The sequence below is a fragment of the Cibotium barometz genome, chromosome 47 (genome assembly GCF_041138505.1).
Source record: "Cibotium barometz isolate CiBa-2024 chromosome 47, ASM4113850v1, whole genome shotgun sequence".
NCBI lineage: Eukaryota > Viridiplantae > Streptophyta > Polypodiopsida > Cyatheales > Cibotiaceae > Cibotium > Cibotium barometz.
Genome location: NC_141092.1, coordinates 5,228,639 through 5,372,817, shown reverse-complemented (window position 1 = coordinate 5,372,817; position 144,179 = coordinate 5,228,639). Strand labels below are relative to the sequence as shown.

The 144,179-nt window shown below is 42.4% G+C and overlaps 2 protein-coding genes, 1 long non-coding RNA gene and 1 pseudogene across 10 annotated transcripts; 2 read left to right on the top strand and 2 right to left on the bottom strand.

The window, feature by feature from the left end:
• The first annotated feature begins 61,818 nt into the window (after positions 1-61,818).
• On the top strand, positions 61,819-114,050 carry LOC147611294 (CDPK-related kinase 5-like). Of its 2 annotated transcripts, none has more exons than XM_086784379.1 (11): positions 61,819-62,268; positions 62,362-62,492; positions 89,288-89,329; positions 89,437-89,542; positions 90,115-90,193; positions 90,321-90,617; positions 90,795-90,901; positions 91,014-91,121; positions 91,249-91,311; positions 113,404-113,571; positions 113,916-114,050. In XM_086784379.1, exons 1-11 carry the CDS (start codon positions 61,819-61,821, stop codon positions 114,027-114,029), a joined length of 1,665 nt encoding a protein of 554 aa, XP_086640505.1. In that variant the 3' UTR covers positions 114,030-114,050. The 2 variants fall into 2 exon arrangements, with proteins under 2 accessions (XP_086640505.1, XP_086640504.1); XM_086784378.1 differs by having other exon boundaries at positions 113,395-113,571.
• LOC147611295 (uncharacterized) lies at positions 61,881-114,039 on the bottom strand. Of its 6 annotated transcripts, XR_015263734.1 has the most exons (6): positions 113,903-114,039; positions 113,184-113,575; positions 113,022-113,097; positions 110,747-110,827; positions 90,680-90,979; positions 61,909-62,017 (listed from the first exon to the last, which is right to left on the bottom strand). It is a non-coding gene; the product is annotated as an uncharacterized LOC147611295 (long non-coding RNA). The 6 variants fall into 6 exon arrangements; XR_015263736.1 differs by lacking the exon at positions 90,680-90,979; XR_015263732.1 differs by lacking the exon at positions 110,747-110,827.
• Positions 69,192-70,547, bottom strand: LOC147611296 (uncharacterized). The gene has a single exon (XM_086784841.1). It carries the CDS (start codon positions 70,287-70,289, stop codon positions 69,192-69,194), a length of 1,098 nt encoding a protein of 365 aa, XP_086640967.1. The 5' UTR covers positions 70,290-70,547.
• A 15,314-nt stretch (positions 114,051-129,364) lies between the features above and the next one.
• LOC147611293 (transcription factor-like protein DPB pseudogene) lies at positions 129,365-130,152 on the top strand (annotated as a pseudogene). Its single transcript, XR_015263786.1, has 3 exons — positions 129,365-129,476; positions 129,561-129,640; positions 130,079-130,152. The product of XR_015263786.1 is annotated as a transcription factor-like protein DPB pseudogene (transcript).
• The last annotated feature ends 14,027 nt before the right edge of the window (positions 130,153-144,179 follow it).

Genomic DNA, 144,179 nt, shown 5'->3' with positions numbered 1-144,179 from the left:
GAATGGTTTTGGTTTATTGAATTACATATATATATACTTATATACTATATATTACTTGAACAGGCACAAGCTGCTGATGATCCACCGGCCGCCGCTGTAGAGGGTGGACGTGAGCACTACTCATCGGACATTCCGACCGATGTGAGCTCATCTGAGCATGGAGGGAGCACCGAGTCATCATCTGGGTCTGAGTAGTACTCAGACTTATAGTATCACATTCCATATTGAGGATGTGATTGTATATATTTTTTTGTAAACTCAAGCCATGGGCTACTTCGAGATATGGACTCCCTTGTATACATGTATGAAATTTTGATCGTAATATTGAATTGATTGATCGATAGTATTACATTCATGTCTGTCTTGAATCGTGTATTGACAATGTATGCATTCATGTCGTTCTTGTCTTAATCTCCCTCGTGCATATGTTCTTCGTGGATGGTCTAATGGGATGGTCTAATGCACACAAAAAAAAATCCAGAGAGTGCTATTGGGTGCTAGAATGCTAGAACAGTATTCAGGCACCAAATAGCACTCTCTGGATTTTTTTTTTCCTCTCTGTTCGCGTGTATAAACGCGTCAAAATTGCTAAAACTCGTGTGTATCTACGCGGATACCCTATAAAATACGCGTGTATTAATGCGTCAAAACTGGTAATTACGCGTGTATAAGTGCATCTAAATTAAAGAAACGCGTGTATAGACACTGGTATAAACGCGTCTGAGACATCTGAACTTAACAGAATGCGGCTATACACCCGTGTATAAGCGCGTCTAAAATAAGAAAAAGCGTGTATAGCCGCATGTATCAACACGTCTGTAAAAAAAACGCGGCTACACACCCGTGTAAAAGCGCGTCTGAAAGGTGCTATACATGCGCTTTTACATGCATGTCTGTGGCCGCGATGATACACGCGCTGATACACGGGCCCGCTACTTTTTTTCACAAGTCATTTTTAGCGGCTAGGAGCGCGGGTATGAGCCCGATCCCTTGTAGTGTTGGAAGCTGCTCATAGAGATTTGGATATTACGGTGCTGCCATGGAAGCTGAAAATGAAGATTTAAGCAATATGAAGACTAAGTCTTCACCATCAACATCAAAGAAGCTACCCAAGAGAGTTGCAAATGGGATTTTTACAACATGGAGACCCTACTCATCATCAAAGAAGATGAAATAAGGATTTTCAGCAAGTATGAAGGCTATGGAGTCTTCGGTATATCAACAAGGAAGTTGCCAAGATTACCAAAGAAGGTATTTGGCGATTATTTACCTCATTAATTTTTGGTTTGAGCATGATAGATTTCTCATGAAAAGGGTTGCTATTTGATGGGCAAATACTGTGAAGGTGCAAGCTTATCCAAATAAGGGATAAGTGATGGGCTGAGAATGGAGCCCATGTTTGTGCACACCAAAGAGAGGGTTGTGGTAGTTGAGTTTGCCTAAGGAATATGAGCAAATCTATGTGGAAGCCAATGATGTCTTTCATGATTAGTTGCACCTATGGTTTCAAAAAAGAAACCTATGAGTGCACCCTACAAGGAGCATGCATGTTTGAAGATCATTAATGTTGAAATTAGAGCAATGTGATGAGCTATGGTGGATCAAATACTAGAATCAACATCATTAACAAAGTGATTAGTAAATAATTAAGATATAATTAGTGAATAATTAGCAAAAAGCTTAATGTAGGCATGGATAATCAAAAACCAGCAAATTCTTATTAGAGCAATGCCCCAATTTATAGAGCTTACATCCAAGCATCAAATCCCACTGATTTCTCCTTAATTCACTCCACCTCTTTTCCCTGATTCTCTCCACCAATGATTCTATATTCACGTGATCACATTTTTTTTTGTTAATAACATGTGTTAACATGTATCGAGGACATTGATAGTACAGGTGGATATGCCCTGGGATGTGGACCTATTTTCCACTTGTCTTGCATCACCCAGGAGCTAGTCCGGTTCTCAGCATGCCCCTCCTGCCATGCACGCATCGACCTAGCGACGTACAGGGTTTTGGGCATCGATGATCTTCACCCAGGCCTCGTTCGAGTAGATGCTATGACTGGCAGGCCTATTGATTTTACATCAGCTATTGACTTGGGACTCAACGCCTTCGACGATAGAGCCCAGGAGCCTGAGGTGCCTCCTGAGATAGAGTGGAGCTCACATGAGTTTGATGCTTACCAGAGAGAGTCCTACATGAGAGCCAGATCACAGCATATGAGCGCGTGGGTGGTGCTGGTCCTAGTGGCACCTCGGGTGATGGTGCTAGCAGCAGTGCTGCTTCTCATGAGCAGCGTGTCCTTACAGCAGAGGAGCTTACACGAGCAGAGTGGCAGACACGTACCATTGCAGATTATAGATTTTGGGTTTACAGACAGAGGCGTCTTGCATTAGCACGACGTAGAGAGAGAGAGAGGGCCATAGCAGCTTTTGGGACTCGTGAGCTCCCAAGTACACCGGCACCAGCTCACGATCCTGCCTTTGAGGCAGACCTCCCCGCAGACATTCGACGACCCCCGCAGCCGGCACAGCCTCCTCGACGTGCACAGCAGCCTCGACGCGCACATCGACCGGCAGTTAGAGATGACGATTTTGATTGGGTTGCCGTTGATAGTGACTAAACTCAGACTAGCTGGGTTAGCTCACTTACATTGTACTTAGATTTTTGGGCAGTGACTAACCTCAGACTAGCTGGGGTAGCTCATTTTCATTCTGATGTACTTATTTGATGTTTATATCATTATGAGTTTTTTCATTATTGAGTATCATTACATTTTAGTTGATGTTCTTGATTTCATTATATTTTTTAACACTTTGGCTATCATATTGTTTGTTGAAAATCTCCATGCCATCGTACCCAAACATGCTCTGATGAGGACCAAACTTTGCAAGCATGGGGGGCCACCCACCCCCACATGCTTGCAAAGTTTGGTCACAATCAGAGCATGTTTGGATTGGTAATTAGCGCCCAGTGCGGGTTTTTCAAGTCTCTTGGTGCTTAAGAGGCCATGGAAAAGCCGGGCCTTCCCCATACCATTTTTGGAGTGTCCTGAGAAATTAGAGCATTCAGTGGTGGTGGAAAAGCAATGGCGTGTACCATTCTCCAGTAGACAAAGAAAAGTCCTATTGAAGTACTTCCATGCTAGATGGATTGGAGCTCATTCACCACTACACAGTGCTGCTTACATGCTAGATCTTGAATACTGGAATATGGATTTGATGTCCAACGTTGAGGTGGTTCAAGATTTTTATAAAGTGGTAGACACTTTTTATAATAATGTTGATGATTGTGTAAAGTGCATAAAGGAGATGACCTCATTTTGATTGAAAGAGGATTTATTTTCCAACTCCCTTGTTCAACAAATGGCTAAAAAGCAACCTGCATGGAAGTGGTGGATGATGAATGGTGGTGAGCACTATGCTTTATTGTGCAACCTTGTGATGAAGGTTCTAAGTCAGTGCTCTTCAAACTCAGACTCAGAAAGAAACTGGAGCATGTACAAATATATTCACAGTACTATTCGCAATCGACTTCTTGCGCAACCTTGTGATGAAGGTTCTAAGTCAGTGCTCTTCAAACTCAGACTCAGAAAGAAACTGGAGCATGTACAAATATATTCACAGTACTATTCGCAATCGACTTCTTGCAGATCGAGCAGATAAACTTGTTTACATGTATTGCAATGAAAAGATCTTGCGAGACATTGAAAGCGAAGAGTATCAAGAAGATATGCCCAGATGTATGTACGATTCTGATGATGTAGTAGACGAGAACTTTGATGTTGGACGTACATCGTGCACTAGCCTTGAGATAGAAGAAAATTTGGACATTGACTTAGATGAGCTTAATTTAGCAGACGAGAGGGTAAACGGTGAAAGAATTTTGGAACAAGATACTGACATAGAGGGAGAAGCCATTTCATTAATTTCATAAAAAATACTTATACAAATGATTATATTTGGAGAAATTATCAATACAAAAGTAGGATTTATGTCTTTCTTAGCTTTCATCTTGAAATAAATTGCGAATTGCACTAGGAGTTGCATCTAAAGGTCCTGGTGGTTTATATTCGCTAGCCATGCCGAACACTGTATAAATACCTTGATTTATTGGGACACTGCACAATGCACATGTGGAAATACTTTGCATGTGCCTCACTAAACATATTAAGTGGTAGTAGTGTCCACAGGGCAGTATATACTGGCCGCTCCACCCATCGAATACTTTGTAACATACAGGACATTGGGGGTGGAGGAACTAGTAGCCTCAGCAGAAACTCCCACAAGATCAGGATGTATCAAAAAATGAGAGATGTGGTTCCCTTGGTGCACAGAAGCTATACGCGAAGAGAGGGTCTGTACATCTTGGCTGATCTTTGTGAGCTGCTCTTGAATCCCTCTATTGGCCGGGGGAGGAGTTGACGCTTGAGATAATCGTACAGCTTCTTTCTCCTTCTCTGCTAGCTGTGCCTCTAAGCTTTCTTTGACCTTGTTTAACTCTAATCTAGTGCCCTCCACCATGAGAGCAAGTTCCTCCCTTGTGAATGTCACTGTCTCTTCACGTATGTCGTGGTGGGTGCTGACAGTGGCCTCTCTGAAGGCGAAGTCCACTGGAGTTTCTAGGATAAATTGTGCATATAGCATCTTAGCAAAATAGAGTGGAGCATCGGTGTTATGGAAAGAACGACCGTACAGCTCCAAGAAAATGCACTCGGCATTAATTTTGATATCATTATGAGTGCAATGCAAAACCTTCCATCTTTCCTTCTTAATCTCGCCATCTGGACATGGCCATATTTCCTTGATCATCTATGTGGTTACGCGTTTATTTATGTCTTTCCATTGGGCATAAGTAGGATTTGTCCATTTCGACAACCTGCATGCTGTTCTCGTAGCTTCGCGGGCTGTCAGTCCATGTGCAAGGGCCTTCATTCGCTCATATGCCTTCTTGGCTAACTCTTGATGCTCGTTTGCTTGTGCTTCTGCCATATCTGCATGCACGTAAATGACTTTAGGATTTTAATGAACTATAAAGATCAACGTAAGATAAATTGACCATTACCCTAAAAAACTTAAAGTTTAACACCACAAGATGAGATATGAATTGCAAAGACTCAATGAGAAATATCCACTTGACTCAAAGAATATTTCAAACAATGCGCGCACATAAAATTTTGAAGAGAAAACATAATCTTAAACACCACAAGAGGAGAGAGATATTGCAAAGACTCAATGAGAAAATATTTCAAACAGTGCGCACATATCAAATTTTGAAGAGAGACAAACAAAGAGCTATTCTTGAAACTAAATCTCCTGATACTATTAAATTACAAAATTGGGGTGAATGACACCGATAGCTCTACAAGTGGACGTTGTGCTCTCGTCGGGTCAGTATTTAGTCATCTAAAAAATTCCGCTACTTGCAAAACAGATTTTCGCTCGTCGCGATTAGATAGACACATCCAATTTTTGACTCTATAAATAATAGTATCCATGGTAACTTTGTCGTAGGAACTATTGTCCATCCACAACTCTTGTACTTTCTACCAAAAGGCATATAAAATTTGTAATAAATACCCTAAAGCAAAAACATCAAATGCAGAAGTGTATGCATCTGCCAAAAACGGATCAAAAATTTTCGGGACTATCCACGGCCATTTATTTCGCTCTCTGTCTATGTAGGAGACCGCCTCTGCCACCTTCTCAGGATTCTTGTCTGCTTCAAATACAAAATTGAGAGACATCCGTTTTTTGGGCACTCTCAGAGCAGTAACCCCCAATCGATAATACCTACGCATGGCTTCAACTCTTTTGTAAAATCCAACACTACATTGAATGGATGTAGGTCGGTATGTACAATTACTGCCAAATGTGCTGCCGCTAGGCCTTCCACCAGGGCAAGCATAATATGTGGCATGTTTATTACTATTTGTTTTATTTTAGGGAGTTCTAGATGTCTTAAAGGAATATTATCGGGCGGGGGTTTTCTCCATCCTCGATCCAAACGGAAAATTGCTCTGGTGAACTCACTGAATCTGAAGGGGACCTTTAGAAGAGTATCACCAAGTGAGCCGCCATTATAGTATGGGAAAATAGTGATCCAAGGAGACTCTTTTGTGAAGGCAATACACCTGACAATTGATGGGTGTAGAGCCTGCATGCCCTGCTCTGCCTGGAAGCTCTCAAACTTGGCGCTGCCTTCTTCTTTGTAGTGCTTTCCGCAAAAAGTAATGTGATCTGGCAAAAATGATATACCTCTAACTGTATACTCTTTTACTGTGCCAAAAACACCAGAGCCTATTGTTTGCCCTTCGAGCAGAGCCTCGTACGGGACGCCAATGAGGTGTGTGCACATAGAATTGTAGATTGTGCGATTAATGGCACCCGTCCCACTCGCATCTGGCTGGCTGGATGATGCAGCGACATCCTGGGCAATGCGCACTCTTTTGGGGAGTGACTCTGCATCCAGTGCCGTCATGCGCTTGCTCTTGGCTCTTTGCTCGCTCCATACAGCGTCCCATAACTGTAGATGATGCATATTAGCTTCAGGCGGGGCAGCATCTCTAAGATCATTGCATGCTACACGCATGCTCCCCAAAATAGTTCGTGTTATATGTTGATGGTTGAAGTCTGCTATCTTTTGTCTATCAAGCAAATCAGCGTTGCCTCCGCTTCGAAGTCGACGCTGTGCATTTTTCCATATCTGCTCTAATAGATCTCGCATGAGTATCTCAGACTCATTGATCTTTTTGAATGTCTTCTGAACATTGTGACACTACCATGCTGCTTCAATGCGAATTGCTCGTAGAACGATTTTACGCTCTTCAGGGAAAAGCATGGTGGTCGTCTTTGCAAATCTAGCAAATATTACTAAACGTAACAAAAACGGAATATTAAACAACATTACTAAAATCAACATCAAGCAATACATCATCAAACGTGAGAGAACCGCAACAAGTGTATCATTACTTATCAATGATCAAACAAAAACAGAATATCAAATAATATTACTGAAATCAACATCATGCAATACATCATCAAACGTGAGACAACCGCAACAAGTGTATCATTACTTATCAATGATCAAACAAAAACGGAATATCAAACAATATTACTGAACTCAACATCATGCAATACATTATCGAACGTGAGACAACCGCAACAAGTGCATCATTACTTATCATTACTTATCAAGTGCATAGATCTTGCACTCCTCATCTACACACCTACCGTGATAGAGAGTGAGAGAGAGAGGGTTGTGAAGTGTATCATGAGAGAGAGAGAGAGAGGGGGAGGAAGAGAGAGAGAGTCGTGAGTGACAGATAGGGAACATTAGATGATATTTTTAATAGTTTTGTGAGTTCCTAAAGAGAGAGAAAAATAATATTTAGTATTGTTTTATATTTTAAGAAAATAGAGAGAGAAAAGGTAATTTGTTAGGGATTATGTATATTTTAAGAGAAAAAAAGCACTCCTCATCTACAAACCTATCGTGACAGAGAGAGAGAGAGAGAGAGAGAGAGAGAGAGAGAGAGAGAGAGAGTTTTGAAGTGTATCATGAGAGAGAGAGAGAGAGAGAGAGAGTTGTGAAGTGTATCGAGAGAGAGAGAGAGAGAGAGAGAGAGAGAGAGTTGTGAAGTGTATCATGAGAGAGAGAGAGGGGGGGGAGGAAGAGAGAGAGTCGTGACAGATAGAGAGAGAGGGAACATTAGATGACATTTTCAATAGTTTTGTGAGTTCCTAAAGAGATGAAAATTATGTTTAGTATTGTTTTATATTTTAGGAAAATAGAGGGAGAAAAGGTAATTTATTAGGGATTATGTATATTTTAAGAGAAAAAAAAAAGAACTCCTCATCTACACACCTATCGTGACAAAGAGAGAGAGAGAGAGAGAGAGAGTTGTGAAGTGTATCATGAGAGAGAGAGAGAGAGGGGGGGAGGATGAGAGAGAGAGAGAGAGAGATATTCATTTTTACAAGTCACAACATTATGAAATTAAACTTAAAGACAATATGATGTAAACTTTGATCCATGAAATACTCATGCCGTGTTACCAACCAAGTATCGCATGGATCACACACAATAAAAACAATACAAGCTACATCAAGCAAATTTACGACATTTTTTCGACCGCGTTAACGATCAAATGCCGCAATACGCAAAAAACAATATATGCACTAGGTAGCGGACGACACCAACTTGCCGCATCAACAACAAAATGCCGCCCGAATCTATGGGAATACGAATAGGATACGGACATACACTGGCCGCCTTTCCGACCATATGCCCGCATTTGACAAAGGAAAGGGAAGGGAAGGTGACATTGCCATAACGATACTATGCTTGCCGCGTTACCGACTAGTACCGCTACGGCGTGCCATACTTACCATAGGACACAAACCAGCCGTGTTACCGACTATGTGTCCCACGATAAACACCATTTCGAAGAATGGCCTTACACACACACACCCCTCGTGTGGTGGACCACCCACATCCTGCCACGCATTGCGACCATGGGCGGTTGCCTGCACGAACACACACCCCCACACACACACACAACTGTCATTACCTATGTATACTGTCAGCAATAATGAACTCCCAAAGGGCCCCTCAGGCCCGTATATATACAAAAATGTAGCCCGCCAGGCTAAATGACGACCCCGGCGAGGCCCGTCGGGGTTTTAATATTCGTGGCGGGACCGTCGGGTATTGCTAAAAATCCCAGTAGGATTCTAGCCGGTTACCAGGGAACCTCCCACCGGCTTTTTTGGGTTAACATGTTAACATGTTAATAACATGTTAACACATGTTATTAACAAAAAAAAAATTATGATCACGTGAATATAAAATCATTGGTTGCAAGTTTAATAGCCCCATGTATGCTTGTAGTGTAGAGTATGAATATTTCTCATACAAAGGAGTGTTTGCCTCTATACACAAGGTTTGATCCTCTTGTGACATAAGAGCTTGCTCTCCATCATCTATGACCTCCTATTCAAAGACATCATTCACCATGTCTTCCATGATGAGATGCTTGTCCTCCTTATGTGGCAATGGTGGAGGAAGATGATTCTCAAACATGCTTTCCCTACGAAGCCGTGTCACTTTTTACAATATAACTAATGTCATGGAATGGTGTGGCATATTGTGTAACACTCTCCTATGGTTCTTGTCCATGTCATCATCCACACTTGGTCATGCTAATGCCTCATGAAGCCCATATGTACATATGTGATCAACTTATTAACAATCCAAAAATGGGATTGATCATGGTGAAGGATATATATTAAGAAACATAATTAACGTGGATTAAACCACACTAAGAACTCCATAAGATAGAGAGAGAGATTGCACACTCAACACTCAATTCTATTGCTCCATTGCATTCACAATGTACCATACAATGATATAGGCTTCCTAGCCTTATCCCACTTTAGATGTCATCATCCATGTGGCAACTCCTTTTTCACTCTTTTGGTCAACACTCACACACCATTCAATATTACATGTTGCATTCCTATCTTGCCCACAATATCTTTCACCTCTAGGGTGCTTTCCCACATACACACAACACCGCGATTACATCTCTCAACACCCCCTCTGAATCGAGGTGTTCCACAACTCACCCATAACAATGTAGCATTGCATAACCGCAATTGCTACCTCTCAACACTCCCCCTCAATGATACATTGGAGTGTTCATCAACCAAACATATCTGCACGTGTCTACCATCTTAGACACCAAGTCCATTTTGAGCCGACTTGCTCACAGAGGAACCACTGAGTCTAATTTGAATGTAGAAGTTCGGGTGGGAACCAACCCATGCACATGGACCTCACATGTGCATCGCTCATGCACCCATCATGATGCGACAACCATTTCGAGCTTCTAGGTGAGCTCGGGCAGGGCAACCCTCATAACATGGGTGATTACAAATTTTTTTTTAAGCACGCAGGCTCGTGGATGATTTCCCATCATCAATTGTGGGTGAAAATAAAAATTAGACAATCCATTTTGCTTGCAAAACCAGGCAGGGAACCCTCGATGTGTGTGTGAACATCTTCTTAAATACTTTGAGAATTAGTTGTGTGTGAATGTGTTCTCATATAATGTCTTTTAAAGGCATGTGAACAAGGCATATACCTTGGTGGTGTGAATGCACCCTTACATCACTTAAGGATTTAAAGAACCAAAAAATAATAAAAATCTTTAGAACCAAAATGTGTTAGGTATCTAGTGCGCCTGCAGCGCGCGCTACAGTCGGAGGGTCTGACATCATCTTCTCCACGCTGCTATTTCTTTGGGTGCGCTCTCTCGTGTTGTTGTTCACTTCTCCAGTAGCTTAGTTGGCTCTGTCCTCTACCGGAAGTGTCCACACACTCGGCACCTACCTTGCCACGTTTTGTTTCTTGCGCCCTCTGCTTCACCTCCTTTTGCTGCTCGACCTGGCAACCCTTTTCAAATGCGAGCATTCATCCATGCTCAAACACCAAATTAGAGGCAAAAACACCAAAGTACCTTTACAAATCTCCTTGGGCATAATCTCTCTCCAAATGCAATCCTAATGACAATGAGTGTGCTAATTTTTTAATAATAAACTAAAAAATCATGCTTAATCAAATAAACACATAACCAAGAAACTATACATAAGTATTCAACCAAGAGCCCACCCAAGCTCTGATACCATAAAGAGAATGAGGGAGAGCTTCAAACCCTAGCAAGCAAACACATACACACAAGAGAGAGAAAGACACAAGAGAGATGGATGGTTGCATTTTCTTCTATCTTCGTCTTCTCTACTCAACCAGCATAACATATAAAGATGAGAGTACACACTATATGTGTTACTACTCAACTACTACAACATATAAGGGTCAGTCCATAATGTGAACCTGACTAACTGAGCTGGAGCTATAACTATGCCAGTCTCTAGTAATCCAAAATGGCTATCACACAGCCTGTCATCCCACTCGCCATATATCACCCATAATCTCACCAAGCATACCACTGGTATAGATGTGGAAGCTATCACCCAGGCGGGTCATCAATGTCAGTCGTAGCACTAGTTGAGCTCAATATTTCAACACAACTATTATATGATGACATCTTATATGTGAGCCCTTGCATCGATCACATATACATCGTATCATTTTTCTTAAACATGCTTCAGAACCAACATTCAACCCTTGGTCACTTTCAAACATTTGAAAGCAGAACATAAATGAATATATACTAGCATAAAAACACATATGCTATCAAGAACTTCCAGGTGAAAAGTGACCCAGAGTTTCGCTTCTATATGTAGCATTTATAGCCGCAAAATTTTTCTTCTTAGCAGCCAAACTTGTAGCGAGATTTCACTTCTCAACGGTGACCTACAGATAAGTACTCCCATCTAAATTGTCATCGTCATGTTTCTACCTACCTCCCAAAGAAGCACACGATTCGGACAACAGTTGATTAATTGTAGCTCTTCCTCCCACCCATGTCACTTTGATCCCTTCCACCTCTTCCTCCAACAAAGCTCATCGACTTCCAAGTTATGTGCTATTATCTCCCTCTCTTATTCCCTCAAGATTTCATGGAAAGCTTCATCCCTTTCTTCTTTACTTTCAAGCTTTCGTGGAATGCTTCATCCATGCTTTGAGGTGATATTTTCTCTTCCTTCCCCTCTTTCCATTCTCTTTCTCCTCTCTCTTCCTTCCCCTCTCTTTCCTTTCTCTTTCTCCTCTCTCCTTGCCTTGTACTAACCCTATTTTCTACATAGAAGTGCCAATATATAGCTTTCATGGAGAGCTCTCCATCAAAGCTCTCTATTTGGCTTTCTATTTAGAAGTGCCAATATAGAGCTTTCATGGAGAGCTCTCCATCAAAGCTCTCTATTAGGCTTTCTATTTAGAAGTAAGGGTAAGAGTTTCATAAACCACAAGCTTTCTACTAAGTTTGTATTAGGATTAGGGTGGAAAAGACACCTTGTTTTTCTTCTCTTCCCCTTCTTCTCTTTCACTTCTCCTCTTGCTTTCTCATAATATGTTAAAATGTAGTGTACTTTTGAACTTTTTGTTTTATTTTGTTGATATTTTGTATGCTTTTTCAAGTCAACACTTACAAAATTCTTGAGGTAAGTGTTCAATCCTTTCTATTATGCTTATATGTATTTTAGGGTTTTATGCTTTTAGGTTTGTGTATTTTTTAGGCTTTATACTTTTAGGGTTAGCTCTATGCATGCATTGAGAGCTATTAATGTATGTATAGAGCTCTCAATTCTCTCGATACATGCATAGAGCATGCATAAAGCTCTCAATGCATGAATAGAGCTCTTAATGTTGCATAGAGAACTCAATTCTCTCGATTCATGCCTATAGCTCTCAATTCATGCATAGAACTCTCAATGCTTTCAATGCATGCATAGAGATCATTATCCATAAATAGTGCTCTCAATGCATGCATAGAGCTCTGTAGGCTTTATGCAAGCTTTATCAAATATGTTACCGATCACTTTGCTTCATTTTATGTTTTGTAGTAGGTAAGCCCTCTTTCTCTTGTAATCGTTAATGCAAGATCTGTATTGCACCCTTGGATGCCAGGTTTAGGTTTAGTTTTATGCAAGCGTTCTGCATAGGCTTGCATCAGCTCTATATTGCATACACGATATTTCTGCCAACCCATAAGATGGTCCAAAATTACCAACATACTAGATCATTCAACTAGGACCATATTAGACTACGACAAAGTGTCGTACGTAAATATTGTAGGTTCCATGACCATTTGAGACCATCTCCATTCATCAAATGGGCCTCTAACTTGAGAATAATGTATCCTATGTTTGCTATCTATAGCAGTGATAATCACATAGCCCGCATAAGCATGCATCGCACTTGGCAGAGTGCCAAGTCTACATAAGCCATCTCCTAACCATCTGGCTACATTTGGTTTTACCATCCAATGTCTATATTGGAAAATGCTAGGTGCCCACTAATTCAACTGCAACAAATTCTTCCATACCAGGCCATCTTTCTTGCTAACTTTGGCTTATTAACCATAAATAGTAAGGCTTGATAATCCAAATGAAATGTGAAATGGCTACCAAAAGGTAATATCAAAATTTATTTATGCTTATCCCTCTATAGTGAAGTAGATGCATGCTACACTGGACACCATGTGACCAATATAATATATTGGGAAATCCATCCTTCATTTTATTCTTGCATAAATCACACCTTCGATTGCAACATCTAATGCATCAATGGATAGATGAAATAGTTTCCACTAATATAGGGGATGCACATCTAGACAAGGGCTAACATAAGCTATAAATAGTGAAAATCCTTCTAACACTTCTCTAACCAGTCATATTGTGCATCTTTCTTTGTCAACAAGAACATTGGATAAGCCACACATTGGCCACTAAAAAGCGACTATGCCACTGGATTTGACCTAGAACTTGGCTCAACTCCTTGTGCTTTCAGTGCTTTGATCACCTCCACTTTCTTATAATCTACTACTATTCATATGGAAGACACCATCTCCTCAAAGAATTCCATTGGCCCTATAACAAAAGTACATCTAGTAGGATTCAAACTGAGTCAAGCAATATGACATTTTTCTAGACACATTGATAAATAGACTAGATGTTCCATTACTTTACTAAAAAGACTGAAATCATCCAAAAATACCCTCATGTACGAAATTAGATATTTATTAAATATTTCCTAAACCAATCATCAGAATGTTTCTAGAGATTTCTCTCACAAAGCATTTGGTCAATGCTCGACCCTCATGTTGCTACTATGGGTGACAAATGTGCTCTATTTTATAAGCCCCCCCTATATGAGGAGTAGCGATTGTGGTGAGCAGGGTGTTGTAATTGACATGATATCAGATGAAAAAATTTTAGGGTATTATCCTCAATCAAATTGTCAAGATGAATCTTCTAATAAGAATTTATATTTTTTTAAAGAAAGTACTTGATGGAATTGGGATCAAAAAGCTACATTCTACATTATGGTAATTCTTGATCACTTAGACATTTTTAAAAGGTTCGAGCTAAGGCCTTGTTAGGCCAGGCTATGTAGGACACATTTACTTAGAATATGAAATAGTGTATCTAGATTATTTCTCATTTAGAAACCCTTATAATTGATTTTGTAAATTTAGGTGGAGTGCTTAGAGGATAAAAAGTATTTCTAAACTCTATTTTTGTTGGCAATGCCATCATGCAATACTATAGGTAAGCCAATTTTTAATATCAAAATGATTATAAATCGAAATAGTCATGGTTTTACACTAAAATATTCAAGAAAAAGGTTGTATGTTTTCACGATAACTTTCAGCATAGCGCTTGGATAAGAAACATAATGTCTTTTAAAATTTATGCTTAGATCTAAAATTATAATCTTTCATTATTTTAAGTGATGGTAGGTTTTCATAAAAAGGTAAGAGATCTTAACTCAAACTCGATGTTCAATGCAGGTGGCCGAGTTCGAGATGAAATCTCAAAAAGGGAAAAAAAATGAAGTGCGTCAACTTTCAACTTTTGAGGGGTAGCCTTGGTGCAAAAACTTCGAGATAGGCATAGTGAAGGGTGTTATTTTATAGTGTTTGAAACATGCTTTAACTCATTACATTGAGTATACACTCAAGTTGAGTCAACATTGAAGGTGTCAATATAACCAAAGATTGGGGACTTCAAAGGCTCTATGGCTTAGAATTGGTTGTAGGAAAAAGCATAAATATTGAAACATCAAGTAAAACATTTGAATCTACCTTTTGGTGTCTCAAGTAGTGTGAAGATGGGTGGCATGTCCCTGAAGGTATAGGCTTGGGTAAGGTGAGCATTTTAAACCATTTTGGGCTGACGAAGGAGCAATGGATGGCTTCAAACTTCATGCTAGTTTTAGGAGGCTGGAGCATTGATCTTGTTATTAACTTTAGAAGTTGGGTTCCAATAAACGAAAAGACATACATCTAGCCAGATGCACACGTAAAGCCCACAAAGGTCCAAAGAAAGAACAACTATATTCATACTTTCAGCATTCTTAGCATTAATTTATACACATTCTTAGAAGGTCCAAAGAAAGAGCAACTATAATACTCTCTGGATTACACTATTCACTTTCTTTGATTATGCTCAGCTTTCTTAAGAAATCTAAATCCCAAAGTGACAAAACCAAGTTGTGAGGAGAGATTAGTGGTGGCATAAACACATGATTGCAAGCGTTGTACTAGCTTAGAGACTATGGTTTACAAGCGTTGTACTAGCTTAGAGACTATAGTTTATCTACTAATTTAGACTATGATTAGTGGTGGCGTAAACAAGCGTTGTACTAGCTTAGACCATGGTTTAAGTGAAGCTACCTACTAATTTAGACTCGACTATAAGCTCTCCTGGCAGCGACTCCAAACGTTGGAGCTTCACGTTACGGTAGAATTTGCGAATGAAGTCCTCAGCCTTCTTGTCCACCTCTTCGCTGCCTGCTGCCGGAGGCAGCTCGTCCTCCGGCGGGTCAGCCACTATCACCACCCGCTTCACGGCGGTAGCGCTGTGCGACGTCAACTCGAACGTGCTGGCGTTCTTCAGCCGAGACGCCGCGTATTCGATCCTTCTCGGCGGCGGAGCGATACGGTCCGACTTGCTTCTAACCAGCCTCACAAGTGGCTTCCCTGAAATCGACTCCTTCACCGCCGGCGGACGCTTACCGTCGGACTTTCCGTCCGGATGCCCTTTGCCTTGTGGCACCATTCCCGAGCTGAAATAGAGAGCCCCCACTACTATGTTGAGCAGGAGGAAGCGGAAAGGTGCAGTGAGCGAGCCTTGCAAAACAGACCACAGCTGGGGCATGGACTGTGTCAAGTGCACAAAAGGAAGAAGGAAAGGTTGAAGATAGAAGCCAGCTATACAGGCAAAAGTGAATGAAGAGAGTATGATCAGAAGATGTACTGCTGAGAGGAGGAAGCTACAGGTTTCTTGTTGGGCCATCTCTGCTTGGTGCAAGACAAGGGCCGTTGAGCTAACAAGCTATTGTTGATGGAACCAATAGTTTGAAATGAAGGGCAGGGAAAGGGGGTTTGGCTCATGTCATTATTATATCCGGAGAGAAGGCTTGTGGCGTCACAGAGGGGTGCTCCACACAGCGAAGAGAGTCAAGCTTCTCTACATCAACTCCAAAAAAAACGACAAGAGAACACAAAGAAAAAGCAACAAAAGAGGATGTCCTTGGAAGTTGGTAGGGTAAGCCTCTCTCTCCATGGACCAGTAGAAAAGCAGTACTATCAAAATTATGAGGTGCACTGTGCAGCCCCTTCTCCTGAGTCCCACCGACCTCAAAGTACACTCGTTTTCACCGACCTTGACCACACCGCCACACGCATGCCCACAACAAGATAAGCATCAAGCTCCACTATCGAACGTGTTCACATGACACACATCGAAGAATTTAGATGGTCATTAGGTGTATAATAGGACCCCTTAATCTCACAAGAAATAATAAATTTCACTTTCTTTTTTAATATTGAAATGTATGTCTAGTATACAATCATTTGCATGTTAAAACAATACATGTATAATTGTTGAGAGAAGTGGCGCCAAAGCATAGCACTAGGAGATTTCCACAAAATGGATAGATCAGAGGTCCTCCATCACCTTAAAGTTTTTGGGTTTAGATAGATCAAAGGTCCTTCATCGCCTGAAAGTTTTTGGGTTTGGATGGCTAGACCAATTCGGGGTCGAGATGGCTAGACCAATTTGTGGAAATCTCCAATTAAGCACGTATTGGCATGAGCATAACTGGAATGGGTAACCTCTCGAGACTTGGCCCGCCACCCAATTTCCAAAGAGACATGGTTTGAAGTGTAACTTCTAAGCCACTAGAGAAGCCAAGTTGATCCCTCGAGCCAAGAAAACATGGACAAGTTCGACCTCTGAGCTAAGAAAAAGTGGACAAGTCGACACTAAGGCGGGATGTTGAGAAAAGTTGTGATGCTTCTTAATTTCGTATAAACTATTTTTTGGAAATTCATATTGTAGGAAATGTGTAGAATGCTTTGTTCGGACATCTCACATGTTTTGACAAAATTATTTTGGTTTTGGTCATTTTCAGGTAGTTACCATGTTCGTGGGTGAGTTTTGATTAGGTTAGAGGTAGAATTAGGAGAAGTTTTGTATGAAAGAGATTTTCCATTTTGTACATAGAATAACTTTGCTTGAGTGAAAATTTTGTGATTCGCATTATTTCACATCCATTTGGTGACCCCAAAATGATCTTTGAGTGGTTTTGTGCTAAAAATGTGCCTAGGTTTTCGTGTCAAGACTTTGGAGGTCCTAAACGGAGGTAAGGGACAAATATTTAGCCTTGGACGAACAAATACAAAGTCAAAGAACAGGATGGAATGTTCGAGATGAGCTATTGAGCATCTTCATCGGGTCACTGAGGTGCGAGTGACGAGCCATGAGAAAGGGATTTTTTCCCAGTGTTTTAAAAGAAAAAAAACGTAATCTCATGGGCATGATGACAACATGCGAAGAAGGCTTGCGAGACATGCTTTTTCTAGAAAAGGGGCTACATGTCCAAAAATATGGCACGCAGTTCGAGAAATTTCAATAAAGGGCTACTTTGAAGAAGAGGAATTGATAGAAAGCTGAAGAAGAAGAAGATTGTGAGTGCGAGTGAGAGTGCATGTGTGAGTGTGAGTGTGAGGTTTTCATGAGTGAGAGTACAAGTGAGATAGCTCAGGGGTGGCCGGGTGGCTCAAGCTCTACAAAAGAGTCCTCCTCTTGTTATCTATTGTATGAAAGACAAATATAATCAAAGACTCTATTCTCTCTATTTCTGCAAGTTCTATATTTCTTGAATTGTATTGTGATCTTTGAGCCAAAGCCTCACAAAAGTGGTGCCAGAGTGTAGCAATAGGAAATTTCCACAAAATGGATAGACCAAAGATCCTCCATTGCCTTAACTTTTGGGACTCAGTGGCTAGACCAATTTGTGAAAACCTCTAGTTAAACATACATTGGAACACAATCGTGGATGGGTGACCTCTTAGGACTTGGCACCCCACCCAATTTCCAATAATAATATCCTTTATAAGAATAATAGAGCTATCAATTTGATTCCACCTTCACCATAGGCAAGCCACATTTGTTACTATATGGCATATTTTAAATACTCATTTTATATATTATCATTTGTTAAAACGTATGTCATGTTTCGAACCTACTTTTAAAAACTCATTTTTTTATATTATCATTTGGAAGATTTACGAATGTGGTTGAAAATTCTTATTATAAACATTCCCATATAGAAAAGATAAAATAACGTTTAATTTATTTCTACTTTGAATTTGAAGAAACTAACCCATAATAATTATATTCATCTTTTTATACAAATTGTGAATGTTTTTTTACATCACTAATGGGAGACATTCAAAGTTGGGAAAAAAACAAATCTATATCGTGCCTATGGAATCCAAACTGAACCTTTTAGAATCATTATTGAGTCCACTTGACTACAAGTATACAAGCCTTGATTTGCAATCATGGGAAGGTTTTTTGGGTAGAAAAAGTTTGGAACAACACTATGTCATACCTTATATAAAGGCACAACACTATGTCATACCTTATATAAAGGCACAACATTTCAACAAAGTCCAACAAAATAAAAAGGATAATACAAGCCATCATTCACAATAATGTTAGAGGCTTTTCCATAGGATAAAGTTTGGAGTGCTCCTATAAAAAGGACATAGTCCAGCAAAGCAAAAAGGAGAATACAAGCCATCATTCATAATGATGCCAAATGTTTTTCCCATAGAATATTACTATGTTACATAATGATGCCAAATGTTTTTCCCATAGAATATTACTATGTTACATCTTTTACAAAGATATGGACTTTTACAAGAGTTGACCAACAAAGCAAAAAGGGGTAAAGACCATCATGTGAAAATGCTTGAAATGCTTGTTATATCTTTTACAAGAGTAGACCAACAAAGCAAAAAGGGGTAAAGACCATCATGTGAAAATGCTTGAAATGCTTGTTTGTTGTAGAGTACATCACCTATAAGTACTTGCAAAGTTTACTATTTTAGTAAAAATAATTCTAGCAATAATGTTGAGAAGGGCTGGCTGTTTGTTTAGGAGTTAAAGTGCCTATTAGCACTTAATTCTTAAAATTCTTATACTTGCAAAGTTATACTATTTTCGTAAAGCTAAAAATAATGTTGAGAAGGGCTTGTTGTTTGGTGTACATATTAACACTTTAAAAAGCTACAATATTTAAATACCTTTACAAAGATATGGCCTTTTAAAAGAGTAGACAAAAAAGGAGCTAATTGGACTAAGAAAGCAAAAAGGGATATAAAGACCATCTTCATAAAATGCTTGTAGTGATTTAGATTACATCACCTATTGTACTCACAAATTTACACTATTTTAGTAAAAGTGAAAACAAGTTTAGAAATAATATTGAGAAGTCTTGTTGTTTGTTGTACCTATTAGTATTTAAAGCACATTTTAATACTTATAAAAAATCTAAAATATTTAAGTAAAAGTGAGAAAAATATTAGAAAGAATGTTGAGAAGTAAGGGATTGAGTTTTTTTTAACCTACGATGACCTCGTTCACAAGATGTGACATTGAATGTTAACCTCTAATGACATTAGGAGAAAAATGTGCAAGTACCTAGAGCCCTTGTTAACAAAACCTTATCTCACCTTTAAAAAGACACAACCTATAGGACTAACTAGCCCAACTTTTAAAAAAAAGGCTATAAAGATTGTATTTTTTTAAGAATGCTTGTGGTGCTTTAAAGTACAATACGTATTATTACTTTAAAAAATATATAAAATTGAAGAAAAATGTTAAGAAGGGCTTGGTTTTTTCACTTTGTTGGTTTAGAAAGGTGTGCCATTGGATAAATTTCGGAGTGTCAATGTTACAACTATCAGGCAAGTATTTCAAGCACCTTTTGGCCTTGTTAATAAAATGTAGCCAGATTGTGAGAGTAAAAAAGCTTGTTAAGATTGTAAGAGCTTGGTGAAGCCTTTGAAGTACATTAAAATCATACACTCTCCACCATAGTTTTTACGTAAATGCATGCAATATAACTATTCAATGTTAGCATAAATACATCATTTTCATAACATCTATTTATATATGTCATACATTAGGATACATTAGGATTTGTGTTAAAAGCACTCCATAATTATACATTCTATAGTCTGCATGGTGCTTTCATAGTGTTTTTATTTTCAACTGGTGAATATGTGTATTCAAATTGCCATTAATGCCAATTTTTTGTAAAAGTGTTTGTAAGCTTTATTTACATTCTCCTCCCATCTTTTTGACATTTTAAGTTAGACATTCATTGCAGTAACATAAAACTTGTGGAAATACATCTTGTTCAAAGCAAGAGTGTTATCATGCAACATCAAGAAGAAAGCTTCGAGATTGCTGCAGGTATTTTAGTCTTAAAGAAGGCTACCTTCATTCTATGTAATGCACAATAAAAATAAACTCATTTTGGCTAAGAGGACAATGATAATAATAAGTAGTTATGATGAGGATAATGATGATGATGATGATGGTAGCATTGGTGATGAGGATGGTAATTATATATAAGGTCTAACAAAAACAAGGATAGTGCATTCATACATTGGTCAAAGAAAGGGAAATGGGTAACGATGATGATGATGATGGTAGCATTGGTGATGAGGATGGTAATTATATATAAGGTCTAACAAAAACAAGGATAGTGCATTCATACATTGGTCAAAGAAAGGGAAATGGGTATCAATGTTTTGGTGATAACAAAAGTGTAACATCTATATATCCCCATGTGTGGCAAAAATGCAAGATATGGGCTTAAATGGTTAGGAACATTTTATATTGTGATTAAAGGTCTTTGTGCCGCTTTGTTGTGTTTTGTATGATTTGTGCAGAAAGAACTTGCTACCCTATAATATCTTCTAGAGCAGCTCATCACATCATTTTTTAAAGACATATTACCCTTAAGAGATGAGGTGCACACTTGTTAATATGGGATTTGTTCCTTCTCCCATGCCTATTTTTCAACATACTAAAAGTAGTTCTAGTTAATGTTTCTATAGCAATTGTTAAATAATTACGTTTACATTATGTTAAGCAATACATTTTAGGGTCCATCTCATATAAAGGGGATTTGGAGCCTCTGATTGTGTGCTAGACTTGACATAAGGTCCCCATAATACATGTGTTCCTCTTAGATATAGAGATTGATGAAGCAACACAAATGGATGTTGTGGATGGCTCCGTCGGTCCTCACTCCACAAGTTGTTTGCAAGTTTAATACCTCCGAGTTTGCTTATAGTGTAGAGTATGAATATTTCTCATACAAAGGGGTGCTTGCCTCTCTACACAAGGTTTGATCCTCTTGTGACATTGGAGCTTGCTCTCCATCATCTATGACCTCCCATTCAAAGACATCATTCACCATGTCTTCCATGATGAGATGCTTGTCCGCCTCATGTGGCAATGGTGGAGGAAGATGATTCTCAACCATGCTTTCCCTAAGAAGTCTTGCCACTTTTTGCAATATACCCAATATCATGGAATGGTGTGGCATATTGTGTAACACTCTCCTATGGTTCTTCTCCATGTCATCATCCGCACTTCGTCATGCTAATTCCTCATGAAGCCCATATGTACGGATGTGATCAATTGTTATATCATGACATCATATATATTAGCCCTTACATCGATCACACAGATACATCGTATAATTTTGCCCAAACATGCTTCAGAACCAACATTCCACCCTTGATCACTTTCAGACATCCGGAATTAGAACACAAATGAATATATATTAGCATAAAAGACATATGCTATCCAAAAATTCCAGGCTGAAAGTGACCCAGAGTTTTGCTTCTATGCAGCATTTATAGCTGCAAAACTTTTCTTCTTAGGAGCCAAACTCGTAGTAGCGAGATTTCACTTCTCAACAGTGATCTACAAATAACTACTCCCATCTAAATCTTCATCCTTGTGTTTCTACCTACCCCACAAAGAAGCACATGATTCGGATGACAGTTGATTGATTGTAGCTCTTCCTCCCACCCATGTCACTTCAATCCCTTCCACCTCTTTCTCCATCAAATCTCATCGTCTTTCAAGTTATGTGCTATTATCTCCCTCTCGTATTCTCTCAAGATTTCATGGAAAGTTTCATCCCTTTCTTCTTTACTTTCAAGCTTTCATGGAACGCTTCATCCATGCTTTGAGGTGAGATTTTCTCTTCCTTCTCCTCTCTTTCCATTCTCTTTCTCCTGTCTCTTCCTTCCCCTCTCTTTCATTTCTCTCTCTCATCTCTCTTTGCCTTGTACTAATCCTATTTTCTACATAGAAGTGCCAATATAGAGCTTTGCTGGAGAGCTCTCCATCAAAGCTCTCTATTAGGATTTCTAGTAGGATTAGGGTGGAAAAGACTCACCTTGTTTTTCTTCTCTTCCCCTTCTTCTCTTTCACTTCTCCTCTTGCTTTCTCGTAATATGTTAAAATGTAGTGTACTTTTGAACTTTTTGTTTTATTTTGTTGGTATTTTGTATGCTTTTTCAAGTCAACACTTACAACATTCTTCACGCCTTTCTATTATGCTTGTAGGTCTTTCAGGGTTTTATTATTTTAGGTTTTTTGTATTTTTTAGGCTTTATACTTTTAGGGTAATTAGCTCTATGCATGCATTGAGAGCTATCAAATGCATGTATAGAGCTCTCAATGTTGTCGATGCATACATAGACCATGCATAAAGCTCTCAATGCATGAATAGAGCTCTCAATGCTGCATAGAGCTCTCAATTCTCTCGATTCATGCATATAGCTCTCAATGCATGCATAGAACTCTCAATGCTCTCCATGCATGCATAGAGATCTTTACGCATAAATAGCACTCTCAATGCATGCATAGAGCTCTGTAGGCTTTATGCAAACTTTATCAAATATGCTACTAATCACTTCGTTTCATTGTATGTTTTGTAGGTCTTTCATTTAATCCTCTCCTGCTTCACAAAAAAGAGGTAAGCCCTCTTTTTCTTGTAAATCATTAATGCAAGATCTGTATTGCACCCTTGGGTGCTGGGTTTAGATTTAGTTTTATGGAAGCTTTATGCATTGGATTGCATAAGCTCTATGCATACGCTTTATGAATAAATATTGCATAAACCTTATGCATAGGTTTGCATAATATTTATAAGGCTCTTCATATAGGTTTTATGCATAAAGCTTGGATAAATCTTATGCATAGGCTTTAAGCATAATGCTCTTAGCTAATGCATAGGCTTGCAAGATTTATGCATATGACTCTAAGGCTTGCAAAGTCTAAGATTATGCATAGGCTAGAAAAGGCTTGCATAAAGCTTATGCATAGGATTTATAAATAAAGCTTATTAAATGTGCTAATAATAACTTTGATTAATTTTATGTTTTGTAGGTCCTACACTAATCATCTCCTTTTTCTTTACAAAAAAGAGGTGAGTCCTCTTTTCCTTTGTAATTGTTAATTTAAGGTCTATGTTCATTGCACCCTTGGGTGTTAGATTTAGGTTTACCTTAGTGCATAAAGCTTATGCATAAGCTTTATACATTTATGCTTATGCATAGGCTCTATGCATAAAGCTTATGTATAAGGGTTTTGCATAGAGCCTAAGCGTATGCATAGAACCTTAGCCTATGCATAAAGCTTATGCATAGGCTTGCATAGACTTTATGCGCAAGATTTATGCACACAAGCTTTATGTGTAAGCCTATGCATAGACTTTATACACACAAGCTTTATGCGTAAGCCTATGCATAAGCTTTATACAAAAGCTTTATGCATAGGCTTTATGCGTAGGCTCTATACATAAGCTTTATGCAACATAGGTTCTATGCATAGTCTCTATACATAAGCCTTTATGTATCACTATTTATGAATTTTTTATTCTTTGAGAAATTTACTCTTATTCATGTATTTGGTTTGCGTTATATGTATAGGCAATGTTGATTCAAAACCTAGATGTCACGAACCTACTCAATATCATCAAAAACCAACATTATGGGCCGCATGCATGGACATAGTTTTCATAGACATGGGTATGTTTTTGTTATGAAAATGTGAATTGTGGAATTATTTGATATTTTATGTGATATTTATGGTACACTCATTTGCCACACGGTCATGATTGGCGAAATAAGGATTTTCAGCAAGTATGAAGGCTATGGAGTCTACCGTGTCAACAAGGAAGCTGCCAAGAAGATTACCACCAAAGACGATATTTGGCGATTATTTACCTCATTAATTTTTGGTTAGAGCATGAGAGATTTCTCAAGAAAAGGGTTGCTATTTGATGGGAAATTTGAATCCCATGGATTCTTTGCAAATGGGCAAATACTATGAAGGTTTAGGCTTATCCAAATAAGGGATAAGTGGTGGGCTCAGAATGGAGCCCATGTTTGTGCCTACCAAAGAGACACTACAAGGGATCAGGCTCATACCCGCGCTCCTAGCCGCTAAAATTAATTATGGAAAAAAATTAACGGGCCCGTGTATCAGTGCGTGTATCATCGCGGCCAGAGACATGCGTGTAAAAGCCCATGTATAGAAGCAGTCAGACGCACTGATACGAGGACGTATACACGCATTTTGTCAGTTTAGCTACGCTTAGACACGCTGATACAAGGGTGTATACACACGTTTTGTTAGTTTAGCTGCGCTTATACACGCACATTTCACAGAGTATCCGCGTATATACACGCGACTTTTGCAGAGTTGACGCGTCTATACACATGAACAGAGAGCAAAAAAAAAAAAATCCAGAGAGTGCTATTTGGTACCTGAATGCTGTTCCAGCATTCCAGCACCCAATAGACCTCTCTGGATTTTTTTTTGGGGTGCATTGCACCACTCACGAGGAAGATTTAAGACAAGAACGACATGAATGCATACATTGTCAATACACGATTCAAGATAGACATGAATGCAATACTATCAAGTCACGATTCAATATTACTATTAAAATTTTATGTGTACACATATATACAAGGGAGTCCATATATCGAAGTAGCCCATGGCTTCAGTTATACAAAAATATATACAACCACATCCTCAATATGGAATGTGATACTATAAGTCTGAGTACTACTGAGACAACCCAGATGATGACTCGCTGCTCCCTCCATGATCAGATGAGATCACATCGGTCGGAATGTCCGATGAGTAGTGCTCACATCTAGTAGGAGCAGTGGCGACGGGTGGATCATCAGTGGGCAGGATCATCAGCAGGTGCAGTAGCAGCTTGTGCGTGTTTAAGTAATATATAGTATATAAGTATATATATATGTAATTCAATAAACCAAAATCATTCGTTTAGAGTTTTCAAGTACATGTCGACTGTATGGTCTCTTGGCCATCTCAAACTGCACGTCCGTAATACGTCCCTCGGCTTTGAAGAGGGCCCACGTGTCACGTCTCGTATGCCAGCGAGCATACCCAGTATCGTGGGCTGTGGGCTTCCTCCCCATAACCCGTCACGCTGTATCATAATCAACACAATTTGTAAGATTAAAACAATCATAGAATCAATGAATTAAGTAAACAATCAAATAAAGTGGCAAGATACGAACTATGCCTCCTATGACTCGACATCGCCAGATCCGAAATGCGAAGATCCAATGGTCTCCATCTGGATCTGTCATGCCTCCACATGCTGCCTGCTCTTCACGCCACCCTCTGCTCGTTTCTTTACCTCCTTCCACTCGCGTTTGTGCGCAGTGGCAAGTTTCTCGGTAGGATAGCCACCCGCAGCTACATTTCGCCCATCATCGTACGCGAGTTTCTTAAGGTGATACTTTTATTACTTAAGATCTCCCTTATTCGCGTCCTTTCCCATACATCCAAGAATGTCGCATGTGGGGGATTGGGATACCGACTATGTACAGCATCTATCACCTCCCCAACTAATCGGCTATTTTGATCTTTAAATCTAATAAAATAATTTCTATACAAGTTTGAAACTACCCCACGCATGTACTCCATTACCTCTTTTCCCCTCGCATCCATCACTACCCTGCCCCTATCCGTCACATCATAGTAGATCACTCCTTCCACCTCTCTCACCTCCTCCTCATCTTCACTATCTCCTCTAACTCTTCTCCCTCTATCTCCTCTCTCACCATGTGCCCTACTACCTCCCCCACCAAAGCACCTGCCGCATCCTCCACTCCCACTCTTCCTACTGCGGCGTTTGCTCTCCTCTGTACTGCGGGTGGAGTCACGACTCGGGGATTGTCTACGTGACTATGGCTGTGAGGGAGTACGTGATGGTGGCTATGAGCCCTGACGTGACGGTGCTTGGGAGGGTGTGCGTGAGTGTGTCTGGGACGAGGTATGTCTTCTTGGTGGGCGTGGAAGAAGAGAAGCTGCATGCCGTCTCATCGGACTCACAGGCATAGACGGCAGTGGAGTGACATGGATACTCAGGGGCGGGGTATAGATACTAGGCAATCCAAGAGGGGGATGGACATACATGTATTCTATAAGCTCAACTGGACCAGGATGGTGCCCAAAATGATTTAGCATCTCCATCATCCAAGTGCCGTACGCAAATGGATCAGATGAAGAACCTGGATCCATGAAGAATCTGCAAAAATAAAAGTATATACATGATTGCATCAAAGCACAAATGCAAGCTAGCACATATGATTTTGTGAAGGCAAGCCATATGCAGATGGGATCATCTCTCTGAAGAACCTGGATCGCAAGCATGGGTGAAACACAGTCGCGTGTATACACCCGTCCAAAAATGCGTGTATATGTGCGTGAACGTCTATGCAAACAGGATACACGCAGACATACACGTGTTCCTACACACAGACATACACGTGTTCCTACATGTGGCCTGTGCAAAAAAAATTTTGAAAGCGACCGACCACCGACAAATCGTCCTTACAAAAAAATCCCACTGTCACAATCGTTCACAAAAGTACTACCAGAGAAGGACGGAGACAATCACATAAAGAAAAGACACAATAGCATAAACAAATGGAAGGAAAGAGATAGGACAAAGGACAAACTCACTCACCTCTGAAAAAGTGAGTCTTCTTTTTGGCTGGTCTCCTTCACCCGTGTCTGCTCCTTGTCTGCTCCTTGCACTTAGGTTTAGTGCTCTGTTGGAAGAGGCGGCGACGAAGGAGACGCGCTGTTACACGCGATTTATAGAAATTTTTATACTTTCATTAAAAACTAATTATGATTTTGTGTTTGCTCTTTTGTACATAGGATGTCATCAACCTCCTCAAGCAGTTCTGGTGAGGATGAGACAATGCGTCATCGTAATTGCGATGTGCGGTTGGGACAAAGGATCAAGTGTATGTGTAATTAAGTGTATCTGCTATCCCTTGTGTAGGTACTCCATTTTTTTTCGGCTACCATATTGGACCCATCTTAAGATCAACCATCTTCTTGATCCCATGCACATCTTCAAGAATGTGGGAACATGTTATTGGTAAACGAGACAGAATGTTAGCGTACGGGCGGGTCGCAGGACGTATTCGTTAATATTGATTATTAAATTGAAGACTTTTTGACTTTGAAAGTGTGATGAGATAATAGCCAAGTCTAAGTGGCATGTAGGTGGAGATCCCACTTACACATGGCGGAATTCTCCTGTGGCATTCTAGAAGAATCTTTCCCAATTATGCACGTACACACACTCCTCCACACGCCTTTCACACTCCCCAACTTGTAGCCTTATGGTGAATACTATATTAATAATACAATTAGAATCCATGTGAGTATGAAGTCCCACTTTTATTTTCCACATCACTAGCCTATCTACCATACCAAAGTATTTATCAAGCATAATTGGGGCATTTACAATGTGTATACCCTAAATCAAGTAAAACCATTATATTTGAAGATAGAATGCTGTTATCAGGGTAGCCACCAAGCCGTCGCCTCACCACGCTGTTATTCCATTGTGGGCGCTGCAATCTTCTTGGACAAGCTTCCACCTTATTACCATTGAGAAACCATCAAAATATGTACAAAATTGAAAATGAAAGATATTAATTTTTCATGTCACACCACCACCACACTCGGCACTAGCCCACATCTCAGCAATCACATAAGCTGATAATGCACCACAAAAAACTAACCATACTAATACATCTAACCAAACTAACACATGCACACACGGCATCCCTTCTCCCCATTGGGTGCCTACGAATCTCCTAACCTCATAGGGCTCATCCACCAGCATCTCAAGCTCCCCGATCCCCTCCTAGGACACCAATTCACCAACCACAAGCCCACACGAGGATACAAGATAGATGCTAGCCCAAATGCTCTCCACGGCCCCCCATCCTCAATCACACCCTTAGCCATGCCCAAAACCAACTTCCAGGTAGATCCCCAAATCACCCCAACCCCAACTCCTACCTCCTGTCACTCCACAATCACCAACCTTTCAATGGAAACCCAAAGTGGCCTCCACCACAATGATTGCCAAGGACAAAAGGGAATCAAAAGCTTCACAATGACATTGTGGCCCCCATTTTTCAACCAATAGCCCTTACCAGTGATATACCCTCAATGTCGGCCACTCCTCCACCCGTTATTCTCAAGATGCCTCGGAGTACTCCAGCACCACCATCAACCTCTCCAATTTTAGCTACTCTCTTGTCATCAACCTCTCCAATTTTAGCTACTCCCTTGTCATCAACCTCTCCAATTTTAGCTACTCCCTTGTCATCATCAGCCTCTACATCCCCACCTTGCCATCACCAAATTGGAACTAACTCCTCACTTTGGCAAATTGGGCATGTAGAGAGTACAAAACCCATAATGGGGTGGTGGCCGCATATCCTAAGGGTACAAAACCTAACTCAGGGTGGTGCCCCATTTTTTTTTTAAAAAGTAGAACTACCATGGCCGTACCAAATCTGCCACACCGCACCATTCAAAGCTGTAATTTTTACACGATCATTCCAAATGTGCCACGAGTGCACTAACATTCACTTAAATTACCACGACCATCCCAAATTTTGTTCAACTTGCCATGGTTGTACAAACCCACAAATGAAGTGCCATGGCTGTTCCATCAACAAACCCAATCGCTCTATGGCCAAACCATTCCCCCCAATGAAGTGCCACGTTCTGTCATCAAAACCAACTATCACACCGCCCATTCCATCCTCAACTGCCCGTTCCAATAGATGCCACTAGATATAAACCCAAATCCCATGCCCATTCATTGGGGATGTCAAGCCCATACCCTTCAAGTTACCATGACCACCGTGTCCTTTTGGCGTCCTTTTGGAGAAGTATATATATGGGCCCTAGTCCCTCATTTCCTCATTTTCAGCTTTAAAAGTAACCAAACTCTTGCAAATTTTTCTTCCTGTGCTGCCATCCTGTATCACTCATGGTGGCTGACAACCTCAAACTCGTCCATGGAGGTCCTCCACCACCCTATTCTCAGGAATATGCTTTGAGTAATATCCCCGCCATCCCACATAGCTTTCAACTTGGGGCAGCCGCTCATGAAGCAAGTTAGTGGCCAAAGCGTGCACTCTTTGATGAAAAACAACCATAAAGTCAAGCACAAGCTCCTTTATTTCACATGGTCATGTTACAGAGCATCATACCCTACAGTAGTAACATGTATAGACCATTGAGTGTCCCTCATTCATGTTCTTAGACTCCAACTATTTGTGAAGATATGCAACACGTGCTTCATTGCGCACCTGGTATAATGCAGCAAGTGCATCCTATGCCTGTTTTGAAGTGTTACATGACCGAATATGAGGAATAATGCTTTGCTTCATAGAAAGTGCAAGCAATGCATGTGCATGTACATGTCTTCCATCCCATCTAATAACACAGAGTAGAGAATAAAGTGTTACTAGCGAAAGTATAATGGTCAATATTGTTGAAGACACTGTAGATGCTGCTGTACACCAAATCTTTGCTGCTGTATAGCCCCAACACCCAAAATCGACCAAAACCAATCCAAAATGACTCCTCTCTAGAACGTTTTGCAGAAACCCTGCAGTGCCCAAAACGCGCCCGAATCATGCTGTGAACCCCGAAAACTATGTATACTTTGTATATATATGATGCCAACCTACACACATGTGAAGTTCTTGACAATGAGGGGCAGCCACAAAGAGTGCACCTGAGCGTGGATTTGATCAGAGACTCCCTCTAGCTCCCCCACTTGGATCAGCCATACGTGTGGCTAGCCAATGCCCCCAATATGACCAAGGGAACTTACAAGGGTGCAACAAATAAAGACAGGGTCGAATGGGCCAACATCACACAGGAAGAGCTAGTCATGCCACAGCAAAGGGCCCGGCAGTTTCTTTTGACAACCTCATGGACATATGGATTTAGCCCGTTGCAACATGTCCACTATGGCCAAGGTACACCAAGGCCATGAATTGGGCCGAATATCTCCACAAGGAGATCCATGCTGTTTGATCCAATCCTCAGGGGAAGCTCGCAGCCACACTCCTCATGAAAGTTATCTACCATGCTATCGGGTGGGAGGAGCTTCCTATGGCCATCCAACTTAGTGGGCCAGACGTCATACCCATGTCCATGCCTCCCCAGCCATCCTCTCCCCAACCACCACCAACAAAGTGACATCAGCTAGACCCCAATCGCAAGGAGCTAAATCCCCCACTGCCCAGCCAAAGCCCTACACACAAGAGGAGCTGGATGCTCAAGAGGTATGATGCAAGGCTGCAGAAAAGGAGAGGAAAAAACACACATTTTTTTATTAGAATCTTTTTGAAACCCCACCCTCATACAGCTCAACTGAAATCCCTCCTCATTACACACAAGCAATCCCCTCCTCTCCTTAGTCTACTCACTTTAACACGTTGGAGACTTTTCGATGGGGTAGAACAAGGAGCTCTCGGTTGAGCCAAGCATATGCTAAGAGTGTGCATGCAGCCCATGGAGCAGTACCAAACTTTGCACTAGGATTTTCTCATATGGCTAGAGAGCTCATTACTGAGATGATAGATTGTATATATTGCTGCGCCCTAGCAAACAATGGCAGCAAGAGGTGGCAGCCATGGCCCAACGAGAGATGTTACTGGCCAAAGATCAAGAGTAGTAGATCTCTAAATATTTATACACAACACTATGAACAACCTCTAGCTCCAGAACATGATCGATGAAGGCGTAGCAACTCCGGCAAGCCCTCTCCACCATCCAAGAACTCCAGCAACAAAGCAGCCTCCAATAAGTTCATGAAGCCGCACATAGAGCCCACAATTACCTATCACATTAGCCCATGCCATTGCAAGAGACTCTCAAAACTGAGCCATTGCTGCAAAAGAAGCACTTACAAAGACCCAACTTGATTTCCAGCATTACAGGGAAATCTTGGAGAAGACCCCGTGAGATGGAGGCCACACTGGTGGACGCCTAGCCGAGAGGCCAAAGCAACATGGCCCCCACCAACACCATCTTCCCCTTCCTCCAATGCAACAGAAAAAAAGAAGGTGGACACGCTTATGGAAATGGCGACGACGACGAAGCTGACCCTACTCGCCCTCCCCCCACATAACCCCTTCTAGCTCCTTGACCTCCACTACCAAAGTGTCTGACTTAACTTGCTCCAGCACAACATTTTTCTAGATGATCCTGTCTCCCACATAGCATACAACTATCTCCTCACCAAGCTCCCCCTCTCTAGATGATCCTGTCTCCCACATAGCATACAACTATCTCCTCACCAAGCTCCCCCTCTCTAGCATCACCCTCTCCTACCTCTCTTTTTCTTCCAAGGGCTTATTTCCTTCACCCAACCCCAAATCTTCTACAAGCCACCCTTATTAGTTCGTGTCACTTACTTCGCTTTGGCCAACCCACCAAACCAGTTGATATCATTGACCTCTCATTTCCTAAAGGCTTGTGTCCATACTCCTACTTGGTTGGACCAATATACAATGAGAATGGACCTTGAAATGTAAACATTGTGGACTACCCACGAGGGTGTGTGTCTACTTGTAATTCATAGATCTATTATTGCATTCCCCATGCGAGGGAAAAAAAACCAAATGTGCCATTCATGTTAGTGTGCATGATCGCCCATATGAGTCAAACATTTCTAGGTCCAAGCAATAACATGTCCATGACATGGTCAAATTACATATACAATTAAATCCCTATGCATCATGCAAGAATATTAAAGTTACAGTTAACAAGACCTTGTCATGGATATGTTGATATCAAAGGATGGGATTAACTGCAAAGATTGTGATAAGTCTAAGATTCAAGTACTTAATAAGGTCAGTACAGTGTGCTAGAGAGGCATGGAAAAACAAGATGCAAGTTTAGATGCAATACTTATTATTCTTCCAAGACAATTAAGAGATCATAGTTAGCCACAAATTTTCAAGATTTCAACTCTGGGACCTAGTTTTGGTGATGATCTTGTAAATAAGATGAGAGTGAGTGAAAGTTTGGGTCACCGTGTTTCAAAGGTAGGAGGCAACATCCAAATGGCACAATTGATTAGTACATATGGTTTTGCAGGAATAGTGTTGCACGTACATGGTTGATGGATAGATAAATAGTGGGTCTTTGAGGAAATGCACTGGAATATAGAAGCTTGTTGAGGACACATTCCTTACTTTTTAGAATAAAGAGATAGACCCTAGTCTGCAAGATTTGTGTTTTGTGAGGACGAAGAGGTTGTTATGCATGGATGTACGACCAGTGCCACACCACTAAGTCATGAAAGACCAACATGGTGGAGGGATGGAAATGAAAATGTCAACTTATTCTTCTATTTTATATATAGATGTGCATGTGAATGTATATGTATGTTTATATAAAACATATATACATGTGTGTATATATATATGTGTGTGTATAAGTATATGAGTGTGCATGGTAATATAATACCTCTATTGTTTGTGAGACTATGTTATGTTTATGTATTTAAATTTATTCTTAACACTCAATAAAAGGCATGTTATAAAAGCCATAATTATTTACTGTCGATTCCATATTTTGGGTTATTTCTAGGTTTCTTCCATTCGTGTTTCCAACATTTCTTGGTTTTGGTCTCTTTCCTTTTGGTAATTCTGCATGGGATGGCTTATGTCATGGGGACATGTACCTCATGTGATAGCTTGGCCATGCTTCACTTTTGTGAGAAGAATTCCTTGAATGATGTGGTGATGTGGTGACATGGTGACAATATGAGTATGTGACACATGGGAAGTCAAGGAGATTATAGCTAGTGGAGCACCATTTAGTAGGTAGCAAGTTCATGAGCACATTAAAATCTTCCCTCTATGACTATTTACAGCATGCTCACATAGTGAGTTTATAACTAGTGGAGCACCATTCATCAGCATGCACGATGAGTTCATGAGCACATTTACATCTTTCGTCTATGACTATATACAACATGCTCATGTTGCCAAGTGTGGAAGGATTGTCGATTTTGTGCTAGCTTGCAACAGTTTCGTATTGGTGTAGTTATCTGTAAGGTTGACTTCATAGAGAACTCCACGTTTGCACCATAGTAGAAGATTCAATCTCATAGGGTACTACTTTTTTGAGCAGGTTTTTCTTAAGATATTACCTCATTCTCAATTTAAGGTCTTCTAGATATTTTATATTTTTGTTGTCAATAAATCTGACATTTTGCATTCTTGTGTGCTTCACTAAGTGGCAATCATGGTGCATATTAGTTATCGACATCATGCAATGTGGCAATAGTAGTGGATGGCATAGCAAGCACCCCAAATGAGCAAGTCATCATCAGAGAGTCTCACTTTTACATTAGTGGTAATCACTTTTATAGCACCCACTTTGTGGAGCATTACTTCCATTATCTTGATTACTTTTTCAGAGAGAGTGGGGCTACATCGACATGGTAGTGGGTGGTGGATATGGTCAGATGGTAGTGGGTGTGGTGGATATGGTCATATGGATGTGGGTGGTGGATATGGTCAGATGGATGTGGGGCATAGTTTAAGAGTGCTTTCTATTTTTATGGGCTATATTCTTGGAATTGTATGATAGGTTACCAAGTGATTTGGAGCTTCTTTGAGATAGGGCATTAGAAGGGGGATCACGAGCGATGATCAAGTGCATATGTCAAACATGCCCTTAAACATCACCAACTCTACCAGTAGTAGAGAGTGAGCGCTTTTGAGATGCATGTTAGGTAGTAGATTGGTGTAATGTGCATTGGTGCTATCTATTCCTGTCCTCAGTGAGATGCTAGGATTTTTAGGAGGTTGTTTTCGTGTGTTGGAATTAGTGACACTGATGGCGCTTCTCTAGACTGTGTGATAGTGTGGATGGCACACTTAAGCTACACTCCATCACGAGCATATCCTGTGAAAGACCCCACCATATTCACATGGCATTTTTCATGATTTTGTGGGCCATGAATCGATGGTGACTACTTATTGTGCATGATGTGACTACTCATTGTGCATCATGTGACTACTCTCATCAATGGTGACTACTCATTGCGCGAGATGTGACTACTGTCATCAATGGTGACTACTCATTGTGCGAGATGTGAGAGTGAGTTGATCCTTGGTTCGAGCAATGTTAGGCTAGAGTGAGTAGCATTACCCCTTGTTGATCATGGCATTGTTCATGCTTTTCTAGGCCATGAAGTGATGGTGAGTACTCACTGTGTGCAAGATGTGAGTGTGGGTTGTTCCTTGGTTCAAGAAGATGTTAAGGCTAGAGTGAGTAGCATTGCCCCTTTTGTTGATCCTTGCACACTACTTGATGGGCAGATCGTGATTGTTTGATAGATATTTTGATAGTGGTTGTTGACATTTTTAACATCATTAATGAGGAGAGAAATGAGGAGGAGGAGGTGGAATACTACATTCTATAGTGCACTAGGCCCACGTGCACCCTTGAGTGCAATAAGGCAGATGATTATGGATTCTTATTTGTTGATGCCACTTCATGATAGTTACAAGTCATGATGCACAAGTGTGCCATCTAGTTTGTGTAGTATAACTAGAGCAAGAAGGCAACTATATACTCTTATCTAGTTCTTGCTATGAAACTCACACTTCAACGAGTTAACAGTAAGAACAAAGTCCCCCCATAGTGGACCCTATCCCAGCATGAGCATGTGAGCAAGATCCTTAGAGCTAGAGAGACAGAAGATTAATATTGGAGCCTCCTCCCTCTCTTGTTTTGTATCTAGGGCTCTTTATTTTGTATCTTTCTCTTAGTTTGTATCTTTTACCCGTATATTTTACAAGTTGGGATTTCTTTCTTCCCACCCATGTATTTTGTATCTTTCTCTCACCAAGTTTGGGTGGACATCACACCCATTCGGCATCTTATGGTGGTCAAACTTTGCAAGTGGATCCATTTGGTTTCTCTCCTCTCACTCATAAAGTTTCTTCCCCATTATATGCCAGATAGGTGTGATGATGTGTTGCCACCTGCTACTCTTTTGTGCATATGGCCCAAAGGATCTCGTATGCAAAAGAGAGCAGGTTTAGATAGGACATCCCACCACCCGATGGGGTGAAACTCTATAAATGGGCCCATGGGTCTACTCTCCCAGGACTCTCCCCCCATTTGTAAAGTTTCATCCCCATCAGATGCTAGATCAATGTGACAGTATGTTGTCACTCACTCTTTTAGTTCATACTCCTCCTTAAAGAGAGCCATATTTTCATTTCTCCATAACATTTCTCTTTATCTCTCTTGATCCCCATTACATTTATCTTCATCTCTCTTGATTTCCGTTACACTTCTCTTAATCTGTCTCCATTTTGTTAATGCCTTCTAAGGAAGAACCTAAATAAGGTAGCATAGTGAAATGGATCTAGACCAAGAATCAAGAAATAAACACACAGAAGCCTAATTCTAGAATTCATTTGATGGATAACAAACACACATGAGAAATACATGTGATTATGAAGAAAATAGAGAAAATCCATATACACATGTAACAAAGGAGAAATGTGCATAAGGCCTAAGTGATTTAACCTATCACCACCATGAGGATGGCGATCAATATTGCCATGAGACCTAGACCATGAATGGAAATATCAAAGAAAGGAGCCAAGAGTACATGTAGATGTCCAAGTGATGAATGATCCAAAAAATATCTCTATAATGAACCCCAAACCCTATTTATAGTAGCCTTGTTCATGGCCCATTATTTACATATTTTTTACCTTATCTTGTGCTTCATTACACACGATCCCTTCCCAAAGATTTTGTCTTCAAAATCATACAAGATATCTAAAATTCAAAATATCCTTAAATGAAATAAATGGGAAGTGGTGAAGGTCCCAAATATGCTCTCCAAATGTAAGTCCATGAGTCTTCATCTCCAATGCATATGTGTGGGGCTGTTATGGCATCCCTTGTTGTAGATGAAATACTTTGAAAGATTATTCATAAAAACTTCATGAAATAGGCCATAAATGATGCATAAACTTATCCAATAATGTCGTGCATCATATTCTTCCATTGTGATTACCATTGAAGCTTGTTGGAGTAGAACAATGAGCCCAACAATATGGACCTCACCAAAACTATCCAGAAATTATAGCATGCCTATATTCCCAAGTATTGCCCATTTTCTCCATAAAAATAACTCAACTTGGTCAAAGAAAACCTTCCTCAAGTAGGCCATATTGTTCCACATACTCCAAAGATATCCAAGTAGCATCATCCATGGGCAATTTCTTCCATTTAACAAGGAATTCTTCAATGTTTCTATTCCTCAATTCCCTTGTTCTCTTGCTTCTCCGGCTCATAAATGATCTCCCCTTCTTCATAAATGGCCTATGCTCATCTACATTTACCTTCATGACCTCTTTGGTCGTCTTCATGTTGTTCTTGCAAAGTTAAAAAAGTTCTCATTATTTTCATCTCTTCCTTGGCCAAATAATGGCGCATGAACTTGATACACATAAAGATCCTCAAAAGATAACATCTTGATACTCATATTCTTACTTGAATTATGGAAAATTTCACCAAGATAGATCCACTCATCCCAAGATGTTTGCATATCATGACAATACTAGTGCCTCAAATACACTTCAAGCCATTTGTTTGTGCATTCCATTTTTCCATCAATTTGAGGGTGATAGGTTGTAGATGGAGTGATTTGAGTACCCATATTCTCATAAAATGTCCTCCAAAAAGTACCAATAAACTTGGTGTCCCTATCACAAACTATGTTAAGTGGAAAACCATGTATCTTGAATTAACATGTTCCATGAATTTCTTGGCAATGTGAGAGGCCCCATAAGTGATATTTGAAGTAATGAAATGGGCTGATTTGGTGAGTCTATCCACTACCACAAATATTTGATCCCATCCATGCTTTGTCCTTGGTATACCCGTGATAAATGAAGTCCATAGAAATGTGAGTCCATTTTCAATCCGGAATAGGAAAAGGATGAATGAATCCACTTGGAAGTTGATGACTATCCTTATTCTTTTGGCAAGACACACATTCTAACACAAACCTCTTGACATCTCTCCACATGCCTTTCCAATAGAACCTCTTTCTCACTTTGTCAAAAAATTCAAGCACACCAAGATGGCCCAAGAGTGGTGAATAATGCTTCTCATAAATCACATTGGGAATGTAGGATGAGGTAGGAACCAAGTACACTTATCCTTGGGCCATAGGAGACCATCATTAAGCTATTAAAATGAGGGAATTATCCATCATCTCCTTGTTGTAATTTTCGATAAATATGGGTAGCACCTTCATTAATAAGATATTCCTCTCGAATCCCATTGATCCATTCACTATACACTTCCATTATTAAGGTCATAGTGCAAGCCCACATTTGTAACTACATTGTCCTTCCTGAGTGTGTAGTAGGATATCTCAAAATCATATCCTTGAAGGGTAGTGCAAGCCCACATTTGTAACTACATTGTCCTTCCTGAGTGTGTAGTAGGATATCTCAAAATCATATCCTTGAAGGGTAGCCAAACATTTCTTTCGTTTGGGAGAAATATTGGGTTGGGAGAGGAAAAAATTCAGCACCCTATGATCACTTCTCACCTTGAAATGTGCACCATAAAGATAGTGATGCCATTTCTTGATTGCATTAAGGATCGCCAACATCTCTTGCTGATAAAATCGCAACCCCATCTCATTCTTAGTAAGATTTCTAGTCTCAAATGCAATGACACCATAAAACTGCCCCAAGCCCTCTTCCACTTACATCCTCTCACATAAAATGTCTTTGAGAAATCGGGGCGAACAAGAATAGGAGCCGATGTGAGAGAGTTTTTGAAATCCTATCCCGCTCATTATTTAGATATAGGCAAAAATATGTCTCCAATTTGTTCATCCATTGCTCCAATTCATGTAGGGTTGATCCTTCACCCTTGAATTTGAGGAGTGAGACCTTATCCTTGACATCCTTGGAAGTGGTAGATGATGCATTCTCATCATGATTAGAGGGTTTATACCTTCTCATTTTCACAAATGTCCTAAGAATTGTGTAAAATCCTTGTACTCCTTCTTGATAAAGTTAGGCATTTCCATCTATCTATCATGAGCTTCCCTTTGCCTTTCGGTGAATGACATATGCTCCCAATCATTCTCGACCACATCATCATAAACATACAACTCTTCTTCAAATATATAAGATTGATTTTTTAAATGTGAAGATACTCTTCTGGGTTCTCCAAAGTTTGGTTCCAAGTGTTTAGACTAAGATGTATGTTGTTTTCCATGGGATCGGCTTGGAAAGATGTAGGCCGCATTTCCTTCATGAGAGGTCTTCTAGCCTCCACCATAAATCCACTTGTGGCATTCTTTGTAGGATTTTCATGAGTAACACTTTTAAAAGCCTCTTGTATATGTTGTAGGCCTTGTCTCTAGTCTTCAAAAGAGATCCCATGAAAGGACTACTTATCTCCTTGATGATGACGACCATGACCATCATCATGCTTAAGTTGACCCATTGATTGGGCTAACTTTTCTTTCATCAATCCGATTCTTGTAGCCATACTGTTGAATTTTGGACTCATTTCCATCAACATTTGGATAAGAGTGTCATTTGAAATGGTATGCAAGGATTCGGGGTTTTGCTTGTGAGCACTTCCAACATTCACTTCTTCTTTAACCTCTCTTGAAGGTTTCCCAAAACTCTCCTCTGATACTCTCGTGTTACCATTTTCCACCATCTTATCACCCTCTATATCCTCAGAGCTCAATGCATTCTTCCTTGGTCTTCCTTTAAGCTTAAGTGCCATGAAAATTTACTATTTTGGGAAATTGGCTATAACTTGGTGTAGGGATCTCGGATTGGGGAGATCTAATGCTTGATACAAATCTTATGAGGTTCCCTATCCAACCATGCAAACACCCAATTAAGATGAGGTTCCCTAATATCCCCTATTTTAGGGTTCATAGGTATATAGGCTAAAAACTCAAAACTCACCGGATTTGGAAAAAACTTGGTGTGAGAGCTTGTGATAACGAGTACTAACTATGCTTAAGAGGGTTTGACCAAAGTCAAAGTGCAAGTATGTTTTGTTTTGGCTTTTGGTCAAAGTCAACCACCAAGGTTGACTACCCAAACAATGTCAAAACAGAGGTTAAGGGCTTCTTCTGTAGGTCTAAGAGAGTACTATGAGCTTATGTAAGCACCTAAACTTCAGCCCTAATGTGCTTTGAGACTGAATTACAGTTTAGTGCCTATGTAGGAATTGTCAAGAATGGTTTCATTGGGCTCCTATTGCACTCCAACTTGCGATGCATTTCCTGTGAGATCCATGCCCTCTCTGCGCATCGAACTCTGGAGTGCTGGTAGCGGAAGTAGCAACCTCGCGCGCAAAAGGCAGAGCTTCCCATTCAGGGCCTTTCCCCCCACGAATGTCCGGACAAGATACTAATCCCTCGGTGCTTCCAAAACTAAACCCGAAAAAAACTTCCCTCACCCAGAAAGCATAGGCGATTCCTCCAGGAAAATCTTCGAACGTAGGTAAGAGCTTTAACTATCCTTTGTATTTTGACCGAACCCACGGGTCACATGGCCAAATCAAGGAGGAACTTGCACTTGGTTCATAGAGACCAATGCTTTTTTTCCCATCAAAAGAGGCACAGCCGTTGATTCTTTTCCATAGAACAAGAATTATCCCGTGACTTACTTCAACTATCGTAACTTGAATAGAATTCAATTTTATTATAGAAATCCATCAATCTAGCCTAACCCCATCCAATGGGTTAGCCAACCACCCAATATATTGATAGGATCCATTATAAAAATTTAGTTATGTTTTGTCTCGGGCACCAGGGAAAGAGTTCCCAAGCCCCCTATCCGGTACTCATGCAAAATTTAAATAGACACACCACTTACGCACTCGATATGAAATTACCTTTTCTTAGATTCCACTATTTCCAAAACAGCATTGCCAATAAAACCAGAGTGTTTCCATCATAATCCCCAGTATTCCATTTCCACAATCCAAGTTCCAACTTTTCCACTTTCCAACCACAAAATCCAATTTCTAGTCATTCCTTCCTCAACGTACCTATGGCATCATCGGCACAACCAGAACGCTCACCACCTGGTCAGTCCCTCTAGGCTCACCTAGTACTTCACTCAGGGGCCTTTTCAATAGTTCCTATCCCATAGTACCTAGGAGTATAATCTCATAAAATCCATATGGACTCTCCGTTGAAGATCAACTATATCAACCAACAAGATCCATGTAAAAGAGCCATGAACTCATCCATTGAAGACCAGCAAGGCCAATCAACCAGATCCATGCCCGTGTTCAGAAAACAACTCCAATGCATTTTCTTCCTCGACACATGCATGGGTATCCCAGGCGACCCGAGCACCGTATGGTCAGCACCCTCTAGGCTCCTTGGCAGGTGACCTAGCAAATCACTCATAGGCCGCTTCCTTGGCCTCTCATCCACCCGAAAGCTCACCATTTTAACCAGACCAAGGCTGGTCAAGACCTCGGCCGACCTTGCCACACGCGAGACATCCTTCTTTGACTCTCAGTCACAGCAGCTGCAACATTTTTCACTTAGGTCCCCACCACGACCTCATTCCATAAGATAGTCAAAATGCTTCCCCCAATATTCTTAACGTAATACAATATTTAAAAAATAGTTTTCACATGCAATTACAGTTTCCAAACAAAGTTCCTATCCTTCCATATCATTCCTCATCATTTCTCTTTATTTCACATCATTCCTCATCATTTCTCATCATTCTTATCATTCGACATTGTTCCACATCTTTTAACATCATTCCACATCTATTCACATCTTCCCACATCATATCCACATTCATTTACATCATCCCACATCATTTTCACATTCATTCACATCATCCCATATCATTTCCACATCACCCACATCAATCCACACATCACCCACATCAATCCACACATTCCACATCCTTCCACACATCACTCCACATCAATTCACACATCACCCACATTAATTCCAATTTCTACAAAGAAGATGGTCTCTTTTTTATTTGAGCGAATCAGGTTTGATTATCAACTTTCCTTGATCTAGTTATCAGAATCTTTGTTCCACATCAACCAGGTTAAAAGTACAGTTACTCTACTTTTTATACTGACATAACTTTCTAAGTCTCGGCCATTACTTAGCTCAGTTAAAGGCAACTATTTTCTCGACTCAATTCATTTAAATTTCATTCTCTTTTGGACCCTTGGTCTTTTCAATAATTCCATAGTCCATTCCCAGGGAATCTAGGAATAAGTTAGTCACACAAGTATTTACATTCATCCAACTAAGCGTGTGTTTGGTCTTTTTCTGGAAAATCCTTTTCCCATTCAGAGTGTACTTAAGATTCTATTTCTCAAGATTCTAGACGTATACTTCAATTTTCCAAAGTTAAATATGTTCATGATTCCTCTTTCTAATTAAAATTTATCCATGTTTTCCCGATGCATTTCTATGAATATTTCCACATTTTTTCTCAATATTTTTCAAAATGAATTATCATGAAAATCTCTCTTTTAGCATAAAACATTTATGCACCCAAACTAATTCATTTTGATCTAAATGAATTATATTCATAATCATTTCCATAATTCTCATAAATTGAATGAATCTAGAAAATTTGTGCATAACCTTCTTTATTTTTGTGGTAAATGAATAATGCTCAAAACTCCACTTTCAGCATAAAATTTACTATGCATAAATTCATTCTCTAATGATATAAATTTTGCCATAGCTTCCCCACATTTTCTATGAAAAGATAATGCTTAAAATTCCACTTCTAATATAAAATTTAATTTATGCATAAACTCATATTTAATGAGATAAAAATTTTACCATAGATTCTCCACATTTTCTATAAATTGAGAATTCTTAAAATTACACTTTTAGAATAAAATTGATTATGCATAAACTTTTATTTTCTAATAATAAAATTTTGCCATAACTTCCCCGCATTTTCTATGAAAAGATAATGCTTAAAATTCCACTTCTAATATAAAATTTAATTTATGCATAAACTCATATTTTAATGAGAGAAAAATTTTGCCATAGGTTTCCCACATTTTCTATAAATTGAGAATTCTTAAAATTACACTTTTAGAATAAAATTGATTATGCATAAACTTTTATTTTCTAATAATAAAATTTTGCCATAACTTCCTCGCATTTTCTATGAATTGAGAATGGTTAAAATTTCACTTTTAATAAAAAGACTAGTTTATGCATAAACCTAAGCTTAGTCATCATAAACATTAATTCATCAAGAAAAGCATGGTTTTAAGAGGAAACCCATAAAATAAAATGCTTCCCAAGCATGAGGGAGGTTAGGAAGAAGATTAACAACAAAAAGAGAGCATAAACTTCATTGTTTAGGCTTACCCTTGGTTTGCTTGATTCTTTACCTTGCAAAAGTTGTGTAGCCCTCAAAGAAAAGGCTTGGCCACCAAGGGGAAAGGGTAATCTTCAAGAGAAGAAGAGGTTTAGTGAAGCACCAAAGCTTCACAATGGACGGCCACCCAATGAAGAGGGAAGAGGAAAATACATTAAATTAAAAATTACACTATCTAAGGTCGTTCACGTGCATATAGCGCCTAAGCTAATTAGGGCAAACGGATACCCATTTGATCCAACGAAGAGTACGCCAAGCCTCTTGAGGCTATAAACGGGATGTGGGAAAGTATGAAGAGCCAAAAAAAACTGTGATTGCTCATTAAGGAGCATTTAGGCACTCTGACATGGCCACAATAGAGGAATTGCCTGCGATTACACAAGGACTGAACCCAATGGCTGATATCTTCGAGCCATTGAGATCCATGCCGCCAATTCACCTCCCCATGCCATTGGCCATGCATATAACAAGCGTGTCATCAGGTTTTACACCCCTTGACACTTTGATTCCACTAGGCTTTGGTCCCTTGCCTAACATTCCCGCAAATCCTAATTCTCTTCCAACAAGAGCACTCACACACACGGCCTCAATGACTCATACAGAAATATGGCCGTATAAATTTCTAAAATTATGGACAAATACGATGGAACAACAGACCCCAGTGTTTAATTCATTCAAATGTTTGAACAGAGATGTGAAGCCTTTGGAAATCCCAACTGCCCCACTAAGATACATGCATTGAACTTATGCTTAGAAGGAAAAGCTAGTCGATGGTTCATCACATTGATGCCGGCGATCAAGACCAACTTTAAAACCTTAAAATCAACCTTTATACATGGATTTTCCAAACAACACGGATAAAACTCTTAGACTCACGTTGTGAGTCCCGGGAAAAATTAAACGATGTTCAATTGAGGAGATGTTTCATGATGGGCTTAAAGAATAACAGCTTACACAACTTGATCATTATATCCAATCCAGAAATATTCGATCAATGTTGTAAAGAAGCAATATATCTAGATGACAACATGCTAGAAGATGATCATGCTACGAGATGTTACTCATCTAAACCAAATGAAGCAATGGCAAAAGAAAGATCGATCTCGGAATTGACATTTCCAAAATTTTATGCAGCCTTGCTTACAACCTTACAGCAGCCAACATCTCGAAGAGAGGATGAAAACCTTCAAAATCAGACATCCTTAATATGCCTATAAAAATGATGAGCAAAATGCCTTGTGTTGAATGCAATCACTATGACCATCCCAATCCTCATTGTGCATACAAGGCACCTGTTTTTCTATACTGCATGTATTGTAAAACCTTTGATCATGATACTAAGAAGTGTCCCGCTTCATACGATGGACTCAAAACCTCCCGTACACAAAACAAAAACAATCCAAAGGGTAGAAACTGCTCATCAAGAGAGGCAGTTAATTGGAAACTTCAATGTTTTTATTGTCATGGACCTTACAAGGTGGCAGACTGCACAGTTTGGAATACTTCCATGCCCATAGGAACTGACACCTTGTGACCAATGTGTGAACAGTGTGGCATTGATCACATGTTCCAAGATTGCCCAAGACGAGTTCCTTCACAATGCAACTTGTGTCATAAAATACAACTCTTAACATCTTAAGTGTACAAAATGGGCAATTGGCCACGGTGCCATTGAATGTGTTTACACGCTTACAAGCCAAGGCATGACAAACAGTCAAAATGAATGCAAAAGACAATACCTCAACATGGGTAGAAGAACATGCTTTAAAACACAAAACCCAAAAGAGAAAACAAAACCTTCTAAACCCAAGAAAAACAAAGGACAACAAACTGTTAAAACCAAGGTCGAAGTAAGAGACAGAGAAAAGGAGTCTATACAGGACATAAACCCAAAAGGGGACATAAACTTAAAAGAGCCAAAAGCTATACATGATGCAAATGCATCCACCTCAAAGACCACCACACAAACTTCAACACCCATATGTGCGACACAAAAGATACAAAAACCCAAAAGAAAATTTGATCTCATCGCCTGGGTAAACATAGTGAAAAGCTGACAGACCAAAGGAAGTCAGAAAATGAAACAAGTTCTAGTACATCACTAACTGAGGATGAGACAAGCTCTTACTCTTCGCTCAGTGCATCACATAGACCAATCAAGAAACTAGAACCCACCCAACCACCCAACCATCCCAAATGCATAATAATGATCACATGACATATGTAAAATGCAACAAATGAGCTCAGGAGTGCATGCTTAGCATGGTTGTATGTCTTATAGAGTCACCGGTTGTGATTGAGCCTCATAATGCAAACCTAAACCAACAACCAAGATACAAAACCTAGAGGAATACCGCTTTCCCTTTCAAGAGGAAGACATACTCTCTACAGAAAAGTCATTTGAGATAGATTGTATGAACTATAGGCTTGAGAAAACGCGTACAAAATTTGATAATTCCCTTACAAGATCAAAATAGTCTCTCAAAACCTCATTCGGAGGAATTCTCTTCTCTCATGATAAAGCCAGAATCATATCAACACTTGCACCTTTAATGGCTCAACTTGAGTTATACAAGGACATAACAAACTACATAAACCAGGACTATGAGAATTTGCAAGTTTCCAAATAGCCCTTATTAAGAATTGTCATAGGGCAAGTGTGCCAATGTACGCATTGGATACTCTTGAAAAAGTTGAGACCCAAACAGTGGATGAAAGTGAATGGGAATATGGGTACTCTTTGGAAGACTCTATTATGGTATGGTTGGATTTTCCTACAGGCAATGATGTTCAACGCAAATGCGCATTGATTAGCCCTCAAGCAGGTCATAACATCATACCAATAGACACTTGGGTGTCATTGGGACAACTTGAACTCACCCCCCCGACAAGCAATAGTCTTGCAAGAAAAAGGAACCACTGAACAAAACATTAAAGTTCGAGGTTACTTTAGATACACTTCTTGAACAATCGATGGCGATATGGAATTTACATTCCATGTCACCCTCCCTTGAGCATGAATCATCCTTGTGACGGACCTTGGATAAGTGCATCACTATATTCACTATGAATCCATGCAAACATTAACCTTGAACACTCTTGCATGCAAGTACAATTGCTATTACGGGAGGAAAAAGCCTAGTAGGAATCGGAACTTCTAACATATCTTACTGAAAAGATCCCTAGGATTTTGGTTGGATTCGAAATTTCAAATGAAATCACCACAGCTCAAGCACAGCTTTAACCAAAACGAGAACATAATCTCATGACCCTCGAGCTATGGGATTTGTTAGGTCAACCAACTCACGGCACATCCTGAAAGGATTACCTTTACATAAGACTTGACCATGCCATGTTTGGGTTACTTTAAACATACAATGTATATTGAAACTAACCCCCTCACTTGCAAGTTTTTTGTGGTTGACTATGTGTTGAAAGCAAATTTGATCTTGGGGCATAAATGGATTGTTGCTACCCAAGCACCACTATGCTGTGCTATAGTGATAGAGTCATCATGATGGTCAACGACAAAAAGTTGCTAATACTATACTACGAGGAAGAGGATCCAACTTTAATGGATATCTATGATTCTGAACATAAAAGGATACAAGCCTCTTCCACAAAAGCCCCTCTACACAATGACCTACCATCTGCGTCAACAACCAACTCTGATAAAGCCTCTACTCCATCACCCCCATCCTCACCTATGAAGTTTGATACCAAAGCATCACATTCAGTAGCTATTCTTGAAAAAATTCCCATAGCCAAACCATCTATCTCTAATAGGAAACTCAAAGGAAAGGCCCTAGATCCTATGCATCTTCATCGACAAACCTCATCAAAGGAGACATCCACATGCTCAAAGGCCTCGTTTATCGACAGCCACTCAACAAGAGACTCTAACCTCATCATCATCAACAATGTCCATGAGTCTCAAACCTATAGCCTCAATGCCAACCAAAGTCAAGGAGGGCCCCAAACCTTCCACATCACACCAAAAGAAAACTACACCACGACAACCACAATCAAGATATCTTAATAGTATCAAAATGTGGGTAGAGAAGTAGCTACTTGTAGCTCAAGGCTACTATGAAGGTGCCAATCACATTTGACCTCTTCCTCAACAAAGCACTCAAAAGCCAAGGAAGAACAAGAGTACTCCAGGACCGTCCAAAAAAGCCTATGCGAGTTCCTCAAAGAACTCCACCAATGCAACAAGTGTGGCTACCAAGAACATTGCTGCAAGCACACGAGTACTACCAAAGAAATACCAAAGCTTGGGTCCCCAAGCGCATCACAAAGTCCCCTAAGCTCGCACAAAGAAGAAAGCCTCAACACCAAGCACATCGGCAACCAAATTACAGTGTTCATCAAAGATGGGTGCCTGTGCATGTACTTCAACAACAAGGATACCATGATGGTAATTCCATCATATGGTTGCCAAAATCGAACAATGTGAAGAAAACCTCACCACCGACTTCAACCCCAACAACTTCACCTATAGTTCGATAAGAATGGAGGCCCAAGAAATAGCAAGCAAATCCCTCAGCCACTCTCGATCTAGCACCAACACAAGAGCTTGTATGTGAAGCAAAAATCAGCAGTCTTTCCTACTGCCTCAATATCATTTCAGTAACAAATTCAAGATTAAATACAGAGACTTAAGAGCACATCAAAATAACAATGCTCTTATCACCCCTCTAGAAATGATAAATGATCCATCCTAAGAAAGTGCAAACACAGTTGTAAAGTCACGGCCCATGTCAGTCCCCCTGCACTTTCACGTCATGACTTTCACATCTGCAATTTCACATCATGACTTTCACATATGTACTTTCATGTCTTGGATCTTCATGTCATGAATTTCACGTTTGTAACTTCACGTCATGAGTTTCATGTCTGTACTTTCACGTCTTGGATCTTCACATCATGACTTTCACGTCTTGGATCTTCACGTCATGACTTTCACGTCTGTAACTTCACGTCATGACTTTCACATCTGTAATTTCACATCTTGAATCTTCACGTCATGACTTTCAATATCTACACTTTCATGTCTTGGATCTTCACGTTATGACTTTCACATCTGCAACTTCACGTCATGACTTTCACGTTTGCAACTTCACGGCATGCCTTTCATGTCTACAGTTTCACGTCTACTCTTTCAGATCGTCTTGGATCTTCACGTCATGACTTCTATGTCTATAATTTCACGTCATGACTTTCACGTCTATAATTTCACATCATGACTTTCACGTCTGTAACTTCACATCATGACTTTCACGTCTGTAACTTCACGTCATGACTTTCACGTCTGCAATTTCACGTCATGACTTTCACGTCTTGGATCTTCACGTCATGACTTTCATGTTTGCAATTTCACGTCATGACTTTCACGTCTTGGATCTTCACGTCATGACTTTCACGTCTGCTCTTTCACATCTTGGACTTTCACGACTGCTCTTTCACGTCATATATTTCACATCTGATAATTCACGTCTGCACTTTCACATCTGGTCTTTCACGCCTCAGTGTTTCATGTCTTAGCAGTTTACGTGGAGAAAAAAAATGAGGTCAAAATTTACAAATTGAAGGAGTCCATCTCAAGGCCTAAGAATCTACACTTTCATGATTTAAGTCTTATCATGAAATAAGCCATATCACAGAGTAGCCACCACTATATATTTGTTAAGCTTATTGCTTACTATTCGTTTGGCTAAATTAATGTAACAGTTGCTCCATGAGTACGAATCCATACTCATGCACTAGAGAACATTTGCACCAATGCCTCACCATCAACAACTTCCAGGTATATCTCTGGATGGGGGAGCCATGGTGGGTGAAAGCCTGGTCAATGGTACAACCCATCGCCTGGAATTTTCCTTCAAATTACACACCTCTCCAAATGATGCCACCAATGATTTCAATCCTTAGTGAAGATATCTATATTAGCCTTGCAAGCCGACGTAATTCTTTCAATCCTCACCAACAAGTGGCTACTTCAACACAGAGCAGTTCAATAAGAGTCTATATGACTCAATTCTTGTACTTCATGAAAATCAACTTCATAAGAGCACTTAAATATGAATAAAAACATAAAAAGCACATGGGCAAAAGAAGACAAGATCACGTCTTACTCAACAACATTTGACAAGAAACTTGCCACATGAAGGAACATCATCACAAGCCAATTACTTTAAATGATGAATGTCGCTCTTCAATGAATCAAATGAGGAACTGAGAATCACTATTTCATTCTGATGATAAAGTCTATGTTCCTCCGGATCCTTCCCTCTCTTCTCTTCCATTATTAACACCTCTTAGCGTTAGTGTCCCCACTAACAAAAATCACATGTAACCTTGTCGATGATTGCAAAAAACAAAGTTTTTTAAAAAAACTCAGGCAATAGTGTCCAAAGCTATAGCTTGGATGGACGCCCGTATTAGTGTGACGGAGTATTTATGGCAATTTTCGCTTCAAGAGCGTGTGGTAACAAGTTAGGATGAAGTCCTAAATGATGTACTTCATGGATATATTATGAGAGTAGTCATTGTAATAGCATTAGGCCTCTTATGATCCTAAAGTGCCCGACCAACCAACCACAGTTTAAGTGAGTGTGAACACTTATGGCCAAGTGAATTTCTCTCATAATATAATAGACTCTCCCATTGTACAATTGAGTCTTGCTCTTGCCAATCCTCTTCAATAGCATCTAATGTAGCCATCTCTTCATCCATTGCATCTTCTCAATGCGTATCTCCAAGTGCCTCCTAAAAACATGCAAGTTCCACCTATTGTATAGCTTTGACAATATATACACAGTGATAGGCTATATACCCATCATATCTCAAGCTATATATTTGACTCTAGTAGTAGATTGCATACACATGGATAAGTGTACAACGGTGTTCTCACTGCTACTTTAGTTCTTTATATACCAGGTCTAATAGTAGTAGCTCGGATGCCAAACTCCTCATCAAGGTTCTTTTCTAAGCTATTAACTCCATCAACAAAGGAGGGATTTGTTGAAACATCACGCATTATAAAAGGCTAAACCACCTTTTATTTTTCCTTGTGTGTCAGCCTTGGTAAATTTTCAGCAGTATCACCACAACACACCACAATGCTTAACATTCTTCCTTAACCTGCTAACCAAGGGCTCATAATAGACTCATTTGAAAAATAAATCTCCTCACTAAGTACCTGTGACTGCTGCTCAACATTTAAGACACTTTTTTTTATTCTTTTTTTTACCTCTATTGAATCCTTTCACTGGTGTGTACTAGAGCTACTCATCTCATTAAACACAATCTCACTTTTATCTCACACATATTAGGGTTATAACATCTATAAACTTTCTAAAATTTCTTTATCTCAACCTCTATAGAATCCTTCACTAGTGTATATTAGCTACTCATCTCATTAATGCACAACATTAAAGTGTGTATCATGCGAAAATGCATGCTTAGCATGCATTTTTGCACAACATTCAAGTGTATATTAGCTACTAATCTCATTAATGCACAACATTCAAGTGTGTTTTACTTACATGCTTATCATGCGAAAATGCATGCTTAGCATGCATTTTTGCACAACATTCAAGTGTATATTAGCTACTAATCTCATTAATGCACAACATTCAAGTGTGTTTTACTTACATGCTTATCATGCGAAAATGCATGCTTAGCATGTTTTCCCAATTAGCATGCTCACATACTATGTGCATTCCATCCACTTTGAACTTTGAAAACCCTGTAATAATACTTTGGACATTCATGTTCTTTAGTCACTGTTGCTGCTAAATATTGACATGCCCAATGCATTTATAACAAATATCAATGTATGCAATCACATGTCCATGTGAAAAAATTGCAAACTACATCCATGCTTACATCCAACGTTAACATTCTACCAAGTTTATTTCCCTTGGCAATAAAGAAACACTAGTCATTGAAAGCTTCCACATAACATCCATCAGGGTTAAACCTCACTTACAGACCCTACTCTCAATCATCTGACCAAAAAAAGCCAGTTCTTTATATGTTTGACACATGAAGGATATCAGCACAAGATGCTTCATTTTTTCATCTTGCATAGATAAAGGAAGTTTAGCATGCACAATAAGATGCTTGTATCATCACTTTCTTCTACATAATTTCATATTTCTACATCCCTTAATTCTCTATACCACTACCATGGTTGGTCATATGGTTAGATACAACTAAATCAATATAACCACATATGTATCTGAATTTGATGCATTTGCAGTCATAGACTAAGCATATATGCTCCATGAAAAATGGTTTCTCACTTCATCTTCAACATATTTACCTGAAGATGCATGGTTCCCTTACTCTAACTTCTCACTTTCTATACTATTCTTCTTTATATATAAATCTTTTACTTTACTATATGCCCTGGTTTACCATAATAATAGCACTCTGCTATTTTCACTATTTTCTTTACTATCTACCTCAGCCTCTTTGGTCCCCCTTTCTCTAGAGTGGCCTCTTCCACCTGTTTGTGATTTGTATTTATGTTATTGATTGGTCATGTGATTCCTATTTCCATATCCACATGCACCTTGGCCTTCAAATAAAGATCTACCTCTACATCTACATGTATCTAAGTAGAAGCCATGCTCCGAATATTACTAGAGGTTGATTTACTCTCAACATTCATCTTCTTACTAATCAAATCGGCTATAAGGTCGTGAAAGTTTGGAAATTTTTTTGGATTTTAGATGATGTCAAAAATCGATCATAGTCTTTTCTAAGTCCACTCAGTATAATTAACAATAAGTCATCATCATCAACTGTTGATGCTCTAATAGAGGCAACCTCAGGGCATCTACAAGCCCTTTAATCTTCAATTAGTAATCATTGATACATTTGCACATTATGTTTTTATTGCATCTTTCTAGCCTTGGTACTTGTGATATACAACTTAACCAAGGTATCTAATGCATCTTTAGATGTCATTGTATCATCGAACACACTAATAGTAAATGCATAACATTTCTAGCCCTATCCTACCATGCTTTAATGGAATGTACTTGTTATGGAGTGGGATTTTGTTTTGAAAGCTCGAACTCCTTCTGGAGTCACTAATAATAAGCTGCTAATATGCTTTTTCCATGAGTAAGCTTGTCATCCTAAAAATTTCCATACTTGGAAGTTATTCTTATGCAGCTTCTCGCTCATAATCTAGGATATGGTATTATGTAGGCCAAGAGAACTAACAATAACTTTTGCACTCAAAGAAATCTTGCAATCTCCAATAATTTGTCTGAGACATATACATACATAGTTACTAGTGATACTATAAATTTTATATGCAACCACTTTATGTGAACCAATTACATCAACATACATTTTTTATACATGTGCAAGATCTTAAAATCTATGCAAGTGATTTAAAAATCAACCATTGTACATAATAGTCTGTAATCCAATCTTAAAAATTTCTATATAGATCCTTCAAAAATCAACCACTATGCACAATAGTCTATGTGAAACCGTCTTTAAATCTATCTAAGTACTTCAAATCAACCATTATGCACCCACCAACGGTCTATGTGAAAGATGAATATAAACATTACACAATCATGCAAAGTTTTTTATGAACTAGAGGCCCAAAAATAAAGAAAATGTGGGGCAGAGAAAGAGCTTGAGCTCCTTGCAAGCAAAACACACACACACACACACACACACAAGAGAGTGCAAGACATGAGAGAGATGGATGGCTGAATTTTCTTCTACCTTCTTCTCTTCTCTAAAACCATATAACTAAAAGATAAGAGTACATACATAAAGGGAAAGTACTCTCCTACAACAACATATAAAGTGGTCGGTCTATAGTGTGAACCCGACTATATGAGCTAGCGCTATAACTATGTCATAACTCTAGCACTCCAAAGTGGCTTTTAGACAGCCTGTCATCCACTGGGCAGCATATTGACCATGATCTCACCAACCATGTTAGTGTCATAAGTGCGAAAGTTTTTACCCAAGCGAGTTATCAATGTTTGTTCGTAGCACTAGTTGAGCTTGATATCTCAACACTCGCCCTCGAGCTCAACTCCACACAATGCACTCCAAGTAAGCTCCTAAACTTGTAAAGCTTCTTTGTGCGTAATTCCTTCATGAAGATGTCAGCTACCTGATCCTCCATGCTGACATATATCAGATCTACATCACCTGAACCTTCTCCCTCCCACAAAGTGATAGTGCACCTCAATGTGCTTCGTTCTAGCATGGTATACTGGGTTAGTGGCCAATCGTATGCTACTCATGTTGTCATCACAATAAATGATAACTGTCCTATCCATGAGCTCACCCATATCACCAAGTAGCTTCTGAAACAGAGTTTCCTCACTCACAAGCTGCCATAGCAGCATCCTTGTACTGTGCCTCTATACTCGACAAGGAAACTATTGGTTGATTCTTACTACTCCAACTCACAGTAGCACTCCTAATTGAAAACATAAAACCACTGGTAGATCTCCAATCTATAACACTACCAGCCCAATCAGCATCTGTGTACCCATGTAGCTATATCTCTATACAACCTCATAGAAAAGTTCATAATCAACTGTGGGCTTTATGTACCTAAGAATCCATCTAGCTACATCCAAGTGTGGCTTCCTAGGGGCCTGCATCATAAACCGACTCACAATAGCATAGCTCAAATCTGTCCTAGTAATGGTCATATAAATCAAGCTACCCACTATGCACCTATATGTAGTGGGGTCCTCCAAAAGCTCATATGTATCCATGGAAAGCTTTGTGTTCTGCTCCAATGGCACTGAAATAGGCTGACAGCCTGTCATACTATACTTGGACAACATGTCCAAGCCATATTGCCTTTGTAATAACAAAATGCCATGAGATGATCTCACCACCTCTATGCCAAAAAAATATTGCAGCTCACCCAAATTCTTCATCTCAAACTTTTGCTTAAAAGCCTCCTGAAATCATGTATGTCAACATCACTTTTTCTATCACCAGTGATAATCAACTCATCCACATAGATGAATAGCATGATCCCTCTATCTGTCTTTTTCACATAAAGTGTAAAATCTACATTGGATATTTGAAATCCAATTGTTTGACCATGCTTTGGGTGCCTACTTCAAGCCATACAAGGCTTTGCGTACCCTTCACAAAAAATCTGGGTGTGCATCACTCTCATAACCTAGTGGCTGCATCATGTAAACATATTCTTGCAAATCACCATGCAAGAAGACATTCTTTACATACATCTGATGTAAAGACTACAGTTTCCATTCTTGCAACTGGGCTGAATGTCTCTTCATAGTCAATGACAAAAGTTTGCACATCAACTTTGGCCACCAATCTTGCCTTATACCTGATCATTGAACCGTCATCGTTATGCTTGACTTTATACACCCACTTGCATCCAATTGCCTTCTTTTCCTTAGACAAAGGTACTAACTCCCATGTTACATTTGAATCCAATGCTCCCATCTCCTCATTCATAGCATCTTCGCACTTCTTATTTCCAAGTGCCTGCTCAAAACAAGTGGGCTCCTATTCCCATATTTCTTTAACCATGTAAGCATAATAATGGGATGTATATCCATCATAGCTCAACCTGTCAACAGGGTACCTAACCCTTGTAGACTTGTGTACACCTAGATCACTATCAGGTGTCCTCAAAACATCCCTCATTATCCTTACACCTGGAGTAACCACAGATGGAATGCCAAGCTCCTCAGATCAAGGCTCTTCTCAGAGCGCCAGTAGAGTCACCATGCACATACATGAGTGACCTGCTGACACAAAAGGTTGATCTACCTTTTCCTTCCCCCTTCTGCATGATACATGTGTACCTACATCTGTCCCTCGGCCTACCTAACCATGGGCTAACATTGGGTCCACTGCTAGAGGACTCTCCAAGTCCACTAAGCACCTCTAATTGTGCTGCTCTACATGTGGTGCAGCATCAACACTTCTTACATCTGCATCATATATTTCCTTCACTGCTAGTGCATACCAGCTACTCATCTCATCAAAGATAACATCTCTGCTTGCTTGCATCTCACGAGTGGTGGTTATAACGTCTATAACCTTTTTGCTCCATAACATAACCAATAAAGATGCATTTCTCTGCCTTTTGAGCCAACATTGTTCTCACTTCATCGGAAACATGCACATATGCAATACACCCAAACACTTTCAAGTGAGATATATCCGTTCTTATACCTGTAAACTTTTGTTCAGACGTCATACCATGAACAGCTATAGTGGATGTCCTATTCATAATGTACACAACAGTTATTGCTTCTGCCCAAAAATAATGTGGCATATTCTTTTCAGCCCACCACCATCAAGCCACATGCCACTTCTGCAATGTGCCTATTTTTCCTTTCTGCAATACCATTCTGTTGTTGCGGAGTGTACCTGCATGTAAATTATCTCTTAATTCCCTGCTTCCTCAAGAAATCACTGAACTTATTGGAAAAATATTCTCCCCCGCCATCTGATCTTAGGCATTTTATTTGCATGCCTTTTTCCTTCTCGACCAAGGCTTTAAATCTCTGAAAGTTAGAAAACACCTCACTTTTCTCCTTCATGAAGTAAACCCACACTTTCCTAGTGTGGTCATCACTGCATGTAACATAATACCTGCAATTTGCAATTGTTGCAGTCTTGGTCAGTCCCCATTTATCTGAATGTATGACATCTAATGGCCTTGCACTGACATACTTTTCATGTGGGAAAGCATGTTTGGCTTGCTTACCAAGTTGGCCTGCTTTACACCCTTTGTGCATATCATCAACCTTAAACTTTGACAAACCTGCAACAATATTTTGGGCCTGCATAGACTTCAGTCGTTGAACATTCACATGACCAATACGCTTGTGCCATATGTCAATATCTGCAAATGACACATGTTCCATACGCAAACATGGCTGCCTTTACATTAGGCATGTTCACATCCAAAGTAAACATCCTTCCATTTCTATTTCCCTTTGCAACCAAGCGACAGTGATTTTTGAAGTCTTCCACAAAACATCCTTGAGGATTAAACCTCACTTGCAGACCCTACTCAACAATCTGTCCAACAGAAACCAAGTTTTTTGTAATATTTGGGGCATGTAGTACATCTACCAAGTACTTCATTTTGTCATCCTGCATAGACAATGGAACTTTAACAACATGCCCAATGGGATGCACAACATCATCACATGTTTCTACATAACTTGGATTTTCCATTTTCTGCATGTCTCTAAACCACTTAGCATAACTAGTCATGTGGTTAGAGGCACTAGAATCCACATACCATGTACCTTAATATCTTGACACATCTCATGTTATGGAACTGAGCATGCGCTGCATCACAAATAGCTGCTCACTTCTGTCATCACCTCCCTATTTACTAGATGATGCTGCATAGTTTCCTTGCTGCAACTTTCCACTTTAATGTCATTCTGATTTTTATAGCAGTCTTTTACCATGTGCCTTGGTTTGCCACAATAATAGCACTCCATGCTATTTACATTCCGATTTCTTTGCCAAACCACCCCGATCTCTTTGGCTCCCCCTGCCTCTAGACTGGCTACTTCCACCTGTGTATGATTGTTTGCTGTGCGAATCATTGGACTATTGTTGTCCAAAATTCTGATTTCTTTGTCAGCCACCTTGGCCTTGACCATGACCTCTACCTCTGCCTCTACTTGAAGTAGAGTAAAAGACCTGTTCCGATGTGTTCTTGCTTTGTGAAGAAGTCTCCTCACCTGGTGACTTTTCCTCTATTATCAACATAGACACCAAGTCCTGAAAGCTGCAAATATTCTCCCTGACTGCAATGGAGGTCTTGAATGGTTTGTACTCTTTGCCAAGCCCATTCAAACACACTCACCAAATCATCATCTTCCACCGATACATTGATAGACCCAAGGGATTCAATAATGCCCTTGATCTTTAAAGCATACTTATTGATAGACATGCTTTTCTTTTCCACAGTATGCATCTCTTGCTTTAGCTACAATTTCCTTGCCTTTTTGTTGGTCTAGAATATCTGCACCAAGTTCTGCCATGCAACTACTGGAGTGTTGGCAGCCTATATGTGTTCTATCATCGTGTCTTTGACACTAATTAAAAGCCAATACATGACTTTCCTGTCTAGTTCCAATCCATGAATGCCTTTATGTTTGCTGGAGTGGTATTCTCCCCGGATGCTCCTCATTGTCTACTTCGACATAGTCCCAAAATCCTTTACCCATAAGGAAATTGGTCATTCTGAACTTCTAAAGTTGTTCTTGTTCAAATTCTCACTAACAATCTAATTGATTCCGTCACCAGACATGTTTTTTTGAACAATCAAAAAATTGCAACAGACAATTTTAGTATGCAATAGTAACACAACAATATCTTCTGTGACTACTACAGCGGTACTTCCACACAACCTTTATGTCACCAGATTTGACCAAAGCACATACACACATACCCAATGTCAACAATAATGTGCAAACACTGTCCGCACTCCCAAATTGCACTACTGCACTACAATAACAAAACTTCGACCATAGACAGTTCTCAACCAGAACTTCCCAAAACTACCGAAAATAAATTGCAATGACAGAATGGAGACAAAACACAATTCTAATTGCAAAAATACAGTACAAAGTACTATGTATCACACAAGCACCTCCAAGCCTATGAAGATAGCTCCTTAATAGGAGATGTGTACCTCCCGGAGCTACCGATGGGTGTTGTATCTAAACCAAGAAGGAAAAGAGATGGTGCTTCCTTACTTACTTGTTCTTGTCTCTTGCTTTCCTCCTTAGCTCTCACACGAACCGAAGATCTATTACCATAAAGATAATGTGGGGGAGAGATAGAGATTGAGTTCCTTACAAGCAAAACACACACACACACACACACACAAAAAGTGCAAGACACAAGAGAGAGATGGATGGCTGAATTTTCTTCTATCTTCTTCTCTTCTCTACAACCATATAACTAAAAGATAAGAGTACATACATAAAGGGAAAGTACTCTCCTACAGCAACATACAAAGTGGTCGGTCTATAGTGTGAACCCAACTATATGAGCTTGCGCTATAACTATGTCATAACTCTAGTACTCTAAGGTGGCTATCAAATAGCATGTCATCCACCTAGCGGCATATCAACCATGATCTCACCAACCATGCCAGTGGCATAAGTGCGAAAGCTATCACCCAGGCGAGTTATCAATGTCCGTCGTAGCACTAGTTGAGCTCGATATCTCCATAAAGAACAAGGTTCAAAATTACTCTGGATGGTAAAATTAACGATGAGAGCCTTCCAAGATATGATATTACCCCTTCTTTATATGCCTACTACCCGTTCTCCTTGACTAGTAGCTACCTACATAGATTTACTGTTGAATCAAAGGAAAAGAGATGGATATACCTTACCCATGTACCATCATGTCAGGGGAGAGGGGGAACTTGAGCTCCTTATAAGCAAAATTCTTCACACACACAAGATTAGTCAAGAATACAAGAGAGAGAGAGAGAGAGAGATGAACGGTTGATAACTTTCTTATTTCTTCTTCACTCTCCAACCATAATATAAAGATAAGAGTACGCAAAACTATAAAGAAAAGTACTCTAGTTCTGAAACATATAAGGTTCATAGTGTGAACGCGACTATATGAGTTGATGCTATAACTATGCCATAACTCTAGTAGACTAAAGTGGCTATCATCATACAACCTATAAACCACTTGCAATGGGATATCAGCCATAGTTTCACCAACCATGCCAAGGGCATAAGTGCAAAGTTGTTATCGTGGAGTGTCATCCATATTTGATCTTGATATCTTAACAGGCCCTAGAGAGTTCTAACTATCTCTTAGAGTTATTACGAAGAGGATTCAAGAAACAATCAGCAACTCAAAATCTCACAAAGAAATTTCCTAGCTAATAAAAGAGCGCACAAGTTTTATGAAGAGATAAGTAAAAATAAAATGATTGTGATGGAAAAATACCTCCAACACACACCTACAAAATCCATTTATGCCATGGTTACGAGATCACACTTACACAATTATGCAACTACTTTATTATGTAATTTATAAGACAACAACCTGCTACATGATTAATATGTTACTACTTTATTATGTTCTTGATTTTTAGAGTGGCCAAATCATATGTGTCTTTGTGTGCCTCTTTCAAATAATCCTTGAAGTGAAAAGTACCAAATCTTTATTTCCTCCACTAGTCCTCTATTAACATAACTTGAACTTCTCTTTATGGACTTTATATAGTTTTCCCTTGGTGTGATAAGGGCTTGATCTCTAAGATCTCTTTAGCACACAATGGGAATGGATTAGGAAAATTGGGTGAAATTTTGACAAAGGACCTTGCATGTTTTGAGTACAAACTAGTAGCAATTGAAAAGTTAAAGTTTCCATTCCTTCTAATACCTTATGTGTCGCATTTAAGGATCACATTCATTTTTTTGTGGTGAGAAGTCTAGTGCATCACCTCTTGTGATGTTCAAATCCAACTCTAAGGTTTGGATCTTATATCCAATACTACATCAATATATTCTGGTCTTAAAGTTATTCTTGACCAAGCATTCATTATTGTGGAGGTAACATACATAAGTTATACTTATGCAAGAAACATTAGGTTGTTAGAGGTATCATTTTTCTCCACGCTTAAGGGATAAGTTATCAAAATGTTAAAGAATCTATGGATGTGTGTGTGTGTGTGTGTGTGTGTGTGTGTGTGTGTGATGATTTTTTCCGTTAATAGATATTTCTTTTTTCATGTTTATGGCATCTAGATATATATTCGTTTCATGGAAATTTTTATTCTATTTCTTGTGAATTGAGTGTTTGCTATATTTTTTTATTTTTTGCGAATTCTATAATTTCTGAGTGAGAGTGTTAGAGCCTCACATAACCTTCAAGAGATGCAACATTATTACAAGTGGACATGTAACTACTAACAGATGTTTGGGTGGCATCTCATCCCTCTACCTGCTATCTTAATAGTATATCTTTGTGACAACTCGTGTCTAGTAAATATGGTCCCAAGGATCCAAAACCCTCTTTGAAGAGGCAATGGAAGCATCCCCATAATTTCTAATATTATCTCAATCCGAACGCAATGTGACAACCACCTCACCTAGCCAATGTCAAACCCTTGTGGATATCGATCCCTCTTGTGGTCTATGTGAGTAGACATTGTTAACAATATCTCTATGAAGATACCGATCCATAGGAAACTTAACATTGAAATAAGAAACTAGCTACCTATACTACAAACATGTGTTGATAAGAAGGTAGTACAAGTAGTGATGTGGTTAATACAAGATACAAATATGTACACTGGGGGTGAGGAAAGCATGCCTCATCCAATAGTAGTACCTCCATGATAGAGTGCAAAGCTCTGAAGAAGTCGCCCTCTTGTGGTGTGACCTCTTCATGCCACCCAAGTATGTCCTAGATGTGCAGCTAACAAGAGATCCATAGGGGAGAAGAGATCTTGCTCTCTCTCTAGTGACTCCAAAGGTGCATGGGGCTAGAATGTAGGATGATAGGGTATATGATCAACGATCAATGTGATTCACTTATCCTTGTAAGGCTAGGTGACCTCTCTTAGTGGGAAGGTGGATTATCCATCAGCTCACAACACACACCCCCGTTGCGCAGCTGGATGGCATCAAACCTGGGTCCTCGCGATGGGACCCGACTGTTCTACAAACTCAGCTACGCGCCCGTGGGCTAAAGCTAGGTGACCTCTGACATAGACCAATGCAAAATAAAGAAACATGCAGTGGAGGTTTGAGAAGCATCTCACTACTCCCTGGGTGATGTCTCTACATGATCTCTCGATAGTGGCAACCAAGTATCTCGGCTGCATAAACCATGAAAGGGTTCAATTCATCTCAAAAAAGACAATGGAGTCTCAAAGCTCTCTTGGGTCTCCACCTCCCCAATCATGCATACCCTTCCATACCCGTCGCTCCTGAGAAATCGCCTCTCCTTTGCCAGACTAGACAGTGAGATGATATGCTCAACTGCTGCAGCGCCCATGGCAATCTTCTGCATGGTGTGTGTGAGATGTGCCTATGAAACTTCATATACGACTGAATCTGTCCTTGAAAACTCGAAGGAAATGCTGTGTAGATTAGTTGCATGGAGAACTCCAGGGCTACAAGCTGCATTGAGAAAATTAATGTATATTTATAATTCAAATATGTTTCTTTAATTAGCATCTATGTTTGATTAGAGGAGGTGACTAGCGGAGCCCCCGGTGCACGGCCGTCGCGAGCCTGCCTCTGGGCGATGATGGCGAAGACGCGCCAAAAAAAAAACAAAAACACCATGGAAAAATGACGGCAAACCTCCTTCGGTCTACTGAGGATATTCACACGGCCGGCTCTGTCTTGTGCTTAAACCAGAGACAACCACCATTCTTTTCGTTACTTATCCCAGTTTTTAGATTGATTGTTGCACTGAATCATCGAGAATCTAGTCGCTTTTGATATTGCCTCGTATACCGTAACAATGAGGATAAGTTCTGATAATAATTAGGCCTCCATAGCTCAATTTGCCAATTGGGTTGATCCTTAAGAGCTTGTGATTAGACGTCTCTCCGCAGCTTTATTGCCAATTGGGTTATCTTAAAACCTGGTTTAAGGTCATATACAAGTAAGCCATCCACCACAATTGGAAGGTGATTATGAAAACAAAAACCAGCAAGGAACGCAAAAGCAGCAACAGAAAGCAAAGAAAAGCAACCATAGCTTGGATTTCCCTCACCATCACAGTAATACCCGTAACACAAAATGCCATTAACACTAATCAAGTATAAAGTAGCTTGGTGCTGTCTTCAACATTACGGAAAGATCACTGCAGTCTAGCAACAGGTAAAGGCTTATGATGAGATGGGGCTGTGTTGCTCACAGCAAGTTAGCACTGCCAATGGCAAACGACCCATCCCAAAAAAGGGTAATAACATCAACAAACGAGCAAACGGCGCTGTCACTTCTGAGCCCCATTCCACCTCTGCTTCCAATGAGCTTCCGACCAGCACAGAAACCTTGTCTTCTCAATTGACGCCTCCAAGAAGCTGGAGAAAGCTACCTGCAGCCAAGAATATCCAGACCAAAATTAGGCCACCCGTGGCTAACCTGCAGACAGAAGAGAGCAGTAACTCAGAACTATCAAGGCCCCTAATCAACAGGAATTGTGGATATGCTAGGGACTTCTCTTCCAAATATGAGTTGGGGCCAGAGGTGGGTCGTGGCCGATTTGGTTACACATGCTATGCATCAGTAAAGTCCATGGAGTTTCAAGATCCGACAGTGGCCGTCAAGATCATCCCAAAGGCTGCGGTGAGACCAAATGTCTATTTTAAAGGCTAACCAAATTTCAAAGGCCATCTTCAATTTCTTTGCTTCTGAAAAAATGGGTGGTAACAATGACAGATGATGACGGAACAAGATATCCAGGACGTAAAGCGTGAAGTAAAAATATTGAAAGCATTGTCGGGGCATACAAACCTAGTGCAATTCCATGATGTTTATGAGGATCATGCTAGAGTGTACATAGTTATGGAGTACGTACCTCTAACCTCTAATCCCTCCCACATCAACTCTTTTGGTTCGAAGGCTTAATCCCATACAATACCCCTCAACACCTGGTATATGCATTCCACATGAATGGCGCTTCTGCATTTTCTTTGTTTCTGCTGTTATCTAGCTTCTTTTATGAGAAAAGGAGACATTCTTTGTAAAGATAAAGGAGAAAATAAGGAAGGGGATGGCCCTAGGAAGGCTGGAAATTCAGAAAAGGGCGACAAGTGGAGCTGCGGCCCTGTTTTAAGAGTTAGGGCATTTACACATGTTACTTTCAGATCTGGCGTGTACACACACAATCAATACAATTACCAAGGATTTAGTATTTGATGTCAAGAAAGCGACAGGTCTTTACAAGATCTTCAACACACACAATCACACTGCCCTCACCTCAGTCCTTACCAGAATTGCACACACGCACAAGTGGGCTGTCCGTGCTTTGCTGAAGTCTTTTGTGTGACAAAAGAAACACCTACCCTCCTTATACTAGCTGTCTCCTCAACACTCAGTTTCCCACCGGTCTTGCCTGCCTGAGCTTTCTGTTCTGGAGTAAGGTTGGGCGGATTGGTCAAGTTCTTGGAGCCGGAGGCTCCCATGCTCTATCCCGGGAAAGACCCCGTCTGGTTTTTGTCTTTTCCCCCCGAGGCGGATGCCTTGGGAGTGGAAGTCTTGGACTTTCCGCGATTGAACTTCATTTCAGCACTCTCTGCAAGAGCGAGAGTGCATCCTTGAAGGTGGCTAGCTGAAACATACGTACTTCCCACTGGATTTGCGTGTCAAGGCCATAAAGAAACTGCCATGTCTTGTCCTTGTCAGATATGCCCAATTGCAAACATAAGTTCGAAATCTTATCGTCGGTAAACTGTAGGACTGGTTGCGCGTTTTGACGCGTCCCCCTAAACTCGTCTTTGAGTCGCTCAAGATAATGGGGTGGTAGAAACCGGCGCGTAAGATCGAGAACAAACTCGTCCCAGACATAAAGCGCCATACCTGATTTGGTGTGGGCATGAGCCCATTGGGTCCACCAAGGAATGGGCTCACCTTCCAAATACCAACTAGGCATGATCACTCTGTCAATATCATTCTTTCTAACTGCAACAAAATAAGCTTCAAATTGATGCAGCCAGGAATAAAGAGTTGTGAAGTCGAGTTTACCATTATACTTACTCAAGTTCATCCTCTCGAGAGGATGACTCGAGAAAGATGCTGGTGTCATTCTTGCATCTAAAGCTGTAAGATATCTTTCGTGTTCCATGCGTCGCCTGGCGTCATCTTATGCAGCACCACGGGATGCTGCCGCACGGTCTTCTATCAATCAAATCTCCATTGCTCGCATTAGCAACTCGAGCGTCAAACTCGGCTGCAGTTGTACCCCTTAAAAAGGGTCATTCGGTAGAGGATCTGCTATCGGAATCTAAGAAACAGAAGGAGAGGGAGGAGACGGAGAAAAAAAGACCGGAAAATGGGTGCGCTCTTCCAAGGCCAAGATCTGCGCCTTCTACTCTTCCAATTTGTGCTCTGTTCTGCGATTGCTTGCATCATGTACTGGAACATATCATGCACACTCATGTCTACTGCCCTCGAAGGACTGCCTGGTGCTCTTTGCTCCGAAGTTCGTTGTTCTCTCTCTTTGTCAAAGCTCGCCATAGCGGGAAAATGCACTTCCTTTCCGGAGCGCAATCTAACCATCCACTGTGTGTGTGGGAGACTTTCCAGAGGTTGAAAACTAAGTGTCCTTCTAGGGACAGGAATCACACCAAAAGGGGTGGTCCGCCAGAGTCTAGAAACCAAACCACACAAGCGAGAAAAAATTTTCCTTCTTTTTTTTGGTTTTCTAGCTAAATCTTCACACTTGAAGAAGGCTCTGACACCAATGTAACATGCAAAAGCTCGGTGGAAGAATCGGTAACCTCAATGCTCAAAATTCAGCAATCGTTCACGATGAAGATAACGCACAATAGAGAGATATTTGCAGAAATAGAGAGAGAGAGAGAGAGAGAGAGAGAGAGAGAGGGAGAGGGAGAAGAGGACACAATATTGGGTCCTGAATATCCTCTGTAGGGCCCCATGAATGGTGTATTTGCTTTATTAGAATGATGTAAAACTGAAATAAAGACTGGTTCTTGGCTTGCTTCTTCACCTTGGTTGAGCACTTCCCCTTGGCTGCCCTGGCCCTTGGAACACGGCAACCCTTTGTGAATAATGAGCTGGAGGGACTGATTTTTGGTCTGGGTATTCATACCCCTTACAAATGCTGGTTGGCCTGTTCTAAATTCTCTCCACGACCTGGTCTTGGCAATAAATGTTTTTTTATGCAAATTGTGTTTACACTGTCCAATGGCTGGCTCATATATGCTGCTGTCCAGCCACCTTTTGGGGCTGTCTCAGCCTGTGCAGGCTGCCCATGGGCTAGCCCGCAACCTGGTCATGCCTTGAGGCTGGCCGACTGGGCTGCCTAGGCCTCCTAACCTGGCGGACAGGCTGGCCAAGGACCAAGGCTGGCTGCCTTGCTGTCCAGGCCACCCTGAGGCGCTGACCGACAGCCATTTGGCCTTCTCTTAGGCCTCTTGGCCCTCTCTAGGGTGGCCTCAAAGACCTCCCCATGCAAAGTGAAGGGATTCTTCACTCCCTTTCTGGGGTAGATAAAAGGGCTGCCCCCTCTTCTGCATGCAACCTACATGCTCCTAGCGATGCCCAATATCTGGTTGCAAACCAAACACTCAGGTCATCTAACATCATTCCAGAGGGACACTCACAGCATGGACTGGCACTGCTTCATGTGCAGGACAATGCACACCTGACCTCAGATGCGTAGAGTGGAACCCTGGCTGACTCGTCTCGGATTAGGCTCACATGGGACCAATTTCCACTCAAGTCCTACACCTTGTTCAGATATGTCCAAGTGGCATCCAAGTGCGGGATGCACGTGACATTGGTCTTCCCTCTTGTTGTAAAACAACACCGATGGCATGGTTGCTAGCGTCGGTCATAACCTTGAATGGCTCATCCCATGATGCCAACTTGAGAACTGGTGCCTCCAAGGCCACCACTTTCTTCAATGCATGGAAGGCCTCGAGAGCTTGTCCGTAAACGGACACTTTTTGATGATGTTTCTTCACACCCTTGAGCAGATCTGTAAGAGGTGCTACAAGGTCGGAAAATTTGTCCATATGGGTGTTGTAGAACTAGCATAGAGCCACAAATGATCTGATCTCTTGAGCAACCTTGGGTACATCCCAATCCAATATAGCATGTACCTTGTCAGGATGAAGGCAAATACCGGAAGATCCGAAAAGCCATCTTTGGAACATAGACTGTCAATATCCAAACCTGATGGTAGCCACTCTTGAGGTCTATTTACGAAAAATACTTAGCATCATTTATACGCTCTAGAATGTACTCACTTATGGGCATTGGGAACTTATTTTTCATGGTGAGCTTATTAAGTGTTGTGCAGTCTTGTCTTTTTTTACATGCATAAGATCGGTGCAGCGAAGAACAAGGATGATGGGCGGATAAATCCAACCCAGAGTAACTGATATAACTACTGTTCGAGTTCGCCCTGCAATGCCTTAGATAGATGATAGGGGAACTTATTGGGAGGCTCTCTCGAGGACCAACTCAATGTGATGATCCTCAGGATGAATCTATGGGAGCTTGGGTGGGAGGTTGTCCCTCAACTTGATGTCTTTAAACTTTGGAAAGAAACCTGCCAACTTTTTTTAAAAGGGTGTTGCTTGTTGCAGAGCACACTATTGGGCATGGACATAAATCAATGCACACTCGACTTCTTTTTTAATAGCTTGTTGAGCCTAGACATGTGACATTAGCGGGATTCCAGGAATGCTTCTATCCCCGCAGATTATGACCAGCTCACATAAGCCATCAACAATGGTGAAGGTGTCTTGCCCACCAATCATCGATGGGCGCATGCTCTTGGAGTCACTGGATGCTGAGAATCATGTCATACCCTAAAAGTGGTGAAACAATGAAATCTCGCTTAAATGTGGCCTTTTGAACATTAAACTCAAATTGTCGAGCTTTATGAGTGATGTGTGTGCAAAGACCAGGTGTGAAACCGTCCATGACTATATTGTGTGACACTAAGGTACAACCCATCTTCGTAGCCAACTGTGGAGAGATGGCATCCTCAGAGCTTACCACGTGGAATAGGACAATGAACTGTTGTCCCTTTGTTGTGCCATAGGCACGTAGTAGAGCTTTTGTCTGCCTTTCAGCCTTGCCCTCCTGCTTATCGTCAAATACCACTAGATGTACTAGATTCAAAGAGGGTAATAGCTGACCGTCATTCGTATTTGAGGGTGTAGTGGGGTGGCTTCAACGGCGGCCACTGTAGAGGACGATGCTTTGGTTGTTGAAATATAGGAAATCCAAGTATTAGAAGTGTGGTAGATTTGTTTTTTTATATCCTAAGGTAGAGAGGAGTGTCTAGTATTGTGACACATGGCTCACATGTATGAGCCTAATCTTTGTATATAGGTGTGCTATCTATTGTTGTATGGTGTGAGAGAGCTCACAACTTGGGTGAGAGATATCTAGTAATGCTATCAAGTTTGTTGGGTGCCACACATTGTGTCTACTTTCTCTCCCTCCTCACTCCATTGTGTTGTGTCCATTCATTGAGTATTGTGTGTGTGTGCAAGAGCTTGTAAGCTCTAGTTTGTCCTCTTCACCGAATTTTCAACTTGATATCAGCATCACTTTCTAGTTGTTGTGAGGTTATGGGTTTCTCTTTGCATTGAGAGGAAGAATCTAGCAGTGGTTAGATTGGTTCTATGCTACAAGGAGTGTAGCAGTTTTCAGCAATAAGAGTGGTGGCTCTACAATAACCAAGCATTTGGAGAAGTTCTTCAGCGGTGTCAACACTAACTTAACAAAATCTGGTTTGAAAAATCTGTAACTGGAGTTCACTGGTTCATTTTATATTATTTGTTGCAGCAAGTAATGAGTTTAGTTGAAGTCCTGCAACTGGTTATTCAAATGTTAATGCTTTAAAGGTAGAAATTTGTGCATTTGTTTGATGGAAGTTCTTGCTCGTGTAATGCCCAGTGGAAGTGGGCAGCATGTTTGGACGTGCTCATAAGCACTAATTCTCAATGAAAAAGTGTCCATAAACACTAAGGAGGAACAAACGTGCTCAAGGAGTGAGCAGTAATCAATGTCCAAAGAAGAGAGTGGGCAGTATGCAACTCTTAAAAGAAGAGTGCACACAGAGATGCCAGGAAGTGGCAGGAAGAGGAGAGCCTGTGACCAACAGTGAACCTGCCAATCCAAGGAAGTGCAGCACTGAACACGAAACTCACAAAGTTCATAGCAGCAGTAAAACCGAGAAGCAGAAGTCGTCATTGGACTTGGCATCAGCAACACACTCAACACTAGTGTGCATCAAAAATCGACAAAGGAGCACCTTATAATCTACAAAAGGAACCATAACTGGGAGCTTGTGCAAGGAAGAGAATTGGAAAACATGACAGAAGAAGCTCTGTGAGCAACCAGTAAGCAGGGCACAGACTTAGCAAATGGCAACATGAGACAGTTACAGAGACAGCTGCAGCAAGAGGTCCATAGAGAAAGATAGCAGATGTGTGCAGAAAACAATGCGCAACCGGTATTTTCACACAAGTGCAACAGCAGCAGCATACGCAGCGGTTTTGCCAGTAGCAAGGAGTGGCAACAACAGCTCGTAAGTAGCAAGCCTGGATCTCAGTCACATATCGGATGAACCCAAACTATTCCAAAAGGGTGAAGGAAGAAATAGATAAGCTGCTACAAGTCAGTTATCCCCAATCGTGATTGTGCCCAAGAAAAACCAAAAGTTGAGGGTCTTTATAGATTACCGAAAGCTTAATGGCGCAACCATCTCAGATCCTTTTCCCTTGCCATTCACGGATTCCGTGCTTGATGTTGTAGCAGGTCATCATTGTTTATGCACATCTCTCCCATCCTGACCACTACATGTAACGAGATGCGCCAAGTGGCCGACCGGCCTCATCCTTAATGAACTCATTCCACATAATAGGTTGTCGGTCAGCCTCATTCAAAGACTTAGGAAGCCTTTGTCGCAAAAATGGTCTCATGCTTCTCCATGCTCTGACAATGGCTGCAATAAGAGGGGAAGATGGTACCCTAATATGAGCCTCTGTGAACCAGAGTCACATGGGGACGGGAGACGGGGACGGGGGACGGGGACGGGGAAGTGCCGTCCCAGGGACGGGGTCGGGAATGGCAAAAAAAAACCTCTTTTTTAAAAGCAGTTTAGGAGTTGTATGCATGACATACATATAGAGACACACTTTGAACAAAATTTTACACCGAATAGACAAAAAAACAAGAGTCATTTTGAGCAAAATGCGCTAATAAAACATCGATGGCACACTGATTATGTGATTGATAGTCTGATAGATACAAAGAGATAAGTACATGCCTCATGGGCAGTGAGGGTTACAAAAAAGAGTGGGTACAAAATAGGGATACTAGATAGATCACAATAGATCATGGCCATTGGTAGTGGGCACAAAAAAGGTGAGATGGCTCAAGGCTCAAGAGTCAAGCCTCAAGCTCCTGAAGTGCTAGCCTGGCGGGAGGCTTGGAAGTCGAAGTCGTCGATGCCATTTGAAGCCTCCTCCTCCCCCTCAGGCTGTAGCTCCTCCTCTACCTCCTCAAGATGCTCCTGAGCTGCAGGATCCTGCTATGCCATCTCCCATTCGGTGAAGGGATCCGCCTTCCCTGTTGCTGTCGCACATAGCATGCCCAAAAACCAAATCACTTGCCCTTTGCACTTCAAGGCGGTTCCTCTTCTTAGAGGCAATGTGACTGTAAACGCTCCAAAGTTGCTCCAAGCAACTAGAGCTCACAGCCTGGCTAAGGATGCGAATAGCCAAGCGCTGCAACTCCGGCCCATCTGATCCGTAATCCTCCCACCAAAGAGGAGACCCAATCTTGAGGCGGTCAAGCTGTGCATCTAAACATCCAAAAGATCCCTGCCGCGTCCTGTACTGAGATAGCTGGTCTCTGATCTTCCGCCTGATGGTAGGGTCGGGCTCTAAGCGCTCCAAAATGATCCGCCATCCCCTGCTTACTTCCTTGTCGGCCTCTTGCTTTCTGCCCTGGAACTCTGGATCAACCACAAAGGCAGCCGCATGAAGAGGGGAGTAGTAGGAGTTCCACCTGGACTCACATAATGAGTGGATCTCCTCAAACTCGGCCCTGTCGGGCACAAGCTGCTGGAGTGACTCGATCATGCGATCCATGGCCTCATAGACCTTGCCGATACATGGTTCACGGCCGTCAATGACTCGTAGAAGGTGAACAATAGGCTTGACCAAGGCATCGAGTGTCTTCACCTTCTCCCACCAAGCGGCATCGTCGGCGCGATCTCGGCACGTTCTCCCTGTTGCCGATTTTGACTGCGGCATGGCAGAAAATTCATCACTAAGGAAAAGCCCTCTTAGGGCTCCGCCACATGTAGACAAGCGGCCTAGCATGAGGAAGTTGTATGCAAACCTTGTCTCAGAATACTTGAGGAGGGAAAGAGTGCTCCTTTTAGAGAACTCATGTCGCAGCCTTTGGTGGTTGAGGACAAAGGATACAAGCTGGTTAGCCTCCTCAATGGTGGGTGCAATCCATGGCAAGGCACCTATGTCTTTGAGGAGGTTGTTGAGACAATGGGCCATGCAAAAAGAAACTGTGATGGATGGATACATTGACTCAATAATGCTCCCGGCTGCCCTATTTGACGCCTCTCCATCCGCCACCATGCCGACCACAAGTTCCGGCCCAATGACCTCGATCGTGGACGCCCATTCCGCGGCAAGCACATCCACGGCCTTCCCAGTGCCACTCGCATCATGTGACTCGATGAAGTACACTTTGCCCCTTGAGTAGGCCACCACTCCATGGATGGAGCGCTTGCGCGTGTCACTCCATCCGTCTACAATGAGAGAGACTCCGTTAGTCTCCCATGTTGCCTGTGTATCCGCCGCCGCCTGCTCAATGGCCAACTTCTCCCTATCAAGCAAAGTGGTGCGAATCTTTTCCGATGAAGGTGGCACATAAGAGGGGCCATATTCCCCGATCTTTGTGGCCATCTCACGAAAGTAAGGAGACCTATTTCAAGTAAGGAAAACCATGTAGCATGTTAGCTTTTTTTGGCAATATGACAAATGCTTTGAAGCATGAGACATTTAAAAAAAAAGAGTGAAGAGAATTGAGTCTCGACTCTCACCGTGCCGCTTGAAAAGCAAAGGGGTCGTGGTAGAAGAACCTAGCCACCGACCTATCCACCTCATCCTTCAATTTTGGGTTCCAATTCTCGTTAAGAGTGGATTGACGGCGGATGGGAATGGAGGACTTGAATGGTTGAGGGCTTGAAGCAAGATTTGCGTTCCTCTCCACCTCCATTCGCGTCGGTTGCTCTCGTGCTCTCACCACATCATGAGGATCAACGGCAACATGTCGCCCTCTCTTTGCCGCCTCGGCCGTCTCATAAACCTTGAGCTTCTCAAGAAGCTCCGCTCGCTTCTCAGGAGTAACGCGTGCGCAAAATTGCACTTGATGACCGGCCTCGTGCAAAAAGTGAGCTCGCACTTTGTTGGCGCCGCCACTTCTCTTGTAGGAACAAAGCTTGCAATTCCATGCCCTTGAACCACCGCCCACTCCACGACTAGCGTAGTGGACCTCATCCCACCATGACCATGTGTGCACCGCCGGCCTCCTTCCTGAAGAGCCCGCAACGGAAGATGTGGCGGCGGCGCCTTCACCTTGAGATGCCATGAATGATGATAGTGTGAGAGAGAGGGAAGAAGGGTGCAATAGAGAGTTACAAGTATTGCTTGACTCTTGAGGCTTGCAAGTCTCAAGAGGGATGGATCATGGAACTTGGAGAGAGAGAGATGGCTTGGAGAGAGAGAGAGAGAGAGAGAGAGAGAGAGAGAGAGAGAGATGGCTTGGAAGTTGGCACAACTTGGAACTTTGAAGTTTGGATTTGGAAGCTTGAGGCTTGAGAAATGAGTGTGGGTGCAATAGAGAGAGTGCCTTTTTTTATAGCTGGAAATCTGCCCGTTTCTGCCCGTTTCTGCCCGTTTCTGGCCATTTTCTGCCCGTTTCTGGCCGTTGGAGACGTCCCCTCACCGCGTCCCCTGCCCGTCCCGCGTTTCGGGAACGCGTCCCCGGGACGCCCTCATGCGTCCCCGTGTTGCACAGCGTCCCCTGCGCGTCCCACCCGTCCCCGGCCATCCCCGTCCTCGCGTCCCGCGTCCCTACGGCCCGTCCCCGCGTCCCCGTGTGACTGCTGTGAACAAAAACAGTGTGTTGGGTAGCCAGTCTCTCCCAACACGGGGTGTACATCCAGAAATCTGAGACAAGAAAAAATCCTTCCAAGGCTCAGTGCCTGGTAGGAGACCTCTGACCACAAGTTTGCAAAGCAACGCCCTCATTGAACATCCGGATCCATAATATTCAGTCCCCCCTCTCGTCTGGGTTGAATAACTGTGAGCCAAGCTACCCTGGCACGAGTGTCTATGGTGCCATCCAAAACCGACCAAAGAAAATTGTGGATCAATCTCTGTAGCTGACCAATGCACGCACGAGAGAAGCACCAACAAGAGGCAATAAACTAGGCCAAGGCAAGCAGTACCTGATTAGCCACCAAAGCTCTAGAGGCTAAATCTAATCTCTTGGAACTCCAATGAGGAAATTTCTTCCAAATGCTCATAAGTACCGGAGCAAACTACTCTGCAAGAGTAATATCAACCCCAACCTGGCATCCGAAATATCTAGAAGTGCATCCTCTACTGATCCAAGTAAAACCAAGCTCTACACCCCAAGCAACTCTCGGTGATTCACTAATCCAAAAACAAACAGATTTGTGCCGGTTAATAAGTTCCCCTGCTGCCAAACAAAACTCTTCCAGTGTTTTTTTCGCTCGCTGAAGCCTTCGCCCTCACCCTGCTCGAGCTGCCGCCTGCTCGCACCCCCCCTCATCGCCCTCATGACCTAGCCTCTCCCCGACTGCTCGCACCCCCCCCCTTCTCTCGCCCCCTGCCCGCCTGTTTCTTTTGCACCCCCCGCTCCCCCCCCCCTTCATCCGCGTCCCACCTCCCCTGCCTGCCCCCGCCCTCTCCCCCTTGCGCGCTTTCCCCGCCCCCCCTTTCGCTCCCCGCTGCCCCCCCCTCCTCCGCCTCTGCCCTTTCGCTCCCCGCTCCCCCCCCCCCTTTTCATTCCCCCGCCCTCCCCCTTTCTTTTTTGCTTTTCCTTTTTTTTCTCTTTTTTTTTCGCCCCCCTCTCCCCTCTGTTTTCTCCGCCCATCCCTCTCCTCCCCTCCCCGCTCCGTTTTCTCGTGCAGCTTGGCTCTTGCAAGACCCCCTCGTTTATCGCTTCGCCCTCAACTCAACTTCAGACTCTGATGGAGGCTCCTCCCGCCCCACCTCAGAGGGACTCTTCCGCAGCCCCCTCGCCCGCCCCTAAGGATACCCCCATCAGGCTTTCTCTTTCGCCAGAAGAGGAAGCGAGCCTCGCCCCGCAGAGGTGGAACGCCTCTAGGCACATTCCACCATCTGCCGTATAGTTGGCACCCGCCCCAGCAGAGGGGAGATCCGGGATCTACTCCAGGCCCGCCTTCTTGTTGCAGATGTGGGCAAGATCCTGGACGTTCAGTTAGTGGGCCGCGGACACTACTAGATTGAGTTCGAGACAGCCCAGAGCGTGGCCCAGGTCCTAGCCATGAGTCCCCTTGACATCAGGGGCGCTCGGGCCTTCTTCAGACCTTGGCAGCATGGTTTCGACCCAGTAGCGGCCAAGCAGGGAGAGCGCCTATTCCATGTTACAGTCTGCTTCCCTGGACTTCGCCGCGAGTACCTTCCGCTTCTTTCTAGGATCGGATCATTGGTGGGCTCGGTGCTTGAGACTGGCCCCACAACAGCTTCAGTGGTGGCTAGAGCAACTGGCCTGCCTTCGGTCAGAGTTTTTTTTTTTTTCCCCGAGAAAAGATCCTTTCATTAGTTATATAAAAACGCCCGTAGGGCTACAAAAGATCTCTCCTGCTCATAAGAGAAACAGAGCAGTGAATACAGCATGGCAGCCCGGGAGACTCTCCCTAGGTGCTGCAAAATACAAGCATCAGTACAAAGGACTGAGAGGCTAAATCATACAATAGGGGGGGGGAAGAGCCAAACAGGTGGCCTGTAGTGCCAACGGGGGGATCCCGTGTGTAAGGTGTAGAAGGGGCCACAACGGTGGTGTGAAAGGCCTGGCGCCGCAAGATCGCCTCATCCGAGTCTCCCCGGATGCGGTCGTACTGTCCTCACAGGGTGTGGATCAACTCCTGCCAAATCCCCCGTACAGTCTCTGCTGGTGGCTCCAATCTCCCCTCAAAGGCCGTAAAGCACCGGGCCCTCCAGGTGAACTAGATGGTGAGGCTGCTGAGGAGCTCCCATCGTAAATCCCGCTCCTGTGTCCAGCTGGCGGACGAGAAATCCGGTGCCGGAACCAGGCGAGGCTAGCCCCTAATAAATCTGATGGCCTGACTGCCCTGCTCCATCTCATAGCCCATAGCAGGCCCTGACGAAGTCGACCAAGCAGCGGCACCCCACGTAAACATACCCTCTGGAGAGAGGGGAGCCAGAATACGCAGCATCCGCAGCCAAATCTGCTGCGGTGAGGGCAATCCCAAAGGCAGTGTCTCTGTGTCTCCATAGGGTGGCCGCATCGGACGCAGGCCGCCAGAAGACCCCTGTAGACAAGCCAAGTGCCAACTGCTGAGCCCCTGTGGGCGACCAGCCCCACTGAAAAGTCGAGATCCTGCGGGCCTGTCGACTAGCCCAGAGCCGAGCCCAGAAATCCTCCAGGAACTCCTGTGAGAGTCCCTGTAGCCGCCAATGCCCCGCTGCCGCTGGAGAGACTGTCCTCCTCGCCATCAAAATATGCCGGCCCAGCCGAACAGTATACTGGAAAAAGGTAATCTCTGTGGCCTCAAGGGATGCATAAGGATCGTGCCTTCGGTCTCAGAGTTATGGTTTCTAACATCTCCTCCCTTCCAAAGGTCATTCAGTTACCTAGGATAGGGGGGGATGGATTGATCAGAGAGTGGAGTTTTCGGGGCTCCCGAACCAGTGTTTTATATGCAGGCAGGTCGGCCACCTGGCCAAGGCCTGCCCTCGCAGGAGACCCCGACCTTCACCGCAGCAGCAGACCCCCGATGGCCCGCCCACAGATGCGGCTCGGCAGGCAGCCTCCGGGACACCTACTCAGCCCACAGAGACCTCGGATTGGCAGCCTGGACAGGGGCGCCGTAGAGGGAGACAGCCACAGCAGCATGCCCAGAGACTGACGCAGCAGCAGTCACAGCCTCAGCGTCACTGGGTTCCAGTGAGGAACAGCTTCGCTCCCCTCCAGGAGGAGACCCCAGCGCAGGCTGAGGATCAGGAGATGCCAGCACCCCCCCCTCCCCCGTCCCCCCCTCCTGCCTCGCTTCCACCTTCGCCTCCTCCCGTCCCCGCTCCCGCTTTTTCAGCGGCTCCTTCTCCCCCCCCCTCCTCCCCCTCCGCTCGCCTCAGCTCCTCGGGAGACACTGGCAGTTCCCTGGCGCTCACCTACAGTCCGGCGGGCACTGAGCACCGACCTTGCTCGAGCACCGCAGAGGAGACCTACCATGCCAATTCGTGCTTCACGGATATCGTCTATCCGCAGTCGGCTGAGTAGTCTCGACACTAGACAGCGCTCGGAGGCTTTCGACTACTCCTTCACACACCTCTTTGGAGCGGAGGGCCCCCATGAGCCAATACACCATCAGAGTTCATGTGGTGATACCTCCGGCCCGAGGGGAGAAGGCACTTGATTCAGCGGTGGTCTTCTCCTTCCCTCTTTGCGGCACTAGCGACCGGGAGTGGTGGATTCTTGATCTCGCTCTTAGTGTGTTGAAGACTCAGGCAGTTGAGTTTTCTCACCATGTGAGCGATTTGGAGATGACAGATGTGATAGGCCGACTCTGGGAGTTGGCACATTTCTTTGATACTTGGTGTGTTGGGGGAGACTTCAACATGCTTGAGGACCAAGCCGATAGGGTGGGAGGCAGTCATGTTACAGTGCACGGCACAGAGCTTGCAGCTTGGGAGCGATTTTGTATGTCACTACGGATCACTGATGCATGGCAACATGAGGCTTTCTCTCGCTCTCGGGACAGTCTTAGTTTTTCTCGATCGGATCGCCGGCAGGGAGGGACTAATCTATCACGGATTGATCGCTTCTATGTGGGCGACAGGTTCGGGGAGCGGGGTGGCTCCGTTGGCATTCTCGCTGGCACCTCTTTTTCAGACCATGCGCCAGTTATTTTGACACTGGAGGAGAGGACACGGGAGACCAGCTTGCAGTTGAGGATCCCAGAGAGGATACTTACAAATCCCAGTCTTTTTGAGGACATTGAGAGGATATGGCATGATAGCCAGAGCTCTGACCTGGATGCAGCAGGCCAGTGTGCCCAGGGACTCATCGAGCTCAGCTCTTTCCTGCACGCTAGAGCCTTAACACGGCTGAGAGAGACTCGAGAGCGGGAGCGTCGCTTGAGACGTAGCCTTGCTTCGCTTCAGCGTCTTCAGGAGAGCAGCTGCCTACATGTGAGTGGGTGGCATCCCAGCTGAGCCAGGCACGCCAGGAGGTTAGAGAGGCAGAGGAGCAGAGACATGAGTTCTACTATCATCGCCAGGCCTCTCAGTGGACGCAGCTTGGTGATAGAGTGACTGGGGAGTTCATCGGACCCCGCCATGCTCGAGCAGTACGCCAACTCAAGAGGCAGGACGGATCGTTAGCCACTGAGCCCGAGGAGATTAGAGCCATTGCCACTGAGTTCTATAGAGACCTGCTTTCAGCGGAGCCAGCCCACGGAGACACATGATGCTTGCAGACAGACTGTGTGGGCCCATGTGCAGAGGAGGGTCACAGATCATATGCGCACAGTTTTGGGTGAGCCCCTTTCAGAGGATGAGCTTGTTGAGGCTTTGAGAGTCCTTCCGCGTCATAGTTGCCCTGGGGAGGATGGATTGACGCCTGCCTTCTTTATGTGCTATTGGGACCTTTTGGGGCCAGGCCTCCGCAGGGGCTTTCAGTATGTTTTGGACACTGGGGTGATACCGCAAAGCTTTTCAGAGGGCTTGATCTTTCTTATCCCCAAGGGGGAAGGAGTGTCAGATGATATTCGGCATTGGAGGCCTATTACGATCCTCAATACTGTCTACAAGGTCCTAGCAAAGGCCTTGAGTTTGAGGATCCAGCCCTTCCTTGGGGAGTTGATTCATGCTACCCAGACAGGATTCGTCAAGGAGCGCAGTATCCTTGACAACATTTTCACCTTTTGAGAGGCGACAGCCCGAGCTAGATTTCTCGGTGAGGACTTGGTCGTGATGCATCTCGATTTTGACAAGGCATACGATAGAGTCGATTGGGGCTTCCTAGAGGGCACTATGCTTCGCCTGGGTTTTGAGCCAGACTGGATTCGAGGAGTGGCGGCTCTATACTCCACAGCTCGTAGCCAGGTGTTGATGGCAGGAGGACGGGGGCCGAGTTTTGAGTTGACTAGATCAGTCCGTCAGGGATGCCCTCTCGCCTCGTTCCTTTTTCTCTTCTTTGTAGAGGCTATGAGCATGTGTCTGACAGCAGAGGAGGTTGGTTTGAGAGGACTTCAGCTTCCAGTCCGGGGGGGAAACCTGCTCGATTCTGAGTTTGCTGATGACACAAGATTGTTTCTACATGGCCAGGAGGCCAATCTGCAGAGGGCAGAGCAGTCGCTCTACAGGTTTTTGGTGTGGCTTCGGGAGCATTGATCAATTGGCGCAAGACAGTGGCTTTTTGGATCAGTAGCGCTCCCGCTCTGTCATGGAGCCCAGACCCGGTTTTAGATGGATTCCTCCTGGCACAGCAGTGCAGTATCTGGGATGCCAGATTGGACTTGATTTGTCACCCGAGCAACAGATCACCCCGCTTCTTCTGAGCATTCGGAAGAAGCTTTTATATTGGAGTACAGCTCGGCTATCCTTGGCTGGTGGTGACAAATCAGGTGCTTTTAGCGACTATGTAGTACATCACGTCTTGCTGGATCTTCTCGAGCTCTTGCATCAGTCAGGTACAGAGGCTGATCAGGAACTTTCTTTGGTCTGGGCGGGATGGTCAGCCGGCCCGGGCTAAGGTTGCTTGGGCAGTTATCACTCTTCCGCTGGCCCAAGAGGGCTTGGGCATTATAGATCCAGCTGATCAGAGCAGAGCCTTGTTGGGGAAGCTTATTGTTCGGGGGCTACTTCCAGGCACTAAGCCTTGGAAGGAGCTTCTTTTTCAGCGGCTGCAGGCTAGATCTCCCCCAACAGGGGGCACATGGGCACCAGAGATACGCTGGATCTTCATAGAGATGAGGAGGACAGGCCTCAGTAGAGGATGGGAGGACAGATTTGCCTTGAGCATCCTGCGAGCTTGGGAGCTGCTGAGACCAGGGCTTTCTCAGAGACCTCCCACTTGTGATGAGGAGCGGGCCAGACAACCGCTCATCTGGAGCCCCGCGATACCCACAAAGCATGGTCATATGCTGGGTTCTCGGCCTCGTCTAGCCTGGGGACCATTGGCGGCAGGCCCAGCACGCAGTTTTGGAGATTGGCAGGCCTTTTGCAGCCTCCCGGAGGAGATCCAGGTGGAGAGGCTGAGTCACTTCAAAGGGGGGCTGATTATGAGGGATGACATTCAGGAGGCACTCACTGAGTGGTTCTTGCCTTTCGAGCCAGCGGTCCCACGGTGGATGGGAGCCTTTACACAGTTGGAGATCCTGATTGCTGTCAGAGCTTGCACTGAGGATGGTAGATGCCTCTTCTATGAGATACAAGATGAGGGCAGACTTCAGAGAGTGGAGGCGGAGTCGCCTTTGGTTGCAGAGTGCATCTTTCAGAGGATTCGGGTAGTGGCCGCCGCTTCTCGGAAGTGGCATATTGATCCACACCCTGCAGATGTGGACTCTGATTGGCGCATATGGGCATATGCTGCGCGCCCCTTGGCCCGGCTCCAGTGGGACCCTGGCGAGTACGAGTGGCATGATCCTTATGCGTCCCCCGAGGCCACAGAGATTACCTTTTTCCAGTACACTGTTCGGTTGGGGAGGCATATTTTGACGGCGAGGAGGAGGGTTTCTCCGGCTGCATCGGAGCATTGGAGGCTAGAGGGACTCTCACAGGAGTTCCTGGAGGATTTTTGGACCAGGCTCTGGGCTAGCCGACAGGCACGCAGGATCTCGATTTTCCAGTGGGGCTGGTTGCCCACAAGGGCTCTGCAGTTGGCACCTGGCTTGTCTACAATGGCCTTCCGTCGCCTGCGTCAGATGCGGCCACCCATTGGAGACACAGCCACATTGCCTATGGGACTGTCCACGGGCGCAACAGATTTGGCTGAGGATTCTGCGCATTTTGGCCCCGCTCTCTCCAAAGGGCATGTATACGTGGCGAGCCGTTGCTTGGTCGACTTCGTCAGGGCCTGCTCTGGGATACGAGTCGGAGCAGGACAGCCACGCCATCAGATTCATTTGGGACCAGCCTCGCCTTTTTCCTTCACCGGATTTCTCGTCCGGCCGACTGGACACAGGAGAGGGATCTACAATGGGAGCTTCTCAGTAGCCTCACCATATGGTTCACCTGGAGAGCCCGTTGTTTCAGGGCCTTTGAGGGGAGACTAGAGCCACCAGCAGAGACTGTTCGGAGTATCTGGCAGGAGTTGATACACACCCTGCGAGGACAGTATGACCGCAGCCGGGGCGACTCGGATCGAGCGATCTTGCGGCGCCAGGCCTTTCACACCACTTGGCACAGCGGCCCCTTCTATACTCTACACGCGGGTACCCCCGATGGCACTACAGGCCACCTGTTTGGATTTTCACCCCTCCTATTGTATGATATAGCCTCTCAGTTATTTGTACTTGTATTTGCACTTTTTTGCACCTAGGGAGAGTCTCCCTAGCTGCCTTGATTGCATCTCTGCTCTGCCTTCTTATGAGCAAGGGAGGGGTTTTGTAGCCCAGTGGGCGTTTTTTTTATAACTAATGAAAGGATCTTTTCTCGGGAAAAAAAAAAAACTCTTCCAGTGCTACTCGGAAGGAACATAAGCATATGTGTGAGTCCTCCAAGAACATGGCTGTGTCATCATCTAACTCAGAGTCAGCTAGCTCCTCTTGACTACAAAGAAGCAACCTCAATCCAGAAATACCAGCAGTGGAACGGAGGAAGATGCTAGGTCTACCAGATTTCAGTGTAGAAGTTCATTAAATGCAGTTAAGTGCAGTTGTACATGCACACACATATAGATACAAATTCACATGTATTTGTTTAAGCACAACATGTTTGATCATGATATGGTAGATGTTTTTGATGATACTTATGATGCACAAAAGCAACAAGGTGATGTTGTAGACATCGAGGATGAAGATGCATTTGCTTATGATGATGGTTGTTATGACAACCCGGTTTGGCTTGATGATGATGCAACCAATAATGGTGATACACATGGATATGTGGCATGGGATGATGCACACACATTGACCAAGGAACAGGTTTTGGTGGAGATTTGCCTTCGACCTCTGAAGCGTTGAAGGAAAGTGGCATGCAGATTGATTGGGTGATCACCGAGGAGGGTGAGATAAAAATCACTCAAGGGTTTGACCTTCTCTATGATGAGAATGATGTATGTGATGGTAGCAACAATGGAGCTACATCATTTGTTGATGGCCTATATGATGACCATATCATTGGCACTAATGTGATGCAACATGATGTATGTGATGATGGTTTGCATGGTCAGATGCAAATAGCACGGTTAGAGCATGAGCTTGTGTTAAAGCTCATTGATTGGATTGAGTATAGGCAAGAATAATAGGAGACCCCATGCAGCACCTCGTTGGGCACACAGATGAAGACCGCACACACTACTCTTAAGGCCATAGAGATTCAAAGGGTGTAGTATCATTACCACGCGCAAGCATCCTTTTGGACCCAAGCTGGGGCTGACGTAACCAGAGATTCTTTTGCCTGAATGGCCCGCATCACTGCAGAGATGGTGTTCGCTGCCTCTGTGGCCCAGATGGGGTGGTGCATCCAAGCCCCCCGGGTCCACGGCATTGCCACTGACATCTATCACTACCTCCTTTCCATCGGCCTGCCCTCACCACTTCAAGATCAAGTGCGCCAGAGGTTTGGAAGCACATGAGAGGGCCGTCGTGCCATTGGACCTAGAGAGATTTTTGGACTCACCATTCTCGAAGATGACATCAAGAGGGCTCTCTTCATGCTCTCCCTCATTCAAAGTTCCAGGGCCAAGATAGACTTCTTGTCTCCCTTTTTCAATGACACTGGGATCTCATGAAGGCTGGATTATGGGCTGCCTTCAATGAAGTCATGCGGTCAGGGGTATGTGCGTGTCATGGATGAGGTCCAGGAGGCTGATGACTGATTGCCATGGCTAGGATTTTGCAAGCAGTGCCAAAGAGGGTGAGGCTTTATTCGGGATCAGAGAATTCTGGTGGATAATATCTTCACTCTTTGAGAGGCAACGTCAATGCAGATACGGTGAACAGGATCTTTACCTGCTTCTCTCTGACTATGAGAAGGCCTTGATCGAGTTGACTAGGCCTTCTTGGAGGGCACCATGCTATGGATGGCCTTTTCAACAGCCTCATTTGGGAGATTTTGGGCCTCTACTCATTGACCCACAGCTAGGTTCTCAGGGGGGCATTTTCGTATTTAAGGCAAAGCAAAGCATCATTTAAACAATATAAACAAAATAAAGCAAAGCCACATTTAACACTATTGCAAGTATTAAAATGCTTATTAGGTCTTTTTCATACACTTAGCCAGAAATTTAAAACATATGTAAAGGTTATGCAGGCGGCCTGGCCTGATTCATGGTGCTGTGTGCATGCAAGCTTGGAGCAGAGAAAGGAGATGAATATTAAAGCGCCTACTGCCCTTAATTAAATGGCCAAATAACATACTATTCACAGCCCTAGTGTAATGGGTGGACCATATAGAAAGGTTATGCATATCATGGTCTAGCGTACTGGAAATTGAGGGTTTACAGTAGTAAATTAAGGATGTGGCGCATGTATGGTGTCGAGGGAGGTAGAGAAGGCAAGCACCATCAGGAATCTGCTTATGAGGAAAAGGGGACCATACCTGCTGGGGCGAGAAGAGCAGGAGGATCGATGGCAAGCACACAATTGCTGGGCATTGGGTTAGTCACGAAGAAGAACTAATGCATATCGCTCTTTACAGCACACATGTAAACATGGATACTATTGCTTTTTTGCGAACAGGACAAGACCGCTGAGCTTGCTAGCTTACTATGCATTTTTGAGGACATGCGGACAACCATTGAACTCGCTTTTTTATTCCGCCTCTATGCTGCATGCCATAACCAGTCCTTCCAATGGATCCCCAACAACACCACGGCTTGTTATCTTGGATGCCAAGTGGGCATTGACATCACTCCAGAGCATCAGAACCCCCCGGACCGCCTCCTAAGCATTCGGATGAAGCTTCTTTGTTGGAGCTCAGCAAGATTGTCCTTGTGACACTGGCCCGGGATGCCAAGTGGGCATTGACATCACTCCAGAGCATCAGATTCCCCGGGCTCCTGAGCATTCCGATGAAGCTTCTTTGTTGCAGCTCTGGTCTTGGGCTTGACTGGGGTGCCGGTGGTACGGTACCTAACTCCCTCCTAGTGTGACATCATCTCAATGTGATCAGCACAGCCTTGACAATAGTCGGGCAACTGTGTGAGCAGTCGAGTAGGCTTGGGAGGACAACCACGCATGTTGGGCAACCCCTCGCATGGGCAGGTCACATGCACTTGGTGTTACGGTCGTCTGGAATCTCTACCAAGGATGGGTAGTCCAGTTGGTGCTTTGGGTAGCCAATGTGGTCTAAGGGTAGTCGATGGTCCTCATGTAGTTAAGATGGTAGAACAGTTGGGTTCATGTGTAGTTAAGGTGGTAGAACGGTAGTTGGGAGACTACACAAATCCACCTTTTTAAAAGAAAGAAAGGCCTAAGGGATGCTAAGGGCATTTAATTTAAGGATTAAGGTGAAATCCCAAAGGGGTTGAATAATTATTTGGCCACATGGCAAGCATTGAGCAAGGAAATTGTATAAATTAAGGAAAAACCAATTGGGCGATTCAGGAAAGTGTCGTGCATGAGGGAGAGAGAGGCCCTATTATGGCTAGGAGGTGGAAGAACAAAGCAATCTCTCCGATGAAATTAAGGTTCTCTTGTTTATGCTTAATCTATGTTAACCTACTAATTGTTGTAATTAGGGTTTAGAGGATGCATACAAGAACAGTGGTGAACCCCACAATCAGATGCGCAAGGCAATTTTGTTCATTCCGCTACGGTTGGCTTGTTTATAGTCTTTTTTATTTCCAAAAATATTTTCAAAGATTAAATATTAAATCATTTATACCTTAGCTTATAAAGCTTTTTTATTTCCAAAAATATTTTCAAAGATTAAATATTAAATCATTTATACCTTAGCTTATAAAGCTTTTACGGCTTTAGTATTTCAATTCAAAAAATCGACTTCTATTACTCGTTCTGCAATCGTCGCTTGCATGTTACTTCAACCGGCAGCTATGGGAAGGGTACTTCCAACAAAATCCGGAAGTACCTTGTTCTTTTTGGCTTGTTAATTTCAGCATCTTATTTGCAAAAATGGCTTCTTCAAGAGAGGGAGTGGGAGTTGAAAACTGACAGAGAGAATGGATAAGCAGCTTTGGGTTTTCCAAGCTGACCATAAAATGGTACAACCATGACCTCTCTAAACAAATTGATGGATTCCATTAATAAATTACGAAAACCCAAATGAAAGATTCTCCTACCCTTAGGGCCTCCCCTTTTAGACCGCAACTTGTAGAACAAGTTGTAAGGGACTCCTCCAAAGGACCCCTAATACACAAGCATAAACAAGATTAAAGAAACCAAATAAAAGGAGCTCACCACCCAACCGTAGGTTCGCATCCACAAACCTCTTCCGCTAACGCTCCACTCCCACAAGTCCATGCCAGTCAACCCTCGCATCCCATACATTGGAGAAAACGAAAAAAAAGGAGTACATGCAAGCTCACCACCCAACCGTTAGGTTCACGTCCGCAAACTCACTCAAGCCAGGGGCTATGGTTTCACTCCCATAAGGCCATGCTAGTCAGCCCTAGCGTCCCATACCACGAGTGCCTGCGTCAATAACCTTGGATTTATTAAATCTGAACCCTAGCCACCTCAATCCACCTGCTTTCTCTAATTCCAAGGCTCCCCTAACCCTGCTAACCCCAAGGGTTAGTGCTAGGTACATAACATTCCTCCCCACTTACGACATTTCCACGCTTGGAAATAAATGAAGGAGAATCCAGCTACCTCCATCAACTATCTCCGAAATCAGGTTTATATCTGTCTATCAAATCCACATAGCCACATATCAAGGAACCAGCTCAACTGAAGTTGTTGTTCCTCTAGCATACGACCATGGGAACAAGATAGAAAAATATAACCATCCTTCAATCCTCCAACTCCTCGTGGAATTGGAAACCTCAAACGGTCAAGATAACTACCTACTAGCTGCAACATCATACCCATTCTTTCCAAGATCTAGTAAATCCTCATATCTAGAGGATATCATACCTCCCTCTCCAAGTCTTCTAACTGCCAGGCACCATAATTGCGTCCCCTTAAAGCTATCAAAGCCTGAGGGAATCTAGGTTTTAACCCAACTCCTACCAAACATATTCTAGCTATTGCTAGAACCATATGCTGAGTAGTACCATAGGCAGACTCGATAATAGGGATGCATCGCTTCCAACAAAATGATTGCTTGTCGTCCACCCTATAGGTAAACCATTGGAATAATAGTGAAACAATTCACATGTGTTCACACATCCAACAACTCTCGTCCTAATGGAGCTCCCACAGGGAAATATACCATGCAATCTATCCCAATTCTTAGATATTTCAACTACTTGTCAGGCAATCTCGTCCTCCCCCAGCTAGCTCATCCTCAGAGGCTGAGACCTTGGCATCCAAACAATCATGCGATCAACCAACTGTCCACCTAGAAGACCACAACCTAACTCAGCAAAGAAAACATATGTGAAAACAAACATTGATGCTTTCTAAACCAGTATTCTTCAAACATCTATCTTCACTGTTATAAACCGCAATTAACATCAGACGGAAGGCTATCAACACAGTGAAAAACTTCATAACAAACACACATTATATTACGGAGTCCTGCTAAGTTACAAAAATTGAGTGTGGGACCGCAAAATCACCCTTCAAACATACTGGAGCATCTTCCATTACAAAAGTCAAAACATGACCCTTTCAATTTACATGGACATTATTTTGAATATATATTAGTAACTGAGACACACGCCTATGCTAGTTCTGGCCAAGTCCCACCGCCAAGTCCACATGATACACGTGACTTCTTGCAAATTCAAAACGCAGATATGGTGATCAAGAGATACCTGGCTTAGGCACCCTTGATAAAAAAACAACACGACACGCCTTGCTCTAATACCAACTATAAGGGACGACTCCTCCCAAGGATCACCTAATACATAGGAATAAACAAGAATAGAGAAACAAATAACAGGGGTGCAGGCAAGCTCACCACCCAACCGTAGGTTCCCGTTCACAAACCTCCGCCGAGCTAGGGTCTAAGGTTCCACTCCCACGAGTCCATGCAAGTCACCCCCGGCATCCCATACCACCAATGCCTACCCACAAGGGCCCTCGGAAAGACTAGCCAATGCCCATGATCTGCCATCCCCACAATGAGTCGATAATAACCCAAGCCTCACTTATATAAGTGTTTATTTGCTGCTATAAATAACAGTTCAGTCATAAATAGCCAATAACCTTGGATTTATTAAGTCTTAACCCTAGCCACCTGAATCTGCCTACTTTTCCTAATCCCAAGGCTCCCCTGACCCTATTGGATAAGTACCCAACCCCAAAGGTGTTGAGATTTCATGGTGCTTCAAAGAGAGAGATTCAGCGTCTACTAAAAACCCAATGGGCCTATGAGACCAAAGTGATACAATAATGTCCATGGCATATCTCATCATGGAATGGAAAATAAAATAGAAACAAAACATAACTATCTCCCTAGGGTGATACAAAACTGTCCATGGAAACTCGTTAAGGAATACCAGGAAGATGAAACATGAGAGGAGCATCAGCCCCCAATAGTGGTATACCACTCTCCAAAATATCAAGCATGGAACTAATAAGTATGGCCGAGAGGTCTCCCTCAACTACAAAAGGTAGCATGATGGCGGTGGAGCATGTCTTGGATCTAGAGCTGATGAGGGGATCATGGCCGACGTCCAGGGGGCTAGGGGTATCGGGCACGCTGGAATGCGGAGGCCCAGTCTGAGGTAACTCCTCTTGGGCGAGGTGGGTCCAGAGCAGCCCAAGGTGGGTCGACAACATCCACTGTATGGGTGTCCTCCACCTCTTGGGTCTGGAAGAAAATGGTGATTCCCACGGATCTCATAGTATACTGGGTAGTGGCATATATAATGTTCCTTTGTCTCAACCTCTGTGTGGCATAATTGGCAGATCCTCTCTTTGGTTCTCCATATGAGCTCCTCAGCTCTGAAGACGTGCTCAGCTCACCTCTCTCCACTCTGAGGCGGTGAGATGAAAACCATATCTAGCCAATCGCAATCGGCATGGCATGGGACATGTGAACACTCAAGACGCCCAGTTGCTGGATGAATCCATCCTTAGTGAGTGTGAGGAAGTGATCTCTGTAGAAGTGCATCTTCGTTGGGGCCTCCGAAGGTGTGATCCATGTGCAATGGGTGTAGAGGCTAAGAAGATCTAACCGGATAACCCAGTTGGTGTCCTCATGAGAGAGCTAGAGCAAAGGGGAGTCCAAACTGTACTAAAGGGGTGGTAGGCGATCCATGTGGAGCCCATATACTGAGAACCAAGTGGAACCATACTCGAGAGCGGCCCTCAAGCAATGCTAAAATTGGAAGCCTTCAGAGGGAATTAAATCCCTTCAAACCTTCTAAAGAATGCCTCTTTAAGAATAGGGTTCAAAAAGAAGGCCATTACTTTGAAAATTTTTCTAAATTTTAGACATAAATACACATATTTGGTTAATTTTGAAGGTCAAGCTAGTTTATGGCCTTCAAATTTCAGGCTTGCCCTCAAGTGCTAGCTATCTCGAGGACTCCAGGGCTAGCCTTGGGAACTTGTGGGGATCCATGTGATTGATAAGATGGAGGTATGTGACTGTTTGGAAGAGTGCATCCACTGTCATCGGGGCTGCAGCAGCAACAAACTCTGCCTGGATTGGCTGTTCACACCCTAAGGCGTGTTCACACCAATAGACACACTACTAGAGTGTAAAATACCCAACCACAGGGACCCTATTGGCAGCACAAGGTTCCTAATTGGTTGAGATCTCCACCTTGCTTGGTGTGAAATCTCCATTTTGCAAAAATTTTCATACTTGATAGAAGTCTCCTTTCTATAAAAAAAAAATTACCCAACCAACCCCCCTTCGGAGTGATGGAGGTAATGTCCGGATAGCCTTCAATTGTCCTTGTACTCCAACACTAGCAAAGAAACAAGGCATGGTCCCAACTTCAAGCTCAAAGGCTAGTAAGCAAAAGAAGAGGATCACTGCTGACCAGGAGATGAGGGCGCCTCCTCAAGATGATCCCAAGAGGAACACCTCCCAGCTTTTAATAAGGTCAACCAGCTCTACTTTTGGGTGGTGCTTTTCCTTTATGCTAAAAGTAGCTGGACTGGCCCAAAATATCAACTTTATGCTTTTCTAGGCCAAGTAATTCTAGGCGCCTCCTTCTGTCCACATATGCATGCCCAAAAAGTAATAAGTCCATCCAAACTTTAATGATGTGTGAACCTATTGACTTATAAACCTTATAAGTCACACCAACAAATAAAATCCCATGTTGCTCATGCTCTGTAGCCATCTTTCAAGCCAAAATATGCTAGTGAATGCTTCAGCTTTCTTTTGTCTAAAATCCCCATTCACACCTTGGTTTTGTTTAGTGTGTGGGCTTGCCCCAAGACACTAATAAACACTGGTGAAGGGACCAAATGGTGACACCCATCCATCCTCTTCCGAGGAGGACTTATTCTTGCCTAGCCATGGTCTCCCTTATCCCCCACTTATGGTGGACACCAGGATCGGGGGTGGGGAGACCAAGCTTTAGGCCTCCGACCTCTCTGGTGGTTCTCTTCTCTTGAGCGGCTCTTCTACGTTTCTTTCATGGTATCAGAGCCTGTTCGGCTCTTGAACTCCGTCTCGAATTCACTCCTGCTCGTCATCGATCGGGCGTTATTGCTCTACTTCGTTTGGGTGTCTATTTCTGGGGCAGTGTTGGCGTTGAAATTCGCCACCCTCTCTCCTCGCTGCCATGTCAGCAGCTATTATCGCACATACAAGGATTCCGCCTTCAGTGCCCTCCTATATGGGGCACTTCGCCCCATGGTCTCCCACATTCCCCACTTATGGTGGACACCGGGATCGGGGGTGGGGAGACCATCCTTGGCCAGGCTACTCTGTCCTCGCCGCATCACTGGCTGTTCTCCTCGGCGGCTCTTCCGCGTTTCTTTCATGATATCAGAGCATGTTCAGCTCTTGGGCTCCATCTTGGATTCATTCCTGCTCGACATCGATCGGGTGCTCTTGCTCAGCTTCGTTCAGGCGTCTATTTCCGGGGGGTGTTGGTGTTGAAATTTGCCACCCTCTCTCCTCGTTTCCACGTCAGCAACTATTATCCCACATACAGGGATCCGGCCTTCACAGCCCTCCTATATGGGGCACTTCGCCCCATGGTCTCCCTTATCCCCCACTTATGGTGGACACCAGGATCGGGGGTGGGGAGACCAAGCTTTAGGCCTCCGACCTCTCTGGTGGTTCTCTTCTCTTGAGCGGCTCTTCCACATTTCTTTCATGGTATCAGAGCCTGTTCGGCTCTTGAACTCCGTCTTGAATTCACTCCTGCTCGTCATCGATCGGGCGTTGTTGCTCTACTTCGTTTGGGTGTCTATTTCTGGGGCAGTGTTGGCGTTGAAATTCGCCACCCTCTCTCCTCGCTGCCATGTCAGCAGCTATTATCGCACATACAAGGATTCCGCCTTCAGGGCCCTCCTATATGGGGCACTTCGCCCCATGGTCTCCCACATTCCCCACTTATGGTAGGCACCAGGATCGGGGTGGGGAGACCATCTTTGGCCAGGCTAGGCCTCCGTCCTCTCTGCATTGTTGGTGGTTCTCCTGGGTGGCTCTTCTGCGTTTCTTTCACGCAATGGACCACAGGGTTTTGTGTGAACCAAAGGAGGGAGCTCAGTATTAACATCACCACTGGGCACATTTGGCCAGCTCAATGCAGCAAGGCCATTGATGGTTCTGTCACCCTGCCAGTGGAGAGTATCCGTTTTACTTGGACAGACACATCCACACCCTTTGAGGGGGATGGGAGCACCTCACAGTGACTGGGAAGGATCTTTCCTTGGAAAGAAAAAAAAAAACTAGGCAACTTGTATCATGACAGAAAATTTTCCCCCAAACAGATTTGAGATGCTCTTCATTAGATTTTTTTAATGCATTTTGGAGAAGAGAAAATTCCAAGTTTTGTTTTCCTATGAGATACTTAGAAAGTCCACGACATCCTTACGTTAGTGCAAATCTGGTATTATTTTGATCAGGCTGTGCACAGGAGGCGAGCTACTAGATCACATCCTTGAAAGGTAAAATATCAAATAGGAAACAAGTAATTTCAAGTGAAAAGTAACAACTAAGCCCAATCTATTTGTGGTTTGAATTTCTTTTTTAAAGAAAAGAGGTTTGATTACAGAGGCAAGTATGCAGAGAAGGATGCCAAAGCATTAGTAGCACAAATGTTAAGTGCAGCCTCTTATATTCATCTACAAGGAGTCATACACCGTGACTTGAAGCCAGAGGTATGCTCTCCATTTGTGCTTAGATGATGACTTTCAATCAGTGTTTCCAAGAGTGATGCTTGTCTAATAGCTCCATGAGAGTGCTCTGCTTGAAACGAATTTCCAAAAAGCTATTGTTTCCATATTGTCATTAGAAACCTAAAGTGTGCATAGCAAGTTACAAGTTTACTAAGGGTGTTGGTGTTCGAACACCAAAATAAAAATAATTAAAAGCACAAAATGATGCATAAAAGCATGATATGCATTGATGCATTCATATGCATATCACATGTGTACTGCAAATACCACACTAGGGACAAGGAGCCTTGGACAGCGTGGTACCACCACCACTCAGGAAAGCCTCCCCAAACCAACTAGTCAGTACCTTTAAGGAATTTTGAAAGATGCAGCCCTGTTTGAATAGATGTTTCCATTCACCACCATCAACCCTTCCCCACCCGCCCCCCCCCACCCTCCCAACACCAAACAGACCCTGCCTTCCCTGATGACATTGGTGCCCAGGTCGCTCTTTCAACTATGATATGATATGAATTTATATGTGACTACCGTTTTTGCGGGCACTTTTTGCACAGAACTTCCTTTTTAAAAAGAAGGATGAAGGTTTTCAGATAAAGGCGATAGATTTTGGATTGTCGGACTTTGTCGAACCAGGTGAGGAAATACAAGCTCCCATGTTTATAGAAGTTGTGGCTTTCAAAGGTACCAGATATGTTCATGAAGGGCTTTCAAAAAAGCTGAAGAAATCTGGCAAATGAATCTTCATGGTGGTGTGCTGCAGGTGGGAAATTGAATGAAATTGTGGGAAGCGCATATTATGTCGCACCCGAAGTTCTTGAGCAGTCATACAATACAGAGGCTGACATTTGGAGTATAGGTGTTATCGTTTATATCCTTCTTAGTGGAAACCGCCCCTTCTGGGCATGTACGGAATCCGGGATATTTGCTGCAGTCACACAATTAGAACCTAACTATGATGAAGCACCATGGTCATCCATATCTTCAGAAGCAAAAGATTTTGTTCAGAAACTACTCAAGAAAGACCCTCGAAAAAGACTGACAGCATCTCAAGCTTTGAGTAAGGCACTGATCAGATGCTAGGGAATTCACATATTGGTGTTGTCTGGAATGCAAACTTACCAGTTGAAGGTTTCGTTTTTCCTTAGCTGGCTACAGAACAGTGCCCGCCCACTGCTGTTGCCACATCTTGGTCACTCCTGTCAGGGACTAACTCATTGTTTCTCTTCCCCGGCAGGTCATCCTTGGCTTCGCGGAAGTCAAAATGTTCCCCTCGACATGCTAGTGCTGAAACTTGTGAAACTATACCTTGAATCTTCATCATTGAGGCGGTCAGCCCTAAAGGTGATCAAGCTGTCCGCATCAAGCCAAAGTATTCATTGTGGTTGATCCTTAATTTGCTAAAGTTTAAGTGCTATGTTGCTGCAACCAAAAACATCCAGGTGTTGTTTTTCAGGCTTTGGCTAAAACCTTGACAGAAGACGACTTTTATTACCTTGGGGCTCAATTTATGCTTTTGAAGCCAGAAAAAGATGGAGGAATTACCTTAGAAAACTTCAAAACGGCAAGCTCTTTGATGCCTACTTAATATGACTAAAGCTCATGACCACTTTTGTTTTATCTTGGACCAAATCATCCAATATTCACATGATCATTTCAGGAGAACTAAATGGAACTTTTTTCTGGAACAGGCACTTCTGAAATCTGCAACCGAGGCAATGAAGGAATCTCACGCTTGGAAAATCCTTAAATCAGTATGAAAATATCTTTCATGCTTCAGTAATCAAGTCTTAATGATCAGAAAAGACAGTGCACCCCAGCTCACTGGTTTGGGATTTTCTGTTTGTTTATCTTTGAAGCCAAGACTGGAAAAAGGACTTAAGAGTCCAGACCGGCCCAAGCTTGTTGGTTCCAAATTTTTTAGGACTGGAGCTTGTTGCACTTGACCTGGCTTCTTTCCCACTGGCAGTATTCCTTCCTCACTTGAAGGCCCGTCTCCCTGGGCTTGGCTTCTTTGCTGTGTTTATTCACCAATAGACTTTGCCTCCCTGTACAGCATCAGCACCTTGTTGCCCCTAAAATGGCAACGGTAGAGCTTGCCCTCCACTTCTGCAGGAAATAATATGATTTGATGCTGGTTCAGTAGATTTTCTGTCTCGTCATGCAATAAATGTGTTCACTCAACACATACTTCAGGAGGGGAATCAGCAATGCGAGAGCAGAACAGCACAAGCTTCCACTGCCTGCAAGTGTGATGGTTTATGTACACAGGCAAGGTGTGGTTGTAATGTGGTAGATTAAGAGCCCTGATCTTGTGATTAATTAACTATTAAAAAGACTAACGCCAGACAATCATGAGCAAACAAAGAATCACCTCCCACTATTGCAGCCCACATCCTACCTACTCCTGTAATATTGCGTGAAGTGTCAGGCAGTGGGGTAGTCCATGCAGATGTCGAAGCTCCCTCTATCCAATTGTGAGAGACCAGAGGCCTCTGTCTAGGGGGGTATTGTTTTCTTGGGGGTGTGCCATGCATCAGAATCAAGTATGTCTTTATCTTTTCCATTTACCACATGAGATCTTGTTGTGGCAACTTTTGCTTTCCCTTTATCCAAGCCTGCATGTTGTAACTACGTGACATTCTTACCCTTTTGAGTTTGCACTTAAAGGCAATGCAAGATGCATATACACCGGGAGATCCACCACTCCTACCCACACAGGGCATCTATGCTTGATAAAATTCTGACACCAAGGAACCATAGGTCTACACTTCTTTTCTTCTTCTTTTTTTGTGAAAGCACTGTTCTGTTTATTAATTAAATGTACAAAGGAATGTATCTCACTGCAAGACACACACTACTCAGAAACAGTGATAAAACACCTCTAACTAATTGTAAGGAAGCTCTCCAAGACCATGGCACTCTTGAAGAGACAGAAGAAGAAATCTCCTGAAGTAAGTGAAGCAAGAGATATTAGCAGTATGAAAGATAAGATGATTCCAAGCCGTGTAGATGGTCCACAGAGCCCAAAATCTCATCCAAGTAAGAAAGGGTCTATAATCTGGTAATGGTAGTGAAATTGTGGAAAACAGCCAGAAGTCTTGATCGAATTTTCGACCTGGAAATCTGATGCGTAAACGTGTCGAGAGATTGTCGTCATGGACATCATGGAGAAGAGATGCCCTGAACAAACTTCACGACACACAGTCGGCCTTTGTAGAAAAGCCAACCATCAAGTATCAAAAAGTGGCATGGTCCTATGGCATCCAATGCCTGTTCCCACTGTGTACCGAATTCCTCGGAATCCGCATACGTGTGCTTCATGTTATCTAGTCCTGTACCAACAAGATCGAGTCTAGTGGTCTGAATCGAAGTCACTTGTCCCTTCCTGCTCAAAGCATCAACCACCACTAGATTGGCCTTTCTTGGAAGGTACTCAATCATACAACCGAATTGCTGGAATATCTAGCTCCAGCAGTGTTGTCGATCACTCCACTATGCACTTGGCATTGTCTGAATCCAACGTAATGCCTGATGGTCAGTGCGAACCTCAAAGTCACGACCATACAGAAAATGTTTCCAATGTTTCAAGGCCTGTATAACTGCTAGGAGTTCACGATTATAGACTGAGTAGTTTTTCTCTGCAGGCAGTAACTTACGAGACATGTAAGCTACTGGATGACCATTCTGTTGCAATACACCTCCAATTGCGATGTTACTTGCATCGGTGATCACCTGAAATGGCTCGTCCCACGAGGCAAGTGCTAAACAAGGCGCTTTTGATAAAGTCACCTTGAGGTTCTTGAATGCCTCCAATGCTCGTGGAGTCATTCGAATCTTTTGCCTTCTTGTCTTCACACCCTTTAGCAGATCGGTGAGATCCGCCGAGAGTGGAGTATGCCTGGCATATACCCACAAAGGATCTGATGTCAAAGGTTGTATGAGGTATTTCCCAATTGACAATCTCGGCCACTTTAGCCGGATCAAGTCGAATGCCTTCAACACTAATTATGTATCCCAAGTAATGCACCTGGAACAGATAAAATTTTCATTGACGTAGAGCTCGTTGCTTTCCAGCAACTTAAGAACTTTCTCCACATCAATGTCATGCTGCTCAACCGTAGCTGAAAATACCAGTATGTCGTCCAGAAATATGAACACACACTTTCCAATCAAACATGCATCATCATGCAGTTAAATGTAGCTGGGGTGTTCGTCAAGCCAAATGACATGACCACAAATTCATAGTGGGCCCGTTCCGTACGGAAGGTTGTCTTGGGAATGTCCCCCTCCACAATCCGCACCTGGTGGTATCCACTCTTTAAATCAAGTTTCGAGAACACCTTTGCTCCATTCAACCGCTCGAGAATATAATCAATTCGAGGCATCGGGAATTTGTTCTTGATAGTCAGCTTATTGAGTGCACGATAATCGACACACAAACAGGAAGACCCATCTTTCTTCTTGACAAATAAGATCGGGGCTACAAATGGCGACACGCTGGGGCAGATGAAGCCAAATTGCAACAATTCTTGGAGTTGGCTGGCCAACTCCGATTCCATTGTCTTGGAAAGGCGATACGGAAACTTGCTCGGGAGTTCCGAGCTTGGGAGGAGGTCAATCTTGTGGTCCTCCGGTCTGGACGGGGGGGGGCTGGGGAGGGAGGCTGTCTCGAAGAAAAATCTTCTGGAACTTTTCATGGAGAGCCGAGTACTTCTCAGAAGCACTGGCCACCGTCTGGGCTGTCTGGATGTATATCATCGCACACTGTGCGCCTTGCCTGACTGCTCGCTTAGCCTGCAAGTGGCTTATGAGTGGAAAGTTCGGAATTCCTGGCTCACACTTAATGGTCACTGGGGCGTTTGACACATTCCAATTGATCTGGAACGTGTGCTTGTCCCACTTGACATCTGGAAAAAACTTGTGAAACCACTGAATACCCAAAATTATGTCTGTACCTTCTACAAGAGGGACAACCATAAAATCACGCACAAATTCTATGTCCTGAATAACTAACTTAGCACCTTGAGCTTCATACTTGATGCTCGTTGGTCATGCCTGTGCTAAAACCCTCAACCTGTTTGTCCACCGAAGTTAGGTCAAAACGGGCATGCCTAGCGGCCTGTTCCGTGACCACATCCTCCGTGCTGCCGCTGTCAAACAAGACAACGACTCTCTCGCCACCTATGTAGCCAAAGGACTTGAGCAATTCGTTGCGCTCATACTCCTGGCCATGGGCGCCCTTCTGCTTATCTTCGAGCTCCCGGCTAATAATTGCTCCAACTGCAGCACCGGGATTTGAAGAACTAGGGCAACCACTGGGGTCTGTGTGGTAGCAGAGCTCACCACGGAAGCTATGGAGGCAACGGCGGCTGGCTTTGAAGGCTTCTTATTAGGACAATCGACAAAAGAAACATCTACCCTCCTTCTTGTGCTGAGAAAGCTCCTCAGCACTCAACTCGCCACCTATCTTACCTGCCTCCGCTTTCTAGTCTGGAGTAAGCTTAGACGCATTGTTCAAGTTCTTGGAGCCAGAGGCTCCCGGGCTCTGTTCCGGGGAGGACCCCGTCTGGCTCTGGCTTTTGACTCTCGAGGAGGCGGTAGCCTTGGGAGAAGTCAGCTGGGAAGTCTTGGGCTTGCCACCATTATGCTTCATTTTTGCACTCTAAACAAGCGAGAGTGCATCTTCAAAGGTGGCTGGCCTAAACATACGCACCTCCCACTGGATTTGCGTGTCAAGGCCATACAAAAACTGCCCTTTCTTGTCCATATCAGATAAGCCTAGTTGCAGACATAAAGTCAAAATTCTATTAGCAAACTGAAGAACTAGTTGCGCGTTCTGACGCACTCCCCTGAACTCGTCTTCGAGTCGCTCAAGGTAATGGGGCGGTAGAAACCGTTGCTTAAGGTCGCGGACAAACTCGTCCCACACATAAGCTGCCATACCTAATCTGGTGTGGGCATGAGCCCACTGAGTCCACCAAGGAATGGCCTCACCTTCCAAGTACCAACTGGCTAAGATCACTCTGTCAGCATCTGTCTTTCTAACTGCGGCAAAGTAAGCTTCAAACTGATGCAACCATGAATAGAGAGTTGTGGGGTCGAGTTTACCATTATACTTACTGAAGTTCATTTTCTCGGGAAAATGATTCGATGGCCGCCAGAGTCAATCTCGCGTCCCAAGCTGCTAGGTAATGCTCGTGTTCCACGCGTCGCATGGCTTCGTCTTCACGTTGTTGGATCTCCAATGCACGCATCTGCAACTCAAGCAAAGAGCTCGGCCGCCACGGTTGTGACCCCGCGAGAGGGTCCCTGTGTCGAGGATCTCGAATCTAGGATACGGAAGGAGAGGGAGGAGGAGATGGAAAACGCGACGCTAGAGAACGGGTATGTTCTTCCAGAGCCTCATCTGCGCCTTCTGCTCTTCCAACTTGGTCGTCTGGTCTGCGGTTGCTCGCATCATCTGTTGGAACATCTCTGCAACACTCAAGCCCGGTGCCCTAGCTCGGCTGCCTGGTGCACTCTGGTCCCATGGTTCTTGGTCTCTCTCGTCGTCGAAGCTCGCTATAGCAGGAAAAAGTAGTTCCTTTCCGAAGCGCAATCTGACCATCCACTATGTGTGTGGGAGACGTTCGGAGGCTTCCGGAGGTTGAAAACCAACCGTCCTTCGCGGGACAAGAGTCACTCCGAAAGGGGTAGTCCACCGGCGTCTGAAAACCAACCACACGAGCAAGAAAAATTTATCGTTTCTTTGCTGAATCTTTGCACTTGAAGTAGGCTCTGATACCACTGTAACATGCGAAAGCTTCGGGGGAGATCGGTAACTTCAATGCTCAGAAATCAGCACACTTTTCGCAACGGAATTAACGCACAAAACTGAATGAAGATGTGCAGAAAATAGAGAGAGAGAGAGAGAGAGAGAGAGAGAGGGAGAGACGAGAGGACACAGTATTGGGTCCCAAATACCCTCTGGAGGGCCCCCACCACGGATGGTGTATTTGCTTTATTAGAATGATATAAATCTGAAAAGAAAATACAGAAATCTTGACCTTTCTGTATTTGCTTTATTAGAATGATGTAAATCTGAAAAGAAAATATAGAAATCTTGACCTCTCTTGGCTGAGAAATCTCTGCCCTTGACCTGCAGTCCTCCACCCCTATGCTTTAGCAACTTCTTGGCTGTCCTAGCCCTTGTATGCTTGAGCACTTGGTGAATTGTGAGATAACACAAATGAATTGTGGCTCTCCTATTTATACTACTCATAAACAGCACTCGGCCAGCTCTTATCCAGGCGGCCAGTTCACTTTTCTGCCCACGACTGTAAATCAGCATTAAATGCTAGAAAAATCACATAAAAAGTTGCGCATCATTTCATGGCTGGCTGGGCATCATGCGCATGATTCTAGATGGGCTGGGCACTGAATCTAGACTGCCTTGGGGACTGGGCAGCCTGTATGGGCAGCCCCAAACTTGCCCTACAGCCCTATAAAAGCTTCATGTACTGTCAGCTGCCCCTGGCATGCCCCTGGGGCTGTCCTACAGCCCCTCCATGGCTGGTGGGTTCAGCCAAGGTGGTTTCACACTATCCCCATGCCCACACTAAGTCTTGGGGTAGCCCTATGGGCTGGCCCCTATTCCTAAAAGCAAACCCTAACTATCTACACAATGATCTGGCATCCGGTACCATACCAGATACACAGAATCACTATCATTCCAGAGGGAGACTCACAACGCGGACTGGCACTATTTCATGTGCAAGACAGTGCACACCTGACCTTGGACTCCTATGCAAGACAATGCACACTTGACCTCGGACAACTGGGTTGGATCCCTGACTGACTCGTCCCCGGACTAGGCTCACATGGGACCATTTTATCATCCCAGGTCTTGCACCTTCTGTACAGATATGTCGACGTGGCATCCAAGTGCAGGATACACGTGACACCTCCCTGGAACAAATGACCAATCATCTAGTCTCTTTTGGCTTTCAAGAGGAGGCACAGGCTGTAATGGGGCAAGCAATTCCACCAGTGTATTCCAAATATGCCTATGATGCATACCCAATCCAAGTCGTTGCCTCACTCGACGGAAGGAAAGTAGCATGCCATGCATATTAACCACATTATCGATCCTGTGCAATCCATGTGCATGAAGGAAATAAGATCTGCGAAGCTCTAAAGTGGCCAGAGGCTCTTGAAACACCCTGCTCCAATGAATGTTTTCAAGGCGCAAGGAATTACCGATTGATTGCTGCCGCCCATTCCAATGTAGGTATTCCAAAATAACTTGCCAATCTTGAATCAACCCGGTGACATATGGGCAACCTGGGATTCGTCCTCTAAACTTTCCAAAAACTGTCTTTGTAAGAAATAGACCAATGCCCAAAATCTTTGGTTCGCATGACTATCACCAAGTGAGAAAGTATGATGGCCCAAGGTTGTCGTTGACGTAGAAATTCTAATATAAGGGTGCTTTTTCGAGCAATGAGATGTAGATGAATATCAAGTATGTTAAGTCCACCGTGCATATTTGGATTGCAAACCAATTTCTTTTTGAGAAGACGGAGAGGTTTTCGATCCGTACTTGTGCGGCAAAGACAATCTAAGGCCTTTGACATAAACACATCCAAATCTGATTTTGTCCAAGGCAGTAATGGCAAGTGAAACTGAACATACGCGATTGTACAATTCTCAAACCCACATGCAAGGGCCACGTAGATAGCTTCCAATAGTCAAATTTCTGTTTGAGTTTTTGGAGCACCCATTGCCTTCCTTGCTTAAGGGAAACATGCCAACCAATAGAATATCCCAAGTGTCTTACAATTTCTGTGGGTGGGAAAATCTGTCCTGGCCATAAAACACTATGCCAGTCACAGTAGTTCAGGGGCAAGAGCTTGGATTTCTGAAAATTCACAAAAAGACCAGCAGCCAATTCATATAGATGCAAGGCATCCATGATATTATGAAGATCTGTTGGTATGCTTTTGGGGAAGGAGGAGTTATTGGCATACGCCTGACTGACAAAGTCTCTTCCTCCATGTATGGTGATGTCATGTAAGCTGCCATTCTCTATGCGGTGGCTTGGGCCACGGACAGCAGCCCGGCCCTTGGATACGAGGACGTCACTGGCAGTGTGACCATCCAGGTCTCTGACAGGGCGATGGCGGGGTTCCAACGCCAGACTTCTCTTCGGCAGTCTCCCAGGAGGGGGACGGGCACAAATGGGAGATGATCAGCAGCATGACGGCTTGGCACATATGGAGAGCCCGATGCAGGGAGGCCATAGACCGCCAGGCGACTCCACCGGCGGAGGTCATACAGGCCCTCTAGGTGGACATCATTCACACCTTGAGAGGACACTGGGGGAAACTTCAGGGCGACTCGGATCGCATGAGAGATCGCCGCAAGGCGTTCCTCCGCACTTGGCAGCCTGGCCCTTTCCTCATCGCGAGGGGCGAGGATGTCACTTGGCACTACAAGCCTCCAGTTTGGCTCTTCTCACCTCCCGCATGTACTACTAGGTAGCCCCCCCCAGAGAGCGGCCAGCCACGGGGGTGGAGCTCCAGTATTCACTGTGTTTATTATCCCTCCTTGTGAGGTGAGCTTTGTAGCCTTATGGCGTTTTCTCATTAACTAATAGAAGGATCGTTTTTCCAAAAAAAAAAAAAAAGGCTGCCATTCTCTACCAAGTTATCTATGTATAATAGCATTGGGTGCATTGCAATAGCATAAAGAAGAGCACTAAGTGGACATCCCTGTCTAACAGAACGACCCATCTTCCAGGGCATAGATAGAGCATTCTCGATAATGCACGGTGCTTGGCCATCCTCATAAAGCCAGTAGATGACATTCTTCATTTTATTGCCAAACCCCATCCTTTCCATGACCAAGGCTACAAAATCCCAATGGATTGTATCAAAAGCCTTTTCAATATCAATTTGCATGATAAGCACATCTTGGTTTGTATCTTTAGCATACTCAATACCCACATAAGTATTTGCAATGTTATCCATGATTTGTCAGTGTGGCACAAAGCCATATTGCCTCGGGTGCAAACCATCAAAAAGAAAGTCTTTGATGCGGCTGCCAATCATTTTGGCTTCCAATTTGTAGATCACAAGCATGAGCGTGATCAGACGCCAGTCTGATAAGCAGTCACATAACTGCTTCTTAGGCAACAGACATAGCAGGCCTTCCTTCCAGCATGAAGGGAGACGGCCAGTAACCCAAGATCAATTGATCATAAATAACAGTTGATTTTTTAATAGATCCCAATAAGCCACAAAGAATTCCACATTGAGACCATCCCAACCAGGGGATTTCCATTTACCGAGAGAACGCAGTGCAAAATCCAATTCCTCCATGGTAAAAGGAGTTGTTGTGCTTGTTGGCAAGCAGTCATAATCAGATTAACAAGATCAAGCATGGCATTCCGAGCATCCATGACTTGCTGATTTGGTGAACCGGACGTAGCAAAGAGGCTCTGAAAGTGACTATGGACTTCATTTTGTAGCTCAAGAGAGTCTTGAGTCCACTGATCATCAGATTTCTTCAGCCTATGGAGAGAATGCATTCTTCCTCAAGTGTGAAGGCTTTTGAAAAAGGCCTTGGAAGAGCAACCTTTATCCATCCGAGACTTTTGTCTAGCTCTAACTTGCCATTTAAGCAATTTCCTTTGATCATTCCTCTGAATAAAAAGTTGAGCTCTTGTCAAGGCATCAATCTCATGAGGAACAAGCCCTCGAGTATGACTCGCTACTGATAAAACTTACAAAGTGTGATTTGCATCAGCCACTAATTGTCTATGTACACTCATAAAATGATGTCCATAATCTCACATGATATACTTGTTAGAAGTCATCTCCTGTCTAAGACTCCGGCATTTGTGCACTTGGAGATGGTGGACTCCGATGCTTCATCATCTTCGAGCGAGGAGGCAGTTGGCTTCACCGCGAAGGATACCCGGGAATGGATTCTCGACACTGGTGCTTCTAGGCACATGACTCCATCCCGTGACTTCTTTCTGGATCTGAAACGGCAGTCAGGTCGTATTTTTATTGGCGATAACTCCACTATTCCGATTCATAGTGAGGCCCGGATGGAGATTATTCCCGATGGCAAGGGGGGCAAGCATGCTTCCCGTGTTCTTTATGTCCCTGCTCTGGGTTTTCATCTTCTGTCAGTGCATGAGGTATGCAAGACTGGCTTTAGGGTGGAATTTGAGGAGCATTCAGTTGCTCTGAGGGACCGTGAGACAGGCAAAGTTGTTTGGGAAGGCGGTGTGGAGAACGGCATCTACAAGCTCTCTGCACTCTCCTCACTGACAGGCTCTCAGGTCGGAGATTTGTGGCACTTTCGTTTTGGCCACTTAAATGTGGATGCTTTGCGGCGCGCCTTCCGGGACCAGATGGTGGTTGGCTTGCCAGATGTTGGTAGTAGGCAAGGACGCTGCAGTTCTTGCATACGTGGTAAGCAGCACAGGGAATCCTTTCCGAAGCAGGCTTCCAGGCGGGCTTCGAAACCATTGGAGTTGATTCACACTGACTTGTGTGGACCACAGCAGATACCATCCTTGGGAGGATCTCTCTACTTCATGCTGCTTGTTGATGATTGTACCAGATTCACGTGGGTCTACTTTCTTTCACAGAAGGACTAGGCTTTTGCTCGGTTCAAGGATTGGCACGTGATGGTGGAGAAAGAGTCTGGTTTTCAGGTCAAGACTCTCAGGGCTGACAAAGGAGGTGAATTCTCCTCGACTGTATTTTTCCGGTTTTGTGCAGATCATGGCATCAAGAGGGAATTGGCCAATACCGGATCGCCTTCGGAGAATGGAGTTGTTGAACGTAAGAACAGGACTGTGGTGGAGATGGCGAGGACCATGCTGGAGCATCATGATCTTCCTCGTCCTCTTTGGGGTGAGGCTGTGGCAACAGCTGTCCATACCATTAACCGCTCTCCGACGACTTCTGTACCCCATATGACTCCATTTGAGGCATATTTTGGCAGGAAACCCGATGTCTCGCACTTCCGTGTCTTTGGGAGTGACGCGTATGTACATATTCCGAAGAAGCAGAGGGGGAAGCTTGACTCCAAGTCCCGCAAGCTGGTATTTGTGGGGTATAACTCTCTTTCCAAGGGATACAGGTTGTATGATCCAGAGAGGAACGAGATTGTTGTCAGCCGGGATGTGGTCTTTGACGAGCATGTTCCAGCATCCACTGTCGAGGAGCCGCCACTTCTTGGAGATCCAGAGGAGTCTGATGATGATTCCCAGTCTACCACTCCAGTTGATCCACCTCAGTCATCTCACAGGAGGCTGAGCCCGCAGCTGGAGTTGAGCCTCCGCGACCACAGGAGGCTCCACGATCTGTTCAAGTACCTAGGTGGTTGTTAGACACCCTTCGGGAGTCAGGTGTCACGGAGCTACCCTCCGAGTGGACCACAAAGGACGGCCCTCGAAGATCACATCGAGTCCGAGATAAAAGCAACACGGCGGAGCTTCTTCAGGTGAACTATGCTCTGATGTCTCGTATCATGCGGGATAAAGAGCCCACTTCCGTAAAGGAAGCCCTTTCACAGGCTTGGAGGGAAGCCATGCAGGTGGAACTTGATGCCATTGAGAAGAACAACACTTGGGAGTTGGTACCGAGGCCGTCAAAGCGGTCAGTCATTGGTGTCAAATGGGTCTTTAAGACCAAGTACGCGTCTGATGGGTCGGTGGACAAACACAAAGCCAGGCTCGTGGCTAAGGGTTATGCTCAGCGGCCAGGCATCGACTACGAGGATACCTTTGCACCGACAGCGCGGATGACCACGATTCGGACCGTTCTTGCCCTTGCTTCTTCTCAGAGGTGGCCCGTGTACCAGATGGATGTAAAATCGGCGTTCCTTAATGGTGACCTGCAGGAGGAGGTGTACGTTGAGCAGCCTCCAGGCTTTATTGTTCCAGGATCGGAAGGGATGGTTTACAGGTTACGTAAGGCCTTGTATGGTCTTAAGCAGGCTCCGCGGGCTTGGAATCAGAAGATTGATTCCTTCTTCATTCGGACTGGATTCCAGAGATCGGTTGCAGATCCGAACCTGTATCTCTTTCGGGAACGCGGCATGGTCACACTTATCATCCTTTATGTGGATGATCTCATTCTCAGCGGCGGTCATGTGGAGCACATTGGAGTGACGAAGGCTGCCTTGTCAAAGGAGTTTGAGATGACCGACTTAGGCTTACTCCACTTCTTTTTGGGATTGGAGATCTGGCAGACCCAGAGGGGGTTTTTCGTCTCTCAGCAGCGGTATGTTCATGAGTTGCTTGAGGCCTTTGGGATGGAGAACTGCAAGCCTATTACTTCGCCGATGGACCCGAACACAAAGTTAACCGTTACAGATTCTTGTGAGCCAGTTGATGCCTCGCAGTACCGGAAGTTGGTTGGTTCATTGATCTGGTTGCTGAACACCAGATTGGACTTGAGCTTCTCCGTGGGGCTGTTGAGCTCTTTTATGCAGACGCCATTGAAGACTCATTGGGACGCAGGATTGCGGATCTTGCGGTATCTGCAGAGTACGAAGGATCTGGGACTCTTTTACACAGGAGGGAATGGAGTCAAGCTCCAAGGTTGGAGTGACTCAGATTGGGGAGGAGATCCAGACACGAGGAGATCTACTTCAGGATACACTTTTACCCTCGGCTCGGGAGCAGTTTCTTGGAGCAGCAAGAAGCAGCCAACTATTGCCCTTTCTTCGACAGAGGCAGAGTATCGGGCTGCTTGTGGTGCTGCTTGTGAGGTTGTATGGCTGCGGAGGCTGCTAGGCGAGATGGGGTTTCCACAGAGGGAGCCCACAGTCATCCAGTGTGATAGCCAGAGTTGTATAGCTATTGCTCGGAACCCGGTTTTCCATGCCCGGACCAAGCATATAGAGATACAGTATCACTTTGTACGTGAGAAGATCTTGGCGGGTGACATCTTGCTACTTTATTGTTCGACGGAAGACAATGCGGCGGACCTCTTCACGAAGTCTCTACCTCAGGCTACGCTCAGGCGGCACTCCAGCTCCCTGGGGTTGGTTACACAGCCAGGAGCTGAGAGGGGGTGTTAGAAGTCATCTCCTATCTATTTGTATACACCAGGGCCTCTGTTGTGGGTGTGCCCGCCCGTATATCATTTTTCCACACTCCCCGTATTTTTTCCCTATTTTTTCCATTTTTTCCTAGTGGCTGGAGGGCTGCCAGGTGATGCCAGGAGCATCCCAATGCTGGCCGACTAGACATTCCTCAGTCGTGTGCATCTGGGCTGCTGGCCGACCTGTTCTGACTAGGCGTAGGCATCTGTAGCTGGCCGACTGCTATTTTCAGCAGTCGTGGGCACCTTCTGGAGCTGGCCGACTGCTCACATGCAGATGTATATATATTGCCCCTCAGCCCCCACCACTTTCTCATTCACTTTTTCGGGATCTTGTGTATAGAGAAGAGTTTACACACCTATCTCTCTGTGTTTCTTGTGCTGATTATTTTCTGCAGTCTACTTGCTCTTGTCTACCCAAGTTTGGATATCATTTCCACTGCATATTCTGACAATACTGCATGCGGGTGACAAAACGTCCCCATGCAGGTGACAAACTGTCTACCATAGCATGCATTTGTAAAGGCTCAATCGCCGCAACAACCATACAACTGAAATCATCATGCGAAACATAAGCATTATTCACCAACAAAAGTCTTTTGCATGATGGCAGTGGCCGAGCATTAACACTCATTCCAAAATACATATTCATACACAATGGATAGTGATCTGATAGACGGAGAGAGAAATCAATGGACATGTTACAGGTGAAAGCATCAAATTGAGTGGCATTAAGCATATACCATCGGTCTAGTCTAGCCCAGTAATCCAATGCATTATGCTTATATGTAAATCCAGGAGCCCGAGGCATTAGGTACTTCCACAAGTCATTGGCATTCATGAAGGCCATTGCATTTGCCCAATCACATCTTTCAATAGCAGTCATGTGCACACAACGAGAAGCGCTATCACCAAAGGCCGCAAAATTATTGAAGTCAACACACAAAAAGGCATTTGCAATCCACCGATAAGCGGCCAGTGACCTCCACATGATTGCCCGTTCCATAGAGTTTTGCAAGGCATATAAGGATGCAAATTCGTAAATCTCACCATTTAGCATACATTGTATGACCAACCATCTACCAGAGTGGGATCATTGAAGGCCATAAATGGCTAAAGCTCATGTCTCAGTAGCATAACAACACCCGAAAACGAACCTTGTCTAGAATAGAATATATGTGTAGCCTACAAAGAAACCTTACAGCAAAAGCATTCTAGTTGTGCTCTTGAAGACAAACGATATGCAGTTTAGTTTTGTTCACATAATCCCAAAGAAGCCTCCATTTATTGGTGTCACAAAGGCCACGCATATTATAGGAAACACACTTGATTGGTATATACATATTTACAGCAGAGATGATGAAAACAAGCGTGAAAGAGCGTTCTTGGGAGAGGTTTATACTCTCCATTCATGGCAGAGATTGTTGGCATGAGGATGACATTTCGAGGAGACCATCCACTCTTCTTTATTCATGGTCTAATAGGAGAAGGGATGCAGGATGTATTTATGCACGGTTAGATAGATTTTATGTGGATGATTGGGTGCTTGACAGAGGTGGGCATACTTTTATTGCTACAGGCACCTCTAAATCACATCATTGCCCAGTGGTTTTATGTATTAGAGATCCGAATTGCCATGGATCAGCACCCCATGTACGCATCCCTGATCATTTGTTGTCAGATGCAGAGCTGTCACGTCGTATGCTTGATATTTGGAGATCTCATGATTTCTCACATGCCTCTCAAAGCCTAGCCTCTGCTCTCTGTGATATTAGTGACTTTTATCACACATGTGCCCTGTCTAAGAGGCAAGAGGCCTTGGATTTAGAAAGGGCTATTACACGTAGATTGGCTGCCTTACAGAAAGACACGAGAAACATCCTCATGCTCAATGGGTTGCAGATTCTTTATGTATTAACAAACATTTCTTGCTACTCATGGCCCATCTCATGCCAGAGATAGTGCCAGGCAGTTGCAGGATTCACATGGCACTCTTCACTCAGATCCTCTTATGGTTAGACAGATTGCCACTGATTTCTATCGCTAGCTTCTTAGTGCTGAGCCGCACTCTGATTTGAGACACAAGGCACAGAGGAAGGTTTGGAATGCATTGCCACATTTGATCACTGAGGAGATGTGTGCCGCCCTGGATGCCCCTTTTTCTATGCAAGAGTTCAGTCATGCTCTTCATGCCTTACCTCATGTGGTAAGTGTCCAGGGGAGGATGGCCTCTCCCCTATTTTTTTCATTACTTTTAGGGATGAGATTGGGGCTGAGATCACATCGGCTCTCCAGGGAATGTGGAACACAGGTTCTATGCCTTCTTCTCTCACTAAGGGGCTTATTTATCTTATTCCTAAAAGTGGGGATAAGACATTGATTGGCCAGTGGAGACCTATTACCTTACTTGGGACTGCATATAAGATTCTTGCTAAAGCAGTGAGCATCAGATTGCAGCCAATTTTGCAGGATGTCATTCATGATACTCAGAATGGATTCTTACATGGCAGAAGCATCTTTGATAACATTTTCTCGTTTTGGGAGGCCGTCGAATGGGCTAAAGCGAGCAATCAGCCCTTAGCCATTCTACTCTTGGATTTTGAGAAGGCCTATGATAGAGTGGATTGGGACTTTCTTGTGGGTACTCTTAGCCATATGGGCTTCTCTCAGAGATGGATAAAGGGAGTTTCATGCATGTATCGTGATGCCCACAGTAGAGTGCTCGCTTGCGGTGATAGAGGAGAGCGGTTTCAGATTTCTCGCTCAGTACGATAGGGTTGCCCTTTAGCCCCATTATTATATATCATAGTTGCAGAGGCCATGAGCATCTTTCTCCGTAACACTGCTGGTATTTCTAGATTGAAGTTGCCTCTTAGTAGTCAAGAGGAATTGGTTGACTCTAAGTTAGCTGATGACACAGCCATGTTCTTGGAGGCTTCACATATATGCTTATGTTCCTTCCGGGTAGCACTAGAGGAGTTCTGTTTGGCAACAAGGGCACTCATTAATTGGCACAAATCTGTTGGTTTTTGGGTTAGTGATTCACCGAGAGTTGCTTGGGGTGCAGAGCTTGGTTTTACTTGGATCAGCAGAGGATGCACTGCTAGATATTTGGGATGCCAGGCTGGGATTGATATTTCTCCTGCAGAGCAGTTTGCTCCGGTACTTATGAGTATCAAGAAGAAGCTCCTCCATTGGAGCTCCAAGAGATTAGATTTAGCTTCCAGAGCTTTGGTGGCTAATCAGGTATTGATTGCCTCAGCTTGGTTTATTGCCTCTTGTTGGTGCTTCTCTCCTGCGTGCATTGGTCAATTGCGGAGATTGATCCGTAATTTTCTCTGGTCGGGTTTGGATGGCACCTCAGACACTCGTGCCAGGGTAGCTTGGCTCACAGTTATTCAGCCCAAACGAGAGGGGGGCTTGAATATTATCGATCCGGATGTTCAGTGTAGGGCGTTGCTCTGCAAACTTGTGGTAAGAGGTTTCCTACCAGGCACTGAGCCTTGGAAGGATTTTTTCTTGTCTCAGATTTCTGGATGTACACCCCGGGTCGAGAGAGACTAGATGCCCAGCACACGATTTTGATCAGGGCACCATCTTCCCCTCTTATTGCAGCCATTGTCAGAGCACGGAGAAGCATGAGATCTTTTTTGCGACAAAGGCTTCCTATGTCTTTAGATAAGGCTGACCGACAACCTATTATGTGGAATGAGCTCATCAGGGATGAGGCAGGTCGGCCACTTGGTGCATCTCGTTATATGCAATGGTCCGGATGGGAGAGATGTGCATACACAGTTCTTGCTTGGAAGACCTTTAAGAGTCTTCCGGAGGATCGGAGAGCTACATCCATTCAGCATCTTAGGGGCTCTCACATTCGTATTGATCAGATTGATGCAGCTATTCCGCATGAGTGGCTCTCTGGGACCTTTCATGAAGACTATCATCCGAGTTGGCTGGGAGTTTTTTCGAGGATAGGCATACCTTTGCAGGTCATTGCTCTCCCGGGCCAGGAGGCTACAAATTGCATCATTTACTCTATCATGCCTGGAGGGAAATTGAGGAGATGTAGTATGGAGGAGATCATCCCAGATACTAGGCTTAGTTCAGTGAGGATTGTTGGTCGTTCGGGGAAGCATTGGTTCATTGACCCTTCTCTTCAAATAGTGACTCATGGCTCTTGGTGTTTGTGGTTATATGGTGGCAGTCCTATCAGATATCTTCAGTGGGATCCAGGAGAGTGGGAGTGGATTGATGCCTTCGATCCTTTGAAAAGTCTTCCTTTTTTCAGTTTCACCGTCCGGAATGCCAGGCTTCTCCTCACTCAACAGATGCATAGGATCCCTACTCTCAGGTCTCATTGGGAGAGCTATGATATTTCTCCAATGATACAACGCAGATATTGGCATAGACTTTGGCACGCATACAGAAGGAGCCAAATCTCTCGTTTCTTTTGGTTATTCTTACATGGTGGTCTCCCCACCAATCAGTGGAGATCGGTTTTCGGTGTAACACCTTCCTGTCCTAGGTGTACGACAGATTCTGAGACTGTACAACATTGTTTATGGGGATGCAGCACTACACAGCAGATTTGGGGTTCTGTAGCCCAACTTATGGGCAAACTGAGTGGCCGAGCCATGCATGTGACTTGGGGGTCAGTTGCTTGGCTCTCCCAGTCCAGTCCGCAGCTTTTTTATGAGGACAGTGGTACAAATTCTGCTATTTTCATTCGCAGAGGTATTGCCCAGCATGGTTTATTGCAGAATGTCCCTCACTCTGATTATACACCCCCCAAACAGAGGATTGACAACAGTTGGGAGATTGTTGCCAATATTACAGCATGGCAAATCTGGAGAGCTAGATGCACAAAGGCTATTGAGAGTGTCCAGATTTTTGGGTCTCAGTGCATTAGTACTATATAGGGTGATATCATCCATACTCTTATGGCTACTTGGGCTCGTATTCAGGGGCCCTCTCGTTCTACGCAGGCAAAGCGCATGATATTTATGCGAGAGTGGGACCATGGCATCTTCTTTTCCTCTACTACCACGGGTCTTTCATGGCATCATGATGCTCCTCAATGGTTGAAATCACCTTACATATTGGGAGGTTTCTATTATAGCTGTGATTGTTGTATGTCTTTTTCATACTTAATAGAAGTCTCTTTCTGGGAAAAAAAAAAAAAACAAGCGTGAAAATCAGGTGACCATCCAAACATCTACCAATCCCTCTTCACAAGGGCGGGCCGATTCTGCAGGGGCATCATTTTGCATCTCATTTAGAGAAAACCAATTGGCAGGAGCATCAGCATCAATACCATCATACATGTGAATTGATTGCCCATGCAATACAACTGTCCACATTTTGCCTACACCAGCAACTCCTCTAACCACATCCGAGAAAGACGTAGTAGTGTCTGATCCATTTTTAGAAACATTTTCAGTCGAATTTCTTTGGACTACTGGTCGAGGCTTAATGACTTTTTTAGGTGTTTGCCAGGCATTCAATTCCTGAGCTTCCTTATCTTTATCCTTGGACACTGATGGTGCATTATTCACCTTGGCTTTGCCCTTGTCCTGACCATTGACAGGTTGCACTTTAGAGAGCTTCACCACTTTTGGTGGTTGAACATTGGTGACAATAGCAACAACAGGCTTTTCCGAAGGAGATACACCATTGGCCGGTGCTGGAAACAGTACTGTGGGACATTCAGATTGCATATGACCAAATTTCCCACAAGAGAAACAAGAACCAGCAAACCTCACCCATTTGAGGGTAAATGAGCCTGTTGTGGAACCATGCCATTCACGTCAACATTGATGGTGACACTTGGTGGCGTTGGCACATCAGTGTTCCATAAAACGCAAAAACAATGTATTTCCTGAAGCTTGCGGTGGACAAACCACCTTCCCCAAGTTTTGAGCAACATAAGGCAGAGCTAGTTTGCAGTAAAGCTCGTTCGCAATAAAGCAGGATGTCTGGCACCTCCACCCATACTTACATTTATGGCGAATAAGACGTTGGTAGTCCTTTGTAGGCGACCATGGGTACACATGCACCAATCGGCCACCACGATCAACGATGTAGCATCTACGCACATAACCGCCCTGTAACATAGCTTTGAGTCACGAACCAACATCGGGCGCAGCTGGCATACGACCCGGGAAGAACAAGACAACCGCCTTCTCAGCCAAATCTAGAACTGGAACGATCAAAGCCTCGCCAGGGATATTGACTCTGAAAGATGGTAATGGATTGTCTGCCCATACACACTTAATCTCTGAGAAACTTTCCTGTAAAGTGTTTGCGAAATGCTGCACAGCTGAATCATCATAGGAATGATTGCTAAGGTCTGAGGTCGAGACACCTGAAGCTTTCATCTTCTTAGATCTACTATAAACATGGAGAACTTCAGAGGAACCACCAAGAAGCTTTTGCGCATAGGATTCCATTCTGAGCTTCACTGTACACCACACACACACACACACAGTCGCACCCAGAAGAAAAAAACGAAGGGGACAGGCGGCAGACATGCGAGGCTGCAGAAGAAGCAGGTGGCGGCAGGAGGCAGGACAGTAGACGCTGAAGGGGCAGCACACGACAGACAACAACCAGCGCTGCAGACACAGCGAAGGAGGACAGGAGGCCAGCGCTGCAGGAGTACTAGAGGGCGGCAGGCAGTGGGCAGCGCTGCACAGGCAGATCTCAGACGTAAGCGGCGCAAGCAGATCTCAAACCCGGGCCCAGGATCTCAAACGCACGCGAACATAACTCTCTCTCTCACACACACACACACAGTCTTTCTTCAAGACACCCACACACAAGAGGGGATCGACCAATGAAGACACCATCTGCAGGGACAAGAAGCAGGATGTTCAGCTGCATATTCAACCCGTACAACAGCTGCAGATGATTGTACAGGTGCTGATCAGCACGAGTTATAAGAAAGAAAGAAAGCTGTATTATTGTCTGTGGAAGACACCAAGGGTTTGTGAGACCATAAGTAATACAATATTACCATGGATATACTGAGCCATGGAAGAGCTGGAAAGAATTGAAAAAACAGGAAAAAACGCACCAATGTCTGTATACATCCAATTAGCAAATGATAATCCTACGATCCCTCCTCAGTTAGTACCAATCTCAGGGAAGAACGCCTCTGTAATGCAAAAAAATCACTATATAGCAATGTCTACAGAAAATGAATTTCTATAAGAAAATATGCAAAAAAAAAAAATCACCATATATTAATGTCTAAGAAAATGATTTTCTAAAAGAATATGTTTCTATATATCAAAAATCAAGTTTAGTGATTCACTTGCTGATATTAATGAACATATTACTAGTAATTCATAGATATACTAGAGAATATTATCAACCACAACTCGTATGCTTGGGCAATTGTGCCTGTGGTTTTCCACAGATGTTTTCCATCCGGCAAGCATGGCCTCCGTGAGGGCTCATCCATGGATCATGGCAAAGGAGAGAAGAGCTCCGTACTCTCCTTGGCCATATGGAATCTTTGTTGCACAAAGCCAACAATGAGCCAATTGCAGCATCCAAAGCAACATCCTCAAGTTGCATTTAACAGTTCAATGCTTGTTCAGCACGTACGTGCAATATAATCCGTCATTATGAGACATTATCTTGAATTGGAAGCTTGTGAAGTACTTCTTGTGCTTTTGCAAGTGCTCCACATTTTGCAGGTGGTGATATCCAAAATCTGAAAACAACTACCTCTCTGTGCTCTCAATGCAGGGCCATGACATTAACCAAGCAAAATGACAATTTTTCTTCTTCCAATTGGTAGGTAGCTTTGTTTTTAGAAGATTTCACTTTGCTAGGACTGAATCCTTGCTGCTCTGAAAGCTGATTTGAAGACTGAAGGCTTGAATGCACAGTTGAGGGGTGGAAGACCCTACAGGTTGTCTAACTACACGACCAAAAATCCATCCAATCTCTCTTTGTCTGTTGCCTTTCTACTCTTTGTTATCTGTTTTGCACCTTGCCCATCTGCCCGCGTCCGTATTTTTGGGCTGTTTTGCGTTAGGCCAGTGGCCGCCCACTGTAGGGTGCCCCACTGGCCTGCCCAAAGAAGGCAGAACATCTGCCCAGATTTTCTGACTGTACTTAGATCCTTCTTTCCTTCCTAGCATCTCCCATCATGCCTGTGCATGTATGTCTACCCGGAGAGCATAACACTCAATGCCCCTGTTCCTTCATCAACTAAAACTCACGATGGTCAGAATCTAGTTGTCAATGCCCTAATAGGCATGACACATGCATCTAAGGGCTGATGCATGGAAAATGCATGTCGTGAGTCCAGCAACACCTAGAAATGCGAGCCCATTTCCTACTTAATAACCTTACAATAATGCAGTAAGTGTGCTCCATAAGAAACATCTTAATCTCGCACCATTCCCACTCCAGAAGGGTGGTAAAATACAATGCCCTAAGCAAAGTGGCCATGAATCTCCAGGTTGGTCTAGCAAAGGAGACCTGATGCCACTCTACCCTATGCCATCTGAACTTTGCAAGCAAGATTGGCATTGAAGTGGTGCCTCAGTGGCACTACCTCAACTAGGCTAGGTTTGGTAGAGAGTGGAACCTGGTGTGTACTCAACTGAATAGCTGACTAATGGCCTCTAATGAGCAAGAAAGGTGACAACGATTTAAAAAAACTTGCCCAACAAGCCACAAGTTAGGATTAGGCAAAGTAGCCATGCCATGATAGCCCATCCATGCTACTTGACCATGCATGCTATTGATAAGCCAAAGTAGTGGCTTGTAATCCTACAGGCCTGTACACTTTAGTCTGGATCGATCATGAGTCCTGTGGGTAGAAAGGCATTGTGTTTTATGAGACCCTCTAAGCTACGTCTCATTCATCTAGTCAGGAAATTTCTATACAAATTATCGAAAGCACTTGTCGAAAAGATGATTCAAGTTCTGTGACCATTGGGCTGGGGCTTGCAACACATTGGCTGAGAAGTCCACTGGCTAAAGAGTGCATCATATATAGCTATTGGCAGAAATTTGGTTTTAAAAGAAGTTTCTTTCCAGGTGTGGCTAATGCTGCATATATACTCTAGCGAAAAACCCAGAGGCCAACGTTGCCTGACATAACGCTCAATGAAATCAACTGTTGCAGAAGCATTAACCAGACCGCCTTCCAGTATGTGGAAAAAAGGGGATTTGGGGTTGGCAAGGAAGAAAAAGGGGGGTTTGGGGTGTGTGTGTCTGTGGGTGTGTGTGTGTGGGGGGGGGGGGGGGGGGGCACGGGGGGTTGGGGGGTTGGGGGGAATGGGGGATTCCATATTAACAAGAACAAATAGACTACTAAGGGCACTCACCTCAAGCTCTCAAGTATCCCATCTCTTAAAAGAAACATGTGATGAGCTGCTGAAAGATATCATAGGCTCACATCTCCTGCATAACACAACATAGTGGCATAATCTACAGTAAATATTGGCCTCAAATCACAATAAAATAACCCCAAACTTTTAAGCCCATACCTTGCTTTCCCACACACTCAGATATGTAGATGTTGCATTTTTGTCATAACCAAGTCAGTGATGCTTCTCATCCTTTCTCCCACCAATATGATGCTCTATCCTAATTTTTGTTAGACCTTCATGATACTTTACATCATTCGATGTATGTGCAATACATAGAATGAAGGAAACATAGGTCTTCAAGACTAAAATGCCAGCATTGATCTCTAAGGTGATGCAGATGAGCCCCCTCGCTTCGCAAAAGATGTACTTCCACGAGTTTTGTGCTGCTGCAATGAATGTCCATCAACTGGAGATGTTGGAAAGCTGGGAGGAGAAGGTGAAGAAAGCATACGAACACTTCGACAAGAAAGGAAACCGCCTGGTGTCAGTCGAAGAACTGGCCGAGGTACCTTCAATGCTTTCCCAAGCAGTTGTTAATCAAAAACACCATGCATGCTTTTTCCAAGCAGTTGAAAAATCAAAACACCATGAATGCTTTTTCCAAGCAGTTGAAAATCAAAACACCATGAACGCGCCGTGCAACACCATAGAATGTATGATCAATAGGAATTCCAATGTACGGCATGGATATGCTTATGCTAACATTGAATGGTTATGGTGCATGTGTGTTAGGCAAACAGTATGGTGCATTTGAGATGGAAGTGTATGATTTTGATGTGATTTTATACAATTACTGAAACAGGAAATGGTGTGTTTATCATTTTTCTTTTCCTTACCATCTGTGTACAGGAAATGGAAATCCCTGAGAGAGTCCCTGCCAGCATGTTTCTACACGAGTGGGTGAGGCTCGATGATGGCAAGCTGAGCTTCAAAGGGTTCACCAAGCTCTTGCTTGCTTATTAAGAAGTTGTTTTGCCCTCAAAAGCTGGTTAACGTTTTATTAACAAGGGCTATTGGGTCCTTGCACTATGGTTGTAACATTAACACTCCAAAATTTCTCTTGATTTAATGTCACATATTTTCTAGTGAACAAGGTGATCCAAGCCCTTGCTTCTCAACAACAAGGTTGCTTTTTTAGATACAGCCAACCCTAACCTTCAATTTGAAGGCCACCATAAACTAGCTTGACCTTTGAAAATTAACTAAATATGTATATTTATGTGTAAAATCTAGAGAAATTTTCAAACTAGTGCCCTCATTTGCAACCCTATTTTCAATGAGGTCTTCTCTAGAAGGTTTGAAGGGCTTTGATGCCCTCAGAAAGAGAAAGCTTCAAATTTTAGCCACTGAATCTAAACGGTCGTAATAAAAGACAAGGTAAAGTGTGGAAAATTTGGCACTATTTCTCCCTAACCCATCAATTTTAAAGGGTGATGGGGCCCATCAAAAATCATCCTTGTTTCTCGAACATTCTTCTAGTATATAACTTTCACTTTCATTCAAATATTTTAGCTTTTTAAGTATTGATAGGTGCTTAAGTACTAAAATAATAGGTGCAATGCAGCACAGCAAACAACAAGCCCTTCTCAACATTATTCATAGAATTATTTTCCCATTTACAAAATAATATAGCATTTTTAAGTACTCTAAAGAACCACTAGCATTTCTATCAATGTGGTCCTTATACCCCTTTTTACCTTATAGTCTTTAATAAAATGGTCCTTATAGCCCTTTTTACACTGTTGGGCTAATTAGTCCTTCTTGGTCTACTCTTGTAAAAGGTTGTATCTCTATAAAAGTTATAGCATAATAGTATTCCAAACTTTATCTTTGTAAAAAACGATGGCATCATTGTGAATTTGTGAAGGATTGCTTGTATTTGGACTACTTAGTCCTTTTTTATCTCTGTAAAAGGTATGACATATTAGTATTCCAAACTTTCCCTGCGGAAAAAACTTTGGCATCATTATGGTTTGTATTCTCCTTTTTACTTTGTTCGATTACTTAGTCCTTTTCAATTGTTATCTCGGTAAAAAAATATGAAATAGTGGTTTTCGAAACTTTCTATATGGAAAAAGCTAAAACTTTGGCATTAATTGTGAATGATGGCTTGCATTCTCTTTTTTGCTTGGTTGGACTAGTTAGTCCTTTTCGGTCGGTTGTGTCTTTGTATAAGACATGACATAGTTTTATTCCAAACTTTTGCTCAACAAAAAATCTTGGCATTATTGCAAATGATGGCTTGTATATGTGTAGAACTTATTGAGCGGGCTCGATATTGACATGTTCAATTATTGGGTGGACTCAATAATGATATGTGTAGAACTCTTTGACACTACACAAGAACTATTATCTCGTTAATCCTTAGACCATGATTATCATGCTCATCATACACTATCTATTTATTTAGCTCATTATTTCCAAGAAAAAAAACATTTTTTATAATCATTACTTATATTCTTGCCTTTCAAGTTTACTATGAATGTTCTATTCTAAAGTTACTGAGTTGTTTACCCATAGGATTCTAAATTTGTTTACCCATAGGATTTAGTTGCCTTTTTTTTGTTTACCTACCTTTGTGAAATAAACACATTAGTGGTATTCCAAACACTTCCTAAGCAAAATATCTAAGCCAATCCTATGCCTATAGAAACATTCAAGATATTATCCATGATAATCCTTTCTTGAATGATCTTTGGAAAACTATCATGGGCATACTCCTAATGAAAAACACTTTAGCCAGAATCTTGAGGATCCCCATTACAGTGCTATCCTTCCAATGATTGAAAGAGCTAGAAACTGTCTATTTTAGAACCAACTTGTTGACACGTTATTTGAAGTAGGAAGTAAAAAAACTTTTCTCTCCACAAAAAGAGAGAAAAGGTCTTAGAAAAACTCCATGGTAATACCATCTACACCATGAGATTTCTCTATGCCCAAAAGCTTCATCGTCCTAAAAAATTCTTTCAATCTTTTTTGTTTTGCCCTTCAACTTCATTACCAAAGAGGTAAATTTAATGTAGCAGATGCCCTAAGCCGCATGATGGTGAACGAGCTGAGCTTCACCACATTTAAGAACAAGTTCTGGATTCACTGTGTGGTTTGTGTGAGCATGATCCATCTTATTTAGAGGTTTGGTGTGTTGTACACGCGCACTCTTGCCAGTAGCAACCATTGCCTTCCTTGTAAGAGAGGAATGCTAGTCCAGAGCGATTAGCTGAGGTTTCTACAAAAAGAAGAAGGAGTTCTAACCTGGAGAGACTAGATGAGTCTCTTGGGTTATGTACTATGATGGAGAGCTCGGGGGAGGACCCTTCACAACCATTAGACATTGTTTCAAATGGGGGTGATAAAGTTCATTCGGGGAATGGTTTAGAAACGTCTCTATCAACGATGGGTACTTGCTTTATAAAGGTAACTTTACAAAGGTAGAGTTTGTGTACCATCTATTGATGACTTTCGGTGCCAAATTCTTATTGAAAGTCATGATAGTCTAAGTGCTGGTCATCCTGGGGTACAAAAGACCTATGCACTAGTTGTAAAAAAGTTCTATTGGCCTAATTTGTTCAAGGGCGTCCAAGACTTTGTGTTGAAATGCAAGAAGTGCCACGTTAATAAGCATGAGCATCTCAAAGGGGAATGAGAGAGTGTTTCCATGGATTTTATCACCAGGTTACCTAAAACAAGTCAAGGTGGGTGGTAGATAAGTTGACTAAAATGGCTAAGTTTATTCCTATTAGAAAGGAGGTAAAAACTCCTCCTCTAGCTATATGGCTTACTTTTGCAGATATAGTTTCTCATAGAGATAGAAAGTTCTATAGCCACTTTTGGAGAAAAATCTTTAAAAAGTTGGATATTACTCTAAGTATGAGTACAGCCAATCATCCGCACTCTGATGGTGGTCAGACGAAAAAAGTCAAGCAAGTACTAGAATACATGCCTCAAGCATGTGAGTAAAAAGCAATCAAATTGAGAGGAGTATTTGCCACTTTGGAAATTTTCATAGGTTATTCCTCTAGGAAAATCTTCGAACGTAGTTAAGAGCTTTAACTATCCTTTGTATTCTGACCGAACCCGCGGGTCACATGGCCAAATCAAGGAGGCGTGTGGTATACACATGTGTGATAGCACCAACTCAAAGATGATGTGATTTGTCCGCATGGTGGATGTTTTGATGACATGGACTAATGATGTGGCAACTAGAGTGAGGTGGCAGCTCTCCCTCCTTCAACATGTTTTGATGACATTAAAACAAGCAAGTTATCAACATTTTATGATCATATTCTCTACTTGTTCAAATTTGGGACAGGTCGTCATATACATTATATTTGGGGCAGGTGATAAACTATCTACCTATTCAAATATGGGACATGCCGTATATTGACTACTTATTCAAATTTAGGATCGGCCATATACACTATAAGAAAGAAATTTGGTGTTTGAAATTCCCAACTTTCGATCAAACCATATGTTAAAGTGTATGACTAAGGGTGTGATGTTTTCTCCCCTTGCATGATCGAACCCTGTCACACATTTCTCAATTGCTTTTTGACGCACTCCATGCCAAAGGGTCATCGGCATTTTTAGCACTATTTTACAACAGACTGTACTGTGGGATGGCACATTATTATACCATTTGCAAGTAATCTATGATTTAGACAAATCTTACATCTCAAAAGAAATGTTTAATTTTCAAGTCTTCTTAGATAAGTTAAAACTAATAGGTGCTTGCACATAGGGGTATATGCATGTGTTTTTTCATATGGCTATAATTGATAAAGTCGGAGAGAGAGAGAGAGAGTCATATTGGCACCTCTACGGAAAGCCATAATATCATAACCATAAAACACAATCATTCTTGGGTATGGCTTTATGTTCCTTCTTGTTAAAGTTTTGGTTTAAACTTATGATAATAACCATAAAAGCAATCATTTTTTAGTATGGCTTTTGTGTTTTTTCTTTTTTAAGTTTTGGTTTTAACTTATGATAGCTTTCAATGAGCCACACTTGTATTTAGAGAGAGAGAGAGAGAGAGAGCGAGAGAGAGAGAGAGAGAGTATATATTAAACTTCAATGAATGACCCAACATTCTATGAGACTATGAACACATATGATCCATGAATATATATCTAGATGTCATAAACATGAAATATCTATTAAAGGAAAAAATCATATCACACACACACACACACATCCATAGATTCTTTAACACTTTATTTTAGCACTAGAGTACTTTTCTTTATAGTTTTGCGTACTCTTATCTTTATGTTATGGTTGGAGAGTGAAGAAGAAATAAGAAAGTTATTAACCGTTCATCTCTCTCTCTTGTATTCTTGACTAATCTTGTGTGTGTGTGAAGAATTTTGCTTATAAGGAGCTCAAGTTCCCCCTCTCCCCCCTGACACGATGGTACATGGGTAAGGTATATCCATCTCTTTTCCTTTGATTCAAAAGTAAATCTATATAGGTAGATACTAGTCAAGGAGAACGGGTAGTAGGCATATAAAGAAGGGGTAATATCATATCTTGGAAGGCTCTCATCGTTAATTTTACCATCCAGAGTAATTTTGAACCTTGTTCTTTGTTGAGATATTGAGCTCAACTAGTGCTACGACGGACATTGATAACTCGCTTGGGTGACAGCTTCCGCACTTATGCCACTGGCATGGTTGGTGAGATCATGGTCGATATGCCGCCAGTGGATGACAGGCTATTTGATATCCACCTTAGAGTACTAGAGTTATGGCATAGTTATAGCGCAAGCTCATATAGTCGGGTTCACACTATAGACCGACCACTTTGTATGTTGCTGTACTCTTATCTTTTAGTTATATGGTTGTAGAGAAGAGAAGAAGATAGAACAAAATTCAGCCATCCATCTCTCTCTTGTGTCTTGCACTTTCTTGTGTGTGTGTGTGTGTGTTTTGCTTGTAAGGAACTCAATCTCTCTCTCTCCCCCACATTATCTTTATCCCCTTCTCCTTTGAAGGGTCTTGGCTGAGTTCTGTGAAGAGCCTTGCGAACGTCGACATCAAGCTCTTCTTCTTCTGCCTCATCTAGGAAATAACAAGAGAGTGGTACGGGAGCCAAATCTGAAGCTGTCATCATTGATCCAATTAATAGGACCAACCCTCATAAACTTCGGTTCGTGTGAGAGCTAAGGAGGAAAACAAGAGACAAGAACAAGCAAGTAAGGAAGCGGTACATGGGTAAGAGCATCACCATCTCTTTCCCTTCTTGGTTTAGATACAACACCCGTCGGTAGCTCCGAGAACTACACATCTCCTATTAAGGAGCTATCTTCATAGGCTTGGAGGTGCTTGTGTGATACATAGTACTTTGTACAGTATTTTTGCAGTTAGAATTGTGTTTTGGGCTCATCTTGGTCTCCATTCTATCACTGTAATTTATTTTCGGCAGTTCTCGGAAGTTATGGTTGAGATCTGTCTATGGTTGAAATTTGGTTATGTGCAGTAGTGCAGTTTGGGAGTGCAGATAGTGTTTGCACATTATTGTTGACATTGGGTGTGTGTGTGTATGTTCTTTGGTCAAATCTGGTGACCTAAAGGTTGTGTTGAAGTACCGCTGTAGTAGTCACAGAAGATATTGTTGTGTTATTGTTGCATACTGAAATTGTTTGTTGTAATTTTTTGATTGTTCAGAAAAACATGTCTGGTGCCAGAATCAATCAAATTGTTAGTGAGAATTTGAACAAGAATAACTTTCATGCCTAGAAGTTCAGAATGACCAATTTCCTTATGGGTAAAGGATTTTGGGACTATGTCGAAGTAGACAATGAGGAGCCTCCGGAGAGAATACCACTCCAGCAAACATAAAGGCATTCAAGGATTGGAACTAGAAAGGAAAGTCATGTATTGGCTTTCAATTAGTGTGTGAAAGACACGATGATAGGACACATATAGGATGCCAACACATCCAGTAGTAGTTGCATGGCAGAACCTGGTGTGCAGATATTCTAGACCAACAAAAAGGCAAGGAAATTGTAGCTAAAGCAAGAGTTGCATACTGTGGAAAAGAAAAGCATGTCTATCAATAAGTATGCTTTAACGATCAAGGGCATTGTCGAATCCCTTAGGTCCATCAATGTATCGGTGGAAGATGATGATTTGGTGAGTGTGTTTGAATGGGCTTGGCAAAGAGTACAAGCCATTCAAGACCTCCATTGCAGTCAAGGAGAATATTTCCAACTTTCAGGACTTGGTGTCTATGTTGATAATAGAGGAAAAGTCACTAGGTGAGGAGACTTCTTCACAAAGCAACGGAACAGGTCTTTTACTCTACTTCAGGTAGAGGCAGAGGTAGAGGTCATGGTCAAGGCCAAGGTGTTGGCTGACAAGGAAATCAGAATTCTGGACAACAATAGTCCAATGATTTGACAGCAACAATCATACACAGGTGGAAGTAGCCAGTCTAGAGGCAGGGAAAGCCAAAGAGACCGAGGTGGTTTGGCAAAGAAATCGGAATGCAAATAGCATGGAGTGCTATTATTGTGGCAAACCAAGGCACATGGTAAAAGACTACTATAAAAATCAGAATGATATTAAAGTGGAAAGTTGCAGCAAGGAAACTATGCATCATCTAGTAAATAGGGAGGTGATGACAAAAGTGAGCAACTATTTGTGATGCAGCGCATGCTCAGTTCCATAACATGAGATGTGTCAGGATATTAAGATACATGGTATGTGGATTCTGGTGCCTCTAACCACATGACTAGTCATGCTAAGTGGTTTAGAGACATGCAGAAAATGGAAAATCCAAGTTATGTAGAAACATGTGATGATATTGTGCATCCCATTGGGCATGTTGGTAAAGTTCCATTGTCTATGCAGGATGACAAAATGAAGTACTTGGTAGATGTACTTCATGCCCCAAATATTACAAAAAACTTGGTTTCTGTTGGACATATTATTGAGTAGGGTCTGCAAGTGAGGTTTAATCCTCAAGGATGTTTTGTGGAAGACTTCAAAAATCAATGTCGCTTGGTTGCAAAGGGAAACAGAAATGGAAGGATGTTTACTTTGGATGTGAACATGTCTAATGTAAAGGCATCCATGTTTGCATATGGAACATGTGTCATTGTGCAGATATTAACATATGGCGCAAGCGTATTGGTCATGTGAATGTTCAATGACTGAAGTCTATGCAGGCCCAAAATATTGTTGCAGGTTTGCCAAAGTTTAAGGTTGATGGTATACACAAAGGGTGCAAAGCATGCCAACTTGGGAAAGCAAGCCAAACTTGCTTTTTTCGCTTGCTTTCCCACATGAAAAGTATGTTGACCAAGACTGCAACAATTGCAAGTTGCAGGTATTATGTTACATTCACTGATGAGACCACACTAGAAAAGTGTGGGTTTACTTCATGAAGGAGAAAAGTGAGGTGTTTTCTAACTTTCAGAGATTTAAAGCCTTGGTCGAGAAGGAAAAAGGCATGCAAATAAAATACCTGAGATCAGATGAAGGGGGAGAATATTTCTCCAATGAGTTCAGTGATTTTCTGAGGAAGTAGGGAATTAAGAGACAATTTACATGCAGGTACACTCTGCAAGAATGGTGTTGCAAAAAGGGAAAATAGGCACATTGCAGAAGTGGCATGTGGCTTGATGGTGGCTGAAAAGAATATGCCACATTATTTTTGGGCAGAAGTAGTAAACTGTTGTGTACATTATGAATAGGACCCCCACTATAGCTGTTCATGGTATGACGTCTGAACATAAGTTTACAGGCATAGGAACGGATATATCTAACTTGAAAGTGTTTGGGTGTATTGCATATGTGCATATTTCCGATGAAGTGAGAACAATGTTGGCTTGAAAGGCAGAGAAATGCATCTTTATTGGTAATGTTATAGAGCAGAAAGGTTATAGACGTTATAACCACCACTCGTGAGATGCAAGCAAGCAGAGATGTTGTCTTTGACGAGATGAGTAGTTAGTATGCACTAGCAGGAAGGCAATATATGATGCAGATGTAAGAAGTGTTGATGCTGCACCACATGTAGAGCAGCACAATCAGAGGTGCTTAGTGGACCTGGAGAGTCCTCTAGCAGTGGACCCAATGTTAGCCCATGGTCAGGCAGGTTGAGGATAGATGTAGGTACACATGTATCATGAAGAGGGAAGGAAAAGGTAGATCAACCTTTTGTGCATGATCTATCAGCAGGTCACTCATGTATGTGCATGGTGACTCTACTGGCTCTGAGAAGAGCCTTGATGAGGAGCTTGGCATTCCATCTATGGTTACTCCAGGTGTAAGGATAATGAGGGATGTTTTGTGGACACCTAATAGTGATCTAGGTGTACGCAGGTCTACAAGGGTTAGGTACCCTGTTGACAGGTTGAGATATGATGGATATACATCCCATTATTATGCTTACATGGTTAAAGAAATATGGGAATAGGAGCCCACTTGTTTTGAGCAGGCACTTGGAAATAAGAAGTACAAAGATGCCATGAATGAGGAGATGGGAGCATTGGATTCAAATGCAACATGGGAGTTAGTACCTTTGTCTAAGGAAAAGAAGGCAATTGGATGCAAGTGGGTGTATAAAGTCAAGCATAATGATGATGGTTCAATGTGATCAGGTATAAGGCAAGATTGGTGGCCAAAGTTGATGTGCAAACTTATGTCATTGACTATGAAGAGACATTCAGCCCGGTTGCAAGAATGGAAACCGTAGTCTTTACATACATCAGATGTATGTAAAGAATGTCTTCTTGCATGGTGATTTGCAAGAAGATGTTTACATGATGCAGCCACCAGGTTATGAGAGTGATGCACACCCAGATTTTGTGGAAGGGTACGCAAAGCCTTGTATGGTTTGAAGTAGGTACCTAAAGCATGGTCAAACAATTGGATTTCAAATATCCAATGCAGATTTTTCACTTTATGTGAAAAAGACAGATAGAGGGATCATGCTATTAGTCATCTATGTGGATGACTTGATTATCACTGGTGATAGTAATGTTGACATACATGATTTCAGGAGCCTTTTGAAGCAAAAATTTGAGATGAAGAATTTGGGTGAGCTGCAATATTTTTTTTGGCATAGAGGTGGTGAGATCACCTCATGGCATTTTGTTATTGCAAAGGCAATATGGCTTGGATATGTTGTCCAAGTATGGTATGACAAGCTGTCAGCCTATTTCAGTGCCATTGGAGCAGAACACAAAGCTTTCCATGGATACATATGAGCTTTTGCAGGACCCCACTACATATAGGTGCATAGTGGGTAGCTTGATTTATATTACCATTACTAGGACAGACTTGAGCTATGCTATTGGACTTGTGAGTCAGCTTATGATGCAGGCCCCTAGGAAGCCACACTTGGATATAGCTAGATGGATTCTTAGGTACATAAAGTCCATAGTTAATTATGGACTTTTCTATGAGGTTGTATCGAGATATAGCTACATGGGTACACAAATGCTGATTGGGCTGGTAGTGTTGTAGATTGGAGATCTACCAGTGGTTTTATGTTTTCATTTAGGAGTGATACTGTGAGTTGGAGTAGTAAGAATCAACCAATAGTTGCCTTGTTGAGTACAGAGGCACAGTACAAGGGTGTTGCTATGGCAGATTGTGAAGGAAACTTTGTTTTAGAAGCTACTTGGTGATATGGGTGAGCCCGTGGATAGGACTGTTATCATTTATTGTGACAACATGAGTAGCATACGATTGGCCACTAACCCAGTATACCATGCTAGAATGAAGCACATTAAGGTGCACTATCACTTTGAGGGAGAAGGTTTAGGTGATGTAGATCTGATATATGTCAGCATGGAGGATCAGGTAGCTGACATCTTCATAAAGGAATTAGGCACAGAGAAGCTCCACAAGTTTAGGAGCTTACTTGGAGTGCATTGTGTGGAGTTGAGCTCGAGGGGGAGTGTTGAGATATCAAGCTCAACTAGTGCTAAAACGAACGGACATTGATAACCCGCTTGGGTAAAAACTTTCGCACTTATGACACTGACATGGTTGGTGAGATCATGGTCAATATGTTGCCAGTGGATGACAGGCTGTCTAATAGCCACTTTGGAGTGCTAGAGTTATGATATAGTTATAGCGCCAGCTCATATAGTCGGGTTCACACTATAGACCGACCACTTTATATGTTGTTGTAGGAGAGTACTTTCCCTTTATGTATGTACTCTTATCTTTTAGTTATATGGTTGTAGAGAAGAGAAGAAGGTAGAAGAAAATTCAGCCATCCATCTCTCTCGTGTCTTGCACTCTCTTGTGTGTGTGTGTGTGTGTGTGTGTGTGTGTGTGTGTGTGTGTGTGTGTGTGTGTGTGTGTTTTGCTTGCAAGGAACTCAAGCTCTTTCTCTGCCCCACATTTTCTTTATTTTTGGGCCTCTAGTTCATAAAAAACTTTGCATGATTGTGTAATGTTTATATTCATCTTTCACATAGACCGTTGGGTGCACAATGGTTGATTTGAAGTACTTAGATAGATTTTAAGACACTTTCACATAGACTATTGTGCAGAGTGGTTGATTTTTGAAGGATCTATATAGAAAATTTTAAGATTGGATTACACAGACTATTATGTACAATGGTTGATTTTTGAAGCACCTGCATAGATTTTAAGATCTTGCACATGTATAAAAAATGTATGTTGATGTAATTGGTTCACATAAAGTGGTTGCATACAAAATTTACAGTATCACTAGTAACTATGTATGTATATGTCAGACAAATTATTGGAGATTGCAAGATTGCTATGAGTGCAAATGTTATTGTTAGTTCTCTTGGCCTACATAATACCATATCCTAGATTATGAGCGAGTGCATAAGAATAACTTCCAAGCATGGAAATTTTTAGGATAACAAACTTACTCATGGAAAAAGCATATTAGCAGCTTATTATAAGTGACTCCAGAAGGGGTTCAAGCTTTCAAAACAAAATCCCACTCCATAACAAGTACATTCCTAGATAGATTTTAAGACGGTTTCACATAGACTATTGTGCACAATGGTTGATTTTTGAAGGATCTATATAGAAATTTTTAAGATTGGATTACACACACTATTATGTAAAATGGTTGATTTTTGAAGCACCTACATAGATTTTAAGATCATTCACATGTATAAAAAATGTATGTTGATGTAATTGGTTCACATAAAGTGGTTGCATAGAAAATTTATAGTATCACTAGTAACTATGTATGTATATGTCTGACAAATTATTGGAGATTGCAAGATTGCTATGAGTGCAAAAGTTATTGTTAGTTCTCTTGGCCTACATAATACCATATCCTAGATTATGAGCGAGAAGCTGCATAAGAATAACTTCCAAGTATGGAAATTTTTAGGATGACAAACTTACTCATGGAAAAAGCATATTAGCAGCTTATTAAGTGACTCCAGAAGGAGTTCGAGCTTTCAAAACAAAATCCCACTCCATAACAAGTACATTCCGTTAAATCATGGCAGGATAGGGCTAGAAATGTTATGCATTTACTATTAGTGTGTTCGATGATACAATGACATCTAAAGATGCATTAGATACCTTGGCTAAGTTGTATATCACAGAAAAGAGCCTTGATGAGGAGTTTGGCATCCAAGCTACTACTATTACACCTGGTGTATAAAGAACTAAAGTAGTATTGAGAACACCAACGCCGTACACTTATCCATGTGTATGCAATCTACTACTAGAGTCAAATATATAGCTTGAGATATGATGGGTATATAGCCTATCGTTGCGCATATATTGTCAAAGCTATACAATAGGTGAAACCTCCATGTTTTTAGGACGCACTTGGACATACGCATTGAGAAGATGCGATGGATGAAGAGATGACTACATTAGATGCTATTGACACATGGGATTTGGTGCCTTTGCCTAAGGAAAACAAGTAAATTAGGGTCTACAGAGTGAAGCATCATTGAGATGGTTTTGTTAGCAGGTACAAGGCAAGCTTGGTTTTGCCAAGGGATATGCATAGATATATGTCATTGACTATGAGGAGACATTCAGCCTAGTTTCTAGGATGATAACTATGAGAGTGCAGTCATTGACTATGAGGAGACATTCAGCCTAGTTTCTAGGATGATAACTATGAGAGTGCAGTCATTGGTATGGCTACAACCAAGCAATAGTATTTACATAATATAGATGTAAAGAATGCATTTTAACATGGTGTTTTATAGGAGGAAGTTTACGTGGTGCGGCCACTAAGATACAAGGATCATGCACGCCCAAATTTGGCTTGCAAGTTGTTGTGCAAAGCCATGTATTGCTTGAATCAGGCACCTAAAGCATGGTTAGAAAAGATAAGGGGCTAATTTCTCACTTTATGTGAGAACAATTGATAGGGGGATTGTGCTTATGGTCATTTGTGTGATTGACTTGATTCTTATAGAGGTGACATTAATGATGTCATTAATCAATGTCTTGAAGATTCTTCTTAAGAACAAGTTTGAAATACATGATTTGGGTGAGATGTGATACTCTTGGGTATAGAGATGATTAGGTCACGTGATAGGATTTATCTTTTGCATATGCTTTGGACATGATGTTATCAGGGGTATTAGGGTGTAAGCCAATCTCAATGCCATTGGAGCAGAACATGAGGTTTTATATAGATATAGGTTTTTTTAAGAGGACCCTACTATGTTCAATCACATGGTAGGTAGTTTGATTTACATGACTATCACAAGGCCATATTTAAGCTATCAGTAGGGTAGTTTGATTTACATGACTATCATTAGGCTAGATTCAAGCTATTCAATTGAAATAGGCAGGAGTACACTTTTCATAGGTCACTGCTCAAGCAACATTATTGTGCTGCTAAATAATGAAAATAGCAGAGTGAAATTTTATTGCTTAACAGTGAAACTATCAACAAAATTTGGCTTCTCACATCACCAATGTTAAAAGGCCCTGACATCCCCCATTGAAGCTGCTAAAACATTATTGAAAAGTGTTGTTTTGTCTCCGACGTGTGTTGTGTAAATCCTTTTATACAACAGATATTATAAAATCTACTTAGTATAAATTACCATTTCTATCTAGAAAATGCAGAAGGAGACTTGAACATAGATATGTTCTTCCCATAACGGCACCACCCTACCACTCTATCTTGGGATGTATGTGATGACTTTTTGGGATATTTCCAGCTTGCTATTGCACCAAAGGATCAAAATAAGACAACTTTCATAACACCTTAGGGATGTTTTTGCTATAGGATGATGCCTTTTGGTCTAAAAAATGCACCTTCATGGTATGAGCAAAGGGTCAATGAGGTGTATGCCCCATTTCTTGATAAGGTTGTTAATGTTTTTCTTGATGATACCTACATCTAGAGTCTTAGGATGGAGCACTATTCTCGATTGGAATAAATATTTCAAAGGATTGACGAAAGGGGTGGGCAATTAAATCCAAAGAAGTGTTCTTTTAGCAGAACCTAGAGTTAAACTCCTTGGGCATGTGGTATCTCAGAATGGAATTGAACCTCATCCTCACAAAGTGAAGAAGCTCACATTGTTGTCTTCTCCTTCTACTACCAAGAAGCTACACACTTTCATACAGAAGATTAAATATATGTCAATGTTTATTCCTTTAACATCTTAACTTTTATTTCCTCTGCAATAAGTGGCAAAGAAAGATCCTCTTTAATGGATTGAAGAATGTGAATAAGTCTTTCAAAAGGTGAAGTAAGTGTTGAGAGAAGTCACTAGTGTGCAAGCATATGACTTCAAGAAAATGTTTTATGTGAACCCATCAGTGCATCCATACGCAAGCATCCATATGCATTGGGAGCTATTCTACTTCAACAAGGACAAGGCTCAAGGTATATGAAACCAGTATATTATGCTAGCAAGGTGAAGATTGCAGTAGAAAGAAGGTAAACTGATGCGGAATCAATTCTTTCTAGCTTGGTGTATGCATGTAGAATGTTTAGATCTTATTTTCTTCCTAAACCTTTTGCTATATTAACTAGCTAAACTCTTTTGCCTCAATTGGTCAACAATGTTAATTTGGCCAAAAGTATGATAAGGTGGATAATTGAACTACAAGAGGTAAATTTTTCTTTCTTAGCTTCATTGGAAAATCTTATTACATACCAAGGAAGGTCCAATATTGGTCAAAGATGTGGAGAAAGAGGAGACTTCACATAAGGAGATGTAGCTAGACAATGCATACACTGTATATTTGGATGCCTCTTTTAAAAAGAGTCTCAATGAGGCTACAGGATGGGTTGTCATCCAAAATCCACAAGGACATATAGTTAAAGGGAAGAGTCTTTGGTTGAAAGGTACAAGTAACAATGAGGCAGATACAATGCCCAACATCAAGGTTTGCTTGAATGTTTACGACTAGGGATAAGAAGACTAATGATTAAAGGGGATGCTTTGTTGATTGTCAAAGAGATGCTAGGTGTTTGCAAACCAAAAATGCCAAGCTCAAGGATTTAGTCAATTAAATCGAGAAACTTATTGGTCATTTTGAAGCATGGAGACTATGTCATATAGAGAGAGCAAAAAACGATCTTCCTCATGAGGTGGCTCAAGAAGCTATCGCCAAGGATTTGTATGCAATGAAGGTGGAAGGCTTCTTATATCTTGGAGAGGAACATCTAGCTCAAGAGGAAGAATTTATTATGACAGGAACAATCCCTCTAGATTTTCCAAAAGCAAAGAAGTACCCATTTTTGAAGAAAAGCCATTAGTACATCATTCTTGATGATGCTTTGTACATGAAAGGTGCTAATTTGGTATTAAGAAGAGTTCCCTAGCGTGAAGATTTGTACCAAATTTTAGAGGAGAACCATGAAGGAGCTTGTGGATGGCATTTTGCCTTCAAGAGATAACTTTGCAAAAAATCCTTCCAGTATCCATCGATGCCGACAGACCTTGGACACCCATCTGCTGAGAAGATTTTCTTGAGAAAATTGGACCATAGCCATTTGTTGTTGAAAGAAAATCTGCTTCTCTCAGACCCATATCCAAATTTTTAGCATCCAAGGGGAACCCTGACAAATATAAAAAGGAATTGTTCATTCTCCCCCACTGTTTGAGAACACATCGAAGGTCCCATGTGAGAGACAAACACAGCAAGAGCATGTAACCACTGAAATTAATCCAAAAAGTATGTGACTGATATGCATCACATAATATACCCAGAGGTTCCATAACACAATCATAGTTTTAATTTTTTAGAAAGAAAGGAAAGAGACAAGAAGCACATGTGCACCCCTATAACTTATCTGATTTATCCATAACCCACTCCTCCCTCACTCCCCCACCTCACAAAGTCAGTATTCGCCATCCCTTGGTAGTGATTCAGCAATGATTAACCCCGGGACAAACAGTGTGGAAACGAGGACTCAAAATGTGGAAAGTCTAGGGGATGAGCTTGAGTCTCCGGACTTTGCAGGGTTAGTTTTTTACCTTTGGTATCTTAATGGAGTCTTCGGTAGCCATATAACTGAATCTGGTCATATGTTTTATAATGTTTTCAGTGGTAGAAAAAAGAAACGAGGGCCGAGGCCTGGTGGCACAGAGAAAGGTGGGCGAGGGCTTCGTCACTTCAGCATGAAAGGTTGGCACGTAATCTGTTCCTAAGGATGCTCAAGTGCCCACTGTGTCCAACAATGGCCACAGTGTCCAGTCTCTGATATTCAGTTGCTCTTCAATCCTAGCCTTCTTATTCTCATAGGCCTTTTGCCTTGGGGCACTGATTATCCCTTCATAGGACTGCACCTAATCTATCCCTATACAAAACGCAAAATCAGCATTCATCAGTTCGGAGCAGGTTTGGGAAGGCTGTGGGCAGCCTTGGAGCAGCCAAAAGCATCCTGGCCTGGCTCTCAAGGGTGGGCCAAAGGAGCCGCCATGTAGGGAATCGCCCTTCGCCTCCCTCCCCCCCCCAAAAAAAATAAAAATAAAAAAAACAACTGCTGGAAGAATTAATGATTTTGTATCATCGAAGCAAAGTAGTGCTTATGATCATGTTTGACGGGCTTTTTATCTGTTGCAGTCTGTGAGAAGGTCGAGTCAAAGGGGAGAATAACCTACAATGAGGTAAAGTTTGTTGAGACTGTCTTGTTATAAAGTATCTTGTTGGAGGCAAGTGTTGGGTTTCTTGTTTTGTGGAACATCTCATCAGTAATAATATTTGTACGTGCGAAAGGGGGGGGGGGGCACAAAGTTTCCAATGTGAGCTCATGGACCTATTGCATGAGAAGCTAAATATTAAACATTTGTATGCCACTTCTTATTACCATCAATGTAATGGCCTGAATGAGTGGTTCAATGGAGAATTAATCTGAATGATAAGCAAAATGATGAGAAGTCATGGGAAAAATTGGGATTTGGAGTCCCATGTGCATTATGGGCCTACAAAACAACAATTAAGGAGGGAACATGTTTCTCATTCTTTTACTTGCTTTACGACAAAGAGGCTTTTCTTTCAATTGAAGTTGAAATTTCCGGTTTGAAGATACTTTTCAAGCTACAAGAAGAACCCTTGAATTACTATCAAAGTAGGTTGAAAACTCTCGATACCATGCAATTGGACCATCATGCAGCATTTGAGTATTGTGAGAGAACACTTGAACAAAATCAAATGTGGTTTAATGCAAACTCAAAGACAAAGTGATCAAAGAAGAGGACTTAGTGTTATGATACAATGGAAAATTGGATAACACTTTCCAGACTAAATTTCAAGCTAAATGGAGAGAATATTTCAAAGTTAAACACAAATACCCCAATGGTTCTTATCAACTCTCTGACCTAGATGGTACCTTGCACAAAAGAAGAGTGAATGGTTTTAGGTTAAAGTGTCAGAGTGCCTAAATGCTCCTTAATGAGCAATCACAGTTTTTTTTGGCTCTTTATACTTTCCCACAGCCCGTTACAGCCTCAAGAGGCTTGGTGTACTCTTTGTTGGATCAAACGGGTATCCGTTTGCCCTAATTAGCTTAGGCGCTATACGCACGTGAACGACCTTAGATAGTGTAATTTTTAATTTAGTGTATTTTCCTCTTCCCTCTTCATTGGCCCTCCATTGTGAAGCTTTTGGTGCTTCACTAAACCTCTTCTTCTCTTGAAGATTACCCTTTCCCCTTGGTGGCCAAACCTTTTCTTCGAGGGCTACACAACTTTTGCAAGGTAAAGAAAGTTTCGACAGTTTGTTGTCCTTTGTTTTTCTTGGGTTTAGAAGGTTTTGTTTTCTCTTTTGGGTTTTGTGTTTTAAAGCATGTTCTTCTACCCATGTTGAGGTATTGTCTTTTGCGTTCATTTTGATTGTTTGTCATGCCTTGGCTTGTAAGCGTGTAAACACATTCAATGGCACCATGGCCAATTGCCCGTTTTGTACACTTAAGATGTTAAGAGTTGTATTTTGTGAGACAAGTTGCATTGTGAAGGAACTCGTCTTGGGCAATCTTGGAACATGTGATCAATGCCACACTGTTCACACATTGGTCGCAAGGTGTCAGTTACTATGGGCATGGAAGTATTCCAAACTGTGCAGTCTGCCACCTTGTGAGGTCCATGACAATAAAAACACCGAAGTTTCCAATTAACTGCCTCTCTTGATGAGCAGTTTCTACCCTTTGGATTGTTTTTGTTTTGTGCACGGGAGGTTTTGAGTCCATCGTATGAAGCGGGACACTTCTTAGTATCATGATCAAAGGTTTTACACTACATGCAGTATAGAAAAACAGGTGCCTTGTATGCACAATGAGGATTAGGATGGTCATAGTGATTGCATTCAACACAAGGCATTTTGCTCGTCATTTTTATAGGCATATTAAGGATGTCTGATTTTGAAGGTTTTCATCCTCTCTTTGAGATGTTGGCTGCTGTAAGGTTGTAAGCAAGGCTGCATAAAATTTTGGAAATGTCAATTCTGAGATCGAACTTTCTTTTGCCATTGCTTCATTTGGTTTAGATGAGTAACATCTCGTAGCATGATCATCTTCTAGCATGTTGTCATCTAGACATATTGCTTCTTTTCAACATTGATCGAATGTTTCTGGATTGGATACAATGATCAAGTTGTGTAAGCTATTATTCTTTAAGCCCATCATGAAACATCTCCTTAATTGAATATCGTTTTATTTTTCCCGAGAGAGTCCAAGAGTTTTATCTGTGTTGTTTGGAAAATCCATGTATAAAGGCTGATTTTAAGGTTTTAAAGTTGGTCTTGATCGCCGGCATCAATGTGATGAACCATAGACTAGCTTTTCCTTCTTAGAAGCATAAGTTCAATGCATGTACCTTAGTGGGGCAGTTGGGATTTTCAAAGGCTTCACCTTTGTTCAAACATTTGAATGAATTAAATGTCAGGGTCTGTTGTTCCATCGTATTTGTCCATAATTTTAGAAATTTGTACGGCCATATTTCTGTATGAGTCACTGAGGCCGTGTGTGTGAGTGCTCTTGTTGGAAGAGACTTAGGATTTGCGAGAATGTTAGGCAAGGGACCAAAGCCTAGTGGAATCGAAGTGTCAAGGGGTGTAAAACCTGATGACACGCTTGTTATATGCATGGCCAATGGCATGGGGAGGTGAATTGGCAACATGGATCTCAATGGCTTGAAGATGTCAGCCATTGGGTTCAGTCCTTGTGTAATCGCAAGCAATCCCTCTATTGTGGCCATGTCAGAGTGCCTAAATGCTCCTTAATGAGCAATTAGAGTTTTTTTTTGGCTCTTTATACTTTCCCACATCTCGTTTATAGCCTCAAGAGGCTTGGCGTACTCTTCGTTGGATCAAATGGGTATCCGTTTGCCCTAATTAGCTTAGGCGTTATAGTACCAGAGGAGAGTTTTGGGAAACCTTCAAGAGAGGTTAAAGAAGAAGTGAATGTTGGAAGTGCTCACAAGCAAAACCCTGCATCCTTGCATACCATTTCAAATGACACTCTTATCCAAATGTTGATGGAAATGAGTCCAAAATTCAACAGTATGGCTACAAGAATCGGATTGATGAAAGAAAAGTTAGCCCAATCAATGGGTCAACTTAAGCATGATGATGGTCATGGTGGTCCATCATCAAGGAGATAAGCAGTCCTTTCATGGGATCTCTTTTGAAGACTAGAGATAAGGCCTACAACATATACAAGAGGCTTTTAAAAGTGTTACTCATGAAAATCCTACAAAGAATGCCACAAGTGGATTTATGGTGGAGGCTAGAAGACCTCTCATGAAGGAAATGTGGCCTACATCTTTCCAAGCCGATCCCTATCAACTACATGGAAAACAACATACATCTTGGTCTAAACACTTGGAACCAAACTTTGGAGAACCCAGAAGAGTATCTTCACATTCAAAGGAAAATCAATCTTATATATTTGAAGAAGAGTTGTATGTTTATGATGATGTGGTTGAGAATGATTGGGAGCACATGTCATTCACCGAAAGGCAAAGGGAAGCTCATGATAGATAGATGGAAATGCCTAACTTTATCAAGAAGGAGTACAAGGATTTTACACAATTCTTAGGATCATATGTGAAAATGAGAAGGTATAAACCCTCTAATCATGATGAGAATGCATCATCTACCACTTCCAAGGATGTCAAGGATAGGGTCTTACTCCTCAAATTCAAGGGTGAAGGATCAACCCTACATGAATTGGAGCAACGGATGAACAAATTGGAGACATATTTTTGGGTGGCTATATCTAAATAATGAGCGGGATAAAGTGCAATTTTCATCCTTAAACTTGGAAGATTACACCCTTTAATGGTGGAGACACTTGCTCAAAGAAGAGACTATGCCACATACTTGGGAAGAACTGAAGAGAGAGATAAATATGGCATTTCTTTCACCTTTGTTCTTGACCGATACCATGAAGAATGGTATACACTCTCACAAAAGGGCACATTGGTTAGAGATTACATTAAAAAGTTCATGAAACTATCTATGTTTGTGGAGGAACTCAATGAGGACATGAAGATGAAACTATCTATGTTTGTGGAGGGACTCAATGAGGACATGAATATGAAGAAGTTTGTGAATGGTCTATATTTCTACATCAAGGCAGATGTATCGGCACAAAGACCTAGCACTATTAAGGAGTCTATGAGGTTGGAAAAGCTTTATGAGCCTAAGTAAAAGAAATATTGGCCCATATTACCCTCTTAAAAACCATCCAATACTTCTTCAAATGTGGTAAAAATTTTCCTTCCACAACACCCAGTTTTACTTCTAGATTTTCCTCATCATTTGGAGGTGGACAACCCAAGAGTGGAATTCAAAATGATGCAAAGAAAGGCAATGGTTTTGCCAAGAAGTATTTTCAACCCTTCAAGGAGACATAAAGGATTGATGATCCAAATATTGAAGAGTTGAGGAGCAAGGGTTTATGTTTCAAATGCAAAGAGAAGTGGTCACCCGGGCATGTTTGCAAGTCAAAGAAGGTGACAACTACTATGATTCTTATGGACAAAGAGGATGATTCAAAGAAATCTCATGAGGTGGAGGAATATAAAGATTTCATTGAAGAGACATATGATGAGACCTTGGAGGATCAGTCTTTCATCTAAGAAGAGGGTGATTTTCCATTTGACTTCGATGGTGGGATTCATGCAAGTATTTTGGGTGGTGATACATCCAAAAGTGTAGTAAATGCAGCTTACGTATGCTCTATTTCTCAAGAGCTCTTGCAAGATGAACAAGCCCAAGTACTGTGAGATCCCTGTTCCCACCGAGCAACAGATTCGGGGTACTAGCAGCGGAAGTAGCACTTCTTGCGCGAGGCAGGGTCCCACACTCGGGGCCTCGTCCTCCACCACGGATATTCGGACAAGAGACTAATCCGTCAGTTTTTCCAAAACCAAACCCGGAAAAACTCCCCTTATCCGGAAAGCACAGGCGATTCCTCCAGGATAACTATTTACTCTAACGTAGTCAAGACCATTACTGATCAAACTGATCCGACTGCACTTATAAAGATACTCGGTCAGATCAAGGAAGAAACTTGCACTTGGATCATTGGGATCAACGCTTTTTTCCCCATCAAGAGGCACAACCGTTGATTCCTATCCATAGAACAATTACTATCCGGATTTACTTCATCTATCGTAATAACAGAAATTGAGTCTCGATTTACGGATCCATCAGTCCAGCCTAACCCCATCCAGTCCCATGGGTTAGCCAACTACCCAACCACTGTAGTGATGGGATCCAATTTAGAATTTGATTTTTTTGTCCCGGGTACAAGGGAAAAGAGTTCCCAGGCCCCCTAACCGGATGTTCATGCAAAAATAAAACTAGTCACACCACTTACATACCCAATATGAAATTGCCTTTTTTAAACAGATTCAACCAGTTTTAAAACAATCCTTTAATGAAACCATAGTATCACTAATCACAATCTTTCAATTTATCCGGTTGATTCTTAATTTCCCATCATTCCTTCATCAAAGTATCTATGGCATCATAACCAGAACGCTCACCACCTGTCCACCTAGGGGCTTTTCAATAGTTCCTAGCCCATAATACTCGGCAATATAATCACTTATAAAAATCAAGATGGACTCTCGTTGAAGATCAGCAAGATCAACCAACAGATCCATATAAAGAGCCATGGACTCATCCATTGAAGATGGACTCTCGTTGAAGATCAGCAAGATCAACCAACAGATCCATATAAAGAGCCATGGACTCATCCATTGAAGACCAGCACAATCAACCAGATCCATGCCTGATTTCAGAAAACAACTCTTACTCCTTGTTCCAATATCTTCCGCGAGGCACGTGTGGGTATCCTAGGCGACCCACAGCCCAAGCACCCTCCAGGATCCTTCGCAGGTGACCTAGCGCTTCACTCATAGCCCGCTTCCTTGGTCCCTCATCCACCGTACCGGAAGCTCACCATTTTAATCGAACCGAGGCTAGTCAAGACATCGGTTGACTTTGCTACGCGAGATGTCCTCCATTGACTCTCCTTTAGCAGTTGCAACTTTATTAGTTAGGTCTCCATGACCTTAATCACAAGACGGTCAAAATCCTTCCCCAGCATTCTTGACATAAAACAGCCATTTACAAACAGCATTTACAAACTGTTTACAAATATAGTTTTTATATTAACTCTCATTTTTCCACATTAACCCAATCTACATGTACATTCACATCCATACATCCACATTTATATGCATACATTCACATCTACATGCATACATCCACATCCACATTCATACATCCACATCTACATGCTCATTCATGCATCCTCATCCATACATCCACATCTACATGCACATTCACATCCATACATCCACATCTACATGCATACATCCACATCCACATTCACATTCACATCCATACATCTTCATCTACATGCATACATCAGCCTCCACATTCACATCCACATCTATACATCTACATTCCCATTCCCATTCACATCCATACATCTACATCTATATGCATACATCCACCTCCACATTCACATCCACATCTATACATCTACATCTACATGTATACATCCACATCTCCATGCATACATCCACATCCACATTTACATTCACATCTATACATCTACATCTACATGCATACATCCACATTCACATTCACATCCACATCTATACATCTACATCTACATGCATACATCCACATCTCCATGCATACATCCACATCCACATCCACATTCACATCCATACATCTTCATCTACATGCATACATCCACCTCCACATTCACATCCACATCTATACATCTACATCTACATTCCATTCACATCCATACATCTACATCTACACATTCACATTGACATCTATACATCTTCATCTACATGCATACATCCACCTCCACATTCACATCCACATCTATACATCTACATCTACATTCTTATTCACATCCATACATCTACATCTACTTGCATACATCCACCTCTACATTCACATCCGCATCTATACATCTACATCTACATCCATACATCCACATCTCCATGCATACATCCACATCCACATTCACATTCACATCCATACATCTTCATCTACATGCATACATCCACCTCCACATTCATATCCACATCTTTACATCTACATCTACATTCCATTCACATCCATACATCTACATCTACTTGCATACATCCACCTCTACATTCACATCCACATCTATACATCTACATCTACATGCATACATCCACATCTCCATGCATACATCCACATCCACATTCACATTCACATCCATACATCTACATCTACATGCATACATCCACCTCCACATTCACATCCACATCTATACATCTACATCTACATTCCCATTCACATCCATACATCTACATCTACATGCATACATCCACCTCCACATTCACATCCACATCTATACATCTACATCTACATGCATACATCCACATCCACATCTCCATCCATACATCCACATCCACATTCACATTCACATCCATACATCTACATCTACATGCATACATCCATCTCCACATTCACATCCACATCTATACATCTACATCTACATTTCCATTTACATCCATACATCTACATCTACATGCATACATCCACCTCCACATTCACATCCACATCTATACATCTACATCTACATGCATACATCCACATCTCCATGATTATAATAAAATTCTTTTAATTAATCTAGGATGATAATTCTTAGAATATGGTAGGAAGTCCTCTTTTGATGCTTTGACGAAATTATTTTATGTGTAATTTTTATAGAAATTTTACCATAGCTCCACTGCTATGACTGATAAATCTCAGTTATCTTAAAAGATAAAGCTTATCATTAAGGAAATGATTAGAATGATCCCTAATTGGATCATTAACCCATAATGGATTGAATCATCAACATTCATGAAATACATAAACTAAAAGCATAGGGAAAGCCATTAATTTGGTTTTAAGCATAGATTAATCTTGGATTAAGGAAAAGCTTTATGAAAAGCTTCATTTGGATTGAGAATGGGTCATGAGTATAACCGTTTCTTGAGTGAGAGAGAGATATTACATAAAAACCATTAGAATTAAGCATAAATGGAAATTTAAGTAATTCTTTACTAACATTCATTAATTACTTCCAAGCATTATCATTCATCAATCAACTTCAATAGCATTCATCAATTTATGTAATTCTTTACTACCATTCATCAATTAACTTCAATAGTATTCAAAAACCATTCCAATTAAGCTTCTCAAGCTTGAGAGGGGTTGAGAAGAGAGAAACATTGAGAAATTATAGAAAAGATCAAAATTCACCACTTACTTTACAAATTGCTTGATTCTTTGTTCACGGTAGAGGCCCCCAACCAATCAATTGGTTTAGTATGTTGATGGAGCCACCAATGGGGATTTAAGAAAGAGGGAAGCTCCAATTTCTTACAAATTGGAGAGAATTTTATAGAATAGTAAATATTAGCATTATTTCAGCATAGTTCTAGAATAGTAAAATTTTCCTCCTTTTTTTTCAAAGGAATCATGTTCTATTTATAGGAGAGGGAGACTCTAACCAAGGCTAACTGATTTCTAGAATTTTCCAGATTCAATTTGGTTGAATTTGGACTAGATTTGGACCTAGTTTGGTTACTTTTTGATTCGGTTTGGTTCCTTTTTGATTTGGCTTGGTTCAAGAGAGAGGAGAGATAAAAATATCACATTATCTTTGAGTTTAAAACTCATTCAAGCATGTGAAGTATGCACCTTCTTTAAGGGACTCCCATTCCTTACATATGTGTCAAAATGGAATCATTATACCCAATATATCTCATTTTTTTAGTAATACTCATAGTTTCTTACTAATAAACCTTGTACATAGTCAATTCTTCATCTTATGTGAGTATTTACTTCTAAATATCTCCCCTTTTCAACTATTAGCCTTGTCCTTATTCAACTCTTCATCTTATGTGAGTATTTACTTCTAAATATCTCCCTTTTTTAACTATTAGCCTTGTCCTTATTCAACTCTTCATCTTATGTGATCATTTATTCATTTTTGGATAATTTCTTTTACAAATTGGATTTATCTCCTCCCCACACATGGATTGATCTTATTGGCCCATAAGAACCTTAATTGGACCATAATCCAAAGATTTCTGAAAATCTAGACCCTTAGGCTAAGGTCCTTTATACCCATTTCCAATTAATTCCAATTGCACATTGGAAAGTTCTTTTTGAATTTCTGTTTCAAGGGAATTCATTTTAATAAGATGAGATATTTTTCTATCCAAAAATATTCAAAATCTGAATATTCTCTTTCTAGAATATTTTCTCTCTATGACAAAATAGGTAGAGATGAGATCTCTTATATTTATGAAGATTACAGGGGGAAGATGCTGGACATTTTGAGTGGGTGGGGAGGAATCTTACATTCTCTCCCATTTGAAAAACGCGAGATGTCCTCATCTCGCAAATTGGGGAATTTTGCAAGATGTACGAATATGAGACTAAGAGAAAATTTAATTAAGATTAACCACCAAGAAAAATCTCAAAGAGAGCAAGACTCAGAAAAGAACAAAGATTTCAACTTTATTCTCTTGGAACATATACAGTAAAGATAGAAGAACTTTTACACTTCCATAAGCCCGTCCATCATATCGTCACAAAAGCAGCACTCACAAGCTGCACACATATAAGGTAACTCGTTTATGGAAATAATTCGGCTCGTTATTGCAGCACCTACTTCAGTGGTATGAGGTGATCTAACAAAAGGACCTCTAAGAGGCAAGCCGAAAACGGGATAAAGGCATATCTTCTGGTGAGGAAGAAAGCACGCTAGTAAGAAGACCCGCTCAGAAAATCCACCATGCCTTGATCTCATCACGTAGTAGTATCGGGGACCCAAACCCAAGGCTTCAATAACCATAGCCAAGCGGACATTGTTACGGAAGTGCTCTCGCCCCCACGGTGTTACCCTAGTTATATCTCGACAAGTCTGCCATTTGGTCTGAGCTACAGAAGTTTCCAAGTGAGGGAAAAGTGAGCACTCATACAGTTCTATAAAATCCTTCTTCACAGACTCGCTTGCGTCTTGAAGGTGAGAAATCATCATGGATAAAACCAATTCCTGCTTCCAAGCCATGAAGAAGATTAAGAAAGAAAGGGGATCGATGGAAGTAATATTATTGTGAGCGACAAGTAAAAGTTATGACTTATATAAAGGAAGGAGCTAGTGTAACCTAGAAGCCAACGGTATCTTACCACTGAAGTTTTACCGTCTTTCTATGATTTGGGTTTGGCACATATTTCTATAGAAGGCTTACATGAAATACATTATGAACTTTGAGTTGAGGAGATAAAAGAAGCTCGTAGGCTAAGTCACTTACTTTCTTTGAATTCAGATAAGGCTCACAATAACTGGGGGATAACTTCTTATACTCCCCAAGAGATAAAGAACTTCTTTTGGGCCGTACTCGAATGAAGACCAAAACCTTGGTATTCAAAACACTGATTTTCACTTCTGAACTCATTGTTCTGAATCCTTAAAACAGGTGGGACTCCTGAGAAGTATTCTAGGGAAAGTGTCTTCCTTTTTTAAACAAAATCTTTCTTTTATTTTAGAGAGGGAATAATTATAAGATCAGGAAGGGAGATTCTTACTCCTGTATACCTCGAAGACTGGGGAGGAATCTTACATTCTACCCCACTTAAAAAAGTGTGAGATATCCTCATCTCGCAAGGTAGAGGACAACTCTTTTTCTTAAGATCCAATTTTATTCTGGGGTTCCTTATATTCAGGTCAACCCAACAGAATGCTGGGATAAATATCCCTTATATAGAACTCATCATTAAATAACAATTCATTCAGATCATATCATTCATATCTTTAACATGATAATGGTCCTTTAGACCGAAAAATTTCCTTAACATTCCTCCACGGGAATTTCAGTCAAGCAAGTTCTCAATTTGTCATCCCTTAACTTGATCTACCGGTCAACAAGTGTTAACAGTAGCAATCTGACAGCACAATCCACTAATCTCATAGTGATTTGCTGAATTCATTATCATCATTCCAGTTATGAATATCATCACAGGGACTCGTCCCATTCATCCTCATTGTGGTTTTGCTCAGGTTATTATATTTCAACTAAATTTCAGAAATCATCATTTTTCAATCAGAATCCAAATCAATTCATCAATTCTCAAACAGAATTAAAAATCATATCAACCACATTCGAAATCATCATCTGGATAGCATTAACGCTTATAATTTCAAGTCTTAGATTTACTCGTATATATTGTCAGTAAAAAGCTACAGTTATACTCTCAGCATATACGGGTAGTCACGGCCCTTGGAATTATAAGGTAAATACCATCATGTCTAGGCCTCAAGCAAGTCAGGGATTCTATATAATTGCGGTACTTCCATCTGAAGACCCAATTACCAAATTACGAATTTCAATTTGAATATCAAATTGTATGATTTATATCACACAATTACAACCTTTTTGTGTTTCTTGATAAATTTTTGACATATTTGTCTTCTCAGTTGATATTTATTAGCCAACCTGGCTTTGATACCAACTGTGAGATCTCTGTGCCCACCGTGCAATAGATTCAGGGTACTAGCAACGGAAGTAGCACTTCTTGCGCGAGGCAGGGTCCCACACTCGGGGCCTTGTCCATGGATATCCGGACAAGAGACTAATCCGTCAGTTTTTCCAAAACCGAACCCGAAAAAACTCCCCTTATTCGGAAAGCACAGGCGATTCCTCCAGGATAACTATTTACTCTAACGTAGTCAAGACCATTACTGATCAAACTAATCCGACTGCACCTATAAAGATACTCGGTTAGATGAAAGGAAGAAACTTGCACTTGGATCATTGGGATCAACGCTTTTTTCCCCATCAAGAGGCACAGCCGTTGATTCCTATCCATAGAACAATTACTATCCGGATTTACTTCATCTATCGTAATAATAGAAATTGAGTCTCGATTTACGGATCCATCAGTCTAGCCTAACCCCATCCCCAGTCCCATGGGTTAGCCAACTGCCCAACCACTGTAGTGATGGGATCCAATTTAGAATTTGATTTTTTTGTCCTGGGTACCAGGGAAAAGAGTTCCCAGGCTCCCCTAGCCGGATGTTCATGCAAAAATAAAACTAGTCACATCACTTACACACCCAATATGAAATTGCCTTTTTTAAACAGATTCAACTAGTTTTAAAACAATCCTTTAATGAAACCATAGTATCACTGATCACAATCTTCCAATTTATCCGGTTGATTCTTAATTTCCTATCATTCCTTCATCAGAGTATCTATGGCATCATTGGCAACCAGAACGCTCACCACCTATCCACTCAGGGGTCTTTTCAATAGTTCCTAGCCCATAATACTCGGCAATATAATCACTTATAAAAATCAGGATGGACTCTTGTTGAAGATCAGCAAGATCAACCAACAGATCCATATAAAGAGCCATGGACTCATCCATTGAAGACCAGCAAGGTCAATCAACCAGATCCATGCCCGATTTCAGAAAACAACCCTAGATCCATGCCCGATTTCAAAAAACAACTCTTACTCCCTATTCCAATATCTTCCTCGACACACGTGTGGGTATCCTAGGCGACCCACAGCCCGAGCACCGTATGGTCAGCACCCTCTAGGATCCTTCGCAGGTGACCTAGCGCTTCACTCATAGGCCGCTTCCTTGGTCCCTCATCCACCGTACCGGAAGCTCACCATTTTAATCGAATCGAGGCTGGTCAAGACCTCGGCCGACTTTGCTACGCGAGACGTCCTCCATTGACTCTCCGTTAGGAGTTGCAACTTTATTAGCTAGGTCTCCACGACCTTAATCACAAGACGGTCAAAATGCTTCACCAGCATTCTTGACATAAAACAGCCATTTACAAACAGCATTTACAAACAGTTTACAAATACAGTTTCTATATTAACTCTCATTTTTCCACATTAACCCAATCTACATGTACATTCACATCCATACATCCATACATCCATACATCCACATTTATATGCATACATTCACATCTACATGCATACATCCACATCCACATTCATACATCCACATCTACATGCTCATTCATGCATCCTCATCCATACATCGACATCTACATGCACATTCACATCCATACATCCACATCTATATGCATACATCCACATCTACATGCATACATCCACATCCACATTCACATTCACATCCATACATCTTCATCTACATGCATACATCCACCTCCACTTTCACATCCACATCTATACATCTACATTCCCATTCCCATTCACATCCATACATCTACATCTATATGCATACATCCACCTCCACATTCACATCCACATCTATACATCTACATCTACATGTATACATCCACATCTCCATGCATACATCCACATCCACATTCACATTCACATTCACATTCACATTCACATCCATACATCTACATCTACATGCATACATCCACATTCACATTCACATCCACATCTATACATCTACATCTACATGCATACATCCACATCTCCATGCATACATCCACATCCACATTCACATTCACATCCATACATCTTCATCTACATACATACGTCCACCTCCACATTCACATCCACATCTATACATCTACATCTACATTCCATTCACATCCATACATCTACATCTACATGCATACATCCACCTCTACATTCACATCCACATCTATACATCTATATCTACATGCATACATCCACATCTCCATGCATACATCCACATCCACATTCACATTCACATCCATACATCTTCATCTACATGCATACATCCACCTCCACATTCACATCCACATCTATACATCTACATCTACATTCCATTCACATCCATACATCTACATCTACATGCATACATCCACCTCCACCTCCACATCCACATCTATACATCTACATCTACATTCCATTCACATCCATACATCTACATCTACTTACATACATCCACCTCTACATTCACATCCACATCTATACATCTACATCTACATGCATACATCCACATCTCCATGCATACATCCACATCCACATTCACATTCACATCCATACATCTTCATCTACATGCATACATCCACCTCCACATTCACATCCACATCTATACATCTACATCTACATTCCATTCACATCCATACATCTACATCTACTTGCATACATCCACCTCTACATTCACATCCACATCTATACATCTACATCTACATGCA

What these genes read in the sequence shown, in the direction of transcription:
- LOC147611296 (XM_086784841.1), bottom strand. Translation starts at nt 70,289, where the DNA reads ATGGTGGCGGATGGAGAGGCGTCAAATAGGGCAGCCGGGAGCATTATT.
- LOC147611294 (XM_086784378.1), top strand. Translation starts at nt 61,819, where the DNA reads ATGGGGCTGTGTTGCTCACAGCAAGTTAGCACTGCCAATGGCAAACGA. An exon ending in ACCGTGACTTGAAGCCAGAG is followed by an intron (nt 89,543 to 90,114) that starts GTATGCTCTCCA and finishes CTTTTTGCACAG; the next exon opens with AACTTCCTTTTTAAAAAGAA. An exon ending in GTCGGACTTTGTCGAACCAG is followed by an intron (nt 90,194 to 90,320) that starts GTGAGGAAATAC and finishes GGTGTGCTGCAG; the next exon opens with GTGGGAAATTGAATGAAATT.